Source organism: Lactuca virosa, chromosome 6 (assembly GCF_052849685.1).
Source record: "Lactuca virosa cultivar CGN04683 chromosome 6, Lactuca_virosa_CGN04683_v6, whole genome shotgun sequence".
Lineage (NCBI taxonomy): Eukaryota > Viridiplantae > Streptophyta > Magnoliopsida > Asterales > Asteraceae > Lactuca > Lactuca virosa.
In genome coordinates, this window is record NC_136431.1 from 31904223 (window position 1) to 32022509 (window position 118287).

Consider the following 118287-nt stretch of genomic DNA (forward strand, 5'->3'; position numbering starts at 1 on the left):
TCAGAATAAGCGAAGTGAGATTCATCAAAGACTACATGACGGAATAATATAACTTTTTGAGTGATGAGATCAAGACAACGATATCCACGGTGGCTAGTGCACGGACCAAGGTAAACATAAATAGAAGAGCGAGGAGCGAGTTTATGAGGAGTTTTCGAATATGTATTGGGGTAACAAAGACTACCAAAAACTCTAAGATAAGAGTAGGTAGGAGAGAAGCCAAAAAGAATTTTAAAAGGAGTTTTGAAGTTTAAGGTAGAAGTAGGAAGAAGATTGAACATATGAGTTGAAGATAGAAGGGCTTTGACCCAAAACTTATGAGGAAAGGATGCTTGAAACGACGATGTACAAACCATATTATTGATGGTTCGAATGGTGCGTTCAGCTTTGCCATTTTGTTGTGAGGTGTATGGATACAAAAAGCGAATTTTTATACCATGATTTTTAAAGAAATCCAAAAGTGGTTGATTATTAAATTCACGCCCATTGTCACATTGAAAAAGTTGTATGTCGGTTTTGAATTGATTTAGCACATAAGATCGAAAGTATTTAAAAACGGAGAAAACATCAGATTTTGCACGTAATGGAAAAATCCAAAGAAAATGCGAGAAATCATCCAAGAAAAGAGCATAATAATTAAAGCCACAAATACTTGAGATGGGAGAAGTCTAAAGATCAGAATGTATAAGCTCAAACAAACGAGACGTGGTAGTATGTGACGATGTAAAAGGTAAACGACAATGTTTTCCTAACTGACAAGCATGACATAATTTTGAGTCTTTTTTAGGACACGAAATAAACTTACGCGAGTGAAGAAACTAAAAAATAGATGTAGGGTGACCAAGCCGTCTATGTCATGTATCATACGAAACAACAACATTAGCAGAATCAGATATGTATGCGACTGACGACGGAAGAACTGGAAACAACTCGTTGTGATCATTGTTGCATCGTTGCAGAGAGATACCTATTTTAAGATCCTTCACGGTAAAACCAAAAGGATCAAACTTGACAGAAACAGAGTTATCGGCAGTGAAGCTTCGAACATAAATAAGACTTTTAACAATTTTATTTGAAACAATAACATTATTTAAAGAAAGATGTGTATTTGAGAAGGGAAAAGGAGTTTGTCCAATAAATAGAACGGGAAGGACATCACCATAACCAACCATAATGAATTTTGAAGTACATGGGGTTATAGAATGCATTATACCTTGATTAAAAGTCATGTGTGAGTATGCACTAGAGTCCATAGAGTAATTGTTGTCAGGGGTTGTTGAACAGACACAACTTGAAACACCAAGGCAAGATCCGTGAGTTGAGGCTGCCTGTATTGAGAGACATGACCACCAAAGGATATTTGAGATGGTTGTTGAGATGCCGGAAATATTGTTGTTGTGGTGTCCATAGGTTTGCGAGAGTTGACCCAAGAATAGTGGAGTTTGTTGTCCAAAAAATTATGTTGAGGGGGTTGTTATGAGAAATCGAGAGATGTGTTTTGTTGCAGTTGTGGAGGGTCGTAAGTGGGAGCACCGAGGGAAGGGACAACAGCAACGAAGGCTGCTGTTGCGTGATAGCAGGAGGCTATCACAAATGGGGAGCACCGTGCACTGTAGGAGGGGCTCCGAGAATGTTGGTGGGCTAAAAAAAATAAGCTCCGATATGCGTTTGATTGCCAAAAGGAATCTGATTTTGATTGTACACTCCTTGTGTACCTGAAAAAGAATTCGAACTAGTAGAAACAATAGCACCCCCCCCCCTTTGTAAGTAGAACGCCCATTATTTTAACCCATATTAAACTTATTTTTCTATTTGTCACTGGTGGGAGCAAGAAGTGTACAATGCAGTGGGAGATGTATAAGTAGGATCACGAGTGAGAACAATCGCTTCTTCACGAGATTCATGAAGTAGGAGCATGTTCTTGGCCTCAAGAAAAGAGGGAAAAGGCTTAGTGTTTGTGATTACGTCCATGATACTATGATAAGATGGCAGAAGTTGGCGGAGGATTTGCATCACAAGCTCAATTTCATCATTATAGGAATCACAATCTGCAAGTGCTTCAACCAAGTTCTTCAATGTGTGACAAAATTTTGTGATGGATGAAGACCCATTCTTAGTGTTACGAAATTGCTCTTGAAGCTGGAGAATTCGAGACATTTTGTTATTGAGGAAGAATTCAGCGAGTTTTTCCCAAAGGTCTTTGGCTATGCAATTATCACTAGATATAATCAGCAAAAGATTAGCATCACAGGTAGTATAGAACCATGATTTGATCCGGGAATCAATGGTCTCCCAGTCTTCATCATTATCACCGTTATGGAGTGATTTGTCAGTTACTGGCCATGCACCTTAGCTCCTTTGCACATGTATAAGAAGATGTGTTTCCACGGTTTGTATTTAAATCCATCAACTGATAATTTAAAACAAAATTGGTTGGAGACATTGGTTAGTGCAAAGACAAGTTGACTAGTTGTGGGAGAAGTGGTGGAGCTTGAAGATGACATGGTGGACATGACAACCGGATAAATCGAAAAAATAAATCTAACAAAGATAAAAAGTAATGAACATAAAGCTTAACAGAAGGTAGAGAGAAATTAAATGTACCAACTATTTTAATTCGATGATTGAGAGGGTAACACAGAAGAAGGCAGTTGTGCACGGGTCTTCAAACAGGAGGTGAAGGCGATCAATACAACACAAAGATGTTGTTGCGATGAAGAAACAAAGCAGCAGGAGACAACGATTGAGTGGTTGTCGACGGTGATGAAGGAAAACGTCAGAGGTAGCAGCGGAAAAAAACGTCAGGTGGTTTAGATTGTACGATCACTTTGCAGGCTCGATACCATGTTGAATAATGTGAAAACCCATAATTAGGGTTACGTATATTGAAACAATATATATATATATATATATATATATATATATATATATATATATATATATATATATATATACAAAGGGTCACTATACAAAACAAACGAATAAAATATAGCTAAACTATTTAACAAATTTAACAAAACATGTGTAAGTGTGTATATGATATTTTTATTGAATAACTATTATAACAATAATATATCTTTTTGTATGCATATACAATTGCACAAGACATGAGAAAGACATGAGAATGGAACCGGGGATGAAAATATTGTATTAAGTATGATCGATGAAATAATGTTTTGTTCGAAACAATATTTCTTTAAAACATTACGAATTATATACATTGGCAGACCATAAGAGGGGCTGGGGGAGGCCGATATTTGAAAAAATAAAATATAAGAAAGATTGGTAGAGTGTTTGAATAATTTTTCGGTTTTGTTATTTGAAAGACAACATGTCGATATTATTAGTTTAAAAATAATTTTGCAAGACTTAAAATCGATGAGGTCCATTTTGATCAACAATATATCGATAAGTTATTTTTTTAGAGTGCATAATTTTGAATAAATTTTTCTTGTCTATATTGTTATGTTTTGAAATTTCAATTCTGCCCCCTAGTTATTGTGTATGTGTTCTGCCCAGATTATCTATAATTATATAGAACAACAAAAAAAATCTTTATAAATTGATCTAAGACCTTCATTTTATATCGTACTTATTTCAATAGTAAAAAAATGAAAATTCATAATTATAGTCTTATGTTCAAGCCTAACATAATTTTAATTAATTATGATTTGTAGTCATATGTTGACGATAAACCCGATTGATGAGAATGCACTTTACACTAGGGAGTAAATATTATGCTCTTATATTCGGAATTTTTAAAGAAGATGACTCATCCCCTCAATCATTTGGAGCTCACTTAATTAACTATTCCACAACACATAATTAAGCTTAACTTCATAAACTTTTGCAGATAGCAGATATTATTGATTATTCATTTAATTTTTCTAAATAATTATTTTGTCTCCACTTCATAATCAAGAAATATTTCAATTTTTTAGGCCGGTGGGTTGTCACCAATGAGTGGTCATGGTTAGGCTCTTTGGGCCCATGGTCGGTGCCTCCAAACATTCTCTATACATGAAATGCAAGTGGTCATTATTTAAACTGATTTCACAAAATAACTTTAAAAGAATGAATATTTTTGAAAATTCGAAAAACATCAAATTGTGCACTATATAACCCTATGTTGAACAACTAGGAACTCACAAGTTTCAGCAAGCCAATCATCTTACAACTAGTTATTTAACTTTTTGAGTTCATAGTTTCGGTCTTAGAAACATTGAAAATGGTGAAGTTGGCATTTGGTGATTTTGGTGATTCCTTCAGTGTTGGCTCAATTAAGTCTTATTTGGCTGAGTTCATTGCTACACTTCTTTTCGTTTTCGCTGGTGTTGGCTCGGCTATCGCATATGGTGAGTTTTTCATTTGGTCAAGTATGATTTCTTTAAAGTGTGGCATCAATTCATTTCCCAGAGTATGTTTAAATATCATTCATCTAGAGAACAATTAATAACAAAAATTAAGAAATAAGACTCAATTGTTGTTGTAACATGAACTTGTATTGGAACATTACAGGCAAGCTCACAACAGACGCGCCATTAGACCCTGCCGGACTAGTAGCTGTTGCAGTGGCTCATGCTTTTGCATTGTTTGTCGGAGTCTCAATGGCAGCCAATATTTCCGGTGGTCATTTGAATCCAGCTGTCACATTTGGATTGGCTATTGGTGGCAACATCACCATCCTCACTGGTTTATTTTACTGGATTGCTCAACTGCTCGGTGCCACTGCTGCTTGTTTCCTTCTCCAGTTTGTCACCGGTGGCTTGGTAAAACTCTATTTTATAGTGAAACCTTTTAAATAATATATATGTATGTATGATGTATGTGTGTGTTTATATGAAATCATGAATATGGGTATGTTGTTTTGATATTTTGTAGGCCGTTCCAACCCATGGGGTTGCTGATGGGATGAATGCTCTACAAGGAGTAGTCTTTGAGATCATTATAACATTTGGGCTAGTCTACACTGTTTATGCAACTGCAGCGGACCCTAAAAAAGGCTCACTTGGAACCATCGCACCCATTGCCATTGGGTTCATCGTTGGAGCTAACATCTTGGCAGCCGGAGCATTCAGTGGTGGTTCCATGAACCCTGCCCGGTCCTTTGGACCTGCTGTGGTTAGTGGAGACTTCTCGCAAATTTGGATCTATTGGGTTGGACCGCTTATTGGTGGTGGTCTAGCTGGACTTATCTATGGCGATGTATTCATTGGATCATATGCTGCACTCCCAGCCTCTGAAGACTATGCTTAAGAAGTTGTAATAGTTTTCATATCCAAATTGTACTCATGTTTTCTATAGGTTGCAATTGTAATATCCTTTTTATTTGGCATCCATTTTGAGAATTGTGGAAGGTAAAGGGTCACTGTTGATGAGATATTGTTATATATCTTATTCATATTTGGCCGCCCCATAATCTCAAGTTTGTGATTTATTTTGCTTTGGTAAATTCTAAGATTGTAATCTTGAGATGTGAATAAGAAGTGTTTATGTCAAGTGATGAATGCATGGAAAAACAACCTATTTCAGTTCATTTGTTTATTAAAGCATCGTATTTTTATTTTTATTTTCTAATAAAACATTGTGTTTTAAAAAAAAATATATAAATTGAATAGATTTGTCAAATAATTGCAGCCCTTGAAAAAGTTTTGGACCTTAAGACGATAAACTTTGAAAATGTGGTTGGTCACTTAAAATCTTATGAAAGAAAGAATCAAAGGAGAAGACAAAGTAACTGACACTCAAAGCAAATTACTTAATTCCAAAGCAGAATCTTCTAATATAAACACTGAATCATTAATAAGTAGAGGTCGGGGTTCAAATAACCGAAGAACAGGACGTGGTGGTGGACGTGGTCGGGGTAACACCTAAAATCACAGTCATTCGGAATCCACTGAAACTCGTGATGATAAAAAACAAAAAGGAAAATAACGTGAACAAAGGGATCTCTCTGATATTCAATATTACCAGTGTGATAAGTATGATCACTTTGCTTCAAGATACCCAGACCAAACCAAAAATCATGAGGCTAATCTTAACGAAACATAAGAAGGTGATACAGATCATGAAGAAGGGTCGTTCTTTATGATGAATACAATTCAAGAAACGGTGTTCTTGAACGAAGACAAATACCTCCTTCCTAAAGATGCTAAACCCATTGGTTTAAGATGGTTGTATAAAATTAAAAGAGATACGAATGGGTCAGTTACAAGGTACAAAGCGCATGTAGTGGCTAAAGGCTATGTGCAAGAGCAAGGCATTGATTTTGATGAAGTATTCACACGGTAGCTCGACTCGGTACAATAAGACTATTGATTGCTCTCGCGGCCGGGAACGGATGAAAGATTCATCACTTAGACATGAAACGACATTTTTATATGGTGACTTAAAAGAAGAAGTGTGCGTAAGCCAACCGAAAGGTTTCATGAAGCAATGTGAAGAAACAAAAGTCTACAAATTGGCAAAAGCTTTATACGATTTTCGACAATCTCTGAGAGCATGGAACCTGAAGCTTAATAATACGTTGAAAAATATGGGTTTCAACAATGCATCCAAGAAAATACGGTTTATAGAAAGGTTTCAAGTGGAGAATATATAATTGTTGCGGTTTATGTAGATGATTTGTTCGTGACGAGAACAAGTTTAGAGTTTATAAACCAATTCAAGAAACTAATGGCGTTATAGTTTGAAATGTCGGACCTTGGCAAACTAGCTTGATACTTGGGTATTGAAGTATTGTAAGAAAACGGTTGTGTAAAGGTAAAGCAAGAGAATTATGCCATAAAAATTCTAAAAGAAGCAGGTATGGAAGATTGTTATACAACTCAATGTCCTATGGAGCCTGGACTAAAATTATCTAAAGCTGAAGACGAACCAAAAGTTAAAGCTACCCATTATAAAAAAATAGTGGGTTGCTTACGATATCTATTGCACAGACGTCTCGATTTAACATATTTAGTTGGAGTAGTTAGTCGTTATATGCAAAGTCCAAGAGAATCTCATGCACACGCTATTAAGCAAATCCTTCGTTAGTTACGTGGTACTCCATCTTTTGGGATAGTATATAAACATAGTAAAAATATGATCTTGCTAGGTTATAATGATAGGAGTCACAATGTAGATGTTGATGATAGCAGAAGTACAACAGGGCATGTTTGCTACCTTGGTGACTCGCCTATCTATCACTTGGTGCTCCCAGAAGCAAGATACAATAGCTTTGTCCTAGTGTGAAGCTGAGTTCATGGCAGCTACTGCAGTTGAGTGTCTGGCAGCTTAGTCAGGGGAGTTGTTAGCTAAGCTGACATGAATTAAGAAACAAAAGGTGTCGATTCGCATAGACAAAGAATCATCAATAACATTGTTAAAGAATCTTGTCTTTATTGAAAGAAACAAACACATTCACACTCGATTCCACTTTATTTGAGAGTGTGTTGAAAATGAGCAAGTGATTATTGAATATTTTTCAGGAGACAAGCAATGAGTGAATCCACTTACGAATGCCTTAACTCGGATAAGGTTCGCAGAGATGAGAATGTTGCATGGTGTGCAAGAATTACCCTCGACTCAGAAATTTAGGAGGTGATTTTTGGGGAATTATGTAAGAACAAATGTGGCTAATGGCATGTTCTGGTCCAGATTATGGATTACTTGGAGTGTTGTCCAAGGTTTCCTAACTTCCTTGAGTAATAAGGAAATTCTTATAAGTAATGTTTTGTGATTATCTTTCTAGAATCCTAGTTTTATTCGAATATGTTATGTTTAGTATAAAAACCGATAGGATCCTCTAATCACATCAGATTAAGTTTTGAGTTATTTTTCTTCAATAAAAGTTCCAGCGAGTTAAGGCTGCACATTCATCTTGTTTTTCCTGTTTCTTTGCTTTTATCTTATAGTTATCTGTGTTGGTTTAATTATATATATTGTCTGGTAACAGTTATGTTGTAGGATTATTATATATGATTAAAGTATTATGGGATTGAAAACTTTATGTGTCTCGTCGGGTTTCCCAACACAACCCACTCAATTTATATGCATCATAGGTAGTGGAACTAAGGCTGTTGGAAACTAAATAGGATGTCGAGTGAAATAAGAGAGAAGCTTGTGATAGTATTCAGGACCTTGTCTCTTTACGTTGTAACATATTTTGGATATGAATTATGATATCCGTAGTGTTTTAATATTTTGAAACAATATTATTATCTCATAAAAAGGTTTTATTTAACTAGGATTTTCCGCAACAAAAACAAATGATATTTTAAACTATAAAGAAAAATTTTATTTGGTTCTGAAAAGTAGAGGATGACACAGAGAACAAGTAGACCTAGCAATGGATTAGGTTTAGAGCAAATTAGCATTGATCCAAACACTTTTAAAAAATTTCAAATAAATGTCTACTATATCAAACGTTCATGGGGCAACGTAGACATCAAGATGAATCTTAAATAAAATAAATGTCTGCTATAGAAAACATATGGTTGATTTGAAAATCAATCTCACTTGGAAGAAGATTGCACTCTCAAAGTATGTGTTTGATTAGAGAAGACGAAAACAACTCCATAATCCTCCCTTTCGATTTGGGAAAATATAATTATAAAGAAACGAAAAAGTATGGGGAAATCAAAGGGTGTTATACTTAAATGGAGCGAGTTATAAATGGAGTAGGTCAGTAATAATCCATACCTAACGCATTAAATAAAAGGGTTAAAGGGTATGGGGTAAACTTATAAACGAATCAAAAACTAAGATATAAATCTATATAACTCTTACGGATTTGAATCAGATTAGGTCAGAACCCACTTCATTGTCAAGTCTAGGAATAAGAGGGAAGATAACGATGGTATGAGAGCACAGTAAATAGTGTACTAGTTAAGGTAAATGGGGAAAGAGTCAAAGGTGGTAGGTGGGACCAAACATTTTACAAAATAATTTTTTTAATATATTACAAATTAAAAATGGGAAATTCACTAAACTAACCTTTCTAAATGAGTTTTTTTTAAAGAAAAATAACTTTTGGAAATATGCTTATGGTCGCAACAAGTTAGTGATTTTTCATATTTAGCAGGATCCTTTGGGTTACATGCAAGACATGATGTAAACACAAAATGACAAAAGGAAAATGAAAAAGACTAGTTTATTAACTTGTCAACTAATGGTGAGTTAATTAGAAACTTAAGAAGTACAAGGCTTTAAGTGTAATTATCTCTAATTCAAATTAGAAGATAAGAATAACACTTAAAATGGACAAGGGTATAAAAGTGATTAACCCTAGCTGGTCCCAAAGACTTTTAGAACATGACACATAGGGTTTTCCCACCATTTCCCTCATCGTTTCTTCATGGAACTCTCAGCCCCTCCCCTCTTTTAGGTGTATAAAATCTACATATTGCACCATAAGATGTATAAAATCTGCGTCATGACTCCAAGGCTTGTACTTGTCGTCAAGTTTTGAAAAAAATGTCACCTTAGATTACATATGTATATAAAAATGAATAATAATAGAAAATATATATTAAATTATTGATTATATACAAAATCGTCACTTTAAGTCATGCTTTACAAACGACGTGGCTCGTCACGACTCAAAAAAGCTTGAGGCTTGACATTACCGTCAAGTTCCGTCTTACGTTATTTAGAACCTTGCTATGGAGTATGATGACCAAGTTTTGATTTTTATGTTTTCATTGCTTTGTGCTATATTATCATCATAACCAAGTAATAACATCTTTTTTTTTTCAATTTTTGAAAAATGACAAATTTATTTTGAATGATCCTTTCTAGACTTGTTTTTTTAAATTTTAGAGTTCTTTTTTTTTTTTGCAAAATGTTTTTTCAAAAAAATATTTCTACTTATGTCTGAAATATCTATTTGAAAATGTTTAATATCACAGTTTTTAATAAAATATATGATCTTAAACTGTAGTTTATATATATGTTTCGTTTAATTTTAGTAAGTCCAAAATCTGAAATGTCACTCCAAAATATATTTGTTTGTCAGAAAAAATATTTTTTGTCAATCTGAAATGTCTCATTTCGGATTTAAATTGTTATTTTGCGAAAAAAAAAACTTTTTTTGCTTAAATACACATCATATCATGGTTAGAGCATCCACAATGCATAGTTTAATGAGAGAGTTGAATGAGGTGGTATGTCTAATTGACATTCAATTGATTAAACTCTATTATTGTGGATTGACATGTTGGCATTCAATGGATATAGAGTTCAATGACCATTGAACTCTAATGCATTATAGGAAAATTAATGTAGAATTGTATAATAAGTAAAATGATATGTGTCAATCCATTAAACTTTAAGAGAAATTAAATATTCTTCTACTTATTGTCCTACAAATCCTCCTATCCAATTAAATAATGACATGTGTAATATTTAATGTTTATTTAATGATATTTTAGTATGCTAATATGATAGATGTTATCATTTAATTTGATAAGAATATTTATAAGAAAAAAAATAGAAGGATATTTAATTTCTCAAACTCTTAATAATTAATGGAGTGTGGATGTCTTTAATATAGTTAATTTCTCAATAAAAATGTCTTACTGATTTGGACATTTTTAATTGATTAGCAACTAAAATCGTTACAAAATCAAATATAAAACAGCCTGAGTTATAAATAAATAAATGCATCAACCACATTAATACATTATCATTCGTGTAAATGCTTTGCAAATGTTGCAGGATTAGGAAGGCCAGAATCTGATTTAGAAGTTGGTGGGAAATTATTTCATCTCATAATTCGTGAATTCTCTGCCATCGATCATCTCCAACCCAACCCAGCCAAACCATGCCTGTAAGTCATCTCTCCCGATTCACCTGTAAGTAGATCTAGGGTTACACTCCAGTCTCTACACACAAACTAAAAAAATTTCTACTGAGCTAGTGTTATCTGATCTTACTGTTGAATCCAATTTGTTAGGTCTGGATTGAAATATAATTCTCGATTTTGTTACAGATTAAGAGGTTCCTGTTGGAGGTGGAACCACCAAGTCCAGTGAGATACTTGATCGGATCTGCAATCATGATGATCGGCGTCGTTTTGCCTCTTGGTTATATGATGTTTCGCAACAAACGTGTCCCGTCTTCTTCGTCTTTTGCTAAACAGACGTAGGTGTGCTTTCCTTTTTTACTTCTATTTTTAGTTTAGTTTATAGATCAATATGTGTTATTAGTTAATAAATAAATTCCTGGCATTATTGTAATCATCAACCTCTTAGTTTTACATTTCGCAATTCCAGTTTTTAGATTTAAGCCGATTTTGCCCTATTTTAGATGGAAGTGCTTAGGGTATAGCATTCTGTTCCAGTTATAATTTGATGGTTGAAATTGAACGTAAAGTCAGTGTGTGAAATGAGGGACCATACTAAAATGAGAATGTGGTTATTGTTTCAGGAACAAAGTTTTGATATAGAGAAAGAGATGGAGTTGAATTTGGTTTGTAGTTTGACTGAAAGATGAGAGATATTCATATACTGTGACCTCATATGAAGGAATGTAAATGCTTTAAGCTCAAAACTCTGATTTAGAAATTACATACTTGTGTTGTGGGTGTGGTGTGGTGTTATTCATGTTCTTATTGGAATTTATTTACCCATGTGACTAGTATTCTAATTGAGATATTCATAGGCACTTTAACTCTCCTCCATGACAACATGAAAAATCCAGTTTATTATTTGATTGAATTACAAGTTACAGTTGTCTGACTTGGTGTATTTTGGTATCAGGACTTGCATTTGTTAGTTTGATTCACATTTTCCTATTCCATTTCTCCACCTATCAAACAAATATGACTCATGATACACAATTACACACACACACACACACTGAAATGTCGTCCTTTTACCTATAATGATACAGTTAGGATTTCATGTTATATCATATGATCATTGAATCCTTAAGAAAGACATATCTACATTTGTGTGAAAAGATGAAATGTCAATACCCCAACAAAAAAATTCACTACAATTACAAAGAGACCTAGTTATGGGTTCAGTAAAACAAAAGAGAAGTAAAAAAAATAATAATAAAGAAATCAAAACTTGATAAGTAGCAAGGGCCAAAGGGCATCTGGTTAGCTTTTTCTGTCCTCATCTCTTCTAAAATAGTTGTTTCCCAGCCATCAATAATAATAATATAGCAATGAAATCCATATAAACACCAGCATCAATAATTACAGCTGTTAATGGCAACGTCCTAGAGCTTCTCCCATTCGTATCTTATCGCCTTTTTCAACACAGAAACTGAATTCTGATGATGGTGAAGTTGTGGGTGCTTGGAAAACTAGCACCACTGTTGATCCCATGTTAAACGCACCTACCTGCAAACACAAGATAAGATTTTGTAAGAAACTTTTGTCTTTCTATTCCATTCCATTGTCATCAAAGAATCTAACCTCATCTCCTTTCTTGAGCATCACTTGAGGTTCATACACCCGCTCTTGAGGGGCCTCTGATTGGACCAACTTCTTTCTTGGTAGGTTTGTTCTTAAACCAGGTTCAATGAAAAGCTGCAATACATTTCTATTTAGTATTTACTATTACTTTTGGGAGATTTCAATGGAAATAAATAAATAAATTTAAACACAACCTCAATGGAGCCAATATTTGTTGCACCAACTGCAGCCATTGCCATATAACCTTCTTGCCATCTACCTTCTAGGACAACCTGCTAACATGGAAAATATCAATCCTCTAAAGACCAAATACTGTTTCAAACCGAAGAAAGTGAAACATCATGTGATATGACACTAGTAGTAGTTATTGTTTCTTGGGGTTATTTATCTCTATTTCCCCGTAGGGTGGTACAATGAGATTAAAGCACCAAGCTCTAGAATTTAGATTTTTTTTTTTTTTCTTTATGTTGCTTTAGTACTTGGGTGTAAGTAAGTTATTAACAACCCCCACCCTTGGTTTGTGATTTTGTCAACATAAAGATTTTTTACATAGAGAAGGAAGTTTAGAATTACCCTTTCATTCTCAACATAAAGATTTTTTATTGTCCTGATAGCACGTGAATGAACAGGGTAGAGCCGACCTGCAAAAAAGGTTTCATAAACTTATTATTATTGCACATATTCTACTAGGAATAGGATATGGCATATTCATGCAATATTCTTCTATATAGTTAAAACAGGTAATAGGAAGGGTATATACTTGTCTAGAATAATGAGTTTTTTTTTTTTTCATTAAACAATGATGTTTACCAGAAAAATGGCGGCGAACAAGTACATTCCAATCAACTGGTGAGTGAATTCGATGGTAGTTTCCTGGCGTCAGGTATATAACACAATAAAAGAGACCTTTCATTGGACTGCTGCAACCAACATAAAAAAAAAAGTAAATATAAAACTCCTTAATAATGTCACTTGTAAGAAGAAAAATGTTAATTATAATTTATATGATATGAAGCGAGTAAGAGAGGTATGAAAATACGGTGGTGAAGAAGGCTCCCTAAGTTTTGGTGAAGCTAATGAAATTCTCCACCATGATTTGCTGCTGCTGCTGTTGAGCTTGTTTTGTTGTTGGCAACTTGTATCTTCATGGGCAGGTGGTGCCATAAGAGGGAGTAAGGAACGTGCACCTAAGAGGGAAGATACAGAATAGGAGAAGCCTTTAACTTGCTCAATCATAACCCCTTCTTTCAGCTCTCCAACTCTTAACACAGTACCATCAACAGGACTCATCTACACTTACATGTTACATAATCATGTAAATTATAAATATAAATATATAAATATCAAGCAGCTGGTAGCCTACCAGAGTGTGTGGGTCAGAATTGATTGGCCTAGCACCATCTTTCAGTCTGCGAATAACAAAATCTTTAAGTGATGCGTATTCCTTTAAAGGCAGGCCCACCTCTTCCAAGTCTAAGTAAGGTACAACAATAACATATCACTTTCACATTCACATTCACATTCACACCAGTGTAATAATAATAATAATAATAATAATAATAATAATTTCTGGGTTCAACAAGTAACATACTTGAATGAAATGCACGAGCCCAAGCTCTATGAGCATATGGACGCACCCAAACTGGAAGTTCCTGTTTGGAAACAAACAAACAAACAAACATCATAACCACTTGTTTCTCAATCAAACACCAGAATACAAGACCATATTTTGTAGCTCTCAACAGCAATTTCTCTAGTTGTTATGTCATTCGTTTTTTTTTTCATGGATAACAGAAGCCAAGGGACTTAACAGTTAACATTATCATATACATCATTCAGTGCACATGATATAATTATTCATCACATACATTCAACTTGAAGGGTCAAAGTATTTCCTTTATATAAATATAAAGACATTACTGGTGAAGCTTGATGAAAATTACATTTTTAACACCACTCGTATAACAATATACTAAAACAAAAGGAAGTTCACCATGACATGTAAAATCGCTTTTGATTTGTGGCAAAACAAATTTTAAGAAAATAGCACAAACCTATAAACAGCCACAAAAGTAGGTCACCTTTTCCGTTTTTCCTAGAAAAGAAGCTTTGTGTAAGTACACATTCTCTCTTTTCAAAAGAAAAGGTAAATTGGCAACAGACTTGTTGGTAGTTATAGATTTACTCAGTCTAAAGAAACTTTGTGCAAGTAAGTACACATCATCTCTAATGAAATTATTTACTTTTACCAAATTACCAACTCAACAACATAACTAATCTTTTGCGTTTGGATGATTCTCACCTTGCCAGACAAATGACCCCAAAACCTTGAAATGGAGCGTAGAGGTAACATATTCAGGAATTTAGCCTACATTTGTCAAGCAAGAAAATCAGGTATTAAGCAATAACAAGTTAACAACCTTTCTACATGTCTCAAAATATGACAAAAGATGAAAGACAGAATTCAATACTTTTACATCAGGTTGGAGCTCGGGTTCAATGCCACTCTCTCTAGCCTCTTCAAGCTGGATAATTTTAAGATAAAAGTTTTTCTTTTAAAAAACTCCAGCATTATTTTATTGACTTACACAAGACTGTTGTTGGAGTGTGCATTACATACCTTTTTATCACTATACATTCGTCTAGCATGAAGAGCTCCAAGCATGGCTATAGTTGCAACCGTTGCACCAGGCACCAGAAAAGGATTACCTTTACCTGTCAACCCTCAGCCTCAGCAATCAATCATGCTATTTTCTAAAATTGATAAGATCCAAATGAGCAACACTACAAATCTATTTACCTTTAGACCCGCTGCTGCTACTGTCGCCATTAAGGGAAGCTCGAGGTTGTGTAGTAGCAGTACGCAGCTTACGGAGGAAGAAAAATCTACGCCTCCTATTGAAGCTTGTTTTACGACCAAACATCGCTAGTTAAACATTAAAACATGTATATTAGAATTGATAAGTGAAAACATGCATAAGAAAGTACTATCCCTCTCAGGCATTTCATCAAACAGCTTGCCTGCAAACACATTCCCATTTATTACAGAACACTATACTCATCAGATTTCATACATTTGAACATCAAACACAATTTACCAAATCAGTAGCAGAAAATATGCAGCAAAATAGTAGCAACTAACAAATAGCAAATCAATTATCAATGAAAGTAAGAAATCACCTGACAGAGCTCCAGGAAAATATTACAAAGAAAGCAGAAAAAAAGAAAATAATCACAGGAAAAACTTGAACTTGACAGTTGATATTAAAAAAATACTACAGAAATTTCGTATGTCAAAGAAGGAACTCACAGGAGAAGTAAACCTCTTGGATTAAAAAGAAATCGACCAACAACATCAATTGGCGATTTCAAAGAAAGCAGAAAAAAGAAGAAAGAACGCAGAAAAGAAGGAAGAAAATTGGAACCTGGGGTTGGGTGCGACGGAGTTGTGGCTATCGAATGTCTCCGGCCGGTGGCTTCACAAGGGAGGCGACGGCGAGCAGGGGAGAGTCGAAGTGAGGAGCAGATAGCGAGAGGCGATGTTGTAATCGTAAGTACAATGAGTAATTTCTTTTAAGGGGTGGCGCCAAAGTTTTTAATGGACGTTTGGATTCTTATGCAAGAAAAGTCAGAATTTTCATTTTTGCGCCGGAAGTTTGTAATTTCTTTTTTTCAATTTTATCCATGAGTTTTGTGCAAAGGTGTAATACTTTTAAAGAAATAATTACAAAATCATTGTATTTTAAGATTTAATTACGAAAAGATGGTCTAACTTGTTTCCGATCTTTTTGATTATTTTAATTAGAAGTGCAGCGTGGCATTTTCCGGCGAAATACCTCCATGAGCATGAGCAGTGTTTCCATCGTCAAATACCTCAATCTACATGGCGGCCTCGACTCACGTGATGACTTGCCACCGTCTTTAAACTCAGTGTACGTTCTCTTAACGCAATCTTCTCTCGTGTCCCATTCAAGATCTATCCAATCTCACTTCTATGAAACCGCTAGTTTTTACAATCAAATTGTCAGCGAGTTTTAGCCATCGTTACACTCATTATTCATCCTTGAGTTGTAGCTTAACAAACTTTCTAGTAGTCTTGGGTCCAATTCAATTTCTGAATGTATCAAATTTCCCCGACTTCAATTTTCCGGTGCTTACTTCGGAGTCCATTATAACAATGTAATTTTCTTGCGAAGTGACGCGGAGAAGAGAAAGAGAATATCCCATTTGACCGCTTGTATATCAAACCAACTTGTTTGGTCGTGTCCCATTTGTTACTCCTTTTAGTCGTAGGTTTGTAAGGGTGCTTTCATCAGATGTAATCGTATTGTCTTCGATGCATGGAGATTAGGATGGCGGGGATGGGATGGGTTTGTGAGGGTGGAAGAAGTTCACTAGTGGTTTGACGTTATGGGCGGCATTCATTAGCATTGCACAGAGATTCATCATCGGTTGGACTTTCCCAGAGGCCAGTAGGAGTGCTGCATTGTGGCTCTTTTATCCCATGATTTATTCCGTTTAACGACACAATCAGTTAAAACTCAACTCCAACAGGAAAAATGAGAGGAGGGAGTGGAAAGATGGGGGGACAAATTTGTACAATCATGTTTATTTATTTATTTTTTAATATAAATATAAGATTTGTAATTATTTTATTATCTTTTGGTAAATACTTTTCAAATCACGATAAATATGTAAATATTTTTTCCACCTACAATGCTTCTGTAAAAAAACACTTTTATCCATTTTACAAGTTTACCTGGTAAATCAGAATATTTCCGTCAAATTTAAAGGCTTTAATGAACAAGCAAAAACGTAAAACCGAACATTTCTGCAAAATGTAAAGGCTTTAATGAATCAGAAATACGCAAAATGATACCAATGGAAAAAAAAAATTGTGAACATCAGACTTTAATGAATCTAAAATATGCAAAATGGTAAATATATACATTTATGTCAAATTTAAGGACGTATTTCATTTTTCTGTTATAAACAATTCATTGTTATTTCTAAAAGTAACTCGTCCTAAAAAATTTGATTTTTTTAACATATTTGGATTAGCTTATTATAATGTAAAAAGTTGATAGGTAATACTTTATACAAATTCTAATTATAAATATAAAAGAATAAAAATAAACATCTTGTCGATGAGTTAGTATAATCACCACATTCGTATAGTCAAGATTTATTCGAGACTAGTTGGGTTATGATATCTGGGTTGAGCAAACTATTTAGACATTCGAGTTTATGCTCAGGGCAGGTAGTATTGGTGGTGAGTCCCAAGGCCAACGATGGAACGTTGACAAGATGAGAGTGCTCTGTGATCTTATAATTTGAGTGGATTAAATGATGTCACGGGATATTATGAATCAGTAAGTGTATGACTCATGAGGGTGGGACCCGATAGTGACCGACAGGTTTAGGGCATTAGAACAAGTTTGGAGTAGGGAAACCTAGTGATCAGTGGATTGTATACGTGTGGAAGACATGCTAGGATAGCCTTGGTTAGTTAGACTCTTGGATGGAGTCTCGTAGTGCGGCCGAGTGTGAGGTTATCAAATTCAGCAAAGTATCGGGATTCGGTTCTTCAGTTAATTGGTAGGTCAGCTCGGAACCAGGGGGATCTTGGATAGATCGAAATGTGAATGTTTGGTTACCGGGATGTGATTTTTATGTTGGTGTGGCACCAATGCTTGAGACTCGTGTAGTGAGTCGCCCTTGCTTCCTGGTGCATGGTTATCGGCGTCGGCGAATGCTTAGGGGTTCTGTTTTCCAGTTATCAGCAAGATAATTCAGGGTCGGAAGAGTATGTTTGGTTCGGGTTGCAAAATGGAGCCATTATAGATGTGGTTTGAATAAATTTGCATGTCTGGAAGTCAGGCATGGTATTGGGTTGTAGAATCTCGGGCAGAGTAATGATGGTTACTTTTTGCTGGTTGCAGTCAATATGTAAAGGTTCATTTCTTCATCGGGATAGGTGATTTCTGCTAAGATTTTGCCTTGATAGTGGTGTTGGAAAGTTGTCGTCTGTTTGAGGTGATTTCTCAATCCTAATAGGAATTCAGGAAGTTATGGTAGCGTCTGGTGTGTCAGGTAAGTTGTAAGGAATGATTTTGAGGACGAAATCTAATTTAAGAAGGGGAGAGTTGTAACACTTGTGTTCCAGATTGGATAAGCTTACTTTTTATCAATGACCAAAGATGGAGTTTTGGGAAAAACTCTGTGCCACGACGTGGCATTGATAAAATGGAACACGTGTAACATCCGGATTCCCAGGTATCTTATTTTAAGTATTTATCTTGAGTTTTAGGGAGGGACTCGGCGAGTAGGCGCTCAGACTCGCCGAGTAGGATCGCGAATTCTTGTCTGGATTAATGATCGGACTCGGCGAGTCCGCGCTGTAAAGTGAAACCCTAAATCTCAGGGCCTAAGCCCTATTTAAAGGCCCTTATGGCCGTCATTTGCGGCCACTACTCCCCTGTGAAAACCCTAGAGAGAAAAGAGAGCTTAGAGAGCATTTTGGAGGCTAATTCTTCATCCTTTGGTGTGATCTTGCAAGAAGGAGTGAGAAAATCCAAGCTAGATCGGTTGTGGAGCTTGGATATGTGTTGTTCACACTGAGATTCACGTTTTGAGGTACAAGTTCCTTCCCATTTCGTGTATTTGATAGATTCCTTGAATCTAGGGTTTCCTTTGCACAATTTTTGTAACATCTCAATTTTCAAGTCCAAAAATTTCTTTTTAATTAACCGACTTATAAAAACATTCATAAGAAAATACTGTGAAAACACATCATCTCATAAATAATGAATCATGTCTGAAAACCCAAGTCATAAAGTAATAACATATCAGAGTACAATCCCAGAAAACTCCATGCGGAAATCATGTGTGTGTGTGTGATGCGATGTTACGCCGCCGGATCCTTCCCCTTAGACGAAGAGGTACCTGAAACCAAAACTGAAACCGTAAGCACAAAGCTTAGTGAATTCCCTCATCATACCACATACCAAGCAATATCATCGGTATCTTTCAACCGGTAATCATCATCGGTATCTTTCAACCGGTAACCCTCGTCGGTATCTTTCAACCGGTAATCATCATCAGTATCTTTCAACCGGTAACCGTCATCGGTATCTTTCAACCGGTAATCATCATCGGTATCTTTCAACCGGTAACCATCGTCGGTATCTTTCAACCGGTAACTGGGGACTATTCCACCCCCTACTACTAGCATACAACTGCAAGGTACAAACACGCAGTCAGGCATATCCGGGTACTGACCTACCCTACGGCCCTAAGGGCCGCTGTCAGGGAACCTAATCCCTACAATACACGTAACATATCATGCAGATAATACTCGTGACCAAAGCACATAACCAAACCAAGATAATTATCACAAAGACAATCATCTTTCGAATACTCCTCTTTGGTGGGCCGGCATTGTGGCCTTAGACCCACCCCTTCTGGAAGGTAACTCACCTCGTACAAGAAGCTGTTGATAATCTGTGCGGGAAACCTCCGTCCGCTGCTGCTCCGGAAATCCTCCTGCTACAATCCCCACAAACACTCAGTTAGAAACTGATATCTACTCTTAGGGTAAAATGATCATTTTACCCCCAACCAAGTCCAAGTCAAAGTCAACTTCCAGTTGACCCGACTCGCCGAGTTGGGCCGTCAACTCGTCGAGTCCCTTCCCTTTACTCGTCCTTATCCACGACTCGACTCGTCGAGTTTGGCAACGACTCGACGAGTTCCCCTTCCTTACGAACATCAATGAACCTTCATCCGACTCGCCAAGTCGGATGAACACTCGTCGAGTTCACCTTCAACCGATGAAAAAGTCCTGACCTTGACTCGCCGAGTTGTATGAACAACTCGTCGAGTTCATCTTCAACCTTAAGAAGATTGCCTTGGACTCGCCGAGTCTGTTCTAGCACTCGTCGAGTCCCATGAACTCCAGGTCTAAAATTAAGTCCAATGCGTTGGGTCACTCTTTCTGTCTTGTTACAACCCTTCTAACACCCAACTGAGTCCTTTTGACCCTCAACAGATATGGGACTCAAAGCCTTGGACTCGTCGAGTCCCAAGAACGGACTCGCCGAGTCGATAACATCCACACCCTAAATCCTCGATTTCTGATGTACAACACTTGACCAAATGATAGATCCAAGCCCCTAAGCTCGATCTAGCACGTAAAGTTACGAACTTTACGTGCATGCATGGGACTTTTGAGCCAAAAAGGCTCTCAAATTGTAACATCCCAAATTTCGAGTCCAAAAATTTCATTTTAATTAACTGATTATAAAAGCATTCATAAGAAAACCACATAAATATATCATGTCTGAAAACCCAAGTCCTAAGATAGCATCATGTCAGAGTACAATCCCAGAATATCTTAAGTGCGGAAAATCAATGCGAATGTGTATGATGTGCCGCTACCGCGCCAGCTCCTTCCCCTTCGCTGAAGAGGTACCTGAAACCAAAACTGTAAACTGTAAGCACGAAGCTTAGTGAGTTCCCCCATCGTACCACATACCATACAATCACATAACATACATACTGCCGGACAATTCTGGGGTACCCGACCTACCCGATACGGCCATTCTGGGGTGCCGACCTACCCGGTACGGCCATTCTGGGGTACCGACCTACCCGTGTCAAGCCATTATGGGGTGCTGACCTACCCGTGTCGAGCCATTCTGGGGTGCTGACCTACCCATCGGTCCTAACAACCGACCCTCGGGGACTATTCCACCCCCTACTGCTACTATCACATATATCATAACATAAACATACTATCAGACATATCTGGGGTGTCCGAACTACCCTTCGGTCCTAACAACCGAACTTGGGGACTATTCCCCTCCTACTACCACTATCACATATAACATATCATGCCAGCATATAAACATATCATCACATACTGTCAGACATATTTGGGGTGTCTGACCTACCTTTCGGTCCTAACAACCGAACTCTACTACTATCACATATAACATATCATGCCAGCATATAACACATCAGGTAGTAGCAAAACCAGATGATATCACAAAGACAATCATCTAACATACAACTCCTACTGGTGGGCCGGCATTGTGGCCGTAGACCCACCACTACTGGAAGGTAACTCACCTCGTACGAGTAGCTGTTGATAATCTGTGCGGGAAACCTCCGTCCGCTGCTGCTCCGGAAATCATCCGGCTACAACCCCCACAAACACACAGTTAGAATTGATATCTACTCTTAGGGTAAAATGACCATTTTACCCCCAACCAAGTCCAAGTCAAAAGTCAACTTCTAGTTGACCGGACTCGCCGAGTTGGGCCGTCAACTCGTCGAGTCCCTTCCCTTTACTCGTCCTTATCCACGACTCTACTCGTCGAGTTTAGCGACGACTCGACGAGTTCCTCTCCGATATGAACATCGATTGATCCTTCATCCGACTCGCCGAGTCTGATGAACACTCGTCGAGTTCATCTTCAACAGATGAACAAGTCCTGACTTCGACTCGCCGAGTTGTATGAACAACTCGTCGAGTTCATCTTCATCCATAAGAAGATTGCCTTGGACTCGTCGAGCCCCAAGAACGGACTCGCCGAGTTGGTCAAGTCCACACTCTAAATCCTCGATTTCTGATGTACAACTCTTGACCAAAAGATAGATCTAGGCTCCTACAATCGTCCTAGCACGTAAAGTTACAAACTTTACGTGCATGCATGGGACTTTGAGTCCAAAAGGTCCTAAAACAAGCTCTTGGGTTGCATGGAGTCTTTCTTAGGTGTAAAAGCACCCACTTTCTGCCTTGTGACCCCTCAAAGGACCTAGATCCGAAGCCTTGTCCCCAACCATGCTTGCATTCATGGTTGGCTACCTAAAATGGCTTATAAAAGCCCTAAATCTCCACAAAATGGGATCTAGCAAATGAACAAGCAAGTTAGCAACTTTATACCTTTTGAGGACTGAAGATGAAGCACAAACTCGAACCCTTCTGGTCTCCTCTTGTTTCCTCAAGCCTTTCTCCTTCCTTCTTAAGACTATCAACACCAAAATCCACCAAAATGGCTTAGATTACTTCAACAACGGCTAGGGTTTTCTATAGAGGGTGTTTTGGGAGCATAAAGGGGCGATGGAGGCTGTATAAGGTTGTTTAAATAGGGTGCAAACCCTCAGATTAGGGTTTAGACCATACAGATCCTAGTCGTCGAGTCCGGGACCCGACTCGACGAGTCCATCACTTAAGTCCCGCGTCTCATCCCGCTTCTACTCGGCGAGTTGGTCCTTCAACTCGCCGAGTCCAAGGCCAAAAATGCAAAATACTTAAATAAAATACGTACCAAGAACCAGGTGCTACACAAATGGCTCTAGTGTTGCATGGGGCCTTCCTTGGGTGCAAAAGCAACCCAAATCTGCCTTGTGACCCCTTTAAATACCTGATTCCAAAGCCTCAACCCCCAACCATGTTTGCAACCATGGTTGGTTACCAAAAATGGCTTATAAAAGCCCTAAATCTCCCCAAAAAGGGATCTATCAAATGAAAGAGCAAGGTACAGACTTTATACCTCTCAAAGACTGCAAATGATGAACCAAACTCGAATCCTTCAGCTTCCACTTGATCCTTCTATGCTCTTCCTTCCTCCTTGTGAACAAAACCACCAAAAATCACTCAAAAGCCTCAAATCTTGCACCAAAACACTTAGGGTTTGCTATAGAGGTTTCTGGGAGCATAAAGGGGCGATGGAGGCTGTATAAGGTTGTTTAAATAGGGTGCAAACCCTCATATTAGGGTTTTGTCCATACAGATCCTACTCGTCGAGTCCGGGACCTGACTCGACGAGTCCATCACTTAAATCTCGCGTCTCATCCCGCTTCTACTCGGCGAGTTGGTCCTTCAACTCGCCGAGTCCAAGGCCAAAAATGCAAAAGTACTTAAATAAAATACATACCAGGAACTAGGTGGTACAATTTTGAGTTAGATTGTGAAGCATATGAGGTCCCTTTGGGTATAGATGATAGATCTGGACCTTGAGAGGTCCAAAAGGTCCCAAGCTTCCAGCTTTATGAGGTTTCATGTGAGCCTTGAGAGTAAAACCCCATTTTAAAGGTTATTTCTCCATTTTTGGTCTTATAAGCATTGCATGAACGTAAAGTTTGAACCTTTACGTGACTTTCGAGTGTGGTTGGATCTACTGGTTGGTGAAGCAGATCTGACCTCAAAAGATCGTTTGAGTGTTTTCATGGGAGGAACTCGCCGAGCCCATAAGGGACTCGACGAGTCGAGTCGGGTTGCCCCGCGATTCGCGACCTGTGATAACCCATTGAGTGTAGGGTTGACTCAGCGAGTCGAGTGAGGACCAGGGGCGAAGAGGACATGCATGTAATCGCCGAGTCACACGAGTGCTTCTAGATATAGAGTTTTTGTCATAATAAGAAGAAGAAGGTGTTTTGGTGAACAGATCCAACAAGCAAACTTCTTCATCATCACCTTGAGCATATTCTGGACCCTTATGAGTATCCAAGTTCCAAGTTTTCTAGTTTGTGCTTCTAGATCTAGAGTTTTTGTCCCTTTTCTTCTTATTGTGAGAGTTTGAAGAGATGGATTCCATAAAGTTGGCAACTTTGTGGATCCTTTTGGTCCATTTGAGGTTATATGTTTCAGATCTAGTGTTCCTTGGTGTTTTTGGCCTCAAGCACAAGTTTGAGTTCTTCCATGGATTTGACCTAGTTTGGGAGGGACATGCATTAGACATGCATGTGCATAAAAAATTGAACGTTATGATGCTTTTGGAGTATAAAAATTATTTTGGAAAGTTTGTTTGGGTAGCTTTGGTGATTAAGAGCTTAATGGGTTAACTCTTGTCTTAATATGTCATTAAGGACTTAGGGTTAGAAGTTTCGGCTTATTGGGGTGACTTAAGGGATAAAGTTGGAAACTTTATCCATTAAGACCTTGGGAAGGACCAGACCTAAGTTTTGGAGCTCTTGAAAGTAAAAGAAAACAACTGAAGTCGGCTGTTCGGACCCAGTTCCCTCAGCATGGCGACTGGGGAATCTCCGACTGTTTTGTCATTTTCATGCCACGGCGTGGCCAAGGGAAGGCCATGACGTGGCGATTAGATGTGATGATTTTTGGGATGTTGACTTTGAGGGTTGACCTTAGACTGTTGACTTGTTGACATGGGATGACTTTTGGCCATGATTGTTAGATTTAGTGTGTAGGCTAAGGTTGGGCCTTGCATGTTTTGATAGATTTGTGGTAGCATCGATTGTGTGACTTTGAGTGGTGGTTTAGCTGAGTTCGTGAGTCAAGTGAGTATTCTCACTATACTATGTAGGATGCTAGTTGTCTTTGTGACTCTTGCATTGTGTGTTGGGCTGGGTCCATTGGTATACACGTTGGGTTGGGCCAATTTGCATGTTGGGATGGGCCCATTGTATGTTGGGTTGGGTTCATTATTACGGGTCGGGCCCGATGATATTGTATGGTATGTAGTATTTTGAGAAACTCACTAAGCTTTGTGCTTACGGTTTGTGGTTTAAACATTTTTCAGGTACATCCAGTTCTAGAGGGAAGTGCTCGACGTGATCACACTGCATCCCCCAGATTTTATTTCGCTTTGGCTATTTGTGATTTTTACTCTGATGTTTTGTGAATACTTATACTTTTATTACCTTTTGGAACAAATGAATGGATGGTTTCATTGATTAAAGATGAAATTTTGATTTGGTATTTTTGGGATGTTACAGTCACCTTATTAAGCTCTAGGGAATCAATGTACATTCTTATTTTGACATCTTTCATTTTCACAAACAAGACCGAGGCTCCCAAGACGATGTACTAGGTTGTACAAATCATTTGTCTAGCAATTCTTGAAGCTGTGTAATCAATTCCTTCATTACGGTTGGTTCCAACCAATACAGATGTTTTACAATTGGTGTTGTTCCTGGTATTAAATCAATTTTAAATTCAACTTGTCTCTCTTGTGGTACACCGAGTTACTCTTCGAAAACAAATTCTAAATTTTTTTTCACCACTTCAATACTTTCTTTCTTTTGATGCGTTTAGAATGTATGCCAAATATGGATGTCATCATTTGGCAATATGTTAGTACATGAAAGTGCCCCTTAGATAATCCGATATGTGAAGCCATTCCGAGATGGTTACGATTCCGAGATGACATAGCGATTCAAAGATGGTCTCTCGTTCCTAGATGAAGCATTTAGGAGTGAAGACTCCAAGATTGAGAAGTGATTCAGAACTTACTTCTCAACCGAGATGAAGATGATGATTCCGAGATAGTTGGTTATCCAAGATGTGAAGACTCCGAGATCATTCTTCATTCCGAGATGGAATGTTGTTTCAAAGGTTAAGTGAAAATTAAATGACCAAGACTCCGAGATGACCAGTTCCGAGATGCCTTGAATTCGGAAGTTAGTCAACTTTCCCTGACATGAAAAAAGTTCTTTTTGCTGTATTCCATTTTTGGTATAACGTAGATTCAGAGAAAATCCACTTTATCAGGATTTTGTTTACTGATGCAAGTTCTCTCTATTTTATGTATTTGTCGTGTATTGACTCTATTGCCTATAAAAGGAGTGTCAATCTTGTATTGAAAACATATCTTTCACACCTCTTTTGTGCATCAATATAATCCTTCATTTCACTCTCAAATTTCTGTTAATCATCTCTCCCTCTTGTTCTTGATTTCTTTACATTGTTCATACTTTACTTTACTCAATCTTCTTAAATACTTTATTGAAGTTATTTATTTCAAGTCTTGACTGGTTTGACCAGACTTGATTGGATCCTAATTACTAGCAATCATTGATATTTAAGGTTAATTCAAGATATATGTTTGCAAACCTTGTCCGCATATTTAATAGCGTTTAAGCACTCTCACAATATACTTCTTTGCTTTGAGAATGTTAACTATACTTGTTGTTATTCGTCTCTTTTCTCCATACATGATAGAGGTTTATCTTTTTTCTATACACTATTTCGGCTTCATACATTACTTTATCGATCATTCCCAAGATAACATCAAACCCACCAAGTTGGATGCGAATCAAATTAACACTAAACTTCACTATGTGATTCTATTCCAACATTTGAATACGCTTTACTTGTAACGACCCAATTTTTACGCCCAAAAACTTCGTTTAAAATAAATGGTTTGCAAAACATTTGTAGTAAAACATCATCCGATCATATCATCTCATAAAATATATCTTATGTCTGAAACCAAATCATAAAATAGTAATAATAATGTCAGAGTACAATCCCAGAACATCTCATAGTGCGGAAAACCAATGTGTGTGTGTATGATGTGCCGCTACCGCGCCAGCTCCTTCCCCTTCGCTGAAGAGGTACCTGAAACAAAACTGTAAACTGTAAGCACGAAGCTTAGTGAGTTCCCCCATCGTACCACATACCATACAATCACATAACATACAGATACTGTCAGGCATATCTGGGTGCCCGACCTACCCCTTCGGTCCTTTCGACCGGATACTGCCCAGCATATCTGGGTGCTGGCCTCCCCTTCGGTCCTTTCGATTGGATACTGCCCAGCATATCTGGGTGCTGGCCTCCCCTTCGGTCCTTTCGACCGGATACTGCCCAGCATATCTGGGTGCTGGCCTCCCCTTCGGTCCTTTCGACCGGATACTGGGGACTATTTCACCCCTCTACTACTACCACATAACATATATCACATAACCATAATCTGTCTAACATGACTGGGTATGACTACCCCTTTCGGCCCTATCGACCGGAAATCCTGGGGACTATCTCCCCTACTGCTACTAGCATATAACATCATATCATACTAGCACATAACATATCAGGTAGTAGCAAACCTAGATGATATCACAAAGACAATCATCCAACATACAACTCCTACTGGTGGGCCGGCATTGTGGCCGTAGACCCACCGCTACTGGAAGGTAACTCACCTCGTACAAGTAGTCGCTGATAATCTGTGCGGGAAACCTCCGTCCGCTGTTGCTCCGGAAATCCTCCGGCTACAACCCCACAATACTCAGTTAGGAACTGATCTCTATACTTAGGGTAAAATGACCATTTTACCCCCAACCAAGTCAAGTCAAAGTCAAAGTCAAAGTCAAAGTCAAAGTCAACTTCCAGTTGACCCGACTCGCCGAGTTGGGCCGTCAACTCGTCGAGTCCCCCACTCTCTACTCGTCCTCATCCGTGCACCTACTCGTCGAGTTGAGCCGTCAACTCGACGAGTTCCTCTCCCATTCGAACTCCACATGAAAACTCATCCGACACGCCGAGTTGATGAACAACTCGTCGTGTTCACCTTCATCTGATGAACAACTTCTGTCCGCAACTCGCCGAGTTGATGAACAACTCGTCGAGTTCTAAGGAGATTGCCTTGGACTCGCCGAGTCCGTTCATGCACTCGCCGAGTTCCATGAACTTCTAGAATAATGGCTTAGTCCAGAACGTTGGGTCACTCCCTGGGACCCCTTTGAAACCTTTCCACACTCAACTGGGTTCTTTTGACCCTCAACAGAAAGGGAAAAACCCTTAGACTCGCCGAGTTGGTCACGTCCATACCCTAAATCTTTGCTTTCTGATGTACATCCTTTGATCAAAAGATAGATCCAAGCTTCTACAATCGATCTAGCACGTAAAGTTACAACCTTTACGTGCTTGCATGGGACTTTGAGCTCAAAAGGACATAAAACAAGCTCATATGGCACATGGAACCTTTCATGGGTGCAAAAGCACCCAAATCTGCCTAGTGACTCCTTTCATGATGTGATTCAGAAGCTTAAACCCCCAACCACGTTTGCAAACAGGGTTGGCTACCAAAATGGCTCATAAAAGCCCTAAATCTTCCCAAAGAGGGATCTAACAAATGAAAGAGCAAGGTATAGACTTTATACCTTCTGAAGACTGCAAATGATGGTCACAACTGAATCCCTCAAGCCTCCTCTTGATCCTTCAAGCTTTTCCTTCTTCCTTGAACCACAAAATCACCAAGATCACTCCAAATGCCTTAAAATTCCTCAATAACGGCTAGGGTTTGCTATGGGGGTCTTCTGGGAGTAAATGGGACGAAGGAGGCCGAGTTAAGTTGTTTAAATAGGGTGCACACCCCTGGATTAGGGTTTTTGTTCAAACAGGGTCTACTTGCCGAGTCCAGGAACCGACTCGGCGAGTCCATCACTTAAGACTCGCGATCTTTCTCGCTTCTACTCGGTGATTTAATCCTTCGACTCGCCGAGTTCAAGGCCAAAAATGCAAATTATTAAAAGATTAAATGAAAGGATACGTACCAAGAACCAGGTGCTACAAATCTCCCCCACTTATTTTAGACTTCGTCCTCGAAGTCTGCTGCTTGCTCCTGAAACAGCTCGGGGTAATGCTCCATCATCTCATCCATCGGCTCCCAAGTCCACTCCGACCCCTTCCGGTGCTGCCATTGCACCTTCACGAGTTCCACTCTCTTGTTCCTCAGATCCTTCAACTTCCGGTCGAGGATCGCTACAGGCCGCTCGATGTAATTCAGGCTGTCATCAACCTGAATGTCCTCCAAAGGCACCACTGCGGTGTCGTCCACCAGGCACTTCCTTAGTTGCGAAACATGGAAAGTGTTGTGTATCTGACTGAGCTCGGCTGGCAAATCCAACTTATATGCCACCTTGCCTACCCGGGCTAGTACCCTGAACGGTCCAATGTATCTGGGGCCTAACTTGCCCCGCTTCCTGAATCGGATGACACCTTTCCAAGGCGACACTTTCAGGAGAACCATATCCCCGACCTGGAACTCCAGGTCTGATCGACGCTTGTCGGCATAACTTTTCTGCCGACTCTGAGCAGTCTGAAGCCTGCTCCGGACCTGCTGAATCCTCTCGGTCGTCTTGAGCACCACTTCGGTGCTCCCCATGACCCTCTGGCCTACCTCACCCCAACATATCGGGGTCCTGCACCTCCTCCCGTACAACATCTCGAAGGGAGGACGGTCAATACTCGCGTGGTAGCTGTTGTTGTATGAAAACTCAGCTAGAGGAAGATAGGTATCCCAGCTACCACCGAAGTCTAGCACGCATGCCCGCAACATATCCTCCAGAGTCTGGATGGTCCGCTCACTCTTACCATCGGTATGCGGGTGAAAAGCGGTGCTAAAATGCAGACGAGTACCCAGCTCGTCATGGAACTTCTTCCAAAACCTGGAAGTAAACCGTACATCCCTGTCTGAAATCACGGAGACTGGCACTCCGTGCCGCGCCACCACCTCTCGGATGTAGATATCGGCCAACTTCTCTGCCGAGATACTCTCCTGGATCGGTATGAAGTGGGCGCTCTTGGTCAACCGATCCACGATGACCCATATAGAATCCACTCCCCGTGCGGTCCTGGGAAGCTTGGTGATAAAATCCATCGTGATGTCTTCCCATTTCCACAGCGGGATATCCAACGGCTGCATCTTGCCGTGTGGCCTCTGGTGCTCGGCCTTGACCTTCCTGCAGGTCAAGCACCGCTCAACGTACCATGCTACATCCCGCTTCATGCAGGGCCACCAATAGTCCAGACGAAGATCCCTATACATCTTCGTTGCCCCTGGACGAATGGAGAATCGGGATTTGTGCGCCTCCTCCATCAGAACCTGGTGCACGCCTCCGAGGTATGGAACCCACACCCTGCGGTGTAATGTCAATAATCCCCTGATGTCATAGTCGAAGGAGGAAACCTGACCCACTATACGCTCACTCTTCCGATGTTCCTCCTTCATGGCCTCCTGCTGGGCCTCCCGAATCCGCTCCAAAAGCGGAGTCACCACTGTCATCCGCATGCAGATACCTCTGATCGGCGCCGCCTTGCGGCTAAGCGCATCGGCCACCACGTTGGCCTTCCTCGGATGGTAAAGGATCTCGCAGTCATAATCCTTTACCACATCAAGCCACCGACACTGCCTCATGTTCAGATTTGGCTGGTCCATGAGGTACCTCAAGCTCTTGTGGTCTGTGTAAATCGTACAACGAACCCCATAGAGGTAATGTCGCCAAATCTTGAGGGCGAACACAACAGCCCCCAATTCCAAATCATGCGTCGGGTAGTTTGCCTCGTGAGGCTTCAGCTGCCTCGACGCGTAGGCGATGACGTGCCCTCTCTGCATCAACACTACGCCCAAACCTGAAATGGACGCGTCACAATATACTACAAAATCCTCTACGCCCTCTGGCAGGGCTAAGATTGGCGCTTCGCGCAATCTCTGTCTCAAAGCCTCAAACGCTGCCTGCTGCTCAGGCCCCCAACGAAAGACCACGGCCTTCCTCGTTAGCCTGGTCAGGGGCAATGCTATCTTGGAGAAATCCTGGATGAATCTCCGATAGTAGCCAGCTAATCCCAGGAAACTCCGAATCTCAGATGGAGACTTCGGAACCTCCCATCTCATCACGGCCTCCACCTTGGCCGGATCCACCGAAATCCAGTTCTGGTTGACAAGGTGCCCAAGAAACTGCACCTCGCGCAACCAGAACTCACACTTGGAGAACTTGGCATACAAGTTCTCCCTCCTCAAGGTCTCTAGAACCTCTCGCAGATGCTCCTCGTGCTCCTCCTGCGTCTTGGAGTAAACCAAGATATCATCAATAAACACTATCACAGACCGGTCTAACATCGGTCTACACACGCGGTTCATGAGGTCCATGAACGCGGCAGGAGCATTGGTGAGCCCAAAAGGCATCACCACGAACTCATAGTGGCCATAACGCGTCCGAAACGCCGTCTTCTGTACATCCTCCTCTCTGACCCTCATCTGATGATACCCTGAATGCAAATCAATCTTGGAGAACCAAGATGCCCCCTGTAGCTGGTCAAAGAGGTCGTCAATCCTCGGGAGTGGGTAACGGTTCTTCACCGTTACCTTATTCAGCTCCCTATAGTCTATACACATCCGATGCGACCCGTCCTTCTTCTTCACGAACAGAATCGGGGCTCCCCAAGGTGAACTACCCGGTCTAATAAAACCCTTGTCTAACAGCTCCTGCAGCTGTGTAGACAACTCATGCATCTCAGGAGGAGCCAACCGATATGGTGCCTTGGCTATCGGAGCCGCACCAGGAACTAGGTCGATCCTGAACTCTACCTGTCGCTCCGGAGGTATCCCTGGCAACTCATCGGGGAATACATCCGTGAACTCTCGTACTACGGGCACATCGCCCACCGTCGCCCTACCCGTCTCCTGGGTATCCATAACATACGCGACACAACCTGTGCAACCCTGCTGGAGGTAACGCCTAGCTCTCGCTGCTGAACATATAGCCGGTCCTCGTTGTGGCCTCTCACCCTGAATCACCAGCTCTCCCCCACTTGCGGTCCTGATCCGCACCAACTGCTGCGCGCAGTCGATCACTGACCCATTAGGGCTCAGCCAATCCATGCCTATGATCACCTTATTCCCTCTCAATGGAATAGGAACCAGGTCTACCAGATAACGCTCCTCAAATAATCTCAGCACACAATCTCGGAAGACCTCAGATGCTCGCACTGACCGGTCATCCGCAATCTCGACCTCTAGAGGGCAATCCAACATGCCTGAAGACTCAGAAAACTTCTTGCTAAGCGCAAGAGAGACGAATGATCGAGTAGTGCCCGAATCAAACAACACCTGAACCAGGATGCCGTTCACATGGAACGATCTCGTCACCACATCGGGTGCAGCGCGTGCCTCCTCGGTAGTCAGCTGAAATGCCCGACTCCTCACCACTGGAGCCTCTGCCTTGCCCTGCCGGCCATCGGTAATCCGTAGGGTCGCTGGAGCTGGCGCCCTCACTGGCGCTGCTGCTGTCAACTGGGGGCAATTGGCCTTCTTGTGGCCCCTCTGGTTGCAGTGGAAACACAGCAACTCTTCTGTAACACCGGTGCAGGGGCGGTACAATCCCTGCTGAAGTGCCCCATCTTGCCGCACTTGTAGCAGCCCGACGATCCCACTCTACATGCCCCCTCATGCGCCTTGCCGCATTTCCTACAGCGGCCTCGGCTCTGTTGGCCTTTCGGCCCAACATCTGATCCCTTGGGCTTCTTCCGCGAAGCCCCCGTAACCTGCCCCTCTTCTGCCTTCCTCTTCCGGATATGCTCCAGATCAATCTCCCTCTCCCTTGCCCTGGCAATCATGGAATCCAGAGTAGGACAAGATGAAAAGCTAACATGCTCACGAATGTCAGCTCGTAGCATATCATGATAGCGGGTCCTCCTCATGTCCTCATCGCCCGCATACTGGGGCACCAATAACGCCCTCTCCCGGAACTTGGCGGTGATCTCCGCCACAGTCTCCGTCGTCTGTCTCATGTCCAAAAACTCTCTGGCTAACTGCTGGAGCTCCACTGCAGGTGCGAACTCCGCTCTGAACCGTGTCACAAAGTCTGACCATGTCATAGCCTCACCAGCCGAGGCTCCCAGAGAGTCACCAACTGACTCCCACCAATCCCTAGCCCGGTCCCTCAGACATCCTGCTGCAAATCGTACCTTCGACCCCTCAGGGCAGAAGCTGGTCAGCTGTGCAGACTCAATGTCTGCAATCCATCGTCTGGCAGCAATGGGGTCCTTCGCCCCATGGAAATCTGGCGCACCACTGCCCCTGAAGTCCTTAAAGGACAGTGTGCGAGATCCTGACTGGCCAGATGCCATGTCACTCCTGAACGCCCTGAGGCGGTCCTCCATCAGCTCAACTATCCCTTCCTTGATCGACCCGAAGATGATGGGGGTCGACTCAAGGATGCCACTGGTGATCTCTGACGCGATGAACTCGCGTAGCCTCTCATCCACTAGTTCGGAACCTGAACCCGAACCCGATCCCTCTCCCGAACTGCCAACTGCTGGCCTCGAACATAGTACCACCATTCTGTAATACATAACGACAACTGTTAGTGGTACTGACACACCTTAGAGGGATTACATCTACTGCAAGGTTCCTGGTCTCGCCTCAACCTTTCTCAATTCAAGTACGGATCCTCTGCTTTCAGTAGTACGGGCCCATACTACCTTCCACATCTATCCGTACTTTCCTCAAGAACAGCCTCGACTCCACCAAGTCCCTTCTACTACTACTGCTGATCTCATGCTACTCTCGTCCTAGGCTTGCCCTAGGAAATCGCTATCCCACTCTCTGCCATCAGCTGCGTAAGAAGTCCCTGCTTTCTTCCCCTAACTAGCTCGCGAATACTATTACATATTACTCAGATTAGATAATTCTTCGAATGAGAGGTCCTACCCTACAACGGTTGGACTCAAACAAGAGCTGCGAAATAGGGCTAGACCCAACCTTCTGAAATTATTTAGTCCTTGCGATATGTAACTTAACATATTCGTTTACTAGTTAGTGAAGGACAACTAGAACTCCTAAAAGCACATAGCAAGCAGCATTCGGGCATTGAGTACACATAATCAAGTATATACTACTCTGGCTATCATACTGACTGATCTGTACTAGCATACAATGCTAGGCTCATACTATCAGGCATAACCTAAACAGGCTATCCTACTGCTGTCTACTCAATGCTAGCATGCAATTCACATAAGCTGAAGCACATAAAGCAGGCACATAAGGCATCATTCCTAGATCCTTAGTCCTATTCTAGCATGCTGTTCTACTAAAACTGGTAAAACATAACATAAACTTGTATGGGTACTCTGGGGAAAACTTACTTGAGCTCGGCCGGTCGCGCACATCACACACCTTGTTCTTTCTCAAAGCTCTTTTACTTAGCCTTTAGAAAATCATTTCTTTATAAAAATCTTTTAATCCCTCGATTTGAGTCCAGACACCCCCGAAGGTGTGCCCGAATCCCTCAAACCAGGGCTCTGATACCAACTTGTAACGACCCAATTTTTACGCCCAAAAATTTCGTTTAAAATAAATGGTTTGCAAAACATTTGTAGTAAAACATCATCCGATCATATCATCTCCTAAAATATATCTTATGTTTGAAACCAAATCATAAAATAGTAATAATAATGTCAGAGTACAATCCCAGAACATCTCATAGTGCGTAAAACCAATGTGTGTGTGTATGATGTGCCGCTACCGCGCCAACTCCTTCCCCTTCGCTGAAGAGGTACCTGAAACAAAACTGTAAACTGTAAGCACGAAGCTTAGTGAGTTCCCCCATCGTACCACATACCATACAATCACATAACATACAGATACTGTCAGGCATATCTGGGTGCTCGACCTACCCCTTCGGTCCTTTCGACCGGATACTGCCCAGCATATCTGGGTGCTGGCCTCCCCTTCGGTCCTTTCGACCGGATACTGCCTAGCATATCTGGGTGCTGGCCTCCCCTTCGGTCCTTTCGACCGGATACTGGGGACTATTTCACCCCTCTACTACTACCACATAACATATATCACATAACCATAATCTGTCTAACATGACTGGGTATGACTACCCCTTTCGGCCCTATCGACCGGAAATCCTGGGGACTATCTCCCCTACTGCTACTAGCATATAACATCATATCATACTAGCACATAACATATCAGGTAGTAGCAAACCTAGATGATATCACAAAGACAATCATCCAACATACAACTCCTACTGGTGGGCCGGCATTGTGGCCGTAGACCCACCGCTACTGGAAGGTAACTCACCTCGTACAAGTAGTCGCTGATAATCTGTGCGGGAAACCTCCGTCCGCTGTTGCTCCGGAAATCCTCCGGCTACAACCCCACAATACTCAGTTAGGAACTGATCTCTATACTTAGGGTAAAATGACCATTTTACCCCCAACCAAGTCAAGTCAAAGTCAAAGTCAAAGTCAAAGTCAAAGTCAACTTCCAGTTGACCCGACTCGCCGAGTTGGGCCGTCAACTCGTCGAGTCCCCCACTCTCTACTCGTCCTCATCCGTGCACCTACTCGTCGAGTTGAGCCGTCAACTCGACGAGTTCCTCTCCCATTCGAACTCCACATGAAAACTCATCCGACACGCCGAGTTGATGAACAACTCGTCGTGTTCACCTTCATCTGATGAACAACTTCTGTCCGCAACTCGCCGAGTTGATGAACAACTCGTCGAGTTCTAAGGAGATTGCCTTGGACTCGCCGAGTCCGTTCATGCACTCGCCGAGTTCCATGAACTTCTAGAATAATGGCTTAGTCCAGAACGTTGGGTCACTCCCTGGGACCCCTTTGAAACCTTTCCACACTCAACTGGGTTCTTTTGACCCTCAACAGAAAGGGAAAAACCCTTAGACTCGCCGAGTTGGTCACGTCCATACCCTAAATCTTTGCTTTCTGATGTACATCCTTTGATCAAAAGATAGATCCAAGCTTCTACAATCGATCTAGCACGTAAAGTTACAACCTTTACGTGCTTGCATGGGACTTTGAGCTCAAAAGGACATAAAACAAGCTCATATGGCACATGGAACCTTTCATGGGTGCAAAAGCACCCAAATCTGCCTAGTGACTCCTTTCATGATGTGATTCAGAAGCTTAAACCCCCAACCACGTTTGCAAACAGGGTTGGCTACCAAAATGGCTCATAAAAGCCCTAAATCTTCCCAAAGAGGGATCTAACAAATGAAAGAGCAAGGTATAGACTTTATACCTTCTGAAGACTGCAAATGATGGTCACAACTGAATCCCTCAAGCCTCCTCTTGATCCTTCAAGCTTTTCCTTCTTCCTTGAACCACAAAATCACCAAGATCACTCCAAATGCCTTAAAATTCCTCAATAACGGCTAGGGTTTGCTATGGGGGTCTTCTGGGAGTAAATGGGACGAAGGAGGCCGAGTTAAGTTGTTTAAATAGGGTGCACACCCCTGGATTAGGGTTTTTGTTCAAACAGGGTCTACTAGCCGAGTCCAGGAACCGACTCGGCGAGTCCATCACTTAAGACCCGCGATCTTTCTCGCTTCTACTCGGCGAGTTAATCCTTCGACTCGCCGAGTTCAAGGCCAAAAATGCAAATTATTAAAAGATTAAATGAAAGGATACTTACCAAGAACCAGGTGCTACATTACTACCATTAATTTATTTACCATCGATATTTTCCACAATACTTCCTACCTTTAGTATTTTCAATAGTACTTTTAACATTCTACCAAAATCGAAAGAAACTGTAACATCCCAAAAACACGATAATTTTTTTTATTTAAAGGAAATCATTATTTTCAAGCAAACCCATCTCAAAATCAATTATCAGAATACAAATATTTTCCAGGATCCAATGTTCATAAAAACAAGAAGATGTTCACGATCATGCCTTCGCTTCCCAATATCCTCCGAAGTATCTGAAACATAAACTGAAACACTGTAAATCAAAGCTTAGTGAGTTCCCCAAAGTACCATCACACAACAGAACAAACAATAGCATGCAAAAATGAGCATTTAGCCTGACTGGACCGACTCGTAGGGCCTACCGCCTATCTGAACCGCTCTCTGAGCCTTCGGCATGACCGGACAGCCTCGCAGGGCCTACAGCCTGTCCAGACTTCTCTCCGGGCCTTCGGCATGACCGGACCGCCTCGCAGGGCCTACAGCCTGTCCAGACCGCTCTTCGGGCCTTTGGTCTGACTGGACCGCCTCGCAGGGCCTACAGCCTCTCCGGACTGCCCTGGGTATCTTGGCCTTCAGCACAAAGCAGGACCGCCTCAACCCCTTCACAATATGTTGACATATACAACAGATAAACATAAACACATATCCAGCAAATATAAGTAATTATACATATCTACTAATCTATCATATAACTAGCATAACATCATCCTATATACCAGGATACATAACCTAGTGGGTCGGCATTGGTGTCTTCGACCCACGAGTACAGTGAGGAAAACTCACCTGAACCACTCGACAGAAGCCCAACAGCTACCTCAGCATCAGAACAGCCATTCCAAACTTCCTAAAACCAAACGGAGACCAGTCCTTAGTGAAATACTCAATTCTACTCAAGATTGACCAAAAGTTAAACTGATCAAAAAGTCAATGGTCAAAGTCAACGTCACGTCGTCACCATTCCTTGGTCACGTCGTGAGAATGAAACGAAAAAACAATTGCGACTCTGGGCACCGTCACGTCGTAACACATCATATGTCATGCCGTGACTTCTGATTGGAAGGCCAAAATCTTCATTAAGTGCTTAATCTCTTCGGAACAATGCCCATAATCTCATATCTAGATCCTAAATAGCTTCATAATGGATAAAGTTTCCAACTTTATCCATTAGGATGGTCCAAACAACCAAGATCTAGTCTTTAAGTCTCAAAAGGACCAAGAATACATCTTTCTCAGCTAAATCCATTAAGTCCAAGACTCCAACGTTCAGATCTGAATCAACATGATCTTTAGATGGATAAAGTTTCCAACTTTATCCATAATATTGTCTCAAACTTTCAAGATCTAAACTTTATTACCCCAAAATAACCTAAATGACCAAGATATCTTGCATGGTTGAAAGGGAAGGTAAAAGATCAAAACTTTCCTAGTCCAAGAGGTCTAAGAAAACATTCTAAACTGATCAAAATGGTGTTAGAGTCCAGATCTGAAACATACAATGCTCTTGGGACCTTGGAGAGTAATAAAGTTGCAAACTTTATCCTCAACTCTCACTAAAAACTCATTAAAATGGACCAATACACCAAATACACTTAGATCCAAGATGAATATGCAATAAAGCTTGGAACTTTATAACTTACAAGGGTCTAGAAGGTAGATGAAAGTTGAGATCTTCACTTGTCAAGCTCCAAGGACCAATCTTGCATGAAAACATTGCTCCAAAACCACCAAAAACTCTAAAAATGGATGAAAGAGGAGAGGGGATGCTCAAATCTTGAAAATGGAGGTTAGGGTTTCTCCAAAAAGGTTCTAGATATGATGGAGGCTAAGAAAATACCCTAAAATATGAATCCGTACCTTTAAATACCTTGAAAACCCTAAAAATTTCGTGGGTTTTGGGCTGCACAGTTATCATGTCGTGATAATAAATTTTCACCTCGTGAGAACGGGTTTTCACCCAATTTCACTCCAACTTCAAACAGTCATAACTTCTTCGTTTCAACTCCGTTTTCTGCGATCTTTATATCCACAAAAAGATATTGACGAGCCCCACACTCCCATCTAGTTAATTTTGGCTTAACACATGTCAAACTAATAACCATAATTCGTGAAAGAAGTCTGAAACATCACTTTTCTCATTTTACCCTTTGACTCCAAGACACAAACCAAAGCTTTAATCACTTATCCAACATTATCATCATCCAATAAGGTATAAACCTCGTTCCTTTGAAGCCCAACGCCTTTACTTGATCCATTTATTGTCCACAATTCCGAAATAAGAAACTTCTCGAAACAAAATGTTACAGAAACATGCAAATTTGCTGCTCCCAAATCAAATAAAAGTGATGTTGGCACAAAATTTACTAAAAATGTACCTGACCGACCGACTACCATCAGTTGTCATATGCAAAGCCTTCACCTTCATCTTCACCTTTCTATTTGTTTGGACATTCATAAAAGATATATCCTTAGTGACAAAAGTAGCATGTTGGACCAGACATTATACTCCCTCCTACTCACTATGTGCGGTTGTCGGAACCGCACACCTTAAGTATAGTTTATAGTGAAATATATTGGGGTGAAAGCTCTCTTCTCCGTTCCTTCTCTCCTCTTTTGATTAGCTGGAGCCATTTAAATGTAATTTCCATTTCTTTCTTTTTTTTTAAAATTTTTATTAAGTTATATATATACTAAAAAATTAAATATTATATATTAAAATTTTTGGTTTTTAATTCTTTATAAAAAAGAGTATAATATCCGTATAAAATATATATATATATATTTTTTAAATGAAAGAGAATTAAAGGTAATCATTTATTGGGTTTTTACTTAGGTCCTTCTCTTTACTTCCTCTCGGGATTCAGATTTTTCATCCCAACTCTTGCGTCTTTCATTTAACTTCCTTGTCTTACTGTCAAAACTACAAAACTACTCTTTCCTTGAGTTTCACTCACTTTTGCGTTTGTTGCATTAGACCCACATTTTTTCCTTGTCTTCTTATTTTCCAATGTCTTCCTGATTTTTCTTACCTTTTTTTTACAGCTACATCTTTCTAAAATTCACCTTATACATACCTCTCCACCAAAGCAGTAATAACAGGGTAAAAGACGCTAAAGTAAACACAAGAGCAGCCAGTTTTGAACCCAAAGTATGAAAAATGCGATGTATGTTTGAGAATCAACGTGCTGTACTGTTTCTAGCAAAACTATGATGTAATAAAAAAAGAAAAAGAAAAAAGAAAAAACTAATTTACATAAGTATTATAGGTACTTGGCAAACTGCACATATCATCTATATGAGGTGAAACACAAGGTCCATGTTTGTGATTGATTATGTTTCTAACAGAGCAAGTTGGAAAACATTCTCTTGAGTAGAGTGAATGCAACTGCAATAAGTAGCACTGTGACCACTTTCTTTGAAGCAAGCATTCTCAAATTCACCCTCATACCATGTTCTCTCATAAACTTCACTGCCTCCCGATAAAATGTCATCACCCCACCCACCACCAACCTCATTGTATCCTTCACTCCATACACATCACCACCACCACCAGAAACCACCACATACGTGGTGGTGCTGCTGCTGGTGGAACCATTCTCCCATGGGTGGTTCAGCCCAAGAATCTCGTTCAGCCACCCAGAAAGTTTCACAAGAAGAGTGGCCAGCCATGCCACCTCATCACCGGAGATTGGTCTCTTCATCCAGTCACCTCTGTATCTTATATCTGTTGTCTGGCGGTTGCCACCAGTTCTAGGCCGGAATATCTCCTGATGTTTTTCTTTTTCTGATTGTTTGCATTGTGAGTATGATGTTATCACATTGCCACTAAATAGGCATCCCATTTGGGCCTTCACAGACTTTACAACTTGTAGCTTGTTTGAAATGTTTTCATTTGAGATAACTTGAAGCTCCGACTCAGCACGCAAAGCAAGCAGCTGCACAAACAACTTAATCTGGTAAGTTGTAATTATTATTAATTTGGAAAAAGAGGGAAAACACAAAATAAAACCTGAAGAAGTTGCTGTCCACCATCTTCACTTGTGCTGAATAGTTTCAGATCTTTATTCCAGTTCTCATGTAAGAACGAGCCATCAGCATCAGTTTCAGACAAGCCATCCTCCCAATCCTAGTACATTAAGAAAATCAAAACAGGTTGTAAAAAGCCGCAAATGCCCTTGTCATCTTTATAATGTAAACTTACCTGCAACTGTTCACGGATTGAAGGGACAAATCTGTATAATGTATTAAGCATCGATTTGGATGATCCTGCTGCTGGAACAGAATGAAAAACAATGTCTACATTCTTTATGAGGTCCACAAGCTCCCTAGATGATGTCAACACATTTATAACCTGAAGAAACAATAGTTGGGTAAGTGCTCATGGTTGCAGATCACTTGTAGTTGAATATAATTCCTTATGGATGAGCTTATGAGCAAAAGGGTTACTGTGATAGATAATAGGAAACAAACAAACCTTGGATAACATTTGCACTATAACTTCTGGATCAGTATGAATGAACTTATGAGCAAATCCAATGAAGTGCATAACCAAGGAACTATAGAAAAGGTAGTTTGATAACACAAAGCCTTGCCAAGAGGATGAATATTCATGTGGTTTACAATCTCTTTTCATATTAACTGTATTCGCATCAAGCTCAGGAAATTCATCCAAACTAACTGCCCATGGTTCCATATAGTTAACCCAAAGGGAAAACACCTGAGAAACATTCTTCACAGGAGTGTCAACTGGGGAAAACAGGAATGTTCTCAAAATATATCTGTAGAGTGGCCTCTGGATGCAACTGTTCCAATAACCAATAGATCCTATAGAAGAAAACATCTCCCTAGACTTCAATTCAACAGAACCTGCACCCTTCCATGTTGCAGCTTTAATAAGTTCCATCTGATCACATCCCTCAACACCATTGAGAAGTAAACTCGAATTTAGGTATTTCACAAATAGATTGGCAACTTCACCCAAAACATCTGTGGGGGGAAGTTCAGCCAAGATAGACCGAAGAGGGAGTACAACACCATATGACTTGCATAGCTTAACCGACAAAGGTGAGAAATCATTATCCACAATCCAGAAATGTATAAGCGCATGAACAAAAAACTCAGCATTCTCAAGGACGAAACTATTGTAAGATGAAGAGTAATGCAACAATGAACTTCGGTAAGGTGAATGAGCATTCAAATCGCCCAAAGGTACAAAGAAACGAAGATAAGCCCACAAAAGCCGTATATACAAATTACCATTGTCGCTGTTCTTCTGCTCATTTCCACGTGGTTTACTAGCACTACCAAAGACTGGAATCGATTTATAAGCCCAATTCTCTAACCTAAACCTTTTGCTTACGCTAGTTCTGACAGTGATATGATTCTCAGAACTTCCTTTGCAAACAGGGTAATAAGCAAACCAAAACAAGTAATACTCCAAAATATTCAACTGGACCTGAAACGGAACTCCATCCTTAAGCCTCCCTTTGAATAGAGGACATAAATCAGACAAAACACCACATTCCCTACCGTTTTGTAGCGTCAACCGGACCCATTCAGGCAACCGTTCAATTGGGAAAACATATTTAACAAGAGATAACCGATCAACAGCTGTAACAGAACTCATTAAAACGCCAGTCGGAGAAAGGAGGTCAAAAACCTTACAAGAGATTTCCGTATCATTGGCTGACGCTAAAATGTCAATCCAGCCGTTACCGTTAGGGTTTTGAGGCTTCTGTTCGTCGAAACCGAATATTTTGCAAATTAGGGTTGGGAAAGTGATGGAGAAGAACCACCGCGACTGGTCAGGTGAGTGCCTATGTAGAAAGGACTCCACCGAGGCGCAAGCGGTGGCAATTTGCTCTGGTGTTGAGGAGATGACGATTGTGGCGGCGAGGTCAGCGGATTTTGTTTGGGCATCTGTTGCATACGAGTGTGACATGATGGTGAAACGTAAGTGAGAAAGAGATGAAGATGATGGTGAGAGCAAGAGATTAGGGCAGAAGAAGAGAGAAGAGGAATTTTGAAGATTTAAATGGCGGGGTTGAGAAGATGGCGGAAGGAGAGAGGGTTGTGTACGTGGTGTTGAAAGCGTGGATCTTGTGATTTTGATGACCTGGGTCCCACTCAAGACCATTTTTTCAACTTAAGTACGTGTGATTTTATAAATATAAATAAATAAATAATCGACATCTAGCAAAGTTACAAAATACAAAGTATAAAGGAAAGATTTTTTTTTAGTAAAGTATTGGGGTCTTTTTTTTTTTTTTTTTTTTTTTTTTTTTTTTTTTTTGTATTAGTAGTCTGAAACTGATCTTTGAAAATTAAAAAAAAAATTGTTTTGTCATTTTAACTTCTTTTTAATTTCTTAATATTTGGTCATTTTCCTAACTATAACTAGTTTTGCCATACAAAAAAAATCTTATAATTTATAACTTTTTGCCATTACATAAATTAATCCAAATATATATATATATATATATATATATATATATATATATATATATATATATATATATATATATATATATATATTTTAAATTTATTTGGTTACCACAAACTACTAACCACTTTTACTAAGGAATTTTTTTAAACACAATCTCAAACACCACCTTAAAATATCAATGCACTCTCAAAATATGTTGGGTTTTTCTATTTATTTTGGCAAGTGTTTATAACAAATTAACAATAAAACAATATTGGAATTTAAGTAATAACTAGGATTCTGCCCACCGCACGTTGGACGGTGTCAGTCTATTTTGTAAGTTGAATTTGGATGATTGTATTGATAAAAAAAATAGGTATCGTTGCATTTATTGGTAGATAAATATACAAGGTGGGTACTATTTACTATTTCCAATATATACCATCGAATAAAAACGTATTATATGTGACCAAATTCATACGTAAGAAACATACATAAAAATAAACACAAAAACATAAAGAAACTAGAATTTTATAATGACACAAACATAAAAGTAAGTAAAATTTCTTTTTTTAAAGTTAACGAACGGAAGTCCAAATAATCAAACATGTATTATATGTTCGTACGTAGGAATCGTACATACAAATAGACATGAAAATGTAAAAAAAAAAAAAAAAAATCGAAACATAGACAAACTCGAATGTATAGATACGTGCATAAAATAAACAAGTAAGTTTGTTTTTATTATAGAACTACAGTTCTAAATTGATGTCAAAACATTAACCACTTCAAATTTATACCGATAAATTACAAACATAAACACGTAAAATGATAAATATGGGGGATAAATAGGAACGTTACAAAACAAAGGGAGCGAAAATGATATTTTATAAAGTTGAAAATGAAAAAGGTTAAAAGTGGCATTTTAAATAATATTTAGGAAAAAAAATATCATTTGTATTACAAAATATTTATAAAAAAAATAAAGATATAAAATGTAACTTTTAGAAGTACAATGGACCAACTATGAATAGAAACTGCCACCGACATTAGTAATTAATATAGATATAATTAATTTGATAATATGATTGGTACATTTTATTAAAAATAGTACGGTGATTGAAAAATACGATCTTACTATTAAAGTATAGAATATATTCACTATCTGGTAGATGTTTTTACTTTTTAGTTCATGGTTTGCCTTGGGAGTGGAAAAAAACTTTTGAGGTCAAAAGGTCGGTCAGCACTCAGCATGTTGTGCGGAGGCCTGTCGAAAAAACCCGAAACCCGTTCTACCCACCCGACTCGTTCCGAATTCCGGTAGAATGGGTCGGGTAGAACGGGTAACAGGTATGAACATTCGGGTAATAGGTTAACCCGATAATAATATAGGTCGGGTTTTAGGTATGAATATTTATTTTCGGGTATACCCGAATTCATTTTTTAATAATACCAAATTTACAATGCAGTCACGTACGCACACTTCAAATAAAACAAAACCCTTCATTTTCTTCTTATAAACGACAGCTCGACGGTCGACGCAAACTTGCAAAGAGAATACGACGCTGAAGCTGAAGTCCTGAACCATCATCACAATTCTCAGTTTCTCACTATCGCACAGAATAGAATTAAAAAAGTACATAACATATTATAATGATTTGTATTGTTATTATATATGTACTTGTTAATTGTATGGAGTATTTTCCTACCCGATTCTTTATTAAACCAACCAACATGTAAAAATAAAAAAATAAAAAAGTATCAATAAGTGTCATTTAAAAAAATTTCGGGTATACCCGATAATTACCTGACCCGACCTCAAACCCGAATACCCGAAAACCCGAATTACAATATAGGTCGGGTATTATTTTCTTAAGGAAATACCCGTTCTACCCGAAACCCGAAAATTTTACACGTTCGACACCCCTAGTTGTGCGGCTTTGGTGTGAAGTTCGGAAATGACTTCCTTTAAAGAAAACCAAGTAAAATTTTATAGTCATACATACATAATTTTGATGCAGCATAGTTTTAATCTTGCAAGCAGCAGCACACTCAATAGTCTTTTAACAACTAATTTAGTCGCACATTATGAATGTTAAAACAATGCCTAAAGACTCGGCAGCAGTTGCTATGATATTATAACTATTATAGCTTAGCAGAGTGCAGCTTCTGTTTGAGGATTGGTTGGACATATTGATGGAATCCATCCACCACATCCGAGTCATTGAGAGGATCCTCCCAAGCAGCCTCATACAGTTTTGGATACACATTCCCATCATAACGCCCAAGAATTGAACCCAGGTAGTGATCCGTGTAGCTGAATGCATCAACCAATGCTATTGCATTTGGACGCACCTAACATAAACATAAACATAAACATAAACATAAACATACATTGAAGTTTTAGTTTTGTTTTAACTACTTTATAATATAATAGACAAATAAATGAATGAGAGTGAGTAACCTTAGAGTACAAAGTTCTGAGCTGATCGTTAGCAAGTGAGGCCTGTTTAGGGGTAAGATACCCAGTGGCCAAAAAATCACCTTGATGCTTGTGAACAAGGAACAATGCATACACATAACACAACACCTCTAACGACTCTCTCACTCCTTTTCCAGGGATCTCTTGCTGCAATTTCTCAATGAACCTGAAAGTAAATAAATATTTGAGAAAATGGAAGGAAATAAATAAATAAAGGCAAATTTCCAAAAATATTTGAGAAAACTTACTTGGACACAACAATTAATTGGCAGTGAGCAACTGATGCCTCCACCAGATCAGCCGCTAGTTCTGCAAAACCTGTAGAGCAAAATTCACATGAATTGACCTTTTTCTGCATGATACAACAAGACATATGGATATGAATATGAATCATGAAGCCAAGCCAAACCTTCTTCTGGATTCTCAAACTTGGCTAACCGTTGACCACAGCTAACAGCCATTCTAGCAGCCCTAGCCTCAAATGCTTCCACAACCGCATCAGGGTTTAGCCACTCCCCAGCTGCATCCCATTCCCATTAAAGATCATAAGTCATTCATTCATTTTCTTTGAGCACAGATCCATTAACACTAATAAATTTAAATATTTATTATAAAAAAAGAGTTCAAGTGGATTTACCGGTTTGAACAGCACAATTATTTTGCAGCAGATCTGCTGCTCGTCCCATATAACCTGTTGTCCCAACTGGCTTTTTGTATCCCAGCTCCGAAACTGTCTTCACCAAAAACCTTGCAACCTTCAAAATTTTAACTTTCACAATTTTACCTTTTAATGTCATCAAATAAAATCTCAATCGCAATTGACACATTTTTCACATTACCTGTAGCAGAAGGACAACATTGTCCCCTTCATATGTACAAGCAGGAATGTAAACAGCAAATAGTTCAGGAAGCCCACTACTAACAAGGTACCCATGCCCACCACATAGTTTTCTACATTCTTCAATTCCATCCTGAAACCAATATATTACATATACAAATCAAATTAAACCTAAATATTTAGGGAGAAATGAAAATAGGATACTCACAGCTGTAGCAGTAGTTGTCAAGGACTTCAACCCTGCAGTACATGCATGTGCCTCAGGCAAAGTTGAGAAGTCATTAGCTGCTAATCTTTGCTTCACATCCATGTACAACCATTTCAACCACTCCCCCACAAATCTAAAGGCATAAGCAGAAGCCAACAAAGGGAAGAGTCTACTTTGCTGAGTTTTATAATCAATCACCTGAACAAAAAAAACAAATCCAACATCTTCAATCATTTAGATTTTAGACCCCTTTGTTATGACAGAAGAATCGTTTTATATAATCTTTTATAAAATGAAAGATTTTAAATAACCTGTGTCTCGGGCCCACCATTACGTGACCCAAACTGTCTGCGAACAGCACTATATCTTGTGGCAATACAAACAGCACGAGATAATGCTTTGGAAGCATCTGCTACTATTGTTTGCCTAACATACACCATTGTCCCATAAATGAGTTGTCTAGGAACATCAGATTGCTTGATTTTTCCTTCCTTTGTAACCTGTAACACCCTGATTGAATCAAAAAAATAAATTCAGATAGTTTACTACAAGTCAATGCAAGTAAGATAGGCGGATATGTTTACTTATTTACCTCATTAACATTTGGTTCCTTGGTATACGCACATGATCAAATCTTAAAACACCATTGTCCATGGTGTTATATGCTCCATTTCCAAACTTCAGTCCAATATCACCAACAGTAATGCCAGGAAGAGGTGAGTGATCCTCCAAGCTCCTTAGTTGGACAATAAAGCCTTTGAGAAAATAAAGATGGCAAATAATGAGTAACTTCATGTTTCCACAAAATGATGAAAGTTTAGAAATTTAACTGATGTAAGAAATCATTGCAGAAGATAAAATGGTAATATGCACTAACCATGAACTCCATGGAATTGACCATTTACTATGAGGCGAGCATAAATGACACCATGTGTTGACACTTTCCCCAATCCACCAGGCCACCACTAAAGAAAAGATTAAGAGAGTGGAAGCAAAGTCGAATTAGAAAATAAGAAAAAATATCAAAAAGTGGAAAAACATAGAGAAAAGGGGGGGATCTTTATAAAAGAACAATCCATTTCATGTTACTTACTTTGCTTGAAGTTAAAGTAGGACTGTGAAGGACAAACTCGTCTGTTTGGGGATCAAATGTTGCAGTTGTTTCAAGACCTTGCACATTGGATCCATGACCAAGTTCTGTTTGAGCATAACAACCAATAATTTGCATCTTTTGGGCCAATGGCAACCATTTCTGCTTTTGTTCCTCGGTGCCTTGTCCTTCTATGGCTGGGATGAACATTCCCTAAGAAATCATAGGGCACAATCTTTTTGTTAATCATTGAAGATAAAAGTAACCATCTATATAGTTTCAGAAGGGACATAGATCCATTCCATTGTATGTGAAAGTTATCACTTGTGGTTGATAAGAAAATGAAAATCTCCAAACAAACATCCATAAGCATGTTCATAACTAAGACTTGGGAGTTGGGAAGGACAAGAATTTACCCAGTGAAGATCAGTATAAGCAGGCTCATCAATATAAAGTCGCAACCATTTGGCTTCTTCTTCTGAGATTAACAAAAAATGCATTGCCAAGTGAAAATGGTGAAAGTGTTATATGAGAAAATAGTCAGCTTTGCTTCCTTAAAAGTAAAGATTACCAGATAGACGAAGATTAACAATCAACTTCCATGCATATGCAGCTTTTTTAAGTGTGTTCTTGAACAACTCTTTCCTACCAAGCATAGGTCTGGTAAACTTCTCAAAGGCCTGCAAATGACAAGATGTAATATAAATGTATATTTAAAGAAAATGTACAGACTTGACTACTGCTTAGCCTAAGGAAACAAGGTGAACAGATCATTTTTCTTTAAAGGAACATGGATCTATAGAATGCACAATCAATTTTCTACACTTTGTTAAAGGGGATCATATAACAGGTAAAAATATCCAGATAACCCCTGAAATTAACAAGCGTAAAACCCTAAATCTCATCTATAAATCAACTTTGCAATTCAACATGAATTGAAGTGAATTTGGAACCATACATGATCATCTACGTGTCTATTCGGCCTAAGCAGAGTAGCAGACAATGTGAACAGATCATTGTTTTCTTTAAGGGAACACGAATCTGAAGAAAGAATAATAAACTTTCTACACTTAGTTAATGGGAATCATATAATACAAGTAAAAGAACCATATAACCCATGAAGACAACACAGTTAAAACATATACAGGACATCTACGTGTGTGCTTAGCCTAAGCAGACAAGGTGAAGAGTTCAATTTTCTTTAAAACAACATGAATCGAAAGATTGCATAATAAACTTTCTAGACTTAGTTAAAGGCCCTAATAACAACACGATTAAAACCCTAAATCTTATCTACAAATAAACGAAAATTGCAATTTAACATAAATTGAAGTGAATTCTTAATCATACAGGATCATTAGCAACGAGCTTGGCCATACGCTCAGATAGTTCAAGAGTTTCACGAGAACCAGCCCAAGCAACTTTCATGGCTTCCACATCGAACTGCGCCTTATTCCTCTCATCACTCAAGTAATCCACTACCTCCATTTCTTCAAATCAAAAGGGAAATCCCTGGAAAACCAAAATCGAAATCACAAAGATCAAACTGACATAAGAAAAGTTTATGATCAATCTTGTTAGAAATTAGGTGGATTCTTTTATTACCTAAATAAATGGGTTGATGATCAGCAAGACAAAAATGGGGATATGCGGATTCCAGAGATATCCCTTGGTACAAATCACAACTGCGAGTCCCTAGACAAACACAACCGACGTATTTATCTTTCCTTTTTCTCATTTCATTTAATGCATTGATGACGATACACTGCCGACTCCCATCCTCACGTGTTTGTTTTGTGCACAGTGGCCGGTGTGGTTACCATGTGTACTAAACGAAGAAGGAATAGTCCAATCAAATAATTTTGACTGAACTTAGAACGAAATATATTATGGCTTATTATAAATGCACTATATAAAATGGGTGCTCCTATTAGCAGGAATAAATTCTGTATAATCAATGATTACAATCAATCCCATCACATTTGTTATTTTGGCAATTTCAATTCTTTTTATATTTTTTGATTTTAGCTCCTTTAACTTAGATGCAAGTTAAAAAATACACCCTTATAAATTTTATTCAGTCAAATTTCAATAACTTTACTTGATATATATATATATATATATATATATATATATATATATATATATATATATATATATATATATGTGAATATACACAACAAAGTATATAAACTTAGGTATCTAAATCCACCGTACTACATCTTTTTGTATCATATATGGGTTGTAGTCGTCCAAAGTTTTTAAAATTCAACTTTTAACTTGATTTATTTTTTAAGGATTTTAGAAATTTTATCATTATCTTAATCTTACATAATTTTCATTTGCAAATGTAATATATATATATATATATATATATATATATATATATATATATATATATATATAGTAGCCGTTTACCCACGCTAAGCGACGAGTGTGAATAGTTTGTTTCGGTGATTTGTTTTTTCGGCGAGTAAACTACTATAAAGTATCTTTTTATTGGCACGAATGTATCGTGTAAAAGTGATCATGATTTTGACTGATTGCAATAAACTACTATAAATTTCTATCAAGCTCATATATATTTACAGTTAAAATAGTAAACTAATCATAGTCCTAATGTTCTAAATGATTATTGAGTTAAATACATTTAAAGTTCTAAATAGACAAGTCTAAATGAAGGAATATAAACAAACCTTTGTTTGTATTCGTTCAATTCGTTTTCGTTTACTCTTTTATTTGTTCGGTTAAATTAAACGAACGCAAATAAACAGACATTTGTTCTTGTTTGTTCAGTTCGTTTATATGTAGAGAAAATGATTATTTTTATTATTCATAATAACTGAATTCTAAATTATTTTGTTATTTTTTTAGTAACAGAGAAAATGATTATGTTATTATGATTTTATAGTATATTTACTAATTTTATAGTATATCTACTGATTCTTTATGATTTTAGTTAAAGAAAATTAGACATAACCACCATCATTAGTAATTAGCATATGTATATATATATATATATATATATATATATATATATATAGAGAGAGAGAGAGAGAGAGAGAGAGCTAGGTTCAAATGTTTCTAGCAGTTATTGTGTTTTTAAATGCATCAATGAAAAGTTAAGAAATAATAAATAATTAAATAAATCATTTAATGGTATTTTGGACCTTTTGTACTTTTAATTAAGGGATCATTTAATTGAAATCCTACAATTAAGGAAATAAAATAAATATATTTGACGTAGTCTCTCTCTTATATCATGTTTTATATCAACGGGGCTTATTTTTTTTCATAGATCGACAGAAGGTCTAATGTTCCTAGTTTTTCACAGAGACCAAGTAATCTTCGAGTCTTCACTTTCCTCGAACTCAAATCGGCCACCAATGGCTTCAGCCGATCAGCAAAGATCGGCAAAGGTGGTTGCGGGTGTGTCTACATCGGCGCCATTAAATCCGATCAAGACCCGACTAAAAAGCTTCGTGTCGCCGTGAAAGAATCATACACTAAGGGTGATCCAGAATCTGTCTACTCCACTCTCAAATGGATATCAGTCATTGATCTGTAAGTTCCTATTGTTTTAAGTATCAATTCGCTATTATATTCACTCGTTTATGTGCATTCTTGTGCAAGTAACAACGATCGCTTCTTTCTATGTTACTTTATTCTCAATTTTACTATGAATTTTCGATCTTTTACGTGTTTCTTGATCATTGATGAATGTTTTAATGAAATCTTGAGCCTTTACTCTGAAAGGTCAACTATTAGTAGCGCCAACAGTTCAATTTTGAGTATTATTAATATTTTCTTTACATTTACCAGACTTGCAATTCCATTCCATAGAAAACAGGTTTTTTTCTTCGTTCTTCCAACTAGCCAATTTCTACAATTTCAACTTTTAGTTTTAGATTTTTATAACGGTGTTGAAATATCTTGTTGTTCATATGAATTTGATGTTGATGGTTATGAATTGGATTTTTTTTTTCATTCATGATTCATAGAAAATGTGGTGATTTAGGGAGCGCCCTTAAAGTGTTTGATGAAATGCCAAATAGAAATATGGCAGTCTCAGATTGTATTCATGGTTAGTGATGGAATGTTTATTGTTGTCCATCTCATCTCCAAAGGTAAACAAAATCAAAACAAAGAATTATGTTATTCTATCATACTTTAAATTTAGAATTCCTCTCATTTTATTTCAATACTGAAAGAGAGGAAATCATTTTTCGATTATGAAATATATCAGGTGCTGGTTGGACGATTATAGTTGGGGTTTGCATTCTTGAAGGTATAGTTTCTAGAGAACATTTTGGCACTGCTCTAGCCTTTTCTTTTCCTTCTTGCTAGTATTAATTTGTATTTTAAAATGGGCTTATTTTTGTGAAATTTGAATTCATTCTGCAGTATATTCCCTTTAAGCTGATTAAGCTAGTTCTGTAAGAATGACTTTCTTTCCTCATCATTGGGTGTTTATTCTTATCTCCAATTGTTTCATTCTTTAAGAATAATTATTTCATTCTTTAAGAATATTTTGTATCTAATGTATTCTTCTATTTGAATAATGTGTAGAGAGTATTATAATCTTGGAGAATCACATAAGAATGATTCTGCCAGAATTGTATTTCCGGTATAATCACATAAGAATGATTATGGTAGAATCACATAAGAATGATTTTGCAAGGATTGTAAAACAATTGGCTGATGTTTTAACATGATTTTTGTTTCTTATGTTTTTCAGATGTTTCAAGTTTTACCTGGGGATCACTTACCATCCTCGAGTTTATCTCCTTTTGCAGCTCCTTGTATAAAATCATTCTCATACAATACAATTCTGACAGAATGTCGATCTCACAAAATGTCAATCTCATAGAATGCTAGCATATTTTGAAGTGGCTTAGAGGTCAAACATACACAAGACATCTAGGAATGAAACAAGAAAGTGAATGAGGATTCTTTCAAGAATGTCGATATTTTTTTTGCAAGAGATTTCAAGAATGAATGTAATTTATGTTCATAGTTGTATTCTTTAAGAATGTACTAATTCTAAACTATTAAACTTCGTCTTATATAAAATTTGTATTCATTGAAAATTATTGGTCTTGATAATATGTGTTTATAATATTATGTTCATAGTTGTATACCATTCTGACAGAATTACAGAACATCATTATAACAAAATGACATTCTGATAGAATAAGATCGGTTTATGCTTACAAATTACGTTTGAAATTGAATTAATTTGAAAAAAAAAATCAGATTTTTTAAATCAAAATCATTAATTATCCCATAAATCTTGATTTTTCCTTTTTTAAATTTGTCTCAATTGACTAAAATGCCCTTATGCTGTGTGATTATATGATACATTTTACCCTATTGTAATATCATAGACCCTCAGATCATGACCTTTGATTCAATTCCATCTGGTGATCCAGATCTGTACATTCTGGCACACAATAGTTAGTAAAAACAAAATAACCTAACCCTATATATATATGTATATATATATATATATATATATATATATATATGTGTGTGTGTGTGTGTGTTTGAAATTAAAAAAAAGAGTAAAAGTTCAAGACTAAAACCATTAAATAGTAAAATAAATAAAAAATAAACTTAAATTAGTAACTTTAATTATTAAATAACTTTAATTCCATAGAAAATGAAAAAAAAACAAATATTTGTAGGATGTTAATATATTGACGTCATCTTTTTAACAATCGTAATTTAATATATTATTAATATTATTATTATATTTTTTTAATCTAATATAACAATACAAAAGATGGTATGAATATTGAAAGCGTATAGGGCAAATTTTGAAAGTTTTGTAGAAGTAGAAGGAAAAGAACTGAAAATTTAAATTAAAAATATTCACTCATAATGATTGATACAGTGATTGACGTTACTCCACTTTCGTGTATTTAGAGCTTTTATCGTGCATTTAGAATTACCCTATAAAATTCTATATACACGAAAGTCATTTCATTTGTCAACAAATCATTGACCTTCAATTTGGTTTTTAATATTTTATCATTTCTCATTTAATGCCTCTTATTTTCTATTAAATTCTCACAATCTACCTTCCACTTTCCACTTTTATAGTTTTTCTTTGGGAAAATGACGTATAGGCCCTATAATGTTTTTAGAGTTTACCTATTTAGCCACTTAACTTATTTTGTGGCTTAATAAGGTAACGAATTACTCTTTGTCGGGTCGATTAAGTCCTTATTTCAATTGTGAAGGGGTTAGCCGGTCATTTTAAGTCCACCTCCTTCTACTAACACCACATCGGATGCTGACTGTGACTTTCGTCTAATGTCATGTCATTAATTAGTCGCTTCCTTCTTACTGTCGGTATATGCTTTATAAAAGAGCCCTTTTACCTCCACTGTTCAACACTTCATCGATAAACCCTTTTTTGTGAGCTACTTCTGAATCCTCAAGCATGGTACCTGTATTCTTACAAGTAGATGTCCACTTCCAAAGAATGTTCGCCAGAAACCCCATACGCTACACCGGTGGAATTACTCAGAGGTTTTCGGACATCGATTTCGCAGGAATGGACAAGGATGTGTGTGTTGCGTTCATCGAAAGGTTCACTGGGGAAAAGTGTGAGAAGCTCTATTACTGCCAACCTGATATTGATTTTCCAAAAGGTTTGACTCTAATTTGCAATGACCCCGATTATTACGACTTCATAGCAATTGCATATGAATGTGGTGTTATACTCCCTATGTATGTAAACCATTTTGGGAATAGTAACATACATGAATGGTTGGATGAACACAAAGACGAGTTTGTTGGTAACGTACAGGAAGAAGTACTTGATGGTGCAGGACTGGTTAAGGAAGTTGCAACAGGGCATCGGGATGTGGGTGACACAAACGATGAGGAAGCGAATGGCGACGATGATGACGACGAGGATGAGGATGTCGATGACGATGAGGATGACCATCAGAAGCCTCGTTTTTTTATAAATGGTAATGAGATTCAGGTAGACATGGGTAAGAAAGCAGGTGTGTAACACCCGGTATCAGAAAAAGCCAAGAAAGGAAAGAAAAACCCTAAGTCAAAAGGGGGTCAACGCGTCGAGTCCAAGGAAGAACTCGACGAGTCGGAGCGGGATCCGGGTGCAAGATTAAGTGATCGACTCGACGAGTCGGAGAGTGGACTCGGCGAGTCAGGTCTGGGTTAGGAAGCCCTAATTCCGGGACTTGGTGCCCTATTTAAGCATCTTATTCTCTTCCCTAGGGTTCATTGCAGCCTCTCTCGTCCAGAACCCCCAAAACCCTAGCCACCCAACTTCATTTTTGGAGCTTTTGGTGAAGATTAAGGTCCATTGGAGTGGATTTTGAAGGCTTGGGAGAAAGGAGCAAGGAAGGAAGTGTAGATCCAGCCTTCACATCGAGTTGGCAACTGTTAGAAGGTAAAAAGTCTGGACCTTGAGCTTTCAATTGATAAATCCCCTTTCTAGCTTGCCTTTTTGTCACAATTGGATCATTTCCAAGTAGAATCCGAGTATTAAGCCTTTGTGGATGGTTTGGACAACAGATATGGACACTCTTGAGCTTTAGAAGCTCAAAGTAGTTGGCTTTATTCAGCTAAGGTCCCATTTCATGACCTAGGTCTTCCTTGAAGCTTGGATTAAGGCTTTTAGCCTCATAGCACCTTGCATGCACGTAAAGTTGGCAACTTTACGTGCAATGCTAGCATAAGGAGTCCAGATCTATGGGTTGGAAGTGTTGGAATTGACTGAAATCGACAGAATAGAGTTGTCACAAGGAGGACTCGGCGAGTCAGCTCATGGACTCGGCGAGTCGGGTCGCAAAACCCAAACCCTTCTGTTTATGAGTCGGATCAGTGAGTGGGGCTAGAGAAGGACTCAGCCAATCTGTGTCCGTGATGGACATGAAGATCATGGTACTCGACGAGTTCAAGGAGGAACTCGGCGAGTCCAAGGCAATCTTCTTAGTTGATGAAGATGGACTCGGCGAGTTGTAGAACAACTCGGCGAGTCAGTTGAAGATAGTCCCGATGTGTTAGATGAAGGAGAACTCGTCGAGTTCTCGCTAGACTCGACGAGTGGAGTCGGGGTTGTTTGGGATTTGAGGAGCATGGACTCGGCGAGTTGGTAGAACAACTCGGCGAGTCTAGTCAACTGGAAGGTTGACTTTGACCAGGACCTTGACCAGAGTTGACTTAGTTGACCTCTGGAGGACAGTTAGGCTAAGTTCTATTATTTGGTGTTGGTAGCTCGGTGAGCTAGGAGAGCATCGCTTCAGAGAATAGTCGATTAGCAGCCAGAGGATTATCAGCAGAGTTCAGCAGTTCAGGTGAGTTTTCCTCCCAGTAGGAACTGGTCTACGGCCACAATGTCGGCCTGTTTAGTTAGCAGTAGTTCCGGACTCTGGTCCGATGCAGTAGTTCAGTATGCTTGATGTCTTTATGATTCAGACATGTTTATGTGTTAGTTAGTCCGGACCTCGGTCCGATGCAGTATGCAGTATATGTGCTTATATGCTATGATCATGTTATGCTATGTTCAGTTAGTCCGGACTTCGGTCCGATGCAGGGGGCAAGGCCCTAGTTAGTCCGGACTTTGGTCCGATGCAGGGGCAAGGCCCCAGTTAGTCCGGACTTCGGTCCGATGCAGTGGGCAAGGCCCAGTATGTGCTTTATATGTTATTGTATGGTATGTGGTAGTTTGGAGGAGCTCACTAAGCTTCGTGCTTACAGTTTTCAGTTTTGGTTTCAGGTACTTCCGGTAGCGGAGGGAAGAGCTCGAGATGATCGCATGGCACACACCATAGTTAGTCAGCCTGGGATGTTTTACTCTGATAAGAAGATTATGTTTTGAATTAACATTATGATTTTATGTTATGATTTATGTTATGAACTGACAGTTATGGTTTAAGTAATGTTTTTAAAACGAAATTTTTAGTCATGATTTTGGGTCGTTACAAGGTGTAAGTGAGTCTTTCGAAGAAGACATAGGTGACAATGAAGATGTTTATCCCGAATTACCAAACATTTTCAATGATAAGCTCAATTGGAAGGAGCAAGAACCTGTTTTAGGTATGAGGTTTGAGAGTCCTAAGCAATTGAAACACATGCTTTGTAACTATGCTGTCGCGAATGGTTATCAATTATGTTTTGTTAAGAATGATATAGACGATTACTTGTCAAATGTTGTGATGGAAAATGTACTTTTAGGCTTTGGGGTTCTTGGATGAGTGATGATAAGTCTTTCCAGATAAAGTCTTTTATCGGTGAGCATAATTGTGCAAAAAATTTCAAATTCGGATCAATTGTGACTTACAAATGGATAGGGACCCACTTTAAGCACCAATTTTATAACAATCAAAAGATGAGTGTCTGATTGCTTAGAGAGGAGGTAAAAACCGCTTTTAGGATTAATGTGAGTATGAGTCAGTGTAGGAGAGCCAAGAAGTATGCATTGAGTCTATCTGAAGGCACAATAGCTGAAAATTATGCAAGAATATGGTCATATGGTGAGGAGATTAGAAGATCAAATCCTGGATCCACAATTAAAATTTGTGTTGATTCAATGCCTGATGGTAAGAATTATTTCAGCAAAATATACATATGTTTTGCTTCAGTAAAAGAGGGATGGAGGGGAGGATGTAGAAGGATCATTAGCTTGGATGGTTGTTTACTGAAAAGTTTTTGTCAATGGGAGTTGCTTTGTGCTGTGGGTAGAGATGCTAACAATGGAATATCGCCGATTGCTTGGGCAGTTGTTTGTGTGGAAAACAAAGAGAATTGGAAATGGTTCATAGAAACTCTTTCAGAAGATTTGCAATGTTGGAATGATGGACATGGTTTGGTTCTAATTTCGGATCAACACAAGGTATGGTTCAAAACTAGTGCATGTTCTAAAATTACTAATTCTTATTCTAATTTCAAACATTAATGTGACTTATGTAGGGTTTGATTGAGGCAGTAAAGGAAGTATTTCCAGCAGCCGAACATAGGCAATGTGCTAGACATATCTATGCGAATTTTAAAAAGAGATTTAGTGGATCCAAGTTTGAAAATCTGTTTTGGAAAGCGAGCAAGACAACAACTGAAGCACAATTTAATGTAGTTATGAAAGAGATTGGAAAATTAAATCCGGAAGCAGTTGTGCATTTTATGGATAGAGATCCAAAGACTTGGTCTTTGGCTTTTTTCAGAGTTAGAGAATGGTTTTTCAGAGAGTTTTAATAGTGTGATTTTGGATGCCCGGAAGAAACCAATACTAAGCATGTTAGAGGACATTCGTATATATGTGATGCAAAGGATGGTGACTATGAAACTAACCAGACAATGATGGAATCGTTATTCTGTTTGTCCAAATATCAGAATACGGTTGAATATGCTCCAGACTGAGCAAAGGTTTGTACATTTATCCAATTACATTAGTACCTTACTCTTCACATCTCATGATATTTGCGGTTTTCATCTATATAGTAGGCATTGGCAGGTCATATCTTGTGGGGGGATGAAGTTTGAGGCAAGGAAAATGGACGAGGCGTTTACTGTTGATGTTGAAAAAAAGGAATGCAGCTGCAGGCTATGGCAACTTAATGGATATGGTTGCGTACACTCAATTGCCACCTTAGCCTACTTAAATATCACACCTGATGGTCCATATGTAGATCCAATGTGCTTGGTTGCATTAAACCATAATACTTACAAACAGCCAATCCATGGGATGAATGGAAAAAATATGTGGCCTTCTACTGACTTGATACCCCCTTTGCCTCCATTGAAAAGACGTATGCCAGGCAGGCCAACAATAAAGAGAAGAAGAGATGCTTCTGAACGGATGGGAAAACACACCATCTCCAAGGCATGGGAAGAAAGTTTCTTGTAGCATATGTAAGGAGAAATGACACAACAAGGCTACTTGTAGTAAAGGTGTAGGGACATCCAAACAAAATGGAACAAAGAAACAAAAAACTATACCTACGCAGGAGTTTGTAAACGTTGCCACAGGGGTTGGGGATGATGAGGTAATGGTAGATCATAGATGCTAGTGATGCTTTGGAAAGGATTGGTAAGGAAGAGAGGATGGTGGGAGTCAATGGACGGGAGGAAGGGGTGAAGGTCAATGCTCGTGTTCATCAAGTTAAGCATGTTAAACCGCCTAACAAACGAAAGAAGTCAGAAAGAATCATTAAAATGAAGCTTGCAAAAAATGTGGGAGGTGAAGGTAGCAGTCTTGCAACGACCATGGAGTTGGATTAGATAATTGTTTGTTATTTGTAGTGAATGTGTGTTGCAATAAACAAATGATCTATGTATGTTCTTTTATGGTCTACTATGTTGTTTTGTTGTGTGGTAAGTTGTTATATGGTATGTTATTATTGTCCCGTGCCACAAATATGTAGGGGTTTTATGGGCATTTTAGTCATTACAAAGTAAATTGACCAATTTGGATGTGGGGGTAATTAAGTCATTGTAAATTGACCATTTTGGATGTGGGGGTAATTAAGTCATTGTAAATCGACCATTTTGGGTGTGGGGGTAATTACGTCATTGTAAATTAACCATTTTGGATGTGGGGGTAATTAAGTCATTGTAAATTGACCATTTTGGGTGTGGGGGTAATTACGTCATTGTAAATTAACCATTTTGGATGTGGGGGTAATTAAGTCATTGTAAATTGACCATTTTGGGTGTGGGGGTAATTAAGTCATTGTCAAAAACAGGGTACTTGTGACTTAATCCATTCAACATGAAAAGTCCATCTTTAGAAAACTTTATTTTTTTTCCCAAAAAAGGTTTGCAGACAAGCAGACACAATGCATCGTGTGCAAATGTATTGTTTAGTTTTGTCCCTTTTCCCAAACTGCACCATTTGTGGTCCCTGTCTATGTGCATTAAAAAGGTATATTCATTTTGCTTTGGCTTGTGGTCCCGTCCCAGTCGATGGACATCCACATGATTGACTTGGGAACAAGTTATTGAAACATATATAATCCCCAAATGTTTCTTTCTTTCATGCACACATACATATACTGGTGTAAGACAATTTTTTTTAATAATAACATATTAAAACACATTTCAGCCATGGGTTTGTTTACATCACTTTCTGCTATTGAATAACCTATTACAGAGATCATCGACAAAAAACTTCATCAAAAAAGGATGACCATCAACAGCCCAGGCAACACCACCACCAAATCTACACACCAACATCACAAACTAATACCAGCAACACACACAAAATCTACTACTAATATTGACACTAAACAACATAAATAACACACCAAAACACAAACCCAGGACTGAAATGCTTCAACCTACTCAACTTTTTTTAGTTAAAGAACATATACGTCACCACAGACACAGTAACAACACCAACAATCCCAAAACAATACTTCAGCTTCTTACGTTTCTTGTGCTGGAAGACCGTCTTCACATATGCTCCTTGCACAGAAACGAAATGATTTTTAAGATCAGCAACAAGATTTGAGATATCCAACTGACCAGCGCGAACGTCATCGACCTCACGGTTCATGGCATCCAAGTCTCGATTAACTGCCTGACGGAGCTCACGCAACTGGTCTTGGAAGTCCTCCCGTATAAGAGACAGTTCCAGCTGGGTTTACAGTAGATTGATGGCCATGTCTTCGTTGGTTGCACCATTCGAATGATTCTCATCCATGTGACGGCGGTAGTTTCGAGACCAGTTGTGTTTTGCATGTCCGATCGAAGGGATTTTGGAGTAAACTTAGAGACGAGATTGGGGTAATGAAGTTTGCAGATGTGCCATTTTAGGTCAAGGAAGTCTTGATTTTATATGGAGGCGCTTGAACAGTCGATCCTTGCTCCTTACGATTCGCCTTCAATACGACATCGTTGCGGTAGTTCGACGCTTTAAATTCTTGCCATGTCATCGCTTACGTTTTGGGCTAGGTTTATGTGGCAACGTATACCGACTACAATAGGTGAAAGAGATTATATTGATAGGTAACAAATACTTCGTTCCCTTATCAAACCACAAAATAAATTAAGTGGCTAAATGGGTAAACCCTAAAAACATTATAGGGCCTATACGTCATTTCCCCTTTTTCTTTTATTGTTTTGTTTATTAATTTGTTTTATTAACTAAACTTATTTTTTGTATATATAAAATAAAACACATGGTAATTATTATTATTTTCAATATTTACTATTTTTTATTGATTGAGAATTTTAAAGTGTTCAACACTAAATAACAAATGTTTATAATAAAATACATTATAATATATTTATAGTAATAAATAATGAGATTTTATAAAACAATAATGTACTTTTAAAATATAAATGTGTACATTTTTGTTTATATATTAAAATAAAAAAATGATAATAAAGTAACAACCATCACTTCTCGATATGTATATGACTTTGATCATCAGATGGTCGTTCTTTAAAAATATTATAAATTTTCTAATTTTATGTATTTTCATATTAATGATAAAATAAACTTCAATAACATTTAAGTTATTTAACATTGATTTGGTTTACATCTATTAATAAGGCTTTTAAATTTCATAATTTTAAGAATAGATTTCTCATCCTTTATAATCAATTTTCATATCACAGTTATATTATTGTTTTTCTTTTCTTTCAATTTTATCCGTTCTATCTCATAACATATGAAAAATATTTTTAATGCTTTCATTCAATTTTTTATTTTTATCATTTTTTAAAATTAAACTTTTACTAATTTGAAATTATAAAAAAATTAAATTAAATTAAACATAATATTATTTTTATTAAAATAGAAAATAGTACAGTTGAAAAAAAAACAACAATTAAAATTCAAACACGATAATTGAAAATACTAATACGAATAAAATTAGAGAGAAAATGAATGGAACTGAAGAATGATTAAATAATTGAAAAATGATGAAATAGAACGAAATAATATTTTATTTTTAAAGATAGAGATAGGCATTTGCTATTTATATTCGTAAAAAAAATTGTATTTTTGATCGATTAATGAGAGAGAGAGAGAGAGAGTGAGAGGGTTAAGATATATGTTTCTCAGAATCAATATGTCGACGTTACCATGCACTCGATGGAATCAATACGTCGATGGTACCGCCCTTACCTGCTACGCCAAACTCGCAACTTCATCCATCATAAAATCTCCAATGATCAACTTATGATATGTTATTAAAATTTATATTTCTTAAATAAAATGTCATTAAATATTTTAATAGATATAACTAAATAGTAAGAAATAATATATTCAAATTAAAATTAATAAAACTACAATAGAATTTTGGGAAAAAATTTGAGTTATATGTTTTGTAATGATATTTTTTTTTTGAACCGTCAAATATAAATATATAATCTACACATAAATTAATATCTAATTTCACCTATGTCCACAACCTAATACCGTTGGGCTAGAAGCCATTTGGTGTTTTCTAATGATATACCATACCAAAGAGTTAAATGAAATAAAACTCTATTTAAACATATAACAAAAAATCTATTCACTAAAGTTTAAAGTAAATACAATAAAACATTAGGGGTGTATTTTCAAAATTTTGAAGGACAAATTAAGCGAATGGGACATTGTTTTGTAGAATTAATTTTATCTTCTCAAATGTCATATTTAACATTTATACACGGTTAGGCTATCAATACCCATTTTATAGTCTAACCATACCCCCGGTCATTATATCTATTTTTTCCTTAAATTCATTTTACTTTTTTTCTATTTTTATTTCGTGTTAGAAATGAAATAGCCGATACTATCATTTTAAATTCCTACTGCTATTTAAATGATTTAGCAACCTTCAAATAATAATTTTCAAATTACATCAGATTAAAATATTTTATTTAATTTTAAAACATCGATATCTATATAAATGTAAAATGTTTTATTTGTGACGTCCAACTCTTATTATTATTATTTCCATGAATATATTTACTATGTTAAAATTTATAATATATTTTAACTGTTTATAATTTATAATATTTATTAACATATAACCCAAATGTAAAAGCAATAACCAAATGGTTGCATGGGCCCATTATTATGCCACTCACAAAAAAAATCCATCAGATCTATGAATCTATGAGACAAAAGTTTAATATCGGACGTAAAAAAAATCGGAACTAATAAAATAATAATGTAAAACATCAGAACCATTTACTAAGAAAATTAAAGCAACCATACTTAAATATTAAATATTAATTGGAACTAATAATATAATAATAATTATATTAATATAACGATTAATAAGTAATAATCATTAGTCGGAAATACTAAGGTAATAATTAAAATAATATATATATATATATATATATATATATATATATATATTAATCTATTTAAAAAAATATTAATTATTAATAATTACTTTTACAAACTACCAAACAATGATTGATTAATTATCGATATTGAATTTTGCAATCTACCTATAAAGTACACATTCCGTCACAAAATTATTATCCACAGACAAAAAACACACAAATTAAGAAAATCAATCATTAGTTTTGTCTTTTTGAGTAAAATGACCCTCTTGCCCTTATCTAAAAATAATTACTTTTACAAACTACCAAACAATGATTGATTAATTATCAATATTGAATTTTGCAATCTACCTATAAAGTATTTATTCCGTCTCAAAATTATTGTTCACAGACAAAAAACACACAAATTAAGAAAATCAATCATTAGTTTTGTCTTTTTGAGTAAAATGACCCTCTTGCCCTTATCTAAAAACAATGGAAAATGTGCATTTGTAATTATTCAAGTTTACTTTATTAAATGTTAGGGTAATATGGTAAAAATGTATATCTACTTTTGGCAGTGGACAATAAATTTAGGACAAATTAAAATAGTAAGGTGGACAATAATTTTGGGACGGATGGAGTAATTATTAAAGGGGTATGGTAAGTGAAAATGCAATCATTAAGGGGTATCAATAATAGTACCCTTATACACAAATCCTTCGTGTATATATAAGTACCCTATAACCTGTCAAACGGAGTAAACCTAAGTACCCTATAACCTGTCAAACGGAGTAAACCTAAGTACCCTATAACCTGTCAAACGGAGTAAATCTACCTATCAACTATCAAAACATAATCATTAATCAAACACACTTGCAAACAATTATCATATATAATTTATTGGTTTGTAGTCTCTCATTTTTATTTGTAATTAATATATAAATTGATAATGATTTAAAAATGTAATATATTTTTTGATATATATATATATATATATATATATATATATATATATATATATATATATTTGGTCACTGAGTTTTTTACGTTCACATTTACTTTTTCAACTTGTTTAATTGTACACATTTAGTCCTTATGACTGGCTACTTCAGGTAAGCCGGAAAAATGACTTAAAAATGTAATATATTTCTAATTTTGTATACATTTAGTTCTATAGTCCTTAATATATGTTTTTTTGTACATTTAGGGGGTATTTGGTACAGAGAAATAAACCAAGGGAAAAGAAATTGATTCTTTTTCTCTTGTTTGGTTAATACAAAAAATAGGAAATTGAGAAATAAATCAATTCCTTTTCCATCAAAACAATTCTCTATTTTTAAGAGGGAAAAGGGGAGAAAATAAAAAATAGTCATCGATCGAGAATTGAAAAAAAAAGCGGAGATTTCAGTTTACCCCTATTCAAACCCCATTGAGAACATCGATCCGATTTTTTTACTCGATTTCTCATGCAATCGCTCATTCGCCCCACGTCTTCGTATCGTTTGCCCTACAAACAGTCGTACATCGAGTGGATCATCATTCACGACTTCAATTTGTTGCCGATTTTCGCTGTTGCTCAATTGGAACAAAGACGACTTCACTTCTTCATTGTCGATTTTATAACCATCCTCCTCCAATTAAAGGTATGGCTATTAATCTTGCTTTGATAAAATCGATTCTTGATGTGTGAATGTAATTTTTGTGTTCTTTGAATGTCAATTTTGACTACTACATGCGATTTGCATATGTTTCTAGTTTGTGCTTGAGTTTCATGTACAAAAGGAATTTGTTTTCTATAATTTCAGTTTTTTTTAAGATTGTTTTTGTTATTTGAACAACCATAAAATCTTCATATGATCTCGGAATGGTAGATTGTTTTTCTAGATTGTAGTTCTTTGTATTGGTAATGTTTTAGGCTCAAAAATAGCTTAATAGATTAAGATATCGCTGAGTTACACAACCCTAAACAGTGGCTGTTACGATGTATTACAACATTTTTTTGATTTTTTGTCCAACTTTGAACCATCATAAAATCTTCATACGAGCTCGGAATGAGGCGATTTTTTTTCCCAGATTGTATTCCTCTGTCTTTTATACGTTTTAGGCTTAAGAAACAACTTATTTGGTTTGACTTTGGCTAAGTTATGTAGCTCCAAACAGTGGCTGTTATGACTTTTGTACAACATTTCAACATTTTTTTGATTTTTTGTCCAACTTTGAAACGTCATAAAATCTTCATATGATCACAGATTTAAACGATCTTTATACCCACACGTTCACAATATTTATTAAGTATAGAGTAAATTACAGATTAGGTGTTGTTGTATACATAAGTTTTGTTTCTTTTCTAGACCGAATAAATCGTTTTATTTATGTATTTAAAAAATACATAAATAACAACCACATCCATATGCATGGTTAATCTCTTTAAAGATATCAGAGCTGCTTACATGGCTGTGGTTCTGCTCGCATATGCACGTGTGGTTAATGTGGAAAATTTGAAACGACAAGCTTCATGAATCATGAAGGCAAGGTGAAGAACAGCCATGGATGATTACTCGGTGCAATCCAACACTTTTCATATAAACAATCTAGGACATTTATTTAGATTCAAAAAATTGTCTTTTTTTTATCTCCTCCAATTCCGTGTGCTATATCTCTTTGACTGTTTTATGATTGTGTTCCATGTTAGAAATAAGAATCGCAGTAGATTTTTAACTGAATTGTTTCAGGTACATTGTGAATCCAATAATTCCAAGATTGCGAATTGGAGCCTAATATGTTATCTGATTATGAATTATGAGAATTGTATGCCATTGTGTTTTTTATGAACTTATGTGATGCCTCGATACACATTAGCCTTGTTATCCATTTGTGAAATTGGTTTGCTTTTTTTGACTGATGTTCTGTTGTCTGGTGTGTTTGCAGATTAAAAAATGACAGAGAAGAAAAAAAGTGCTACGATATTCATACGCCTAGTTTCTGCTGCAGGGACAGGTTTCTTCTATGTTAAGAAGAAGAACCCAAGGAAGATACAAACAAAGCTTGAATTTCAAAAGTATGATCCTCATGTCAATCACCATGTCCTCTTCACTGAAGCCAAGATGAAGTAATTAAAAGCTTTAATAGATGGTAACTTTCAGAAAACACTGTTGGGACTTCTTTGTCATTCCATAACAAGAAGTATGCTTTGTATGCCTCTTTATGTTTCCTGTAACACTCTTGAGTACTTTAATCTGATAGAAATTTGATCCATCTTTTATACTACTTGGAATTGCTTTGTACGGCCTAGAGAAGCTCAGAAGGTTGCTGACGAAGTGAAAGCAAGATTTGGTCACGTCGATGGGGATCATCTCACGCTCTTGAATGTGTATCATGTCTACAAGCAAAACAGTAAGAGCCCCTTCCCCTTTTCCTCTCTCATCATCTGTTTCTAGAAATATAATAGTAATAAAGTTTTGGTGTTGTTTATAGATGATGATCAATCATGGTGCTATGAGAACTTTGTGAATCAAAGGGCCCTCAATTCTGCAGATAATGTGAGGCAACAGCTGGCTCGTATCATGGCAAGGTTCAACCTCAAGTTATGCAGCACAGATTTCAACAGTCGGGACTATTACATCAACATCAAGAAAACCATGCTGGCAGGCTATTTCATGCAAGTTGCACATTTGGAGTGTACTGGACATTATTTGACCGGCAAAGATAACCAAGTCAGTAGTAGTACACTTCCTTAATTAACTTACTTACCTATTTCACTCCATACTCTAAGCACAACCAAGTCTCTTTTGATTTGCATTGCAGGTGGTTCATTTGCACCCATTAAACTGTCTGGACCACAAGCCATAATGGGTTATTTACAATGAATATGTCTTAACAAGAAGGAATTTTATACGCACTGTTACAGATGTTCGGGGTGAATGGTTAGTATATTATGAAATCTGCTTCTTTAGTGTTATATTTTGGAAGTTGTTGTTTTGGAATTTAGCCAATCTCATATCAATATAGAAAAGAAATCACATGTAAATCACATGTAAATCATATGTGATTCACATGTAAATCACAAGTGAATCGCATATGAATTACATAACCGATTTTACAATGAATATAACCGATTAATTAATTAATTGTAATTCTAACATACTTTGTAAACATAACTGATTTTATTCTGTCAGAATATTTTTTTGTTAGAATAATGTTCTTTCAGAATTTTATTCTATTAGAATATTATTGAAGAATAACAAAATTCTTGAATCCGAAGTTGAAAAATAACAACATTCTAATATATTCTTATACATCCGAACTTAAATACAAATTCATGCATATTCTTACAGACTAAAACCCTTATACATTTTAATATAATTATACATATTCTAAAAGAATATAAAAAAAAATGAATAAAATTCTTAAAAAATAACAACATTCTTAAATTGTGAGTATGATCAAACTTTATTCATTCTTCAAGTTATTCCTATTAGGTCTTCAACACATTCTCCCAGCCATTCGTATCACAAATACAACAAAAACTAATAATGGTTAAAAACATGTTACTTGCAATTAACTATAACTTTATATATTCTGGTAGAATACATAGAATATGACAGAATACATTTTGGCAGAATGCATATAATATATTCTGGCAGAATACATTCTGACAGAATAGATAGAATACATTCAAAAGTATCGCCTTACTGGTAATATAATTTTAGATTCCAAATATACAATAACGAGAGACAATAGATATTGGAATTCAAAATCACAAATTGAACCAAAATAATACACAGACAAATTAATTATCTTTTAAAACAATTACATAAAACATGTGTTACTAGTAATTCTGACAGAATGCATACCACAAGGTTAAATTCTTTAGATTCTCTTTCAGGCATTTCAACAAACACTTGTTAGGCATTATCATCAAACAAGCCAAAATTCATCTAAAACAATTAATAAAGTTAGAATAATAATGTGGGTGCTAGGTGTGTATCGACAAAGACCATGATCCTTATAAATAGACAAAGAAATCATAAAAAAAATGTTAAGAATAATTGTCATCAGAATGGGCTAGGTTCATGTGTTTCTAGCAACTATTGTGTTCCTACATGGTCCATCCTATAAGAAGAATTGCCATCAAATCGAACTATATGATGATAACATTCTCTGAGAAACTTGTTATAGTAAAAACTAGTTTCATAATCCATCAACAAAAAATTCAACGAAGATATATAAACAGTAAATTGGTAAAGAGGTTAAGAAAAACACAAAATTAAATTGTTAAAGTAACCTAAGGAGTTGTAATCCTTGAATATAGTTTTAGCAAACACATAAGCATCAGTCGATTCAATAATTTCTGCACAGAAAACAGTGCTTACAACACCCCAATACATTCTAATAAAGTGAGGGTGGTGTTCAAGAACAACCAATTTTCCTAATGGTGTTACTGCAAGAGCATATCTTAAAGCATCTACCATTTCAACGCATCTGACATTTCAACAAACACCTGACAAACATGTTTAAATCCGAGTTTATCTTGACGTATCTGTCAATGCTGATGTAAATATTAACGATCCCAAAGATAAACTAAGTACAAATCGGACCTAATTGGACATCTATGAAAACGACTAATAATGATTTGCAAGAGATCATTTTTGGGACAAAGGAAACAGAAGTCAATTAGAGCCACGCAAAAAAGAAAATAGATAACGAAATCAGACCTGATGAGCAAAAACTTAAGGATAATCGAACATTTGTAGTTGTTATATTGAATTAATAAAGCCAAATTGACCTCCCGTTCTTCTCCAATCTCCAACTATCAAAGTATTATGCCCTTTCTTCTTGGTATAAAGTAGTTGCGTCAGTCTTGATGTAATCAGAGGGGATTAATGGGGTTATCTGGTGGGTTGTAGTAGAGAAGATGATGACCAAGTTGAGTTTTGACGATGGTTGTTGGGTGAAGAAGATGATGACTTCTTGGAGGCATAGGGTCACAGATGGCTTGATTTAAGGGGATTGATCCATGAATCAAGGGATTTAAATTTGATTATTATTTATTTTATATGCAAAATTACATATCTATCTTTATTTTGATTATTTATTTATTCCTAAATTCCTATTGGTGCATACATGCACACAATAGTTGATAGAAACATTTGAACCTAGCTCATATAGAGGTTCAAATGTTTCTCACATCTATTGTGTGTTATAATACATCATTAAGAATTTAGTAAATATTAAATTATTATTTAATCAAATAAAGATAGATATTAAATGATTTCCATAATTATATGTATATTAAATGATATCTATAATTATAATTTCTTTTTTTATGGAAACTAATTACATTCGCCATTAATATCAGCAATAATATTCTTTCAAAATGAATTCGTATAAAAAACAATGAGATTGTATTCTAGCAGAATGAGAGTGTATTCTAGTAGAATACACTCTAGTTCTTCATATTTTCCATGCAATTTGATTATATTTTAAGTTAGTGTGCCCTGAAACAAAACACGAATCCATACATAAAAACCTAAATACGAATTCATTCTGAAAGAATGTTATTGCTGATATTAATGACGAATTTAATTAGTTTAATAAAAAGAGAATTATAATTATGGATATCATTTAATATACATACAATTATGTAAATCATTTAATATGTATCTTTATTTAATTAAATTATTATTTAATTTTACTAAATTTCTATTGGTGTATTATAACACATAGTAAATGTAAGAAACACACTAACCTATATATATATATATATATATATATATATATATATATATATATATATATATATATAGTAAGTGTTACAAGAATAAGAGATGTGAAGCAAAAGCAACCATAATATTGAACTTTTCTTGGTTTGATTGTAAATAGAAAAAACTGTATGTCCAAAATGGTCATAATTAACCATCTATGAATAGAAGGCGAACAAACAACATGAAAACTTGTTTTCACATCCATGTAATGTAACTATTTGTTTTTATGTAGAATCTAATTGTCGATACACATGTAATGCAGTCACCAAATTACATATCAATTCACCAATTAATCGTAACCGTCTTCTATAATTTTAAGGCAAGATTAATCTCATCGAAAAAATGTTAAAAGAGGGCATCTTTGAACAAAGTGGCTGAAATTTGTATGAAGGCAAAATTAGCATGCTACTTTCTCTTTTAATACAGAAATAGCATGCTACTTTCGTCTCAAGGCAAAATTAGCAAGTCACTTATTATTTAGTATCTATGTTATTTTAACTTGTCACATGTTTATATATAGGAGGCATCACTCCTTACACAATACGCATTGTGATTTATCTCAACATAGCGAGACCACCAATGGATGGTGTTTACCCTTTTACTTTATTGACTACTTAGCATCATCGTTTCATCTACCAAAGAACTAGTCTTATACCCATTCCAGTAGAAGACAGTTCAAAGAGGGTAAAAAAAAAAAGAAACATAAGCAACCATGATATCCTAGAATCTGACACTGTTCCTATATTAGTTTCCAGAACAAGAAAAACAAACACCACAACCATGCAAAATCAAAATCCCAACACAATACATAAAAAATGTATGTAAAGATCTCGCAACAACAAAACAAAACATAAAAGAAATAAGAGGCCATAGGAGGAGCAACTATTCCAATGGACAGAAAATTAGACAAATAGTACCTTTTTTTTCTAATTAACACACCAAAATCGACAATCATGATATAAAAGGATAAAATGAAAAATATTATACCAATACAAAACATAGACTACGATTATTGGACAAATAAAACATGTCCTTTAGAATATGGTTCAAGCCGATCAACTCAAAAAACCTATAAAACTCAAAGCATATTTTTAATTAGAACACAAAGAAAACCTCAGGCTCACCTGTTTGCATGACGGAAGTACACAAGTGCTATTGTAGCAATAGCACCAGCTCCCACAGCAACGATGGGCCAATCGAGCTTCTTCTCATCACCATTGAGGACGATACCTCTCTTAGCTTCTATGCCATTGGTATCCTCTACCACTTTCTCCTTCAGAACACTGTTAATCTTCTCATACGCTTCCAATTCTTTTTGTAATTGATCCAATCTGTCCTCCATCTCCTTAACCTTACTCTCCGAATTCTTCAACAGGGCTTCCAAATCATTCTTCCTAAACTCCAACTCCTCTTTCTCCTTTTCTGATTTCTCCATATCAGCGCGATTCTTGACGATTACAGATTGGAACTCGTCAACCATCATACTCAAACTCTGTATTTGATCATCTTTCTTGCTGATTTTCGCTTTAGCTTCTTCCTCAACCATGAGCCTCTCACTCTTCTGACTACTCTCCCTCGTCTCAAGACTCTCAATCTTCCTCTCGAGTTCGCGAATTTGATTCTCCTCCTCCTTTAGCTTTTCGGCCTCTTTATTCAAACGTTCCAACAGCAAGTTCCTCTCGTTCTCAATAACATCAAGTTTCTCTGCTTTCTCCGATTCGCTCTTCTTTAATTCTTCCACGACTCGTTTCAATTCAGATAGCTCAGCATTAGATTCTTGTGCATCCGACATCGACGAAATTAAATCATGTTGCATCCTCGACACCTCAGTCTCGAGTTCAGCCGCCCTTCCAGCAATCGAAGTCAATGCCCTCATATCGGATTCAGACATCTTGATCTCATCCTCAAGTTCCTTGATTTTTGCAGTGGCCGATTCCTTATCGTTGATAAGTTCTTGTTTTTCCTGCTCCAAAATCGCGAGCTTTTGCATCAATTTTTGAACAGTTAGGTTCATAGTTCCGTCGGAATCTTCTTCCTTTGCTGCTATTTCAACATCCACGTCGGTGCCGGCACCGTTTACAACCACTTCATCAGACATGGTTCTTCTAACTTTTTCTCTGCAGGGAAAAGATGTTTGATGCTAGGGTTTGGTGGGTCTCAAATCAATTTGAGAGTTGAGACCATGGGGCTAAAAGGCTTAAAGCCCTTGTAGCATGTGTTTGCGTTGTACATTATTCCTCCACCGGTCCACCTTAGGATAATAATATATTTTTATTTTTATATATCTAGTTATTTTATTTGTGTTATTTTATATATGTAACAATTTATTTTGTTTATAAAATACCATTATGACCTATAATTTAGTATTTTTGGCGAACATACGGTCATCTTTTCTTTTCAAACATGAATTCCAGCAAGTTCTGCTTGATTTTGTTTCCAAAACGAAGAGCATATATGAAAAGGGATTGGTGGAAAATCATATTCAAGGCTACCATAAAAGAGTTTAAGATCAAGAATCTAAGACATTAAAATCAAAAGATCAAAACCGCACACATAAAATTTATCAAACACATACTAAAATTAATCAAAAGCAAGAAGGAAGATATCGATAGGGCAAAAAGGAAGACAACATAATTACTTGTTGCTTATACACGTATTGAAAGAAAGAAGCTAATGAAAGGAAAAAAGGAAGACGAAGTGAGATGAACACCGATGATCGTCAAGAAGACGACGAGAGGATAAAAACCAATGATCGTGTGAAGAAGTCCTAGGATTTAGAAGATAAGGGAAAAATGGTCCATCTATTTTTTCAATTTTAATGATTTAAAAATATGAAAAGGATTATAAAATATTTAAACTATTAAAAAATGATTTGAGCAAATCTAATAATTTAAAAGTTTAAGAAACACATATATAATATTTAGAGTTTAGCCTATACAAAAACCATATTTAATAACGGTATACACAAAATTCTTTAATTATACCTACTCTTGGTTATTATCATTGGAATAAACTTTTTTTTACCAACATTGTTTTTATGTTTTTTTACATATAATGTTTTTTTTATTAAATAGTATTTCATTATGTTTTTTTTATTAAATAGTATTTCATTATGTAAATATTTCTAAAATTAATCATTCTTATATTTTGACTAAAATACTGTGTTCAGTTTTACAAAATTTCTTTTGCAAAACTTTTCAGATGTTTATTCCGCGTATTTTACAGAAATGTTTATCGTTTGTTTGAAGTTGCTTAACTTGTTTTGTTGAATCCCAACAAAGTGAGATTAGAGTTATGGTTGAAGATGGAAAAGTTAGGATCGACAAATTCGAATACCACGATTCCGAATTCTAGAGAAAAAACCAGCTTACAATTTTGTCATTATGAAGACTGCCTACAAATTGATAAACACATTGTCTAATATGTATGAAGAACCTTCAGCAATGAATAAGGTTTTCTTGATTCGGTAGTTGGTGAATCTAAAGATGAAGGAAGGTGGCTAGTTTTATTTTTTTAAATGACAAACTATGCCTCTTAAGAGACTTGAACCCATGACCTCTCGTTTGAGAGGATCACTTCTTACCGCTAGGCCAAATGCCTTTTGGTGAAGGTGGCTAGGTAACTGATTATGTTAATGAGTTCAATTCAATCATCACAAGGTTGATTTCGGTTAACATTAGATTCAGGGATGAAATCCAGACATTGCTAATATTATCATCTTTGTCGTTAGTTGGTCCGGTACACTGACAACAGTTAGCAGTTCAGCAGAAAGCGCTAAGCTGACATTCACGTTTTAATCATTGGTGATGATATGCGCACATGAAGTTCCGAAGAAGCTTCTAGTAATATCCTAAGTACCAAAGACAAAGGAAGAGGGTCCAATAGAGGAGACAATGTAGATGAAGATTGATTTCGAGAAAGAGAGCTAAACAGAATAACATGTGCGATGTTGTATGTTGGCAGGAATCAGAAAGCGTTGCCATGCATCATAAAGCATTACGAGGATTCAGAAAGTGTTGTCAATAATTTGGTAAAAGGTTAGGCACTTTGTGAATCCATTGCCTATGTGTTGAATGTGCTCAAGCGGTTGGAGAATGTGTTGCTGGAGTTGAGATGGTGATGTTGTGTCTTGAGAACGTGCTCTTAGGTTAATGACGGGTGGCCATGCACATCACTCAAGGTTGAAGATTCTAGAAGCAGTTGCATGATGTCATGTGATTGGTTGATTTCGTTTAGAGCCTAATTATGGATGAGCCTTACCCATCAGAATTAGGGTATTCTCATACTTTCCTATAAATAAGCACATATTCCCATCATTATTTCGTGGCTAGTGTACGGGAACACATTTAAGAACAATAATTATGAGGTTAAAAACTTATCCTTTGGAGCAGTTTGTCAGCAAAAAGATTATTTTTGTTTAAGAGTTCAAGTGAGGTATACCATTTTGTGAGTAATTGTAATTGTTTTTAGAAGTTAATAAAATCATTTCTCTCTCGTTCGTCTATGGACGTATGTCACTTTGATTAAACAACGCTAAATACTCTATTCAGTTTTACAGTTCTTCGTTTGCAAATTTTTTCAAAAGTTTATTCCACGTATTTTACATAAATCATCTATCGTGTGTATGAAGTTGCTTAACTTGTTTAGTTGAATTCCAACCGGCAGTTTATTTCGGGTCGGATTATTCGTTCGGGTCACCAAATTCCAATTTATACATTAACAAAAATAAATCAACAATTTCCAATGTTTCAAAGTTCTTTATTCAACTTGTTTACCTCAGACGTATGCATGGGCAAATTTAAGGGGTTTCCGGGGTGGCCAGTGCAACCCCTCAATTTTTGCAGCACAATGTAAACGTTTTGGGAAATTTTTCTGGTGTGGACTCCTAAAATCATATGTGCTATCCTTGAGATTTTGTCACGCGTTGCTTGCTTTCTTACAGTTGTATTATCACAGAATGTTTTATACCTTTCGAAACCTACTAATTATTAAGACAATAACTATACACTTTTAAAGTTTGATATAAAACTATAAAGTCATTAAGTCCCTGGGTTACTCAAATAGAACAAATATGTTGGATAAAATGATAGTTTATTTGTCGACGTTAATGTGCCTTGTAATTTGTAAAGACAATGTTGTTGAACGTTTTCCTTAAAACTGAGGAGTAAGCTTCGGTATGAACAAAAATATAAACCATAAACATACATAAGGATTTTAATCTCTGATTAACAATCGATTATTTCTGTTAAAATACATATTTAGCCAATGGTTTTATAGAGGAGAAGATGACGAAGTTTATTAGATATAGAAATACACATAGTTGATAATCCCGAAACAATGGGCCAAAAGTCCACTAAAGTGATGGTTAAAGCCTTAAAGGCTTCAAGCCACAAAGTTGCAACTGATGGGCGTTTGTTAACACAAGTTTAATCGCAGCCCAGCCAAAACAATAAATAAGCGTTGAGAGTGAGACTTCCATATGGAATTAAAATCTAAATCCACAATGCAACATTTAAAAATGCCTCACCGTTATATTAAGCTTGATAATAGCTCTCAAATTCTGTATGTCAAGAAACTCTGTAGTCATGATCCCATACCCCCTCACAAACCGAAAATAACCTGTTCCTGAAACAACTGAAAATTCTCTTTCTTTCAACACAAAAGGATCGGCTCCCTGAATCTCGAGTGTGCTTCCTTTATACTCCCCATCGGTGAACATGACAGAAAAGATCATATACAGTGCCTTCCCATCTAGTTGACTGTTGATGTACATACCTTGCGCCCTTCCAACTTCTTCAGACTTGGGATCAGGGCCTACAGTTACTGGATCATCATGTGCCAGAAGGGTCCCGAAATGCATGATGCTAGTGGTGGGCCCGTCTTTTCCGGCCACTGTCATTGCTGACTTGTCATCACCGGTGAGGTAGTCATGCACATAGAGAACAAGATTGGTTTGCTTGTATTTGTTTTTGGGATAGGTGTAGACCCAATAGAGAAGAGGAATCGCAATAAGCGGGATGGAGAGTGAGGCAAAAAAGAGGGGATTTGTCATGGTTTTTTGGTATTGGGTATGGAGGTTATGTTTGTAGTTTTTGGTGTGTGTTTAAGTGTTAATAAAGATGCTTTGATTAGTGTTTAGAATCTGTTAGCGAAGGAAAATGACAAAAAGGTTTGATTCTTTTTCTTACAATGTTAATTGTTTATTTAAGTATTATGTATTATTTTAATTTTAGTGCATAGTGGCGAAATATTTTATGTGAAAAGGACATTAAGTATTGCCTTGTATAATTCATCGATGGTAAATAGGGATGCGGATTGTTTAGGCTAAATAAAGTATATCGATTAGGTAAAAAAATCGGTTGGTTTTGTTATTTGAATTTAGTATATAATTTAGGCTAAATAAAGTATATCGATTAGATACAAAAATTGGTTGGTTTTGTTATTTAAGTTTTAGTATATAGTTTAGCATATTAAAATTTTTTAAGGCTATGTTTGACAAAATAACAAATAGCTAAAATGTTAGTAGCTTGGTAAAAGAATTAGTTGATAGTTGATAAACTACTTGAGAAAAAACAACATTTGGTAAAAACTAACCGATAAACTATGTAAAATATAAAATGACATAAAAAAGTATATAGAAAAATAATTTATTATTATAAGACAAACTTGTAATACATATTAATTAAAGTATGTATAAATAATAGTTCTTTGATTTTCTAACCGAGTTCGAGACTTCTAAATGAGATATAAACAGTCTGAATCTGACCGAGTCAGACCCAACCTCTTATCAGACCCGTACAACGAACAAACCCTAAGCCATATCTATGATCTATCCGTAAAAGGAAAAATAAGGTAAAGAACACGGGTAAATTTGTAGTTTTTTTGCTATAAGTGTACATATGTGTTTAGGTTATGTAAAATCATTTTAGGGGGAAACAATTTAAAAATAAAGAACGAATTGGAAAAGTGCAAAGACATCTAAAAAAGTGTAGAGACATTCACTAATAAACGGTTTTTTTAACTAATAATATAAGTTTTTGCCGTTGGTATAATGTATTTTTAAAAAAGCTTCGTAAGATCGTCAAAATGCTTTTGGATAAGTAGCTTTTAAAAAACTAGCTTTATAAACTAATTTTTTGGTTCACTTCATGACAATTTGTATATGATTGATATTTATCAGTTTATTGTGGTTTGATATCATACTAAATAATTTTAAGTGTTTTCATGGATTAAACTAAAAAACAATGTTTACTAATTTAAATAACCGGGTCCATGATATCTTGTTTCTTTCAAACTTATTTGAAAGTACTTATAACTTGTTTCAAAAAAAATATTATATTAGGAGACCAATTGACCGTTTTCTCATCGTTTAACCCTAAAAATCATATGGATTGTAACCTCTTTTTTCTTTTTTCATGACGAGCTAGATGCATAATAATTTACCAAATCATGACAATTGTTTTTGTTATTTTACATATATACGCAAAAATTGCTAAATTCTAAAACCGATTTATCACTTATTGCTTTTTGGTACAACATAAGCTAATTTAAACATTTTTTTTAAACTATATTTTTGTACCACATAAGCTCATAATCATTTTTACAAAAAAAAAAAACATAAACCTATTAAAATATTTAATCCCAAACAATTTTTCTGTATGTATTACTTATTTTTTTGTTGCACAATGATCTCATTACCTTATCGATCAATCTATACAACACAATAATATGGAATGATACTACATGAAACTATTATGATAATCAATATGTCATATAACATAGTAATGATTAATAAAATATCATAAACCACATGCATAACACAAAAAACAACCACAACCTAACTTTACAATTAGATAACATCAACCGCATGACATCAAACTACCAACAATAACTATAACAACTTGGTATCATAACCGTATAACATCAAACAACATACCCGATCCAACTATAGGCGATATGAAGGCCCATGGCCTCAAGTGCCAAGGGGCGTCAGTAAAACCCAAGTTCTACTTATGTATATGGGCCTTATATATGTGTTTTATCTATTTCCGTATTATAACTATAGTTAGAGTTGTAAAATATATAATGAAAACAATTACATCATGAATTGCAATTTGGATTTAAGTATTGCTCTTTATTAGTCAATACACAATACTTTGTAGTATTTTGGGCTTCATCTATTTTCTCAAATATTATTGTATATGTGTCAAACTCCCTAAACCCCCAGTCATAAAAAAGCCTACCTGATCAACTTATCTGATACTTTACAACCAATGCAAATCTTCCACGTGTACAAGAAATCAGTGTTCCATTATTTAAGATCTCATCCACCTATTTTACCTCAGCAACGTGGCGTATCTCTAGCCAGTGGCTCTCTGTAGTAACAAAATTACCAAACACCCCCAACAAACGATGCTTTTGGAAATACATTGAAGGGCAAAATCGTCGTTTCAATCTTCACCAACCTCAAATCCCCGCCAAGACGTTTGTGGTGTGTGAGAGAAATGAAGCTATCTTCCTCAAAACAACACTTTCCTCTGTTTTCTCCTTCTAATGGAGCCACCTCGAAGTTACACTTCACCACCCTCATTAAACCCTCATTTACACATTCTCACCTCCAATTTCCGTGTGTACATGCTCTCGACGCTTCTTCCTCCGCCGCCGCATCGTCTCCGGCACCGGTACTTCGCGAAGATGCAATTCCTGTCGAATGTGATGATACTGGAAGTGAAGGCACAGAGAAACGAACATTGGAGGAGCTACTTGTCGTTCGCAGGCCGGTGATGGAGTCTACCGAAGATGGTGAGTATGGAGAAGATGACGATGTGGAAAGTGAGATCGAAGTAGAAAAAAGTTCGTCTTCCACGTCGACGTCGTCTGTGATTGATGCTAATTTATCTAAGTTTGCGATGAAGATGCCGATTTTTGAGCCGAAGAGAGTTGGTTCTTCGAGCTCCGGTGACAAACCGCTTGGTGTTAATTTAGATCTGGCGTTGTATAGAGCTAAAGTGTTGGCGAGGAACTTTCGATACAAGGAAGCTGAAGAAGTTCTTCAAAAGGTATACAATTCAGTCAATTCTAGTGACGATTATTCTGTTAGAATCGATTTTATCCATTGTTGATGCAAGTAGCTAATTTCGGTGCATTAGATGAATTTTGACTTGACAATTGGCATGCTTACAAAGTTTTTGATGATCGTATTAAATTCAAATACGTTTATTTGTAAATCCAGGCAAACTCCAATGAAAGACATTTAGATCATTAACCGTAGTGTTCCCAAATTGAGTACACATAAATACAACTAATGATGAGATAAAATGCTATTGTAAATGCTCTTGATCTGCTGCCATTTCTGTTGTGAGAAGCTCGTGTATTTGTATATATGATGTTCCTAAGATATTTTTATACAAAATTCAATGGTGTGAAGTGCATATCAATTTGGCCTGAAGATGGGAGGTCTTATGTGGCACTAGGGAAGATATTAGGCAAGCAATCAAAATCAAGCGAAGCAAGAACAGTCTACGAGAAAGGTTGTCAAGCAACACAAGGCGAAAACGCCTACATTTGGCAGGTCAGTTTTGCTATTTAAAGCAAACTCTAGGGACTATTCTTGTCAATCCTAATTCTTACATACATGTTCTTATCTAAAACCAGTGTTGGGCTGTTCTTGAAAACAAAATGGGAAACATAAGAAAAGCTAGACAGCTTTTCGATGCTGCAACAGTAGCTGATAAAAAACACGTTGCAGCATGGCATGGATGGGCAGTTTTGGAATTAAAAGTTGGAAATGTGAAAAAAGCTAGATATCTTCTTAGTAAAGGACTCAAGAATTGTGGTGGAAATGAGTACATTTATCAAACACTTGCAATGCTTGAAGCCAAGTCAAACCGGTTTGACCAAGCTCGATACTTGTTCAGACAGGCCACTAAATGTAACCCCAAAAGCTGCGCCAGCTGGCTCGTAAGTTCTCTTTCTTACATCATCTGAAATTTCTTAAAGTATCTCTGTGTCCTCTTCATTAACAGAAATTAATTGTATTTTATAGACTAAAATGAATTTTACTAATGCAGGCATGGGCTCAGCTTGAGGTACAACAGGAAAATTACCGTGTTGCCAGACAGCTTTTTGAGGTAACAAATTTGATGATTTGAATTTTATTTTGGACAAATGACATAAAAGACACTATATTTTCACTTTTTTCTCTTGATTTTGACATTGGATTACTTTTTATTCCGTATCGAACATCACATTTTCCAATTTTGTCCATTTCAGCGGGACCCTCTCTAGGCACCCAGTTTGCCATGCTGAGTTGGAAAATGCGATGTCAAAATTGGAAAAAGTGAAAAGACAGTGTCTTTAGAACAAAAATCGGAAAAACAGTGTTACAATCGAAAGAAAATGAAAACATAGTGTCAAAATTAAAAGGTCAAAACATTGAACAAAATTGGAAAATGCGATGTTTATTTAAAACAAAACATAATGCAGTGTCAAAATCGGAAAAAGTGAAAACATAGTGTCTTTAGAACAAAAATCGGAAAAACAGTGTCAAAATCGAAAAAATTGAAAACAAAGTCTCTTTTATGCTATTGAACAAAAATAAAAAGGTCAACATTTAACAAAATTAGAAAATGCGAAGTTCGATTTAAAACAAAACATAATGCAATGTCAAAATCGAAAAAAAAAAGAAAACATAGTGTCTTTAGAACAAAAATCAGACAGCAATCGAAAAAAGAGAAAACATAGTGTCTTTAGAACAAAAATGAGAAAAGCAGTGTCAGAATCGAAAAAAGTGAAAACATAGTGTCTTTTGTTTGTGATACTGAATAAAAATGAAAAGGTCAAAACATTGAACAAAATTGGAAAATACGATGTTCAATTTTAAACAAAAAATAATGCATTATCAAAAATGGAAAAAAAGTGAAAACATAATATCTTTTGCATCATTTGCCATTGTATAGTTTTTTTTTTTTTTTTTTTTTTTTTAAATAATAAATATGAAAGAAATGCTACTTATTGTAGAAAGCTGTGGAAGCTAGTCCAAAGAACAGATTTGCATGGCATGTATGGGGAGTTTTTGAAGCAAATGTTGGTAATATTGATCAAGGAAGAAAATTACTAAAAATTGGTCATGCATTGAATCCAAGAGACCCTGTTTTACTTCAATCACTTGGGTTGTTGGAATACAAACATTCAGCTGCAAATCTTGCTAGAGCTTTATTCAGAAGAGCATCAGAATTAGACCCAAGACACCAACCAGTCTGGATTGTAAGCATATAATCAACATTAAATTTACTTTTTCCATTAAAATAAATAATTCTTTAAAATTTAGTGTAATTATGATTTTATTATTTTAGGCTTGGGGTTGGATGGAGTGGAAAGAAGGAAACATCAAAACAGCAAGGGAACTTTATCAACGAGCATTATCGATCAATTCAACAACCGAAAGTGCTGCTCGCTGTCTTCAGGTATTAAATTTTTTTATTTTCTATTTTTTATTTTTTTTCATTTTCAAAAAATAAAATTAATTTCCATTTATGTGTGAAGGCATGGGGTGTTTTAGAACAGCGTGTTGGGAATTTATCAGCTGCAAGAAGGCTGTTTAGATCATCATTAAACATAAATTCCCAAAGCTATGTCACATGGATGACATGGGCTTCTCTTGAAGAAGATGAAGGAAACTCCATACGTGCTGAAGAAATCAGAAACTTGTATTTTCAACAGGTATTTATTTGAATTTTTTTTAGTCAAATCATAAGCCACACTCGTTAAATTTGTTTTGTTTCTGTATTTATGAGTGGTTAATTAACTGTTGATAACAGCGTACGGAAGTTATTGATGATGGGTCATGGGTGACTGGTGTGTTGGACATGATAGTAGATCCAGCAATTGATAGTATAAAGAAGCTACTCAACATTGATCAGAATTCATATAACAAAACACAAGACTCTTCCACTAATGAAGAAGGAAATGGTATTGGTGAAAATAAGACGCAAGAAAGTGGAAGTGGGTTTAATTTGGATGGGTTTATCAGAGAAAAACTTTCTCTTGATGCATCAAAATTAGATATAGATTTAGAATCAAAATCTAATAATTTGGTCGAGAGGAAAAGCGTGTCTCTTAGAAAAGTTTGGAGACCAAGTAAAAAGGTGGTCTCCGTATAATAAGTCATTTGATCAAAAATACTTGGTTTTCTAATGTCTTATATGTTTGATATCAACCATGATAGTTAAAAGATACATTCACAAACAAATCTGTCTGAAACATTCATCCATTAATACAGACACCAGTTTTGCACCCATGGAGGAGATACATTCTTCATAGCAAAATTACAAACACTTTCAAAGTCTTGTCTGATTTTTGGCTTGATCATGATTGTTCATTGGTGAGCTCAAGGAGTGACATGATGGGTTTGACATAGATTCCAATGGTATGCACACGAGAGTTGCGACAACTCCCATGAAATCCTCCAAATGATGACTTTAGTCCAAAGTCGTAGCTGAATTTTTTTAATAAACAGGAGGCTTTGGATACAAAGACGTAGCAGGAACACCACCCATATTGCCCCCAAAGGGCCCACATTTGCGTTTATTGGTACCAAATGTAATGGAAACCAATCCACTATCGCCAATCTCACCGCCTACTGAAGTTAAAAATTCTGATGGATAATCAAAAGTCACCTGTAATTTTAATTTGCTCCTTGATCAATAAAGAAACTATTTCTTCCATACGAATATACGATGTTAAGAAGACTTGGAAAATGTAATAGTAATACTAACCATATCAAATTTCAAACCCTTGGGTTCTCCATGGGTTTTTGAATGAGATATCTTCCCATTTGAAAAGTATACAAACTAGATCGAATTGATCGAAACTTCTTCATGTGAGATTAGAATTTGCACAATTTCAGTTTGCTCACATTCATCCCAGGATTGATATCCATTCGTTGGTTGACCCAATTTCAACATATTCCTCCTTTGGCAGTGACACATAGTAAGAGGAGTGATCCATATTATAATACTGAATTCATTTGTAAATTTTATCATTAATAACAATATCATTCTACAACCATATTCCAGAAAAACAAAAATGTAACATATACGTTAATAACCTTGTTCAGTTATCGTGTTTTGTATATTTGTTAGTTTAAAATCGAATATTATTAAATAATATATGGTTTTGAGCGCTGAGTTCTAACAATATAGTTTTATGAGATTTGAAGTAAAACTATGTTTAGAATTATTCGGAAAGTATTGGAAGTGATGAGAAGTCTTATGTGATTCCGATCAAAAAGTCAACTATCGAAATTAACGAAAATATAACATTTAAGTTGGAAATAAGTAAAAATGATATTATTGAAAGTTGTAAATTATCTCGTTAGAAACGTATAGATGAAAACCTCATCGAAAACGGAGTTCCGAGCAAAAAGTTATGATTTTTCTAAAGATTCGGCATAGCAGTGTACAGCCCGAAATTCGATTATGGATCGAGCCATTTTTAGCCGACACAACCTAAATGAGAATCGAAGGTCTCGTCAATAGTAATTCAACGGTAAAAAGACAGACGAAAACGGATGTCGGATGAAGAAGTTATGAAATTTTAATGGACTTTTCCTGTCCCGGCCTATTAAAAATATAACTTTAAAAATAAAGTCCAAATTAGCCGACGAAGTCTAAACAAAAGTTGTAGAGCACAGTCTCACCTACGCGTGGATATAAAGAACGTTAAAAATGGAGTTTGTATGCGAAAGATATGAATTTTTGAAGTTCGGAGCACAAACTCCGAGATCTGACAAAGCTCACGACGTGAGGTAGTCCATCGACACCTCTCAAGCCTAGAACACATGTGGCAAACCTACGAGCTGATCAGGACCAAACTCACGACGTGATCTTGTATGACTCACGACGTGAGAGTCGAATTTTCGACCTATAAATTGAGGACCAGCCCTCTTGTTTCCGTTTACACAAAAACGTAACCATCTCTCCCGTAATGCTGATTTTGAGCCATTTTCCCGATCCGACGATCATTAACTGCTGATAGTGTCTAGTTAGATTCTACCGGCAAAAAGCACCTAAGGGGTAATTTCATCGCAACATTCGGTTATTTCACGGTGAGTTCAATATATGGACAATTGTATGTTATGTGTTATATGTGCAATGTGCTTTCATGTGCTATTGGTTTAAGTGGCTATTACTTGCCATTGGATTTTGTGCCTTTTGTCCATGTAGAGCATGACTCGTATCACTTTGGTATTGGCTTTGTGCCTTTGGCCATGTAGAACATGACTCGTATCACTTTGGTATTGGCTTCGGGCTAGGTAGGGCTGAAAGTCTGTATATTCTAGCAATATGATAAGCATAAATTGTATTTTCTGTGCCACTTGGGTTGGAGTTTTTATGATGAATATCATGTTTATGATCCTAAATTGTTGTATCTTATTGATTGTAAACCCTTGAATCTAATCATTGGTTGTTATGGAAAGCATGTCATATGATACACATATGCCTTTGTTGTCCTTTATTTCTTTTGTTGCCGTCATATTGTTATATATATATGACATAGCGTTATATTGTATCTACTGTTGAACTCACTAAGCGTCACCCACTTATCCCTCTCAATGTTTAACTATTTCAGGTGATAAGCATCCAGAGTAAACATGTTTTGTTGGAAGACTTAGAATAGTTAACACTACTATGTTTGTAATTATCATACATATATATGTATATGTATATATGTTATAAACTCCTGGGTAGTTATGTATTTTATGAAACCTTGTTAGTCGGTTTGTATCCAGGGTTTTGTAATTAGACCACTAATGTAAATTATAATTATGAATATGCATGTAGCATGTTTTGACTTTATGTTAATGTTAAGTGTGAAAGGGGTCTCTCAATCATGGTATCAGAGCAGTAGTTTAAGTGAACTAAATACACAGACTGGTATTTAGACTTAAATCGTCGGAAGTTCAATATATGAACGAATTCATTGTGAGTATATGGATACAAACCATAGGAAAGACTTAAGTGAGGTGTTGGGTAATGATAAGTTCTTATATTTTAACATGCCATGTTACTTCAAATTTTCAGAGCAATGGCTGAGCAGGAGAGTAGCCATACACCAGAAGTGGGTGGAGATCCTCATCCTGATGAAGGTGATACTCCAGTATCCCCTCGTGAGGAGCGACTCTTGGATAAACTTACTGGTGTTATTCGACAGACTCTCGAAGAACACAAAAAGATAGTGATAAGGGTAAAGAGAAAGCCATCGGAGAATCTTCAAAAGAGAAGGCGAAACGTCCCTCATTCAAAACTTTCAAGAGTAGTGGTGCTATGGAGTTTTCAGGTGTCCTTAATCCCATTGTTGTTCTTACCTGGATCCAGAACACAGAAAAAGTATTTCGTATCTCTCATATGGTTAATGAAGACAAGGTTAATTATGCTTCTGCAATGCTCATCGGAGAAGCCTTGGTCTGGTGGGAAGCAACATTTGAAGCTCTCAACGAGTATGACCAGGAGAATTTATCTTGGGAAATGTTCAAAACTCGCTTGCTAGGAAAGTATTGTTATCTAGACATGAGGAGAAGATTGGAGAAAGATGTAACATCCCATTTTTCGAGTCCAAAAATTTTGATTTTGATATAACGACTTAGAAAACATTCATAAGAAAATATCATGAAGTCATATCATTTCGTAAAAACCATAATCTCATGTCTGAAAATCATATCGTAAAAGTAGTAACAATGTCAGAGTACAATCCCAAGAAATCTCATAATGCGGAATCCAATGTGTGTATGATGTGCAGCTACCGCGCCGACTCCTTCCCCTTCGCTGAAGAGGTACCTGAAACAAAACTGAAAACTGTAAGCACGAAGCTTAGTGAGTTCCCCCAATCGTACCACATACCATACAATCATATAGCATACATACTGTCGTGCAATTCTGGGGTGCCCGACCTACCCGGTACGGCCATTCTGGGGTGCCGACCTACCCGTGTCAAGCCATTCTGGGGTGCCGACCTACCCGTCGGTCCTAAAACCCGACCCTCGGGGACTATTCCACCCCCTACTGCTACTATCACATATATCATAACATAAACATACTATCAGACATATCTGGGGTGTCCGAACTACCCTTCGGTCCTAACAACCGAACTTGGGGACTATTCCCATCCTACTACCACTATCACATATAACATATCATGCCAGCATATAAACATATCATCACATACTGTCAGACATATCTGGGGTGCCTGACCTACTCTTCGGTCCTAACAACCGAACTCTACTACTATCACATATAACATATCATGCCAACATACAACATATCAGGTAGTTGCAAACCTAGATGATATCACAAAGACGATCATTTAACATACAACTCCTACTGGTGGGCCGGCATTGTGGCCGTAGACCCACCGCTACTGGAAGGTAACTCACCTCGTACGAGTAGCTGCTGAAAATCTGTGCGGGAAATCTCTGTCGGCTACTGCTCCGGAAATCCTCCGGCTATAATCCCCACAAAACACTCAGTCAGAATCTGATATCTACTATTAGGGTAAAATGACTATTTTACCCCTGACCAAGTCCAAGTCAAAGTCAAAGTCAAAGTCAACTTCCAGTTGACCTGACTCGCCGTGTTGGGCCGCAAACTCGTCGAGTCCCTAACCTTTTAACTGTCCTCATCCACGTCTCTACTCGTCGAGTTTAGAAATGACTCGACGAGTTCTCCTTCTATACGAGCATCGAATGAACCTTCATCCGACTCGTCGAGTTGTATGAACAACTCGTCGAGTTCATCCTCATCCTAAGAACCAGTCCTGTCCTCGACTTGCCGAGTTGTATGAACAACTTGTCGAGTTTATTTTCAAGAGTTGGGAGATTGCCTTGGACTCGCCGAGTCTGTTCATGCACTCGCCGAGTCCTATGAACTCCAGGACTATGGCTTAGCCCAATACGTTGGGTCACTCCCCTGGACCCTCTAAAACCTTTCCAGCACTCCACTGGGTCTCTTTGACCCATAACAGAAAAAAGGGAGTCTAACCTCGGACTCGCCGAGTCCCATGAACGACTCGCCGAGTCGATACTATCCAAGTCTATTTCTTCGATTTCTGGCGTACAACTCTTGTCCAAATGATAGATCTAGGTCCCTAAACTCGATCTAGCACGTAAAGTTACGAACTTTACGTGCATGCATGGGACTTTGATCCTAAAAGGCTCTAAAAGAGACTCTTAAGTTGCATGGGAGCTTCCATGGGAGCAAAAGCAGCCCTTTTCTGCTTTGTAACTCCTTCATGGACCTAGATCTGAAGCCTCAACCCCCAACCATGCTTGCAATCATAGTTGGTCACCAAGAATGGCTTATAAAAGCCCTAAATCTCCCCAAAAAGGGATCTAGCAAATGAACAAGCAAGGTACCGACTTTATACCTTCTGGGAACTGCAAATGATGCACAAACTTGAACTCCCTTGGTCTTCTCTTGATCCCTCTAGGCCCTTCCTTCTTCCTTGTGATCAAAATCACCAAAAATCACCACAAATGCCTTTAGATCTTCACACACAGTTAGGGTTTGCTATGGGGGGTTTCTGGAAGCAATAGGGACGAAGGGTGGCTGAATGAGATGCTTAAATAGGGTGCAAACCCTTAGATTAGGGTTTTGTCCAGTCAGAGTCTACTCGTCGAGTCTGGAGGCCGACTCGACGAGTCCGTCATTTAAATCTCGTATCCAATCCGCTTTTACTCGACGAGTTGGGCCTTCAACTCGCCGAGTCCCAGGCCAAAAATGCACAATACTTAAATAAAATACATACCAGGAACCAGGTGCTACAAATCTCCCCCACTTATTTTAGACTTCGTCCTCGAAGTCCGCTGCTCGTTCCTGGAACAACTCTGGGTAATGCTCCATCATCTCATCCAACGGCTCCTAAGTCCATTCTGAGCCCTTCCGGTGCTTCCATTGCACCTTCACCAGCTCGACCCTCTTATTCCTCAGATCCTTCAACTTCTGGTCAAGGATCGCCACAGGCCGCTCAATGTAATTCAGGCTGTCATCGACCTGAATATCCTCTAAGGGCACCACTGCTGAGTCGTCCACCAGGCACTTCCGCAGCTGGGAGACGTGGAAAGTGTTGTGGATCTGACTGAGTTCGGCTGGCAGATCCAGCCTGTACGCCACCTTGCCCACTCGGGCTAAAACCCTGAACGGTCCAATATACCTGGGGCCCAAATTGACATGTTTCCTTAATCGGATGACGCCCTTCCATGGCGACACCTTCAGGAGAACCATATCCCCGACCTGGAACTCCAAGTCTGATCGGCGCTTGTCGGCATAACTTTTCTGCCGACTCTGAGCAGTCTGAAGCCTGCTCCGGACCTGTTGAATCTTCTCTGTCGTCTTGAGCACCACTTCGGTGCTCCCCATGACCCTCTGGCCAACCTCACCCCAACATATCGGGGTCCTGCACTTCCTCCCGTGTAACATCTCGAAGGGAGGACGGTCAATACTCGCGTGGTAGCTGTTGTTGTACGAGAACTCAACCAATGGAAGGTAAGTATCCCAACTACCACCGAAGTCTAACACACACGCCCGTAGCATATCCTCCAGAGTTTGGATGGTCCGCTCGCTCTGACCATCTGTCTGCAGGTGAAATGCAGTGCTAAAGTGCAGACGAGTACCCAACTCGTCATGGAATTTCTTCCAGAACCTGGAAGTGAACCGTACATCCCTGTCAGAAATCACGGAGATTGGCACTCCATGTCGAGCCACCACCTCTCGAATGTAGATGGCGGCCAACTTCTCGGCCAAGATACTCTCCTGGATCGGTATGAAATGGGCACTCTTGGTCAACCGATCCACGATGACCCATATGGAATCCACTCCCCGCGCTGTCCTGGGAAGTTTGGTGATGAAGTCCATGGTAACATCTTCCCACTTCCACAGGGGAATATTCAACGACTGCATCTTTCCGTGTGGCCTCTGGTGCTCGGCTTTGACCTTCCTACAGGTCAAGCATCGCTCCACATACCATGCTACATCTCGTTTCATGCAGGGCCACCAATAGTCGAGACGAAGATCCCTATACATCTTCGTTGCCCCGGGATGAATGGAGAATCGGGATTTGTGCGCCTCCTCCATTAGAACCTGGTGCACACCCCCGTGGTATGGAACCCACACCCTGCGGTGTAGTGTCAATAACCCTCGGCTATCATAGTCGAAGGAGAAAACCTGACCCACTATACGCTCGCTCTTCCGGTGTTCCTCCTTCATGGCCTCCCGCTGGGCCTCTCGGATCTGCTCCAATAGTGGAGTCACTACTGTCATCCGCATGCAAATGTCTCGGATCGGCACTGCCCGGTGGCTAAGCACATCGGCCACCACATTGGCCTTCCCCGGGTGGCAAAGGATCTCGCAATCATAATCCTTCACCACGTCCAACCACCGACGCTGCCTCATGTTCAGGTTCGGCTGATCCATGAGGTACCTCAAACTCTTGTGGTCCGTGTAAATGGTACAACGGACCCCATAGAGGTAGTGTCGCCATATCTTGAGGGCGAAGACGACCGCCCCCAACTCCAAATCGTGCGTCGGGTAGTTCGCCTCGTGAGGCTTCAACTGCCTCGAAGCGTAGGCGATGACATGTCCTCTCTGCATCAGTATTGCGCCCAAACCCGTAATAGACGCGTCGCAGTACACCACAAAATCCTCTACGCTAGGGGTGTAAACGAGCCGAGCCCGAGCCTGACCAAGCTTGAGCTCAGCTCGTTTAATGTTGAATAAGCTCGAGCTCAATTCGAGCCTTAAAATGAAGCTCGGGCTCGGCTCGTGAACAATTTGGTGAGCTCGCGAGCCTAAACGAGCTTAAACGAGCATATATATATATGTGTGTGTGTGTATGTGTGTGTATATATATATATATATATATATATATATATATATATATATATATATATATATATATATATATATATATATATATATATATATAAAGGCTCGTTTAAGCTCGTTTAGGCTCGCGAGCCAACTAATTGAAGCTCGGCTCGAGCTCGTTTAATAAACGAGCCTCATATTTAGGCTCGAGCTCGGCTCGGGCTCGTTTAATTTGATCTCGAGTCGAGCTTTTAACGAGTCGATCCCGAGTAGCTCGGCTCACTTACACCCCTACTCTACGCCCTCTGGCAGGGCCAAGATTGGCGTCTCGCACAATCTCTGTCTCAGTGTCTCAAACGCTGCCTGCTGCTCAGGCCCCCAACGAAAGACTACAGCCTTCTTCGTCAGCTGCGTCAAGGGTACGACTATCTTGGAGAAATTCTGGATGAATCTCCGATAGTAGCCAGCTAATCCTAGGAAACTCTTAATCTCAGATGGAGACTTCGGAACCTCCCATTCTCATCACGACCTCTACCTTGGCCGAGTCGACCAAAATACCGTTATGGTTGACAAGGTTCCCAAGAAACTGCACCTCGCGCAACCAGAACTCACACTTGGAGAACTTGGCGTACAAGCTCTCCCTCCGCATAGTCTCCAACACCTCTCTCAAATGCTCCTCGTGCTCCACCTGCGTCTTGGAGTAAACCAAGATATCGTCGATGAAAACTATCACAGACCGATCCAGCATCGGTCTACATACGCGGTTCATGAGGTCCATGAACGCGGCAGGAGCATTGGTGAGCCCGAAGGGCATCACCACGAACTCGTAGTGGCCATAGCGAGTCCGAAACGCAGTCTTCTGCACATCCTCCTCTCTGACCCTCATCTGGTGATAACCCGAGCGCAAATCGATCTTGGAGAACCAAGATGCTCCCTGCAACTGGTCAAAGAGGTCGTCAATCCTCGGGAGTGGGTAACGGTTCTTCACCGTTACCTTGTTCAGCCCCCGGTAGTCTATGCACATGCGATGCGACCCGTCCTTCTTCTTGACAAATAGGATCGGGGCTCCCCAAGGCTAACTGCTCGGCCTGATAAATCCCTTGTCTAGCAGCTCCTGCAGCTGCGTAGACAACTCCTGCATCTCGGGAGGAGCCAACCGATATGGTGCCTTGGCTATCGGAGCCGCACCAGGGACTAAGTCGATCCTGAACTCCACCTGTCGCTCCGGAGGTATCCCAGGAAGCTCCTCTGGGAACACATCCGCGTAGTATCGCACCACCGGAACCTCGCTCACCGTTGCCTTACCCGCCTCCCGGCTATCCATAACATACACGACATACCCGACGCAGCCCTGCTGTAGGTAGCGCCTAGCCCTTGCTGCTGAACACACTGTGGGTCCACGCTGTGGCGTCTCGCCGTGGATCACTAACTCTCCCCCACCTGGGGTCCTGACTCGCACTAGCTGCTGTGCGCAATCTATCACCGCCCCATTAGGGCTCAACCAGTCCATGCCTATAATCACCTTGTTCCCACGCAATGGAATGGGAACCAAGTCTACCAGGTAGCGCTCCACAAATAACCTCAGTACGCAATCTCTGAAAACTGCTGATGCTCGCACCGATCGGTCATCGGCAATCTCTACCTCTAAAGGGCAATCCAACATGCCCGAAGCCTCAGGAAACCTCTTGCTAAGTGTAAGGGAAACAAAAGATCGAGTGGCACCTGAGTTAAACAACACCTGTACTGGGATACCGTTCACATGGAACGATCCTAAACGTATACACAGAGCACATATCAATATCATAAGCATCAAATAAACAAATCAGAGGGAAAGAATCATACCCGTCACCACATCGGGTGCGGCGCGTGCCTCCTCGGTAGTCAACTGGAAGGCCCGGCTCCTTACCACTGGAGCCTCTGACTTGCTCTGCCGTCCATCAGTGATCCGCAGGGTCGCTGGGGCTGGCGCCTTCACTGGCGCTGCTGCTGTCAACTGGGGGCAATTGGCCTTCTTATGGCCCCTCTGATTGCAGTGGAAACACAACAACTCGGACGTCTGAATAGTGGGTGCAGGGGCGGTACAATCCCTGCTGAAATGCCCCGTCTTGCCACACTTGTAGCAACCCGACGATCCCAACCTACATGCCCCCTCGTGTGGCCTGCCGCATTTCCTACAGCGGCCCTGTCCTGACTGGCCTTTCGGCCTACCATCTGATCCCTTGGGCTTCTTCCCCGAAGCCCCAATCACCTGCCCCTCCTCTACCTTTCTCTTCCGGATGTGCTCCATATCAATCTCCCTCTCCCTTGCCCTGGCAATCATGGAATCCAGGGTAGGGCAAGCTGAAAAACTAACATGCTCCCGAATGTTGGCTCGCAACATGTCATGGTAGCGGGTCCTCCTTATGTCCTCATCTCCCACATACTGGGGAACCAGTAACGCCCTCTCCCGGAACTTGGTGGTGATCTCCGCCACAGTCTCCGTAGTCTGTCTCATGTCTAAGAACTCCCTAGCCAACTGCTGGAGCTCCACTGCAGGTGCAAAATCCTCCCTGAACCGGGTCACAAAGTCCGTCCACGTCATAGCCTCAACAGCCGAGGCTCCCAGAGAGTCAACAACCGACTCCCACCAATCTCTGGCCCTGTCTCTCAAGTACCCTGCTGCATATCTCACCTTCGACCCCTCGGGGAAGAAGCTGGTCAACTGTGCAGACTCAATGTCCGCAATCCATCGCCTGGCTGCAATGGGGTCCTTCGCCCCATGGAAATCCGGCGCATCGCTGCCCCTGAAGTCATTAAAGGACAGTGTACGTGATCCCGACTGGGTGGTCACCATGTCGCTCCTGAACGCCCGGAGGCGATCCTCCATCAACTCGACAATCCCTTCCTTGATCGACCCAAAGATGACCGGGGTCGCATCAAGGATGCCTCTAGTGATCTCGGACGCGATGAACTCGCGTAGCCTCTCATCCACCGGTTCGGAACCTGAAGCCGAACCCGATCCCTCTCCTGAGCTGCCAACTGCTGGCCTCGGACGTAGTACCACCATTCTGCAATACATAATGACAACCGTCAGTGATACTGATACATCTAGAGGGATCACATCTATCACAAGTTCCCTGGTCTTGCCTCAACCTTCCTCGATTCAAGTACGGATCCTCTGCTTTCAGTAGTACGGGCCCATACTACCTTCCACTTCTATCCGTACTTTCCTCAAGAACTGCCTTGACTCCACCAAGTCCCTTCTACAACTACTGATCTCTGCTACTCTCTTCCTAGGCTTGCCCTAGGGTAATCACCAACCCACTCTCCGTCATCAGCTGCGTAAGAAGTCCGTGCTTTCTTCCCCTAACTAGCTCGCAAATACTATTACATATCACTCAGACTAGATAATTCTTCGAATGAGAGATCCTACCCTACAACGGTTGGACTCAGACAAGAGCTGCGAAATAGAGCTAGACCTAACCTTCTGAAATTATTTAGTCCTTGCAATATGTAACTTAACATATTTGTTTACTAGCTAGTGAAAGACAACTAGAACTCCTAAAAGCACAAAGTAAGTAGCATTCGGACATCGAGTGCACATAAACAAGCATATACTACTTAGGCTATCCTCCTGACTAATCTGTACTATCGTGCAGTTCTCATAAAGCTGAAACACATATAGTAGGCACATAAGGCATCATCCTAGATCCTTAGCCCTAATCTAGCATGATGTTCTACTAAAACTAATAATCATAACATAAACTTGTATGGGTAATTTGGGGAAAACTTACTTGAGCTCGGCCGGTCGCGCACATCACACACTTGTTCTTTCTCAAAACTCTTTAACTTAGATTTTAGAACCATTTTCTTTGTAAAAATCTTTTAATCCCTCGGTTTGAGTCCAGACACTCCCGAGGGTGTGTCCGAATCCCTCAAACCAGGGCTCTGATACCAACTTGTAACATCCTATTTTTCGAGTCCAAAAATTTTGATTTTGATATAACGACTTAGAAAACATTCATAAGAAAATATCATGAAGTCATATCATTTTGTAAAAACCATAATCTCATGTCTGAAAATCATATCGTAAAAGTAGTAACAATGTCAGAGTACAATCCCAAGAAATCTCATAATGCGGAATCCAATGTGTGTATGATGTGCAGCTACCGCGCCGGCTCCTTCCCCTTCGCTGAAGAGGTACCTGAAATAAAATTGAAAACTGTAAGCACGAAGCTTAGTGAGTTCCCCCAATCGTACCACATACCATACAATCATATAGCATACATACTGCCGGACAATTCTGGGGTGCCCGACCTACCCGGTACGGCCATTCTGGGGTGTCGACCTACCCGTGTCAAGCCATTCTGGGGTGCTGACATACCCGTCGGTCCGAACAACCGACCCTCGGGGGACTATTCCACCCCCTGCTGCTACTATCACATATATCATAACATAAACATACTATCAGACATATCTGGGGTGTCCGAACTACCCTTCGGTCCTAACAACCGAACTTGGGGACTATTCCCCTCCTACTACCACTATCACATATAACATATCATGCCAGCATATAAACATATCATCACATACTGTCAGACATATCTGGGGTACCTGACCTACCCTTCGGTCCTAACAACCGAACTCTACTACTATCACATATAACATATCATGCCAACATACAACATATCAGGTAGTAGCAAACCTAGATGATATCACAAAGACGATCATCTAACATACAACTCCTACTGGTGGGCCGACATTATGGCCGTAGACCCACCGCTACTGGAAGGTAACTCACCTCGTACGAATAGCTGCTGAAAATCTATGCGGGAAATCTCTGTCTGCTGCTGCACCGGAAATCCACCGGCTATAATCCCCACAAAACATTCAGTCAGAATCTGATATCTACTCTTGGGGTAAAATGACTATTTTACCCCTGACCAAGTCCAAGTCAAAGTCAACTTCCAGTTGACCTGACTCGCCAAGTTGGGCTGACTCGTCAAGTTGGGCCGCCAACTCGTCGAGTCCCTAACCTTTTAACTGTCCTCATCCACGTCTCTACTCGTCGAGTTTAGAAATGACTCGACGAGTTCTCCTTCTATACGAGCATCGAATGAACCTTCATCCGACTCGTCGAGTTGTATGAACAACTCGTCGAGTTCATCCTCATCCTAAGAACCAGTCCTGTCCTCGACTCGCCGAGTTGTATGAACAACTTGTCGAGTTCATCTTCAAGAGTTGGGAGATTGCCTTGGACTCGCCGAGTCTGTTCATGCACTTGCCGAGTCCTATGAACTCCATGACTATGGCTTAGCCCAATACGTTGGGTCACTCCCCTGGACCCTCTAAAACCTTTCCAGCACTCCACTGGGTCTCTTTGACCCATAACAGAAAAAAGGGAGTCTAACCTCGGACTCGCCGAGTCGATACTATCCAAGTCTATTTCTTCGATTTCTGGCGTACAACTTTTGTCCAAATGATAGATCTAGGTCCCTAAACTCGATCTAGCACGTAAAGTTACGAACTTTACGTGCATGCATGGGACTTTGATCCTAAAAAGCTCTAAAAGAGACTCTTAAGTTGCATGGGGGCTTCCATGGGTGCAAAAGCAGCCTTTTCTGCCTTGTAACTCCTTCATGGACCTAGATCTGAAGCCTCAACCCCCAACCATGCTTGCAATCATAGTTGGTCACCAAGAATGGCTTATAAAAGCCCTAAATCTCCCCAAAAAGGGATCTAGCAAATGAACAAGCAAGGTACCGACTTTATACCTTTTAGGAACTGCAAATGATGCACAAACTTAAACATCCTTGGTCTTCTCTTGATCCCTCTAGGCCCTTCCTTCTTCCTTGTGATCAAAATCACCAAAAATCACCACAAATGCCTTAAGATCTTCACACACACAGTTAGGGTTTGCTATGGGGGGGTTTCTGGAAGCAATAGGGACGAAGGGTGGCTGAATGAGATGCTTAAATAGGGTGCAAACCCTTAGATTAGGGTTTTGTCCAGTCAGAGTCTACTCGTCGAGTCTGGAGGCCGACTTGACGAGTCCGTCATTTAAATCCTGTATCCAATCCGCTTCTACTCGACGAGTTGGGCCTTCAACTCACCGAGTCCCAGAGCAAAAATGCACAATACTTAAATAAAATACATACCAGGAACCAGGTGCTACAAAAGAGTTCCTCGAGCTTAAACAGGGAGGAATAATCGTGAATGAATATGAAACTCAATTCAATCAAAGAGCATGATTTGCTGCAAAGTATATTCCAACTGAAGACGATAAAATTCAGTTATTCATGGAAGGATTACGGTATGAAATCCACGATTTCATGATCAATCGAAATATTCTGTCATTTGATAAAGCTGTTGAGTATGCCCGAAAGCGCGAGCATGACTTAGAGATACGTGGTGCCACTCTTTCTGTTCTGAAGCATCCACGTGTCGATCGAACTGTTTCTGTTTCCTCTATTCCATCGGCTCAATCCGCTCGATCTGATCCTAGCAGACAAGTACAATCTCATAATACCTCTCGTGGTCGCGGTAGGTCACAATCGTTTTCACTTCAACCACCATCGTGTCGAAAATGTGGAAAGAGTCACCAGGGTCAATGCAGAACAGAAAAATGATCGGTGATCTGTTATGGATGTGGAGAAACGGGTTACATGAAGCCTGTTTGCCCGATGTAGAATGTTACATGCTATGCTTGTGGTGTTACTGGCCACAAGAAGCGTTTCTGCCCTACTCTTACTAGCCAAATGGCGGGAAGTCTAGCTTCTGTTCAACAACCGGTAGATACTTCAATTAAAAAGGAGGGGGTGCCAAAAGCTAAAGGTCGTGCATTACATATTACCACAGAGGAGGCACGTGAAGACTCGAATGTTGTGACCGGTACATTTCTCGTCAATTCTAGACCTGCTCACATCTTATTTGATTCTGGCGCCTCAGATTCTTTTGTGTCTGATGAATTTGCGCGTTCTTTTCAAATTGCTTGTTATGAAGTCACCCAACCGTTTCATGTAGATACAACGGGAAGTGTGTCATTACTTGCTGATAAAGTCTATAGAGATTGTGTCATAGAAATTGAAGGTTATAATTTTCTTGCTAAACTGATTCCGATCTCCTTGCCCAACTTTGATATCATTCTCGGCATGGATTGGTTGTCAAAGAACCGTGCAGAACTCTTGTGCTACGAAAGATAGTACACATTCTTATTGAAGGGGAGAATCCTATTTATGTCTATGGTGAACAAAGACTTAAAATCTTAAAAAGAATCTCTTTCCTAAAATCTCGTAAATTTATATCGAAGGGGTGTTCTACTTATCTAGCCTATACAGTTGATATCTCAAAAGAGGAGAGGAAAACAGTAAATGATGTTCCTGTTGTTAATGAATATCCTGATGTTTTCCCCGATGATTTGCCTGGACTTCCTCCATATAGACAAGTAGAATTCTGAATTGATCTTATGCCCGGTGCTGCTCCGATTGTAAAGACACCTTATCGACTTGCACCAGCTGAGATGAAGGAAATAATGATTCAACTGCAGGAATTACTTGACAAAGGCTTTATTCGACCGAGTACCTCTCCTTGGGGTGCTCTAGTATTGTTTGTCAAGAAGAAGGATGGATCGATGTGAATGTGTATTGATTACCGCGAGCTAAATAAGGTAACTATCAAAAACAAGTATCCACTACCTCACATAGACGATTTGTTTGATCAACTTTAGGGTGTTAGCTATTTCTCGAAGATTGATTTGAGGTCTGGCTATCATCAGTTGAAAGTTCACGAGCAGGATATACCAAAGACTGCTTTCTGTACTCGTTATGGGCATTCAAATTCCTTGTCATGCCATTCGGTTTGACAAATGCTCCCGCTATATTCATGGATATGATGAATCGGGTATGTCGTCCAATGCTCGATAAATCTGTCATCGTATTCATTGATGATATTCTAATCTATTCCAAGTCTGAAGCTGATCATGTTATTTATATTCGTGAACTATTAGAGCTTCTTCGAAAAGAGAAACTATATGCTAAATTCTCAAAATATGAATTTTGGCTTCGCCAAATTCAATTTCTCGGCCATGTGATTTCTGGTGACGGTATATCAGTAGATCCTACCAAAATTGAAGCCATTCAGAATTGGGAAGCGCCCCGTAGTACTTCTGAAATTCGCAGTTTCTTAGGTCTCGCAGGGTATTACCGGAGATTCATTAAAGATTTTTCACATATAGCTGTACCTCTCACAAGTCTTACACGAAAGGAAGCAAAGTTTGAATGGGGTGAAGCCCAAGAAAAAGCTTTCTCAACTTTAAAAGATCTTTTGACTCATGCTTGCTCTGATCTTATCACTCCTAGAAGGTGATAATGATTTTTCCGTGTATAGCAATGCTTCAAGTTTGGGACTCGTTTGTGTGTTGCTGCAACGTGGTAGTGTAATAGCCTATGCCTCAAGACAACTGAAAGATTATGAAAAGAATGATCCCAGTCATGACCTCGAACTCGCTGCAGTAGTATTTGCCCTAAAACTTTGGAGGCATTATCTTTTTGATAAAAAAGGACAATTGTTTACCGACCACAAAAGTCTCAAGTATATATTCAGTCAACAAACTTTGAATATGAGACAACAACGAACCATGGAACTGATCAAAGACTATGACTGTGAAATCTTGTATCATCCTGGAAAGGCCAATGTAGTTGCAGATGCACTTATGATAGATTATTTTATTTCCTTATTTTTATTAGTTTATTTTAGATTTTTAGCTCTTTTTATTAGTATTGCATTGTATATTCTTTATTTTCTTTATCATGGATCGTATCGGGGACTTTTTATTTTGCATGAGGAATTTTGCAGGGTTTTGGAGCTCATTGTGGTTGTGGTTTGACTGGAGTTGGGCTTAGTGGGCTTTCCGATGCATTATTGGGCTTGGCGGATCCACCAAAGAAGATTTGGGCTTAAAAAGCTAAAGGCTTGGATGAAGTGGGCTTGTGAAAATGGATCTTGGACTTTTATTTTGGGCTTGGAGCATCCATTTTTGAAGCTAAAAGATGATAGGTTAATTTGAATCATGTGGGATATGGAGGGGACCAAGGGAATCTTTGGTAGTGGAAGGTTGGAGTGGAGGAATGAAGGACCAATAACATTACAACAACATTTGCGCGGGTAAAATTTTCGTCGCGCGGGTACCCGCGCAACTGCCCAGTTTGGGCATTTTGGTAATTTGGCACACCATAACCTTGGGGGATCAGATCTAGCAGCCACAACCTCGATTTTACACCATTGGAGACATGGAGAAGGCGATTTTGAACCACAACCTCGATTTTACACCATTGGAGACCTGGAGAAGGCGATTTTGAAGCTCAAGACTCATTTCTTTTCATCTTTCCAAGTTATTGGTAGTTTCTTTATGCAATTAGACTTTTGTGATTGTTATTCTAGTGCCATGAGTGGCTAAACTCTCTATTTTGGTTAACTTTGGCTAAAATCTTTGAATGTTTGTGGGTTTTTGAAGGATTCATGTTTGATTATCAATTATCTCATGTTTATGATTCTAGTTCATATTTCTTATGCTTATTTGATACTTTGATCATGAGCTTGGTACTTGAATGAGCAATTGTTGGTTTATTTCTTTGGTTTGCATTGAATCATTGAATCTACTTAGAATAAGAGCTTTATGATGGTAGAAATCATCTCTAGCTTATGAATCATATCTTCTTTATGGATGTGTAAGCATTGACATCCTCTAGGAATTGGGGATTCCTTCATTCTTAAGGCTAATTAACTTCTTGGGTTCAATTGCTTCAATTGGATCTTTGATTTTGATTAATAAGGTGTGTTGTGGGCTTCCCCAACCTCCTACTACCTATGAGGAATCTTGGCATATCATGCTTCATGATTCTATAACCAATTTGGGATGAATGATAAGCTTTGTATCGAATCCTAATGATAAACACACAAATGTTCATTGTGTTGAATTGCCTTGGTTAACCAATTGTTCCCAACATTTGAGCACCTCACCATCTTGCCTAATTGCAAGCTTTTTAGTTATTCAAGTCTGTTAGTTTTCAAGCAATCACAACACCCCCATTTTAGTTTAATTGTAGTTAGTTAGTTTATTTACACTAGTTCTATTAGATTGCATTAGTAATTGAATACAACCATTTCCCCGAGGATCGATACCCTTTTTACCATTATATTACGTTTTATTTGCAAACAAAGGGTGTAATTTGCTTGGTGGACTTTACATCCCACCAACTTTTGGTGCCGTTGCTGGGGAAATTGGTTATTGTTATTTGATTGTTTATGCCTAGGTCTACAAGAACCGGTGAACTACTCTACAATCCAGAAATTGAAAAAGAAGCAAAAAGGTTGAAAAAGTTAGCCAAACAAGCAAAGCAACAAAAACTCGTTCAAGCTTCTTCCTCTTCTCCACTAATCAACATAGAAGACCAAGTTCATACTTCAAGTGATATGACACCGAGCCGAGTTCTCCAATTGTTGGTCGATCCTTTGAAGACATTCCGTTTGAAAACTACATAGCCATGAATCACACTCCACCTCACAATCCCAACCCAAACCCAAACAATCAAGATACCAATACCCCACCCCAACAACCAAGACAACAACAAGAGCCTCTCATTGATATGCCACCTTGGAATCAAGCCCCTCCTCAAAACCAACCCAATTATCAACCCCCACAACCACACAACCAACAACTCCACCAAAACAACCAACCTCAAACCAATGATTTTCAAGTTCAACAACAAGTACATTACCCAAATCAACCCAATTACCAACACCATCCAATGTACCAAAACCCAATGTACCCACAACAACAACCTCCTTACAACCAATACCCTAACTACCAACCTTATCCACCACCAATCTACAATCCCCAACAATACCCATACCCACCTTACCAACAACCACCCAATTACATGCAACAATATCCCAATCACCCCTTTCCACCCAATCCTCCTCAAGAGTTGACACTTAGACAAATGATGGAGACGGATGTTACTCATACACCTCTTGCTATTGTTTATCCCGCAAACCGCCGAGGAATTGAATTGAAGTCAAGTTTCATACATCAACTTGCCAAGTTCCATGGGTTGGATAGAGAAGATCCTCAAAAGCATTTGAAGTCCTTTCATATGATATGTGTTAGCATGTTACCCGAACATGTGACATTGGATGATTTCAAGTTAACCGCCTTCCCGCTCACCTTGGAAGATAAAGCTAGAGAATGGTTATTTAACTTACCACCGGGATCTATTCACACATGGGAAGAGTTACTCAAAGCCTTCAATAGCAAGTTCTATCCCACCTCCCGGATATCAAGCCAAAGAAGTGACATTTTGGGGATTTGTCAAGGGAAGAATGAGACTTTTCATGATTTTTGGGAGCGATTCAACAATTTGTGTACAAGTTGCCCTCAAGACAACATACCCGAACAACTACTTCTTCAACAATTTTATGAAGGTATGAACGAAAAAGATCGGATGATGATTTATGCTTCAAGTGGTGGTGGCATCTTCAACAAAACACCTCAAGATATAAGATCACTTTTTGGAACCATTTCTCAAAATCAAAGGAACTTTGGGACCCGAAATGAAATGAAGAGAAATTCTCCACAAATGGTTGGTGAAGTTAGCAACACTCAACACTTGGAATCAAAGCTCTTAGATTTGACTAATGTGCTAAGTCAAATGGTGGTGGGAAGTGGTCAACAATTGATGGTGTGTGGCATTTGTGCAATGACGGGACATTATACGGATAAGTGGCCCTCACTTGGTAGTGAATCGGAGGATGTTAATGCAATGGGAGGATATCAAGGTCAACCAAGACCCATGGGCTTTCAAAACAACTACAACCCAAATTGGAGGAATAACCCAACCAACCCATACCCACCAAAGCAAAATCCACCAAACATTTTGATGAGACCCCAACATCCGCAATATCCTTCCCAAAAACCTCCATATCCACAAACTTATTATAACTCTCCAAATTACCAACAACCTCCACAACAAGGCCAATCAAGTGGTAACCATCAAATGAGCCTTCAAGAACTCGTTACTTATCTTGCTCAAAGCCAAAGCCAATTTCAACAAGAGACCAAGAACACCTTCTCCAACATTCAAGCACAAATCGGAGACTTGGCCACCGCTCTCAACAAGATGGAATAAAGGGGCAAACTTCCATCTCAAACCGAGAAGAACCCCAATGTGAGTGCAATAACTTTGATAAGTGGGAAAACACTTGGAGAAAGCAACCCCAAAAGAGTTTCAAGAGAAGAAGAAGATGAGGTTATTGTTGTTGAGCCTACAAAGGTTGTAGTTCCTCCAAAGGAACCGGTTGTTCCAAACATTGAGCAACCCGAATATTCCAACAAGCCTATCAAGCCATTGGTCATAACACCACATTTCCCTTCCCGGTTAGCCTTTTCCAAGAAGATAGAGGAAGAAAATGATTTATTTGAAACTTTCCGCAAGGTCCAAATCAACATTCCACTATTGAATGCTATCAAGCAAATTCCAAGTTATGCAAAATTTCTCAAGGATTTGTGCACCAAGAAGAGAAAATTCAAGGCAAATGAAAAGATTCAAGTCAACGCAAACGTGTCTACAGTTCTCCAAAAGAAGTTACCTCCCAAATGCAAGGATCCGGGAATATTTGCTCTCCCTTGTACCATTGGTGATTTGCATGTCGAAAGTGCCATGTTAGATCTTGGAGCCTCGATCAATGTGATGCCATATTTGGTTTTTCAATCTCTCAATGTTGGACCTTTGGAAGAAACCGGAGTAATCATTAAATTAGTGGACAAGTCAAGTGTGTCTCCAAGAGGAGTGTTGGAGGATGTGTTAGTACAAGTTAATCAAATTGTTTTTCCCGCGAATTTTTATGTCATTGATCTTGAAAAGAAGAATCCTTCCAAATCATCTATGATCCTCCTTGGAAGACCTTTCATGAATACCGCTCACACGATCATTGATGTTCATAAAGGAAAAATTACTATGGAGTTTGATGGAGAGATCATTCACTTCAACATCTTTGAAGCAATGAGGTACCCTAGCAATATTTCTCCATTGTACCGGGTTGATGTGATTGAGCCAATAAACGGGATAAGCCCTAATGTATGCACACACAAGATTCTTATGGAAGATTATTGCAAGCCTAGGAGAGAGGCTCAAAGAAGATTAAATTCTCCAATGATAGAAGTGATCAAGAAAAAAATAATTAAAAGGTTCAAAAGGTGCAAAGAGAAGAAAAAGGCATTTCATGACAAGCACATAACCCAAAAACACTTTATTCCGGGTCAAGAAGTTCTTCTTTATCATTCACGCTTAAAGATATTCTCGGGAAAATTGCGATCTCGATGGCACAGGCCTTTTATTGTTATAAAAGTGTTTGAACACGATGCGGTTGAAAGTAAGAGTTTGGAAACAAATCAAATATTTAAAGTGAATGGGCACCGCTTGAAACCATTTTATGAAGGCTTTGACACGGGAGAATTTGATAACGTAACATTGGAAGCCCTGATTTACGAAGGTTGACGAAAGCGGGACTATGTCTTGGCGAAGACGTTAAACAAATGCATTGTAAATAAATAATATTCGCTTGAAGTTTTGATGTTTCTAGGCTTGAAGTTGGTCAAAAATAAGCATCTTGAGGTTTATCAATGATCTTGGTAAAGTGTGGAAGAAAACCGGAACTTGTGGAGCGAAAATTTGCAAAAAATGTCAAAATCTGCAACTTGCGCGGGCACCCGCACAGCCGTTGCGCGACCGACCCTAGCCGCGCAGATTCCGAGTTCCAAATTACCCCCACATGAGATGCATTCTGATATATGTGCGCGGCCGGTTCCTCACCCACGCAAATGTTTGTGAGACCGACTGCCACCCGCACAACCCTTGTGCGACCCATCCTTAGTCGCGCAAATCCGACCTAAAAAATTACCCCAACATGGGATGTATTCTGATGTGTGCGCGCGGCTGCCCCCCACCCACACAAAGTTTGCGAGGGTACCCGCGCAAATATGCCAATTCATAAGAAAATTTCGAGCCATTTCATATGCTTCCTTTGCGCGACCAAGCTTTCATCCATGTGTATTTAGGCATCCAAGAACTCCACCCACACATCATTGTGCGACCCATATGTTGCTTCCATACCGTGCTCGCGTTCCTCCTCCACCTTGATCCCGGTATGATCCTTCCTTACTCTCATCCTAAGCATTGAGGACAATGCTTAATTTTAAGCTTGGGGTGAGGTATTCTTATATTTTATTTTTTTATTGCATTTAGGTTGTATATTGTTGCATTTAGAGTAAGTCATTTAGGTCATTCATAAAAATTGCAAAAATATTGTATATTTTGTTTTTTCTTTTCTAATTTTCATACTTTTTAGATGCATTCTAGTTTAAGTTCATGCATTTTTGTTCTCTCTTGTCTTCTCATCCCTACAGGTACCATAGCGCCGAGTCATAAGTATTGAATCATAGATTGGTCCCGGTTCTCGATATGGAATTCCTTGTATTTGAGAAATGGGACACATTTTGAGCCTCACAGACCACTTTGAGACCGCTTGTGTGGGGGTAAGATGCAGGTAGCTTGATTGGGTCTAGGTGCGGAGGGATGTGGTTGGTCATGCCAGTGTGTGCGAACAAAGATTAGCCCGGTAAGGTATTTTGAAGACATTGAAGATATTAAAGACTCGCATCTTGGTTTTGGGGGGAGTACCCCTTAGTACTCCCGAGTCTCGTCCGAGCCTTACTTAGTTAGATTCTCACCACCTTTTTAAGATATGTTATCTTTTTTCTAGGGGTCTAGAGTAGATAGTTAGATAGATTTTGTTTATCACACCTTGCATTGAGGTGCTTGATGAACCTTGTCACATTGTCAATGATCATTAGGTATTCATGTTAGCCTCTATCTATTACTCCATTTTCATTATTGGAGTCCTATGTTACATGATGAAACTCCTTAGACCTTCAAAGAAGAAAACACAAAAAAATGAAGAAGATTAAAGAAGAGCAACAAAAACAAAGAAGATAAATGAAGAAAAAGAGCAACACAAAAAGAAGAACAAGAATCCAAGTTCAAGATTCATGCGAAAAAAAAACGAGAAAGCTGAATATCAAGCATCAAAGAGGCTGAAGACCAAATAACAGAAGTTCAAGATTGAAGTTTTAAGTTGTTAGGTTTAGATTTAGGTTAAGTAGAATTTTTATTATTTTATTTTATTTTTGATTTTTGGTGAGAAAAGGCGTTGACGATGAGACGGTAAATTGTAAAGGACAATACAAGGGAGAAGCCTCTGAAACCGGATGTTTGCCTGGAGGCCGCGCTGCAAAACCCTATTTTGTACTATACACTTTAGCCTGACAAATGTAGGAATCATAGTGTTTGAAGAGGCGCCTTTCCTTCATGCGTTATGGTCTGCATTGGTGATTTAAAGTGCCCCCACTGGGCGCATCTCTGTTTCCTTTATCTTACACACCGCGACTACATCCAGCCGTGATCTATTCGCCCATCAAGTGGTTAAGAATGTGGTTTATGGCTTTAAAGCGGGGAACATTTTGACGATGCGTAGGGTCCATGAAGGACAAATTCTGACCATGTTGACTGATGTTGACCAAGTTCTATGGTATCTTTCTTTTTCTCTTTTTAGTTTAGTTCATCCCGAGTTCATTTTAGTCTTGTTCTAACTTGAGGACAAGTTAGGTTTAAGCTTGGGGTGATTTGATAGATTATTTTATTTCCTTATTTTTATTAGTTTATTTTAGATTTTTAGCTCTTTTTATTAGTATTGCATTGTATATTCTTTATTTTCTTTATCATGGATCGTATCGGGGACTTTTTATTTTGCATGAGGAATTTTGCAGGGTTTTGGAGCTCATTGCGGTTGTGGTTTGACTGGAGTTGGGCTTAGTGGGCTTTCCGATGCATTATTGGGCTTGGCGGATCCACCAAAGAAGATTTGGGCTTAAAAAGCTAAAGGCTTGGATGAAGTGGGCTTGTGAAAATGGATCTTGGACTTTTATTTTGGGCTTGGAGCATCCATTTTTGAAGCTAAAAGATGATTGGTTAATTTGAATCATGTGGGATATGGAGGGGACCAAGGGAATCTTTGGTAGTGGAAGGTTGGAGTGGAGGAATGAAGGACCAATAACATTACAACAACATTTACGCGGGTGGAATTTTCGTCGCGCGGGTACCCGCGCAACTGCCCAGTTTGGGCATTTTGGTCATTTGGCACACCATAACCTTGGGGGATCAGATCTAGCAGCCACAACCTCGATTTTACACCATTGGAGACCTGGAGAAGGCGATTTTGAAGCTCAAGACTCATTTCTTTTCATCTTTCCAAGTTATTGGTAGTTTCTTTATGTAATTAGACTTTTGTGATTGTTATTCTAGTGCCATGAGTGGCTAAACTCATTGTGTTGAATTGCCTTGGTTAACCAATTGTTCCCAACATTTGAGCATCTCATCATCTTGCTTAATTGCAAGCTTTTAGTTATTCAAGTCTTTTAGTTTTCAAGCAATCACAACCGCCCCTTTTAGTTTAATTGTAGTTAGTTAGTTTATTTACACTAGTTCTATTAGATTGCATTAGTAATTAAATACAACCATTTCCCCGAGGATCGATACCCCTTTTTACCATTATATTAAGTTTTATTTGCAAACAAAGGGTGTAATTTGCTTGGTGGACTTGACATCCCACCAACTTAGCAGAAAGGTTTATCATAATAGTGTGTGTTATGTTATTACTCATACTAGAGTAAAGTTCACTATTCTTGATGAGCTAGAAAAATGGCAAGTATAGGCCTTAAAGCCAGAAAATGTGAAGAAGGAAAGGATGGTACATTATGCTGATATTTTACTTGATGATCCATGCGGACTGAAAGTAGTTAAGAATCGGCTATGGATTCCAAAGATTGGTGGATTAAGACAGAAGATTTTAGATGAAGCCCATAAGTATAAGCTTTCAATACATCTGGGTACTAGTAAAATGTACTATGATGTACAGGCTGATTATTGGTGGCCTGGATTAAAGAGAGACATTGGAAGATACGTGCAAGAATGTTTAGTATGCTTACAAGTCAAAACGGAGCACCAAAAGCCATACGAAATTCCAGAAGGTATTAGTGTCCCCATGTGGAAATGGGAGGAGCTGTCCATAGATTTTATTACCAAATTACCAAAGACTGCGAGACAGAATGATAGCATTTGGGTAATTGTCGACCGACTGACTATGAGTGCATATTTTCTTGCCATGCGTGAAACAGGTCCAATGGAGAAATATGCACAAGTATACTTGGATGAAATTGTTGCAAGACATGGTGTGCCACTAAAGATTATTTCCAATCGTGATACTCGCTTCACTTCTCATTTTTGGGCGAGTATGCAACATGAATTGGGATCTCGGGTTGCTCTCAGCACAACTTATCATCCCCAGACAGATGGTCAGATGGAGAGAACAATCCAAACAATAGAAGATATGCTTCGTGCATGTGTTTTAGAGTTTGGTGGTAACTGGGACAAATACTTACCTCTTGTCGAATTTTCATATAATAACAGTTACCACACTTCAATCAAAATGCCGCCATATGAAGCACTATATGGGCGTAAATGTCGTACTCCATTATGTTGGCGTGATGTAGGACAGAAAATCCTTAGTGGCCCTGAAATGATTCAAGACACCAGTGATAAGATTCAAATTGTACGAGAAAGAATGAAAGCGGCCCAAGATCGACAAAAGTCCTATGCAGAAAAGATGAGATGACCCATAGAATTCCAAGTAGGTGATTTTGTAATGCTGAAGGTATCCCCATGGAAAGGCATTATGCGATTTGGGAAGAAAAGAAAATTGAGTTCTAGATTTGGTAAGCAAGCATACTGTTTGGAATTGCCTGAAAATCTGGAAGGTATTCATGATGTGTTTCATGTGAGTTATCTGCGTAAATGTTTGAGCATATATGATGAAACGGTTCCATTATCCGAGGTGAAACTGGATAATAAATTAAGATTGTAGAAGAGCCCGAAGAGATTATAAATAAGAGAATGGTTGATCTACGTAATAAAGAAGTGGAGTTGGTGCTTATTAAGTGGAAACATCATCGAGGCCCAAATTATACTTGGGAAAATAAGAATGAGATAAGAGCGATATATCCCCATTTGTTTAAATCGTTGTGATTTCGGGGACGAAATCCTCAAAAGGAGGAGGTATTTGTAACATACACGTTAATAACCTTGTTCAGTTATCGTGTTTTGTATGTTTGTTAGTTTAAAATCGAATATAATTAAATAATATATGGTTTTGAGCGTTGAGTTCTAACAAGATAGTGACATTTGAAGTAAAACTATGTTTAGAATCATTCGGAAAGTATTGGAAGTGATGGGAAGTCTTACGTGATTCCGATCAAAAAGTCAACTATAAAAATTAACGAAAATATAACATTTAAGTTGGAAATAAGTAAAACTGATATTATTGAAAGTTGTAAATTATCTCGTTAGAAATGTATAGGTGAAAACCTTATCGAAAACGGAGTTCCGAGTAAAAAGTTATGATTTTTCTAAAGATTCGACATAACAGTGTACAACCCGAAATTCGATTATGGATCGAGCCATTTTTAGCCGACACAACCTAAACGAGAATCGAAGGTCTCGTCAATAGTAATTCAATGGTAAAAAGACAGGCGAAAACGGATGTCGGATGAAGAAGTTATGAAATTTTAATGGACTTTTCCTGTCCCGACCTATTAAAAATATAACTTTAAAAATAAAGTCGAAAATAGCCAACAGAGTCTAAACGAAAGTTGTAGAGCATGGTCTCACCTACGCGTAGATATAAAGAACGTTAAAAATGGAGCTCGTATGCGAAAGATATGAATTTTTGAAGTTCGGAGCACAAACTTCGAGATCTGACAAAGCTCACGACGTGAGCAAGTATAACCATGGTTCTAAAAAACGCGCCATGGCGCGCCTCAAGGCGTGCCATGGCGCGAGGCGTGGTGTAGCCGTTACGAAAACGTCCAAGGCGGGTTTGTTAAGCGTGGCGCCCAAATAACGTGGCAAGGCGCGCCTTATCGCGATATGGCGCGAGTTTTTTTTCAAGGCGTGAGTATTTTTTGTTTTTTTCTTTTTGAATTTTTTTATCGGGCCTAAAATAATTGAGTTTTTGTTAACTTTTTATATTAAATACTAATATAACACTTCTAACAACTTGATATACTTGATAAAAATCAATAATTATATGATTTATCTCTTTTAATATATATAAAATAGTCACGCCTTGAAAAACGCCATGGCTCGCCAAGGCTTGTCATGACTTAACTTTTACCTTGCCGCCAAGTCACGCCTCACGTTATTTAGAACCTTGAGTATAACTCACGACGTGAGGTAGTCCATCGACACCTCTTAAGCCTAGAACACACGTGGAAAACCTACGAGCTGATCAAGACCAAACTAACGACGTGAGCTTGTATGGCTCATGACGTGAGAGTCAAATTTTCGACCTATAAATAGAGGACCAGCCCTCTTGTTTTCGTTTACACAAAAACGTAACCCTCTCTCCCGTAATGCTGATTTTGAGCCATTTTCCCGAGCCGACGATCGTTAACTGCTGACAGTGTCTAGTCAGATTCTACCGGCAAGACGCACCTAAGGGGTAATTTCATCGCAACATTCGGTTATTTCACGGTGAGTTCAATATAGGGACAATTGTATGTTATGTGTTATATGTGCAATGTGCTTTCCTGTGTTATTGGTTTAAGTGGCTATTACTTGTTATTGGATTTTGTGCATTTGGCCATGTAGAGCATGACTCATATCACTTTGGTATTGGCTTTGTGCCTTTGGCCATGTAGAGCATGACTCGTTTCACTTTGGTATTGGCTTCGGGCTAGGTAGGGTTGAAAGCATGTATATTCTAGCAATATGATAAGTAGAAATTGTATTTTCTGTGCCACTTGGGTTGGAGTTTTTATGATGAATATCTTGTTTATGATCCTAAATTGTTGTATCTCATTGATTGTAAACCCTTGAATCTAATCATTGGTTGTTATGGAAAGCATGTCATATGATACACATATGTCTTTGTTGTCCTTTGTTTCTTTTGTTCCTGTCATATTGTTATATATATGACATAACGTTATATTGTATCTATTGTTGAACTCACTAAGCGTCACCCACTTATCCCTCTCAGTGTTTAACTATTTCAGGTGATAAGCATCCAGAGTAAACATGTTTTGTTGGAAGACTTAGAATAGTTAACACTACTATGTTTGTAATTATCATACATATATATGTATATGTATATGCGTTATAAATTCCTGGGTAGTTATGTATTTTATGAAACCTTGTTAGTCGGTTTGTATCCAGACTTTTGTAATTAGACCACTAATGTAAATTATAATTATGAATATGCATGTAGTATGTTTTGACTTTATGCTAATGTTAAGTGTGAAAGGGGTCTCTCAAAAAAAATTTAAGGTATCAAGATAATGCTAATGATGACAAATTGGGTAATTTTTTTGGGTATTGCACAGATTAATTTCAAGCCATTACCGTATTGCACAACTATCAAAACATATAATAGAGTAATACATTTGATGGTGAGTCTCATTTCAACAAATTCTCACAACATATAATAGAGTAATTAGCCATTACATTACTCGTGTAGAGAAAGCACAAATAGAAACTTCAACAATTTTTTTAGTAACTCGGTAAGAGCATTGGCATACAAACTACAAATAAAGCACAAATAGAAACTTCAAATGACATATCTCATGTGGGACTGAAGTTTGAACCATTTAACTTAGGGGGTGTTTGTTTGGCAGGAATGAAATGGAATTTGAGGGAAAAGGATTCCAATTCCCTCAAATTCCTGTGTTTGGTTCAGCTTCAAGGGAAGGAAAAGGAATGCTAAATGAATTATTTTCCGTTCAAATGAAGGAAAGTCCATTCCTTCACAATATCAAAGGAATTAATTCCTTCATAACATGGAAAGCACAAGATTACACTTTTGCCCTCGCTAAACATTACAATACATCAGTTAACCTAGTTCGTTCATCCCATTCTCATTGAGCCGACATCCACCATCTTCACGTCTTCTCCTCATCGTAACAAGGATCGGCCGACGACTTTCATTCCAGGTGATCTCTCTCTCTCTCTCTCTCTCTCTCTCTCTCTTCACATTCGAACCAAACAACACCTATGAAGCATGTCTCGGTCGATTCATGGTTTCAAGCTATTTGATTTCTGAATTCAAGTGAATCATATCGATTAAATTAAAGTTCTTTTCTGAATTTCATGGTCGATTCATGGTCTACAACAACCGTTAGCTAATCGATTTCTTCATATTCTCTCCATCTTTTCTAATTTTTTGATTTTCTAATTTCTCCTTCTTTTCATGATTTCAAAAAAACCGAATGTTCTTTCCCTGCTTGTTTTGATTTCGTTTAAACTGAGAAGCTAATCAGGTTATTTGGTTTAATTTTTTTTATGAAGCTGTGTAATTCCTTGTCCAACAACTGTTACTGAACAGAGAAAACATGTATTGGTTTCTTGCTAAATTGATAGAACAGAAAACATGTTGTGGTTTTGTTGTTTTGCTATCAATATATGCCATTTTGTTTTTTTGCTATCAATGGAATATGTATACTGTTTTTCTGTTTTACAGGAAAATGCCTCGACTTAGTTTAACAACACGCAATCGTAGACAAAGGCAAACTTCATTGATTTTAACATGGTGGAACGTGGTTTTACACGTTGTTGTAGTCCTTTTGTTAATGATATTTAAAAAGCATAGGGATAAAGACGTATTAAGCATCTTTCTTCAAATGTAGATCGATACCCAATACTACATAGATACGTTTATGAGAGTGACACCATGTCTATATCACAAATTAGGATGTCTAGAATGTGTTTTACTAAGTTATGTTGTATGCTTGAAACATTGGGAGGCCTAAAACCAAGTAGGAATATGGAGATTGATGAACAAGTTGCTATTTTCTTGCATATTCTTGCTCATAATGTTAAGAATCGTGTTATAATATGTCGGTTTCGTCGCTCGGGAGAAACGATTAGTAGGCATTTTATTCGAGTTTGTAATGCAGTCATACGATTGCATAGTCATTTGCTTAAGAAACCCGAACCTGTTCCCGATAACTCTACTGATCAAAGATGGAAGTGGTTTAAGAATTGTTTAGGAGCTTTAGATGGAACATATATAAAGTGTCTAGTTCTAGTCGAAGATCAGCCTAGATATAGAACAAGAAAGAATGACATTGCAACAAACGTTCTAGGGGTTTGTTCCCAAGATATGCAATTTATATATGTGTTAACTGGATGGGAGGGTTCGGCTGCGGATGGTAGAGTTCTTCGTGATGCTCTTCTTAGACCACATGGATTTAAAGTTCCAAGGCCGGGTATGTTCTTTTTTAACTATACATCTTATTTATAAATTTTTATTAATAAGTTATTAACTACAATTCTTATCTATAGGTTATTATTTGGTTGATGCCGAATACACAAATGGAGAGGGTTTTCTAGCGCCTTATAGAGGACAGAGGTACCACTTAAATGAATGGCGTCATGGATACCAACCAGCTACACCAAAGGAATTCTTTAACATGAAACATTCATCGGCAAGAAATGTTATTGAACGATGTTTTGGCCTTTTGAAGGGAATATGGAAAATATTAAAGGATAATTCATATTATCCAATTAAAACAAAAAATAAAATCATAATGACATGTTGTCTTCTACATAACTTCATAAGGCAAGAAATGAGAGTAGATCCATTGGACGAGTGTGATCAGGACGAGGGACTTGAAGATCTTGGACATGAAGATGTGGATACTATTAATTCTATCGGGACATCAAATGAATGGACCATATTTAGAGATAACTTAGCCCATAATATGTTTACATCTAGAGGGGCAACCAATTAAAATGATGTATTATTTGCTTATCGTTATGTTGGACAAATTGTTGTATTTCTTGGTTGTTGTATTGGACCATTTGTTATTTTGCTTATCTATTTATAAAAAAAATGTTGTTTTGCTTATCTATTGTTGTTCGTTATGTTTATAGGTATGACAAGCCAAATTAGAAACTATAGGCCATGGACAAGTAATGAAGAAACGAAGCTAGTTGAGGCGTTGGTGAATATGACAAATGTTGGAGGGTTTAAAGCCGATAATGGTTTCAAATCCGGTTATTTGCAACACCTTGAGCAAGCATTGAAACAATCACTTCCAAACTCAGGTCTTTTAGGTAAGCCACATATTGAATCTAAGATAAAAACCATGAAGAAAGATTGGCAATGTGTCTATGATATGGTAAACGGTTCAAACACAAGCGGTTTTGGTTATGACCCCGAAAAGCATTGTGTTACTGCTGAGGATCCGGTCTGGGAGGCGTACCTACAGGTACATTTTAATAATTAAGAGACTACATGGAAATATTTTGCTTTTTGTTTTTTATATGAATTATAATGTTGGTAAATAGGTACATAAAGAAGCGACTAGATGGAAACACAAAACATTTCCTTATTATGAAGATCTTTGCATTGTTTTTGGAAAAGACCGAGCTCAACGAAATAGAGCTAGAGATTTCATGGAGATGGAACAAGAGGTGAATTTAGAAGAAGAAACGCAAGATTCAGATGATGATTTTCTAGATTTAGAGGAAGTTAGTCGTACTACAGCCGTGTAACATGATGAAACTTCACCGAGTGTTCGTTCCAAGAAGAGGAAAAATCGAAGCGACGAGGGGTTTAACAAGGCGGTTGGCTTAATTACAGAAAGTCTTAAAGAAATATCAAAGGACTTGATTGAAGGTATTAAATTTGACATGAAGATTAACGAGTTAAGTGAGAAGATCCCTCCAGCGATTTTAAAGATGAATTCAATAAGTCAACTTGAAAAGTTCAAAGCTTTGACCAAGATAAGAAGTGATCCCATTAATGTTCAAAATTTTTGGGAAATTGAAGAAGGTGATAGAGAAGCTTGGGTAAAATACATTTTGGAAGGGTAGTATTACCAATTGGGATGTGCATTGGATGTTGATCGGTATTTTGCATATGAAAGTTTTTGGTGGCTTCGATTTGGATGTAACGAAATAATTTACGTTAACTTTTTTTTGGTAACAATATTAGGATATCTAGCGAAGAAGATGATAGCTTTTAAGTTATGTTTTTTGTGGTAACATTATTGGGATGTGTATTTAAAGAATTTTAAGTTATGAAGTCATTTGCATGATTTTCACATTATATTGACACAAACACTCAATCAATTAAATTAAATTTATTATTTTTATAATTTATGTAATGTATCTTTACATATAAATTAAAAAGGGAAGTAAAATTAAGCAATATAGACAAAAAGGGCAATTCTATCATTTTACATGGATTCCAATTCCAATTCCTGCGAACCAAACAAAATATGGAATTAATTCCAATTCCATTTCCTGCCAACCAAACAGGACATGGAATTGGATTCAAATTCCTGATAGATTCCTTTTCCAATTCCAAATGCAATTCGTTCAGCAACATTCTGCGAACCAAACAGACCCTTATTTTCAAAAAAATATACGGTTTCAAGATTTTCCAAGAGCCCGATTTCTGGAGGTATTAGGCTGGAAAATGTTTGTAATCAAAATCAAGATAAACAAGTTTTGACATGTTACTAAACCCTGCTGGGATGATCTCAGAAAAAAATTGTTAACTCTCAGTTCTAATGTACCTGTTAGAAGAAGAAGCTTACTTGTATTGGTGACAGATTCAGTGGGTTAGGGTTCCAGCCGGGCGCCGGCAGCCTTTAAGCTCCAAGGTGAAGTCGGTGATGCAAGATTGCAGGTTAATAGCCGGAAACCTCCAAGCTCCAAGGTTAAGGTGCTGTTTCTTTTAAAAAAAACCACTTATTACTGCGCCGCGCAACACACGCGCAACACTTGACCATTCGCAACTGTTTGTTTTTCAGAAGACTTCTAACTTAAAAACTGTTGCGCGTGTGCTGTGTGGCGCAACAATAGTCCAACTGCTTCAAACCTCTTCACATCTTACTTTAACTTACTGCAGCAGTCTGCAGACGTTAAAAAACAAACAAACTTTCTATTAAATGTTGCAGCCGTTATGTCCATCTCTTCTGCTACAGATGGTTGCAGAGATGGTTTGCAGACTTTAGACATTTTCGCTTCGAAAAAACAAACAACACCTAAGTCGTTTAGGTTTCCACACTTCCCAGTTAAGAACACGAGAGCGAGAAATCGTGAAAGTGAGAAACCTTTTCCCGTTCGCGTGTTTATTAAGTCTGAAGTAATTGTTTTTTGAATACATTGTATAATAAATATAAAATAAAATTAGACAAAACAGCCAAAAATGTCCTGTGGTATGCATTTTTTTAGGGTTTTAGTTCAAACCACGACTTTTTTTGGATTAGTGGTCCTTTTGAGGTAGTTTGCTTGTGATTTTGGACATTCGCTAAGCTGAAAAGACTAAAATACCCTTCTGATATTTTTTTTTATGTTTTTCTCTATTTAATTTAAAGTTTTATTAATAAAAACCTCTCTCTCATATATATATATATATATATATATATATATATATATATATATATATATATATATATATATATATATATATATATATATATATCTCTCTCTCTCTCTCTCTCTCAAAATAAGAAACAACCATCGTTGCCGCTGTGTGCCGTCTTACTGGAGTTCACTTCCGACAACCTTTGTAGATAAGATCCACACCAAATGACTCCCCTCATTCACGACATAAATTCCCAAACAGAACCACCCAAAACCTCGCCGAAAAACAGGTCCGACATCCACCTCCGGCCACCTACCATTGTGTTCATCACCATTGCTTTTTTCCGAGGGACAACACCACCATCACTAGATCGATCACCACCAAGGAAGATAGTAGAAGGGAAAGAACCACCCAGCGTCGACCACCAATGTTCGCCATCGTCACCACCGCCCCTAAATCGTCGATCCCCTTCATCATATCTATGACGTGAATCCAACCACCACCCCTCATCACTTTACTATTATCACAAAAGCCATCTCCTCCAACATTTTTACCGGAATCAGAGCCATCACCATCATTACCTATACTAAAATTAAAGTCATCGCCACCATCATCGATTTCAGAAATTGATTTCAGTTCTAACATAGTGCTGAAATCAAAAAATTGTTTCTAACATAGTGCTTCCATTAGACAAATGCAATCAAAACTTGAGCGGACCAAATAAACACACCTGCAATCAAATCTTGAACAAAATCAAAACTTGTTGCCTTGTAGTCGCAGGAGGAACATGAGCCAACATACACTTACACACATAAGTGTAGAGGACTTTCACTTACTAGGGAGTTGATTTTAGTTCCGATTTCACATATGCACACACGCTTTCATCGGAGCCCCTCATTTTCTCCAAACCGTACTCAAGTTCGTTGCTTGTGAAATTAATATCTTCATGACAGATTATGTGGTCAAGGATGTTAACAGGGGTTCATAGGATGTTAATTGAAACACCAAACCCTCGATTTCTTATCACTAAGCATGAAGACGACCGACAGGGGCAGAGATAGAAGGTACGGTGGGGAAGAAAACGGGTTAGGGGTTAGGTTTAATATAATATTCTTTACGAGAGAGAGAGAAAGAGAGAGAGAGGGGGTATGTGGGCCGCTACTTTTATTTTTTATATATAAATACTTATAGGAAAAAATAAAAATGGAAAATAAATATAGTAAGAGAAATTTAGTATTTTAATTTAGTGAATGATCAAAATCACAAGCAAACTATCTCAAAAGGACCACCAATTCAAAAAAGTTGTGGTTTGGACTAAAATCCCAAAAAAAATGCATACCAAAGGGACCATTTTTGCCATTTTGTCAATAAAATAATAATGTATATGATTACCGGGTCAAGTCGGGTTTGATCACTCAATAAATTGAAATGACTTTAATACCGTTAAAGTATTTATTTTCTATTTTTCTTTCATTTTCTTAATTATTTTATAATTATGAAATATACAAAGGACCCACCTCTCTCTCTCTCTCTCCCCATTTCTCTCTCTCTCTCTCTTAAGAACTTCCACACCCATATTCCAAAAAACACATATCCACCCCCTCACACACACACACACACACTTCCTCCCTCATTCCCCCTCTCTCTATCAAGAACTTCCACACCCACATTCAAGAACACACTTATCCATCTCTCTCTCTCTCTCAAGAACTTTGCAGGACGTATTGGTCGCTGGGAACTGATGAGCTTCTATTTTTGGCGAAGTTCGGGTCATGTCGGTTTGACCGGTCTGGTCAAACAGTTGACTTCGTAGATATGACAACAAAATATTCTGGAAGGGTTAGAAAACGGTTAGCTTGGAGAGCAAGTCGTCACCCTAGGGTTTCTAGGGGGCGACCCATAAGGGGCTCATTTATTGGCTTCTAGGGGTTCGATACCTAAAAATACAGCCCTCTGGGAGCCATATTTGTCTCACGAAAACTGAAAACTCTCTCATTCTCTTTGTGATTTCTTCACAGTTTCTCAGTATTCACTTTGCGTTTATCGTTTTCCATTTCTGTTGTTTTACTCTGTTGCTTACAGCCGATAGAAGCGAAGTTAAAACCTTTAAGGATAGGAGTCCGATCCGTGCAATTATTCCACGTTCAAGATCACCCGTCAACAGGTCGGTTTTACATTAATGTCTTGGTTTTTTTCGTCCAACAAGAGGACAGTTTGCTTCTACTACTTTCTTATAATCAGATCTGATCGAGAAGGATTGATCTGATTTTTGGACGAAACTTGGTAATTATAATAATAATAATTGGATTTATTTATCGCAATTAATCGATATATAATTCTCAATATTATTTGTCGGTTTCCTTATATGTCTATTAGATCTGATTTACAACAAGAAAGAATAAGAAATAAACATCGAGAATAAGAAATCGATGGATTGGGTTGTCCGCAGGCTCGATTTTTTAGAGAGGGGGGGGGGGGGCAAGAGGGCAGCCGCACAGGGCCCCGAAAAAAATAGGGTCCGAGTTTTATTTAAATTATATATTTAATAACTAAATATATATGAATTCAAAATATTTCATATAGTTTGGGTATCCTAATTGGCAAAGGCGTGTCTTTTATTCAAAAGTAAAGTAGGTTCTATCCTTTTTCACAACATTTTGATGTTTTAAATTCAAGTTACACATTTGACCATTTCTTTATACTATATATTTCATAAACAACCCCTCCTTCCAATATGTTTAACAAATCAGTTTTCAGAAGTTACATAATTAGCCTTTGAAATTTTTATAAAATTCCATATGTTCCTTTTTAATTAATTTATTTACTTTTAAGTTTTCCGTAACGATAATTCACCGTCATAAATTTGTTTTCCTTATATATTAAAAAGTTATATTTAGAGCCCCATTTTTCTTCGTTGCACAGGGCCCTTAAAATCATAGAGCCGGCCTTGGCAGGACAAGATAGAATGGAAGGAGAAATATTAAGAATGTAGGGATTTGGAAGGAGAATGTTTAGGAATGTATAGACTTATTGTTTTGATGCTATGTTGGTAAAAAAGTTTCCTATAGAATGTAATCTTTCATATTTTTTATTTTGATCTGCATCAACCTTATAGAAAAAAGCGTTTGAGATATCAATGTCAAATTTACTATACTTGCTAAGACTGCTCAGTGTGGGCAATGCCCACTTCTATTATGATGAAGTGGACGCCGGAAAATGTCATGGTAATGGCCGCACACCGCTCCGTTTAACCTGTTTTTCACGTTAAGTGGCCATCCGTTGTGCTGGTAACGACGGGCAACGCCCGTTCTTCTCTCTCCCCTCCTCTATTTTTTTTTCTTTCTTGGCCTTTCAACTGCGTTTTTAAAGAGGAACACCACCCGTTTTTCCTCCCAACACCATTTTCTTCTTT

At 38.1% G+C, this 118287-nt stretch overlaps 8 protein-coding genes and 3 pseudogenes across 10 annotated transcripts; 6 read left to right on the forward strand and 5 right to left on the reverse strand.

The window, feature by feature from the left end:
- Positions 1-4049: 4049 nt before the first annotated feature.
- LOC145119237 (putative aquaporin TIP-type RB7-5A) lies at positions 4050-5536 on the forward strand. The gene is made up of 3 exons (XM_079054860.1): positions 4050-4355; positions 4519-4769; positions 4882-5536. The coding sequence occupies exons 1-3, from the start codon at positions 4229-4231 to the stop codon at positions 5254-5256; spliced, it is 753 nt and encodes a 250-aa protein (XP_078910986.1). The 5' UTR covers positions 4050-4228; the 3' UTR covers positions 5257-5536.
- A 5109-nt stretch (positions 5537-10645) lies between these two features.
- LOC145119647 (uncharacterized) lies at positions 10646-11720 on the forward strand. 2 transcript variants are annotated; one of them, XM_079055349.1, is made up of 3 exons: positions 10646-10810; positions 10973-11128; positions 11410-11720. In XM_079055349.1, exons 1-2 carry the CDS (start codon positions 10805-10807, stop codon positions 11126-11128), a joined length of 162 nt encoding a protein of 53 aa, XP_078911475.1. In that variant the 5' UTR covers positions 10646-10804; the 3' UTR covers positions 11410-11720. The 2 variants fall into 2 exon arrangements, with proteins under 2 accessions (XP_078911475.1, XP_078911474.1); XM_079055348.1 differs by having other exon boundaries at positions 10973-11124.
- A 118-nt stretch (positions 11721-11838) lies between these two features.
- On the reverse strand, positions 11839-16041 carry PSD1 (phosphatidylserine decarboxylase 1). Of its 2 annotated transcripts, none has more exons than XM_079055346.1 (13): positions 15835-16041; positions 15210-15335; positions 15030-15124; positions 14881-14934; positions 14712-14777; positions 14001-14061; positions 13773-13882; positions 13449-13699; positions 13220-13329; positions 12983-13050; positions 12604-12681; positions 12410-12523; positions 11839-12334 (listed from the first exon to the last, which is right to left on the reverse strand). In XM_079055346.1, the coding sequence occupies exons 2-13, from the start codon at positions 15331-15333 to the stop codon at positions 12197-12199; spliced, it is 1269 nt and encodes a 422-aa protein (XP_078911472.1). In that variant the 5' UTR covers positions 15334-15335; positions 15835-16041; the 3' UTR covers positions 11839-12196. The 2 variants fall into 2 exon arrangements, with proteins under 2 accessions (XP_078911472.1, XP_078911473.1); XM_079055347.1 differs by having other exon boundaries at positions 13220-13326; positions 15835-16040.
- A 23550-nt stretch (positions 16042-39591) lies between these two features.
- On the reverse strand, positions 39592-42532 carry LOC145120107 (sphingomyelin phosphodiesterase). The gene is made up of 4 exons (XM_079055896.1): positions 40915-42532; positions 40642-40791; positions 40450-40566; positions 39592-40375 (listed from the first exon to the last, which is right to left on the reverse strand). Exons 1-4 carry the CDS (start codon positions 42379-42381, stop codon positions 39779-39781), a joined length of 2331 nt encoding a protein of 776 aa, XP_078912022.1. The 5' UTR covers positions 42382-42532; the 3' UTR covers positions 39592-39778.
- Positions 42533-44831: 2299 nt separating this feature from the next.
- On the reverse strand, positions 44832-49307 carry ACX1 (acyl-CoA oxidase 1). The gene is made up of 15 exons (XM_079054931.1): positions 49088-49307; positions 48833-48994; positions 48054-48162; positions 47899-47960; positions 47486-47695; positions 47270-47357; positions 46985-47147; positions 46704-46902; positions 46393-46590; positions 46186-46317; positions 45984-46101; positions 45756-45866; positions 45595-45664; positions 45329-45512; positions 44832-45219 (listed from the first exon to the last, which is right to left on the reverse strand). The coding sequence occupies exons 2-15, from the start codon at positions 48968-48970 to the stop codon at positions 45010-45012; spliced, it is 1992 nt and encodes a 663-aa protein (XP_078911057.1). The 5' UTR covers positions 48971-48994; positions 49088-49307; the 3' UTR covers positions 44832-45009.
- A 7602-nt stretch (positions 49308-56909) lies between these two features.
- Positions 56910-57712, forward strand: LOC145121418 (uncharacterized). Its single transcript, XM_079057167.1, has 2 exons — positions 56910-57356; positions 57434-57712. The coding sequence occupies exons 1-2, from the start codon at positions 56910-56912 to the stop codon at positions 57710-57712; spliced, it is 726 nt and encodes a 241-aa protein (XP_078913293.1).
- A 7955-nt stretch (positions 57713-65667) lies between these two features.
- On the forward strand, positions 65668-65873 carry LOC145118557 (uncharacterized; annotated as a pseudogene).
- Positions 65874-66006: 133 nt separating this feature from the next.
- LOC145121419 (putative pre-mRNA-splicing factor ATP-dependent RNA helicase DEAH3 pseudogene) lies at positions 66007-66739 on the forward strand (annotated as a pseudogene).
- Positions 66740-70425: 3686 nt separating this feature from the next.
- Positions 70426-71726, reverse strand: LOC145119798 (peroxisomal and mitochondrial division factor 2-like). The gene has a single exon (XM_079055542.1). It carries the CDS (start codon positions 71591-71593, stop codon positions 70616-70618), a length of 978 nt encoding a protein of 325 aa, XP_078911668.1. The 5' UTR covers positions 71594-71726; the 3' UTR covers positions 70426-70615.
- A 2971-nt stretch (positions 71727-74697) lies between these two features.
- LOC145119799 (dirigent protein 1 pseudogene) lies at positions 74698-75584 on the reverse strand (annotated as a pseudogene).
- A 2332-nt stretch (positions 75585-77916) lies between these two features.
- HCF107 (high chlorophyll fluorescent 107) lies at positions 77917-81690 on the forward strand. The gene is made up of 8 exons (XM_079055541.1): positions 77917-78554; positions 78923-79066; positions 79150-79455; positions 79566-79625; positions 80515-80760; positions 80850-80960; positions 81040-81216; positions 81315-81690. Exons 1-8 carry the CDS (start codon positions 78000-78002, stop codon positions 81654-81656), a joined length of 1941 nt encoding a protein of 646 aa, XP_078911667.1. The 5' UTR covers positions 77917-77999; the 3' UTR covers positions 81657-81690.
- Positions 81691-118287: the final 36597 nt, after the last annotated feature.

Bases quoted from the DNA above. Each gene is read 5' to 3' on its own strand.
- LOC145119237 (XM_079054860.1), top strand. From the start codon at position 4,229: ATGGTGAAGTTGGCATTTGGTGATTTTGGTGATTCCTTCAGTGTTGGC. The intron at 4,356-4,518 runs GTGAGTTTTTCA...GGAACATTACAG, and splicing joins TGGCTCGGCTATCGCATATG to GCAAGCTCACAACAGACGCG. The intron at 4,770-4,881 runs GTAAAACTCTAT...GATATTTTGTAG, and splicing joins AGTTTGTCACCGGTGGCTTG to GCCGTTCCAACCCATGGGGT.
- PSD1 (XM_079055346.1), bottom strand. From the start codon at position 15,333: ATGTTTGGTCGTAAAACAAGCTTCAATAGGAGGCGTAGATTTTTCTTC. The intron at 14,935-15,029 runs GTATGTAATGCA...AAAATTATCCAG, and splicing joins GAATGTATAGTGATAAAAAG to CTTGAAGAGGCTAGAGAGAG. The intron at 13,051-13,219 runs GTAAACATCATT...CCTTTTTTGCAG, and splicing joins TGTTCGCCGCCATTTTTCTG to GTCGGCTCTACCCTGTTCAT.
- LOC145120107 (XM_079055896.1), bottom strand. From the start codon at position 42,381: ATGTCACACTCGTATGCAACAGATGCCCAAACAAAATCCGCTGACCTC. The intron at 40,567-40,641 runs GTAAGTTTACAT...TTAATGTACTAG, and splicing joins CAATCCGTGAACAGTTGCAG to GATTGGGAGGATGGCTTGTC. The intron at 40,376-40,449 runs GTTTTATTTTGT...TTGTTTGTGCAG, and splicing joins GTGGACAGCAACTTCTTCAG to CTGCTTGCTTTGCGTGCTGA.
- ACX1 (XM_079054931.1), bottom strand. From the start codon at position 48,970: ATGGAGGTAGTGGATTACTTGAGTGATGAGAGGAATAAGGCGCAGTTC. The intron at 48,163-48,832 runs GTATGATTAAGA...TGTCATTTGCAG, and splicing joins AGCTCGTTGCTAATGATCCT to GCCTTTGAGAAGTTTACCAG. The intron at 45,867-45,983 runs GTAAATCCACTT...AATGGGATGCAG, and splicing joins TAATTGTGCTGTTCAAACCG to CTGGGGAGTGGCTAAACCCT.
- LOC145121418 (XM_079057167.1), top strand. From the start codon at position 56,910: ATGAGTCAGTGTAGGAGAGCCAAGAAGTATGCATTGAGTCTATCTGAA. The intron at 57,357-57,433 runs GTATGGTTCAAA...TGACTTATGTAG, and splicing joins TAATTTCGGATCAACACAAG to GGTTTGATTGAGGCAGTAAA.
- LOC145119798 (XM_079055542.1), bottom strand. From the start codon at position 71,593: ATGTCTGATGAAGTGGTTGTAAACGGTGCCGGCACCGACGTGGATGTT.
- HCF107 (XM_079055541.1), top strand. From the start codon at position 78,000: ATGAAGCTATCTTCCTCAAAACAACACTTTCCTCTGTTTTCTCCTTCT. The intron at 79,456-79,565 runs GTAAGTTCTCTT...TTACTAATGCAG, and splicing joins AAAGCTGCGCCAGCTGGCTC to GCATGGGCTCAGCTTGAGGT. The intron at 81,217-81,314 runs GTATTTATTTGA...TGTTGATAACAG, and splicing joins GAAACTTGTATTTTCAACAG to CGTACGGAAGTTATTGATGA.